Below are 144,179 nucleotides of genomic sequence, written 5' to 3'. Positions count from 1 at the left end.
ATTTATTGTACAGAACTGTGCTATACAGAAGAGTAAATAAGTTTATCTTTGATGTGGTTTCGCAAAGGCGCATTACGTGGAGGGCGCACTGTACCCTTAAAGGTTTCTTTACCAATAGTAACAGTATGTATTCATTGCACAGAATTGTGCCATACAGAAGAATAAATAAAACCGTTTATCTTTGATGTGCTTTCGCAAGGGCGCCTTATGTAAAGAGCCCACTGTACTTATCAGGGTTCTTTACCAATAACAACTGTAAGAATTTATTATAGAAAGAAAAACTTTTACCTTTATTTATAATGTGATGTTTCGGAGGGCGCACCGGGAATTTCTCGGTATCCCGGTGGGCCAGCACGAGCACGAGCACGAACCAGAAACAACGAATAGGACAAACAACTTGATATTTCTCATCATCTCGTCTGGGTCTAGGTAACTCCGACTTGTGTATTTACCTGAATCCAGGTCAGAGTTGTATGGGTGAACATGTGTCTTACAAGAAACAATTCAAACTCGGTTCTCAAGTAATAGAATGGGAATATAAGGAACCTCTTGCGCCTATTTAAATGTCTTTACCATATTTCGATGATTATCCCTTATTTCTTCCTCTCTCTGTTTTATCTTCACAATAGACCATTCAATACACATTTCCCGTAACATTTCCTTCTTCTCTTTACTATATCCGACAAAATGTATTTCCATTAGAAGATCTTCATAACCCTACCATATTTGTTTCTTCTATTCTTCTTCTTCCTCTGCTTTCTTTACCTCCCCCTTGACTTCCCTATATCTCTTTTCAGTCTTTCTCTATTTTAACTAAAACTGAAGGAAAGTCGTGACTGGGAGTTCTCTAATTACTCTAGGATCATGGTTCACACATCCTTCTCTTCAGAATAGAACTGCCTTTCAGACAGTAGCACTCACATGTCTCCGGCAGAGGCGTATGAAGAAAATTTCGCAGGGGGGTCAAAAAGAGTAGCTTGCTATCATTTTTGTCTTGTTGGAATTCAAATTGCTCAAACTCCAAGCCTATAACAATTAATATGTTGCATACATTTCAGGAGATTATTATTATCATCATTACTATTATTATTATTATTATTATTATTATTATTATTATTATTATTATTATTATTATTATTATTATTATTATTATTAGAAAGATAAAAATCGAAGTAATTGTGGTCTGGAAGATTGAGAAAGATATTTAACCATTTAATGCGCTCCCGTATTTTCGAAAAAGAAGTCACGACCTCCTTTCAGTGGCGTCGTTTAGGGAGCAGAGGTCAATTTCCTTTCCCTGACTTTAAGAAACAATATACTTTACTCAACTGTCTACTAATATACTAGTAAAACCCGTGAAAATCTTATAACGGTGGGTTCCTTCCCCTCCCGCAAGCAAATCTGAAATGATCTAAAATGACACCCCTGCTTCCTTTTAGTAGCATTTTCCCTTTTCTGTTACTACAAAAGATGAAAATATTATTTATTTCGATGATTATATTATTATTGTAAAACTACGAATGACAACAAACACGAAATGAAATTAGATGACAAAATGGATTTAATAAAATTAAGTTATATACATTGTACACCAAGATTGTACGGCCTACTTCAAAAGTTTTGTAGCACAATCTTTCCCAGAGTCCTTTTTGAAAATGTTTCTTTCTTTCTCTTGTTATTTAACAAGTCAATATGACATAGGCACTTCGAGTTTTATTCATATATGAGCGACATGAATTTTATCAACGCTGAAGAGAAAATTTAAATAAAAAAGTATATACTACTTACCAATAGCAGAAGAGACCACATTCAGGATTATCACAATAAAGATCACTTTCAGTCTGCCAACGTCCTCATATTTCTGGTAATTAAACCATTTCAGATTTCACTCACACAACTAAATTGTTTACTAAGTTTGATTTGAAGTACGATTTTCTATCCTTTATTATTCATTATACGAATCATAGTTAATGAAGTACTACTAATGCAAAAAAATTTTGCATATCTGGGAAGTTTGTTTGATAATGACTCTTTTCAAAGTCACGTGGTTAAATAAAAACACTACATTTGCGTTTATCTAGATTACTCTAATAAATATTAAAACAAAATTCACATAGCACACGAATATTAACCAAACAATATTTTATACGCTTTACTTTTTGAACAAAAGTTGTACACGTTTTGGCTCTTTTCCGAAGGCATCCAAAACAGCATATATAGATTCTGTTTTGTTCTTTTGTACAGATTCTCGATGGAGAATTATTATGCATAATCCTGTTACTCGTTCTTCAGACAAGGTAGATCTTAACCAAGTTTCAACACGCCTTAAGGCTGTGTCCAACACTTGGAATGCGTTGGGATTTCCCTATATAATAACATGGCATATATCTTTCCAAAATATTATGAAAACTATTTATTTTATTTATACATTTCAAAATTCGTCGAAATGTTTGTTAGTATCAATATTGCATGTTCACTTTTACTTTTTCTTGCTAGGGTAGTATTAGAGGGCGCTAATTAAAAATTATTGTTTTAAATGTATACACGACTCCAAAAGTGCATTACCACCTGCAATTCTCCTTTTCCTGCAATAGCAGGCTACCCAAAAAGCTCCGCGGTTGAATTGGTTGCAAATTCGAAAGGCGTTGGACTAAACCTCAATTTTGTCACAAATATATCAGTGTGGCAAACTGCAAATAACAGAACAACACAAATTGTTAAGAATGAAAATTTTATTATCGTGACGGAGTTGGTTGACATCAAAAGTTACAAAATGACTAACGTAACCAGTTCAAACAAGATGAATGGTAAGAAACAGATATAAGAAGAAAGCATTCCTCTCTTTCCCCCTCCCCACCCAAAAAAGAAACTGATAAATAGAAAAAGTTATATAATATAAAGTTTTCATATAAAAGACTAACAGCACAAAAACAAATAGCTAAACGAAACGAAAAGGAGACAAACACAGAATAGGGGACACCAGTGGCGTAGCAGACTTGCGGCCCTCCCATGCAAGATAAAGAAATGGGACCCTAGTTGTAATTCCCATTGTTATAATAATAATAAAAGTATTATTATTATTATTATTATTATTATTATTATTATTATTATTAAAAAGTCATTTCCTTTTCAAAATCTCTGACTGTCTAAGAGCATGAATGCATATAGAGATCATGTGTGGACGTTTTGTCAATGAGCGGTCCCAAAAACCAAAAGGGGTGGAAATCTCCAAGAGAGAGAAATAAAAAGCTTTCATATGGTAAATTCTAGTTCAAAGTTCGAAGCACTTGCTTTTGCACGTGACTTTTTGTTTCTTTTTTCAAGGAACAGAAAAGTTCTGGCGCCTAAGAAATTATACCATATAATATTGCAAATTTGCAAGAGGATGTATTTACATTGCAATTTGTGGTAATAAAGATATTCCCAGATAGCAAAAATGACTTGCAACAAACTTGCAGCAGATTTGCAATTCAAGTCTGGCAAACTTGTAGCAGATTTGTGATGCAAGTCTGCAAGTTTGATGCAAGTTTAATGCAAACTTCCTAGTTGACGCTCTTCGAACTTGCAGCACGCCTGTAGTGAAAGTGTATGGTAAGTTTGCAAAGCAAGTTTCTGCAAGGGGTTTACTTGCACAGCAAGCCTACTGCAAGATTATACTTGCAGTGCAAATGCACAGCAAGTCGACATGAAGTTAATGCAGGTTTGACGCAAGTCTCTGCAAGGATGACACTTGCACTGCAAGTCTACAGCAAGTTTGTAGTAAGCCTTGTGCAAATATATACTTGCATTGCAAGTCTACAGCAGGTGTTCAGCAAGTGAGTGTAGTAAGTCTTCTGCAGGTATATACTTGCATTGCATTGCATGCCTTTTAGAAGCGGCATTGACTGTATACGACCAATCACACAGTATATTTTTCCTATCAACTTTGTCAAATAATACACGTTTAAAATATAAATTATCTCCACATACTGGATACTTACGTAATTATCTTAATTATCCACTTGTTTTAATGCTTCACACACTTCACACCTACTACAAATGTCGGCCTGGCAAGATTTCTACGATTAGACTTTTGTGCCACCTGTTGGTAGAAACTAGAACTGACACACTTGCTACAAAGTTGCAGCAAGCCTTCGAGGCAAGTAAAATCTAGGAAGTGAAAATCAAATTACGACATTTGCGGGTAACTCTTTCAAAACGCCTGCAGCAGGTGTTCAGTGCACGGAAAGTCTAGCAAGTTAAAATCAAATATAGTGAAAGACTTGCTGCAAACCAACATGCTATTAGGGTTATGATTAGAAAACAATATTGTAAAAAGTAAGTTTAATTTCTTCATTCATCGCAAGTCTTAAGGGTGCCTTATACCTCGCAGCCCCCCGAATATCGATATCGAAAATTTAGAATGATATATTCATGTCCATATATTCGCGATATCGAATGTTAATATATGATAATAAAGATATCGACGATAGCGATGTATCGACATATCACAGGCCCAGGTCCGAGAAGTAATGCTTGAAATATACTGGAATCAACAATCAAATTCTAAATAAGTTCTCCATTTCCGTATTCAATGTTGAGGGGGAAGGGTGTGAACACGAATAGAAATTTTAAGAAAAATAAATGTTAAGATAAAAGTAGATTTCCGCCTCCCCTTGAATACAAAAATTAACAGAAAACTATTACTGTAATTTACCTTTTACTTCTGTTTCTGATTGTTATCACAAATCAGCGACAGTACACATACTTTACGTAGTATACCAATACACTCTATAACTTTTCACATCCAAGCAAGCCGGAAGATGAATTTCCTGTACTATTAAAGTAGAATGTTCTACAAAATAGTCATAATTCATTGGCCATATTTGTATCATTTCTTTTGTACGGACTAAGAGCTACAAGACTAACAGAACTAGAAATTAGAGATTTCATTCCTTTTTTCTCTCAGACTAAAAGACTTCTGCATTTTCCTGAGATTTTCATTTTCTTAATATAAGTCCCCTATCCTGGGCTAATTCTGGCTACCGCGGTTTCGAGGTAATCGGTAAAAGAAAAAGTAAAGATTATCGACTCTCAACTCTCGACAGTTTGTGAGAAGATATTTCACAGTTCATGTTGTTGTTTCTACGTTACAAAAACACTTCTAGTTGACTCTATACATGGTAAATTACTAAACTTATAAACATTTACAATTATTGAAAAATGAATAATAATTTTTAAACATAAAAAGTCGTTACAGTTCAGTCGAATGCAGTAGTAGATGGAAGTGAACGAAAATATTGTTTATTTGTTGAGATGTGCAAACTGAATGTGAATAATAAGTGTTTCCCATTCTCTTGTCGAGAGGCGGATCTACGATGGACTTCTGGGGCTCGGTGGTTCACAATACTCCTAATTAGAGTTACTTTTAAGAGTTCCAAACTCTGGAATGGGTTTTATTTATATATAAAATAAGAAAGATTCCCTTTCTGGGGGCAATCGACATGATCGCCCGTGCAACCGCCCCTGCTCGTGTGGAGCAGTTTTGAAGAAATTTAGTTCCTATATGCCTCTGACGATGCTGATTAGGGATGGCCACATCTGGATAATTTTTTATTCTGATATCGGATAGAAACTTATCCGGATTTGCAATATCCGGTTGACGGATAACAAAACAGATGACGGATGACAGATAATATCCGGATAACGGATGACGGATAAGAACCGGATAACGGATGATATCCGGATAACGGAAACGGATATCTGAATGTCGGATAATATTCGGATAATGGATTTATCCGGATAAATTATAAAATTAATATAGCGGATAATATCTTGTTAATATAACATTCGGATAACTGATTACATCCGGATGACGAATAAAGGATAATATCCGGATAACGTATATGGTTTTAAAAATACATAATAGGAGAGGGACGTATCAGTCTTTACTGCTCATGGAGTTCTTAAAAGACGATCATCGGGCAGTGATCTGCACCATTGAAAGAGATTGCTTCTAAAAATGTTTCCTAGTAACTTCAAATTTTCTTGTTCTTGTTGTGGGGCGCGGTGGCTTAGTGGTAGACCGCTTACTCTGGTGAGTGGTGTCCTTATTGTTTCGACCTGCCAAGTAAGTTTGCGGTGGACAAGATTGTACCCGTAGGTTCTCTCAGGGTACTCCCGCTTCTTGCCACTTTAATTCCTACAATTCTTCTATTATCGTTCACTTGCTTTAATCATTGGCCGCGGTGGCTCAGTGGTAGAGCGCTTCTTCTCGTGCGTGGGGTCCTAAATTTTTCGAACCGAGCCAAGTAAGTTGTGTTGGGACAGTATCGTATACGTGGGTCTTCCCAGGTATTCCCGCTTTTCATTCCAGCAACACCTCCATTATCACTGACTTACTTTATTCATTGGGCCCGGTGGCTCATTGGTAGAGCGCTTCCTCTGGTGCGTAGAGTCCTTATTGTTTCGATCCCCACCCAAGTAAATTTGTAGTGGACAAGATGGTATCCGTGGGTTTTGTCAGGATACTCCCGCTTCCTCCCACATTTCATTCCACCAATTTTTCTATTATCATTGACTTGCTTCAATCATTGTGCGCGGTGGATCACTGGTAGAACGCTTCCTCTGGTGAACCAAGTAAGGATGTGGTGGACAAGATCGTATCCGTGTGTTTTGTCAGGGTGCTCCCGCTTTTCACACTTTTCACTCCACCAATTCCTCCATTAACATTGACCTACCTTAATCACTGAGAGCGGTGGCTCAGTGGTAAAGCGCTTCCTCTGGTGGGCCAAGTACGTCTGTGGTGGACAAGATCGTGTCCGTCGGTTTTGACAGGGTACTCCCGCTTCCTCGCTCATTTCATTCCACCAAATCTTCTATAATTATTGACTTGTTTCAATCAGTGGGCGCAGTGGCTCAATGCTAGAGCGCTTCCTCTGATGGGGTAATTAAGTTTGTGGTGGACAAGATTGTATCCGTTAGTTTACATACGGTACTCCCGTTTCTTCCCACTTTTCACTTCACCTATTCCTCTATTATCATTGAATTGATTTAATCATTCGGCGCGGTGGCTCAGTGGTAGAGCGCTTCCTCTCGTTTGCCAAGTACGTTTGTGGTGGACAAGATCGTATCCGTGGGTTTTGACACTGTAATCCAACTTCCTCGCACATTTCATTCCAATTCTTCTATTATCATTAAATCTCTTCACTCATTGGGCGCAGTGGCTCAGCGCTAGAGTGTTTCCTCTGGTGGGTCAAGTAAGTTTGTGTTCTACAAGATAGTATCTTTTGGTTTTGTTTGGGTATTCTCGCTTCCTCCCACATTTAATTCCACCAATTCTTCTATTATCATTGTCTTGCTTCAATCATTCGGCGCAGTGACTCAATGGTGGAGCGCTTCCTCTGGTGGGCCAAGTAAGTTTGTTGTGGACAAGATCGTATCCGTGCATTTTTTCAGTGTACTCCCGCTTCTTGAATCTTTCCATTCCACCAACTCCTCTATTATCATTGACTTGATTCAATCATTGGGCACGGTTGCTCAATGGTAGAACGCTTTGTCTGTTACGTGGGGTTTTTACTGTTTCGATCCCCAGCCTGATAAATTTGTGGTGGACAAGATCGTCGTAGTGTGTTTTGTCAGGGTACTGCCGCTTTCTCCCACATTTCATTCGACCAGTTCTTCTATTATCATTGACTTATCTTGATCATTGGGCGCGGTTGCTCAGTGGTAAAGCGTTTTCTCTGGTGGAACAAGTAAGTTTCTGGTGGAAATGAACGTATCCGTGGGTTTTGACAGGGTAATCCCGCTTCCTCGCACATTTCATTCCACCAATTCTTCTATTATCTTTGACTTGTTTCAATCATTGGACGCAGTGGCTCAGTGGTAGAGCGCTTCCTCTGTTGGGCCAAGTAAGATTCTTGTAGACAAGATCGTATCCATGGGTTTTCGCAGGGTACTCCCACTTCTTCCCACTTTTCACTCCACCAATTCATGTATTATCATTGATTTACTTTAATCATTGGATGCAGTGGCTCAGTGGTAGAGCGCTTCCTCTGGTGGACTAAGTAAGTTTGAAGTGGACAAAATCGTATCCGTGGGTTTTGTCAGGGTACTCCCGCTTCCTTACACATTTAATTCCACCAATACCTCTATTATCATTGTCTTACTTTAATCATTGGGCGCAATGGGTCATTGGGAGAGTGCTTCCTCTGGTGGGCAAATTATGATTGTTTTGGACAAGATCGTATTTGTGGGTTTTTTTAGGGTACTTTTGCTGCATCCCACATTTCATTCCACCAATTCCTCTATTATCATTGACTTACTTTAATCATTGCCGCGGTGGCTCAGTGGTAGTGCGCTTCCTCTGGTGGGCGAAGTTAGTTTGAGTTGGACAAGATAGTATCCGTGATTTTTTCAGGGTACTCCCGCTTCTTTCTATTTTTCATTCCACCGATTCCTCTCTTATCATTTACTTGCTTTAATCTTTGTGCGCAGTGGCTGAGTGTTAGAGCCCATTCTCTGGATCATGGGGACCTTATTGTTTCGATTCCCTGCCTAGTAAGTTTCTGGTGGACAAGGTCGTATCCTTGAGTTTTTTCAGGGTACTCCCGCTTCCTCCCACATTTCATTCAACCAATTCTTCTATCATCATTTACTTGCTTTAATCATTGGAGAGGTCTTGGTCCCTTGAGCATTGCGGTGATGTCTGAAATCGGATACTGTTCCAAGCATTTGAGTTGTGATGTAAACCTTTGCTGTGGTTCAATCTCAGTATTTTATTACGCGAGATAAAACCATCCATACAGCTATAAATGGTGTTCTATCTTGCGCAGCCAGATATTGAAATTGAGCCAATTGGGAAACTCATTTCTGGCGCTTTGAGGCCATGAACTGATTTCGGGCATTATGATCAAAATCTTTCAAATGCCGCTAACGACGTCCAACAACTTCATGTTTAATAGGTGAACAGAAGGGACCCGAGGCCATAACGTCAGGTCCCCATTCCTTGAGATTCGTGGCCTGGGCCTGATTTCTGACATTACTACTGCACTCAAGGGCACCGGTCCGTTCCAACGCTACCACTCGCGTCCACCAACTCCATGTGTAACATGGTCCCACTGACGTAGGAGAATCGACTCCATGCTTTTTTCATAATTATTCTCCAAATGGATTTGTATACAAGGTAGTTTTGTCAAGTTTAGCAGCAGGTCTAAAATAAGCCTCTTGAGAGCGGCTCTTATTTGTTAAAGAATACATAACGATAGCTTTTGTCTGTTGCAATGGTCTGTCCAAGCGCCTTGGTAAAAAAAAATCAGCGTAGCATAACAACAAAATGGTGTTTCTCTTATATGTTAAAAATAAAAACACATAAAGGAAAAGTCAAAGCTTGGTAAGGTGTGTCGGGGAACCCCGAATTTTACTTCGCCGCAGGCAACGATATTTCTAGCTACAGCTCTGAGCTCCAACACTTATCAGTCTTTCAGAGACCCATCCCTTACCAACAACAACGTAGTTTGATTAACCTGTTATACAAAACGTTTGGAAAGAACCTGGAGTGTGACTTATTGATAGCTATGCAATATATTGACAGAGTGCTAATCTTCAGTTTAACAACGAAGCTGCCCTTAAGCGAAATATCACGTTGCTCTCTACTTTTGTCTGTGCCTTGTATATCGTAACACTGTGTTTAAAGGCAAACAGAAACAAGGTCAGTTGTTTAGTTCTTTGTAGAACAACTTGATAAGACGTTTGTGTCTTTTACACAAATACTTTTTGCCAGATTGCTGTTTGAAGCCTTCTTGCATTATACACTATAAAACAACATATCCAGATTCAGAGAAGCCCAAAAAAATGTTAAAGAGGGGTGAATAAATATCTTTATTATTCAGAAGCTTTATTGTTATTATTATTATTATTATTATTATTATTATTATTATTATTATTATTATTATTATTATTATTATCATCTTAAACATGAAGTTTTTGGACGGCGTTGGCGGCTTTTGAAAGATTTTGATCCGTTGAGCACAATTGTGATGTCAGAAATTGATCCCTAGCCTTGAAACTCAAGAAACTGGGTCCCGAAGTTTTTGACGCGGGTCATATCTATTCCCCTTTTAAACATGGGTTTGTTGGACGCGGATGCTAACATCAGAAAGATCCTAGTCGTTTGAGGACAGCGTAAAGTCTGAAATCAGTTCCTGGCCTCAAAGCGCTAGAAATGAGGTTCCGAATTGGCTCAATCTCAATACCTGGTTGCGCAAGATTGAACATTTATAGCTGTATGGATGGTATATCTCGCGGAATAAAATACTGAGATTGAAGCACAGTAAAAGTTTGCATTACAACCCAAATGCTTGGAAACGTATCTGATTTCTGACATCCCGCAATGCTCAAGGGACCAAGACCTCTCCGATGATTAAAGCAAGTAAATGATGATAGAAGAATTGGTTGAATGAAATTTAAGAAGAAGAAGGACTACCCTGAGAAAACCCACGGACAGCATCTTGTCCACCACAAACTTACTAGGCCGGGAATCGAAACAATACGAACCCCATCCTCCAGAGAAAGGGTTCACCACTGCGCTACCACGCCCAAAGATTAAAGAGTGAATTATAATAGAGAAATTGGTGGAATAAAAAGTGGAAAGAAGCAGGAGTACCCTTAGAAAACAGACGGATACGATCTTGTCCACCACAAACTTAATTGACCCACTAGAGGAAGCGCTCTACCACTGAGCCACCGCGCCCAATGATTAAAGCAAGTTAATGATAATAGAAGAATTGGTTGAATGAAAAGTGGGAAGAAGCGGGAGTACCCGGAAAAACCCACAGATACAATCTTGTCCACCACAAACTTAATTAGCACACCAGAGGAACCGCTCTACCGTTGGGCCACTGAGCCCAATAATTGAAGCAAATCAATGATAGTAGAAGAATTGCTCGTATAAAATGTGGGAGAAAGCGAGAGTACCCTGAAAAACCCCACAGATACGATATTGTCCACCATAAATTTATCAGGCAGGGGATCGAAACAGTAAGGACCCCACGCACCAGAGGACGCGTTCTACCACTGAGCCACGGTTCCCAATGATTGAATCAAGTAAATGATAAAAGATGAATTGGTGGAGTAAAAAGTGGGAAGAAGCGGAAGTACCCCAAGAGAACCCACGGATACGATCTTGTCCACCACAAACTTACTTGGCCCACCAGAGGAAGCCCTCTACCACTGAGCCATTGCGCCCAATCATTGAAGCAAGTTAATGATAATAAGAGAATTGGCGGAACGAAATGTGGGAAGAAGCCGCAGTACTCTGACAAAACCCACGAATACCATCTTGTCCTCCACAATCCTACTTGGCCTACCAGAGGAAGTGCTCTAACACTGAGCCACCGAGCCCAATGATTAAACCAATTCAATGATAATGTAGAAGTTCCTGGAATCAAAAGTGGGAAGAAGCAGGAGTACCCTGAGAAAACCCACGGATACGATTTTGTCCACCACAAACTTACTTGGCCAACCAAAAAGCACCCTACCACTGAGGCACTGCGCCCAATGATTGAAGGTAGTCCATGATAATAGAGGAATTGGTGGAATGAAGCGAGGGAGGAAGAGGGAGTACCCTGACAAAACCAACGGATACGATGTTGTCCACCAAAAACTTATTTTGCCCAGCAGCTGAAGCACTCTACCACTGAACTATTAATCCCAAATGATTAAATTAAGTCAATGATAAAAGAGGTATTGGCGGAATGAAATATGGAGGAACCGGGAGTACACTGACAAAACCCACGGATTCGATCTTGTCCACCACAAACTTACTAGCCCGGTGATCGAAACAGTAAGGACCCCACGCACCTGATGTAGCATTCTACCACTGAGCCACCGTGCCAAATGATTAAACCAATTTAATAATAATAGAAGAATTGGTGGAATAAAAAGTGGGAGGAAGTGGGAGTACCCTGACAAAATACGTGGATATGATTTTATCCACTTCAAACTTACTTGGCCCACCAGAACAAGCGCTCAACCATTGAGCCACTGCGCCCAATGATTGAAGCAAGCCAATAATAATAGAAGAATAGGTGGAGTGAAATGTGCGAGGAAGCGGGAGTACCCTGTCAAAACCCACGGATGCGATCTTGTCCTCCACAAACGTACTTGGCCTACAAGAAGAAGCGCTCTATCACTGAGCCACCGCGCCCAATGATTGAAGCAAGTCAATGATGATAGAAGAATTGATGGAATGAAATGTGTGAGGAAGGAAGAGTACCCTGTCAAAACCTACGGATACAAATTTGTAAACCTCAAACTTACTTGGCCCACCAGGGGAAGCGCTCCACCAGTGAGCCAGCACGCCCAATGATTAATGAAAATCAATGATACTAGAGGAATTGGTGGAATGAAAAGTGGGTAGAAGCGGGAGTACACTCACAAAACCCACGGATACGATCTTGTCCGTTAGAGAGTTACTTGTCACACCAGACGAAGCGCTCTACCACCGAGCCACTGTGACCAATGAGTGAAGCAAGTCAATAATAATAGAAGAATTGGTGGAATAATATGTGCGAGGAAGCGGGAGTACCCTATCAAAACCCACGGATACTATCTTGTCCACCAGAATCTTACTTGGCCCACCAGAGGACACGCTCTACCACTGAGCCACCGCTCCCGATGATTAAACCAAGTCAATGATAATAGATAAATTGGTGGAATGAAAAGTTGGAAGAAGCGGGAGAAACCTGAGAAAACCCACGGATAGATCCTGTAAACCACAAACTTACTTGGCCCACCAGAGAAGCGTTCTACCACTGAGCCACCGTGCCCAATGATTGCAGGAAGTCAATGGTAATAGAGAAATTGGTGGAAGGAAATGTGGGAGGAAGCGGGAGTACCCTGACAAAACCCACGGATACGATCTTGTCCATCCCAATCTTACTTGGCCCACCAGAGGAAGCGCTCTAGCACTGAGCCACATCGCACAATAATTAAACCAATTTAATAATAATAGAAGAATTGGTTGAATGAAATGTGAGAGGAAGCGGGAGTACCCAGACAAAATCCACGGATACGATTTTATCCACCTCAAACTTACTTCGCCCAGCAGAGGAAGCGCTCTACCACTGTGCCAGTGCGCCCAATGATTGAAGCAAGTCAATAATAATAGAAGAATTGGTGGAATGAAATGTGGGAGGAGGTGGGAGTACCATGAATAAACCTTGAATACGATCTAGTACACCAGAAACCTACCTGGCCCACCAGAGGAAGTGCTCTATTACTGAGCCACCACGCCCAATGATTGAAGCAAGTCAATAATAATAGAAGAATTGGTGGAATGAACAGTGCGAAGAAGCGGAAGTACCCTGTCAAAACCCACGGATACGATCTTGTCCACCCCAAACGTACTCGCCCCATAAGAGGAAGCGCTCTACTTGAGCCTCCGCTCCCCATGATTTCAGTAGGTCAATGATAATAGAGGAATTGGTGGAATGAAAAATGGGAATAATCAAGTGTACACTCACAAAACCCACGGATACGATCTTCTCCATTACAGAGTTACTTTTGACATCAGCCGAAGCGCTCTATCACTGAGCAACCGCGTCCAATGATTAAAGTAAGTCAATGACAATAGAATAATTGGTGGAATGAAATGTGGGAGGAAGCGACAGTATACTGATAAAACACACGGATACAATCTTGTAAACTACAAACATACTTGGCCCACTAAAAAAAGCGCTCTACCACTGAGCCACTGCGCCCAATGATTAAAGCAAGTCAATGATATTACAGGAATTCTTGGAATGAAATGTGGAAGGAAACGGGAGTATCCTGAAAAAAACTCACGGATACGATCTTGTCCATCATAAACTTACTTGGCCCACCAGAGGAAGCATATTACTAGTGAGCCACTGCGCCGAATGATTGAAGGAAATCAAGGATAATAAAATAATTGGTGGAATGAAATGTGAGAGGAAGCGAAAGTACCCAGATAAAACCCACGTATACGATATTGTCCACCACAAATTTTTGAGACCCACGCAGCAGAGGAAACGTTCTACCACTGAGCCACCGTTCCCAATGATTGAATCAAGTCAATGATAAAAGAGAAATTGTTGAAGTCAAAAGTGGGGAGAAGCAAGAGTACCCTAAGAAAACCCACAGATACGATCTTTTCCAACCCAGACTTAATTGGCCCATCAGAGAAAATGCTCTACCGCTGAGCCATTGCGCCCAATGATTGAAGCAAGTCCATGGTAAAAGAAGAATTGGTGGAATGAAATATGGGAGGAAGCGGGAGTACCCTGACAAAACCCACGGATACGATCTTGTCCACCACAAACTTACTTGGCCCACCAGAGGACACGCTCTACCACTGAGCCACCGCTCCCGATGATTAAGCCAAGTCAATGATAATAGAGGAATTGGTGGAATGAAAATTTGGAAGAAGCGGGAGAATCCTGAGAAAACCCACGGATGCGATCTTGTCCACCACAAACTTACTTGGCCCACCAGCGGAAGCGCTGTACCACTGAGCCACCGTGCCCAATTCTTAAGGTAGGTCACTGATAATAGAGGAGTTGGTCGAATGAAAAGTGGGGAGAATCGAGAGTACCCTGACAAAAACACAGATACGATCTTGTAAATTACAAACTTACTTGATACACCAGACGAAGCGCTCTACCCCTGGGCCACCGCGTCCAATGATTAAAGTAAGTCGATAAGAATAGAAAAAATGGTGGAATGAAATGTGGGAGGAAGCGAGAGTACCCTTACAGAACCCACGGATACAATCTTGTAAACCAGAAAGTTACATGGCCCACCAGAGGAAGCACTCTACAACTGAGCCACCGCGCCCAATGATTAAAGCAAGTCAATAATAATAGAGTAATTGGTGGAATTAAAATGGGAAGAAACGGGAGTGCCCTGAGAGAACCGACGGATACGATCTTGTCCACCACAAACTTGCATGGCCGGGGATGGAAACAAGTACCCCAGGCACCAGAGGATATGCTCTTCCACTGAGCTACTGCGCCCAATAATTAAAACAAGTCAATGATAATAGATGAATTGGTGGAATGAAAAGGGGGAAGAAGCGGTAGTACCCTGAGAAAACCCACGGGATACGATCTTGTCCACCGCAAACTTACTTGCCCTGGATCGATACAATAAGAACCCCACGCACCAGAGTAAGCGGTCTACCATTGAGCCAGCGCGCTCCACTACAAGAACTAGAAAATTGGAGTTTACTAGGAAACATTTTAAGAAGCAACATCTTTCAATGGTAAAGACACTACCCGGTGATCGTCTTTTAATAAATTCATGAGCAGAAAATACTGATACGTCCCTCTCCTATTATATCTTTTTAAAACCATATAGGTTTTCCGGATATTATATCATCCGTTATCCGGATCTTATCCGTCATCCTTTATCCATATATTATCCGTCAGCCGAAATTATCCGTTATCCGTCATCCTTTTTGTTATCGCTCAAGCGGATATTGCAAATCCGGATAAGTTTCTATCCGATATCAGAATAAAAAATTATCCAGATGTGGCCATCCCTAATCAGCATCGTTAGAAGGATACACGAACTAAATGTCTTCAAAGTCTGCTATACAAGAGGAGGGGCGGATCCAGTTGGCGATCATGGCGATTGACCCCCAGAAAGGGAGTCTTTCTTATTTTATATATAAATAAAACTCATTCCAGAGTTTGGATCTATTAAAAGTTGCTGTAAGTACGAGTACTATCAACCACCGAGCCCCCAGAAGTCCATCGTAGATCAGTGTCTGGACAAGAGAATGGGAAACACTTATTATTCACATTCAGTTTGAACATCTCAACAAATAAACAATATTTTCATTCACTTCTATCTACTATTGCATTCTACTGAACTGTAACGACTTTTTATGTTTAAAAATAATTATTCATTTTTCTATAATTGTAAATGTTTATAAGTTTAGTAATTTACTATGAATAGAGCCAACTAGAAGTGTTTTTGCAACGAAGAAATAACAACATGAACTGTGAAATATCTTCTCACAAACTGTCGAGAGTTGAGAGTCGATAATCTTTACTCTTTCGTTTACCGGTTACCTCGAAACCGCGGTAGCCAGAATTAGCCCAGAATAGGGGATTTATATTAAGAAAATGAAAATCTCAGGAAAATGCAGAAGTCTTTTAGTCTGAGGGAAAAAAGGAATGAAATCTCAAATCTCTTGTTCTGTTACTCTTGTAGCTCTTAGTCCGTACCAAAGTACTGATAGAAATATGGCCAATGAATTATGACTATTTTGTAGAATATTCCACTTTAATATTACAGAAAATTCATCTTCCGGCTTGCTTGGATGTGAAAAGTTATAGAGTGTATTGGTATACTACGTAAAGTATGTGTACTGTCGCTGAATTGTGATAACAATCAGAAACAGATGTAAAAGGTAAATTACAGTAATAGTTTTCTGTTAATTTTTGTTTTCAAGGGGAGGCGGAAAACCTACTTTTATCTTAACATTTGTTTTTCTTAAAATTTCTATTCGTGTTCACACCCTTCCCCCTCAACATTGAATACGGAAATGGAGAACTTATTTAGAATTTCATTGTTGATTCCAGTATATTTCAAGCATCGCTTCTCGGACCTGGGCCTGTGATATGTCGATACATCGCTATCGTCGATAACTTTATTATCATATATCAACATTCGATATCGCGAATATATGGACATGAATATATCATTCTAAATTTTCGATACCGATATTCGGGGGGCTGCGAGGTATAAGGGATACCTAAGACTTGAGATGGATGAAGAAATTAAATTTACTTTTTACAACATTGTTTTCTAATCATAATATCTTTATTACCACAAATTGCAATGTAAATACATCCTCTTGGAAATTTGCAATATTATATGGTATAATTTCTTAGGCGCCAGAACTTTTCTGTTCCCTGAAAAAAGAAACAAAAAGTCACGTTCAAAAGCAAGTGCTTCAAACTTTGAACTAGAATTTACCATAAGAAAGTTTTTTTTATTTCTCTCTCTTGGAGATTTCCACCCCTTTTTGGCCTTTGGGACCGCTCATTGACAAAACGTCCACACATGATCGCTATATGCATTCATGCTCTTAGGCAGTCAGAGATTTTGAGAAGGAAATGACTTTTTAATAATAATAATAATAATAATAATAATAATAATAATAATAATAATAATAATAATAATAATAATAATAATAATAATAATAATAATAATTATTATTATTATTATTATTATAACAATGGGGATTACAACTGGGGTACCATTTCTTTATCTTGCATGGGAGGGCCGCAAGTCTGCTACGCCACTGGTGTCCCCTATTCAGTGTTTGTCTCTTTTTCGTTTTGTTTATCTATTTGTTTTTTGTGCTGTTAGGCTTTTATATGAAACCTTTATATTATATAACTTTTTCTTTTTAAGAGTTTCTTTTTTTGGGAAGGGAGGGGGGAAAGAGAGGAATGCTTTCTTCTTATATCTGTTTCTTACCATTCATCTTGTTTGAACTGCTTAAGTAAGTCATTTTGTAACTTTTGATGTCATCCAACTCCGTCACGATAATAAAATTTTCATTCTTAACAATTTGTGTTGTTCTGTTATTTGCAGTTTGCCACACTGATATATTTGGGACAAAATTGTGGTTTAGTCCAACGCCTTTCGAATTTGCAACCAACCCAACCGCCGAGCTTTTAGGGTAGCCTGCAATTGTAGGAAAAGGAGAATTGCAGGTGGTAATGCACTTTTGGAGTCGTGTATACATGCCCGAACTGAAGATAACGATGATGATATAAAAGAGTTTTTACGAAGAAGTGGAACGGAAATTTGACCAACTCCCGCGATACCATATAAAAATTCTATAAGGGGATTTCAATGCGAAGGTAGGACGAGAGGATATTTTCAAACCGGTTATAGGAAACGAAAGTCTACATATGGAAATTAATGACAACGGTGTTAGACTCGTGAATTTTGCAACATCCAAAAACCTAATCGTGAAGAGTACAAAATTCGCACATCGCGACGTTCATAAATACACTTGGACATCACCAGACGGAAAAACACATAATGAAATTGGTCATGTTTTAGTAGATACAAGAAGGCAATCTAGCATAGTTGATGTCCGGTTGTTTAGAGGGGCTAATTGTGACACTGATCACTACCTGGTAGCAGCGGTAATCAGCGGGGTAGCGTAAGGGAACGCCGGTATGCCCGGCATCCCCTGTTAATAAGAAAAAAATACGCATTTCATTGTATATAAATTGTTTGCTTGTAATTATCACAATTATTTCCACTGCAATCTCCTGGATGCCCTCTATCGCCTTGCTTTGACAATTGCAACCTACGCATGCGCGTCACTCAGATGCACATTTTCTGTCTTTCCTCTTGTCGTATGCTATGTTTCTTGGGCATCCAGGCCTACCGCAAGCAACGTGGTTTTCGTCTGCTTTCTGTCGAATGCTCATGCCCAGCTACTACTCTGTTCATCCCTCGCAACTCTACATTTTGCTTTATATATACGCTGGCGTATTCAAGTATTTCCAACTCTATATATCTTGAACTAAGTTATCGTTTCTGTACAGAACGTACGAGCGCTAACATCAAGGAGATAGAACAAAACAAAAATGGTTAATTCAATGCCTTTTTGAAGCATGCCGGTTATGTAAATAATAGTATAAAAATAGTTATGCTTTAATCGTAACTAAATGCATCGTAATTGCTATCGTAATTAAAGGCAAGCTATTAATCTTCATCATAAATAAATAGTATGTCCAGTGGCGTGACCAGAAACTCTTTGAGGGAGCTCACACACACAAGCATAAATATGAAGCATTCTGTAGAATAACGGTCACCGATCTGGTAGACCAAGAAAGCCAGTACTCCTAGCCCCTCGTAAGGATTGCTTGGGAACTTCAGTCACTGGCAAATATCCCGGGGAAATGAGGAGGAAATGTCCCCTCCAATCTTGGAACAGGGGGACTCCCCCCAACTATCCGATTTGAAAAAAATGAAATGAAATCTTTAAGTTTAACGTCCCACGGTTATGCCGGTTTGGCTAAAGGAGACGGTGATAATGAGAAATGAGTGGAAACGTGGAATGAAGAAAGTGGGAGGAAACGGGAGAACCCCGAGAAAACCCACGAGCACGGTGTTTGTCCACCTATCCGATTTGAAATTGCGATGATTTGTTTCCAACTGCCACAAAGGAAAGCAAGATGAAATTGATGTTCCTTGACTTGTTTTATTTTTAAAAAAGAATCGTATTTTTTAATATTTCATTCTCATTAATTATTGTTAGTCTATTTGCAGCTACTTGTTTAATTCCAGTAACGATTCCTATAATGCTATTGTAATCATCATAAATTTGCTCAAATAAGAGTATTGTTGCGCCATACATAGTTGTTTTTCTTTCATAGTTTTGGGGAAGTCGTTATTTACATTATTACAAAACAAGTGTCCTAAAATTTTAATGTGGATCATTGTGGATGCGTAAGTAGAAACATATCAATTATTAATATGCATGTATTCGGATTTCAGAATGTGTTCACGGGACTGATACGTATCACAATTTCATCTACATCGCCTGGTATATAAAATACAACAGATTCGCCTCAGAAATCAGATTCATCTACCGTAATATGAATCTCATCTCCCCTCCTCCCGGAATAAGCCTCAAATATGCCCTCATTCCTCAAATCTGCCTCTTCCCAATGTTGAAGACAACTCTGCTCCTCTCATCCTCCACAGCATTGTTTTTCAACTTCATAAATATTTTGAACATCGCGTTAAAAAAAAAAAAGGTGGGAACGGTCTTACCCGTTACCCGAATGCTGAAGACAGATTTGCGCCCCTGCCTTCAGTATCTGAATATCTGGCAACGAAATACATACACAGAAACAGGCCCCCAGAGTTGGTTTAAGTGCTTTCTATTTGCATCTACAAATGATATACGTATACACTCAGGTCCATATTTACGAATGGGCGTCTGAGTTCCGGACTCAAGATGACAAATTTCTGGGGGCGATTTTTTAAAGAACGAGATTGAAGTATGGTATGCGGAGAAAGAAGCTGCCCACGAGAAAGAAATAAAGGGAACTATACTGGAAACAATGTTCATACAACAGCTTGGCCTAGCTTTCTTGTCACACGGTAGTGGTAAGAAGGAGCTGAGACAATTGCTTATTGTGTTCTAACGTAATCCACGCATTTGCTTCTGTACAGTAGGCCACCAATTAGGGGGCCTCCCCCCTAAATTTTTTAATAACCCTATATTTCCCATCGGTATAGCTATGTATTGCTGATTTTACTCAAGATTACTAGAGAACAGGTTGCCTCTTATCCATGCTGCACTGTCATAGGCTGTTTCGGAATGACGTCACCCGAGGACCCATGAAGCGCGCAAAAAAATTGTCGTCTGCTCTTTTAACGCTTAAGAATAAGGAAGAGGGTCTTCGCGTGAGAAATCCTATACTGAATTAACGTTATATATTAAAATACTTTTTTGTTGCTTGCATGCAGAATCAAACTTAAGTGTATGTGATTTACTACAGAGAATAATGATCGAAAAATTTATTTATAATAATTGTGTTCTACGATAATATGTTGTTAGAAATCTTACCTCATTGGACAAGTTTCCTGATCTTTTTCTTACGTTTGTCCTGGGAGCTTCCGTCTCTTTTTACAAACACCTTAACATTTTTCTGTCTTGCCAAACTATTCAAAAACTTAATTCTGGCAAATGTTCTCATTCGCACAAATGTAGTCACTATTGCAGAATCCACGTTAGCACTACTCCCTTCAGACATTTCATGCTATCTTTTCCCCTACGCACTGTTCTTCCATGGTACAATGAAAACTGTTTTTCCATATCTTTTACACACGAAAGCCATTCTTCAGTGGGCTGTGTGAGATGGCCATGAGACAAGGTTTGAATCCATGATGGTGAACAGTGATGAACGGGAACATTTTTATTGTATTGTTGACTTAAATGAGGGTGTGTTTTTTTTTTGTATTTTTTTGCAAGCCAACCTGCTATATACTCCAGTCCATCTTCTTCCATTGCTGATTTTGTCTCAATATCGCACATTTTACTTAACTTAAGAACATCTTCGTCTTTGGTCATTGTCTTCAGCATTTCATCAGTATATACAACACCACATTTTTAAAGAAATTTGCTTGAAATATATTCTTCATTTTTGACAGTATTTGTGTTCTTGTTAGTTTCCAGTACGCCAGGATTTTTGCCTAAAATAATCATTCTAATTCTATTTAATGCATTTAAAGCTGTAGGATGATCATAGAGTCCTCCATGGGAACGAGTCTGCGAAAACATGTTTTCCAAAGAGTCCTGATTTAAACGATGTGTTAGAACATACTTCATTCCCATCTCCGAACACATGAGAGAAGATGTTTCAGGGATATAATGGACACAAGAATGGCTGTTTGAAACACTTGCATGCTCTTTTTGCCTCGACACAACATACTACTAATTGTATTATACATTTTATCTAATGCAGCATTTTGTTCTTCTAGCCGGATTCCGTATCCCTTTTTAGTTGGTAGATCTGAAGCTGATGGAACATATGTGTTCATAATATCAAACCAATCATTAACGGTTCCAATAAAATTTGCAGTGTTCTCAGCCAACTGAGGATCATCTCCAGGTTTAAAGTGATGAAGAGCTGCTGCAACAGTGTGCGACATCAATTCTGCGGCTCTTCTTACATTCATCCTTTCCGTACCTTCACAATTTATGCGATTTTCAGTTAATTTATAACAAGTTTTAATTTCATGACTATCACACTGGATAAGCGCATTTACTGGGTCTTTGGTCACATAACTGCCATCAGGAAAGATGAAACCTGTATCCAGAAACCAATTCCGAATTAATTTTAATAGGTGCGGTGCATCTGCGAAAAACTATATTTTTTCCTGTGTTCTTGTATTATAAGCCCAAGTTCGTTCAATGCTTATCCCGTATTCCTTCCATAAACCTTGATTAGCTCCACCCATATCGCACACACATGCTATGACTCTGTAGCCTATATCTGACAGCCGAAGAATTAAATTGTCGAGAATACTTTTAGACATATTTTGATCAAATTTCACATAGACTAATTGTTTCCAATTTTTGAACAAACCTCTGGCCATTACAGTTTGCATTCTTGAATAAGGACCTATAATTTCATCTTTCAACTGGTCGTACTCATAAGCGCTTTTAACTTTCATCTCGTCAAACTGTAGAACTGTAAGTTTTTCAGTATCTTTATAATTTAATCCAGCTACTTTCATCATACATAGAATATGTTCCAATATACCATTCTCGCTTCTCATATCGATTTTTGAAGCCCATTTCTGTAAAGTTGACAGTCCAGGTAGTGGATAGTGTAGTTTTTGTCTGAGGTATACGTACGTTTTTTTGCCTAGGTATCTTAGCGTAAAGGCTACAGAAATGTCTTCATCAGTCCACCTAATACGCTTTTGTTTATTTGTTAGCATCTTAATTTGGTTATCAGTAAAAATCCCTCTCAGTCCCGATACAAGCTTCTCGTGAACCACGCGAAGAGAATTATTTTTACTTCTATATTGAAGGAGTTCTTTTCGCAAATCTGAAAGTGCTGTTCTTTTAAGAGTTAATTTCCTTTTTTTTGTTTCAAGTTTACTTTTTAATATTTTGTTATTCATTTTCTCCTGTAAAAGTTGATGTTTTAATTCATCTATTTGTTTTTGAAGGAAAATAGAGGAATCATCTACTGTAGTTTCTTCTGTATTAACCATAGAAGCATCTAGAGAGTCTATTTCTTCCCTGGACTGCAGTAAAGTTGCTACAACTTTTCTATTGTCTCTTATTGCTTTTCTTTCCGCGCGGTCTTCAAATTGTTTTTCTTTATACACATCTTTAACTAACCCCAAATTAACTGAAGGTACGGCGTCTTTTTTTAGTTTCATGACGAGGGGCAGCCCTAATAATTCGTTTTTTAGATCTCTTTCGAAGTCACTGGGAACAAAATGCTCCGAACACACTCTACACGAATCTGGATTCCACTTGCCATCACGCCTACAACGTTGAACCCACTGTCTTCGTAGTTCTGCATCTACGGGGAATCTAAAATATTTGACATGTTTTTTAAGATCATCTTTTTTCGTTTTCACTAAACTATTGTTACATACTGCGACAGTACACCTTGTGCCCGGCATATTAAAAACTTTTGCAAGTACTATAGAATGCAACTAATTAAAAACTAAATTTTCACATCACCACAGAAGTATATATTTAAAAATCACTTTACATTCGATGCACTAAATTCCAAATATGAATATAACAGATTCATTCCAGGAAAAACTATAATAATAATAAATAAATATAACACAACTAAAAACACTACACTGTAAAAATGAAATAACCAAGAAAATGGCCCAAGTTTTCACTAACACGAACAGCTGAAAAATATCTGTTAGCTTACGATATAGAATCAAATAAAATTTCCTTTCGAACACACACACACACAAAAAGATTTGCAAAGCACTTGTCACACAAGCTTGTCAAACAATTAGCATTCTTTCGCACCCCTCATGTGTCTTCAAAGCGTTGGGTCTCCATGTGACGTATTTACGATCTTCACCGACTCCCTCCGAACGAAAACCGAAGGGTTTCGAGGCAACCTGTTCTCTAGTAATCTTGGATTTTACTAGTATTGTATCGCACAAATGACTAACTTTGGCATCCCCATTTCGGAATACCACACTACGCTACTGGATAATACGAGAGAGATTATTGTTTAATAAAGGTAATATTCAATGTCCGAAAACGGAGGAATTCACTTTAAAGAGATTAGAAGAAAGCCAGGTAAGAGACGAATACCAGATGGAAGTTTCGAATAGATTCTCGGCTTTAGAAGATTCGGAGTGCACTAGTGTTGAGGATACCTGGATTGAAATTAGAGATAGCACTAAAAGTTCAGGAAGAGAAAAGTTGGGACACGCGGAAATACGTAGGAACAAATCATTGTTCTACCAGGAATGCATTAAACTAGCAGAGAAAAGAAAACAGGCAAAATTACACTGGCTAAAAAAATCCGAATGGAATAACTACACAAAATTACGCAGATATCAGGCAGCAAAATTTCAAAACTTTTAGAACAAAGAAACGCGATTTTTTAAAAGCTAAAATTAACAAACTTGAAGGTAATAGTAAAAATAAAAACATCCGGGAGATGTATAAGGGGATCAGCGTGCTTATATATTAAAGAAAGCTGACGGTACAGTTCTCACTGATACGGATAGCATCTTAAATAGATGGAAAGATTTCTTTGGCGATTTGCTTAACTCAGAACCAAAAACTAGCGTGCGTGGAGAAAAGGAGATACACATCACAGAACCGTATATTCCAGAACCCAACCGAATAGGTGTACAAACCGCTATAAAGAAATTAAAGAAACACAAATCTCCGGGTGTAGATGAAATTCCGGCTGAGTTAATTTTAATGGAGGCGAAAAACTGTTGAACAAGATGCACAAACTCATTCTCCTTATCTGGAACAAGGAAGAATTGCCACAAGAGTGATAAAAATGAATCATTGTTTCAATTTACAAGAAAGGCGACAAAACTGACTGTAATAATTATCGAGGCATTTCTCTTCTGTGAACATCACTCAGGAACTCAGGATGGATGGAATTCATCTCTTTTATATTTCATGGAACTCAGGGCACTTAGGAAATGATTTCATTAAGAAAAAAAAAAAGAAAAAAAGAAACTAGGGCATTCGCCTGAGTTGAGGCGCCCGGGTTGAGAGGCATGGATTCACTATTATCAGTGTGTATACATATGGTTATTTTTTTCTGGTTCTTTTTAATGTAATAACACATGTATATAAGAGAGGAGAACCTATATTTATAACAGAGTAAACAAGAAGTGATTTATTATTATTATCATTATTATTATTATTACTATTATTATTATTATTATTATTATTATTATTATTATTATTATTATTATTATTATTATTATTATTATTATTATTATTATTATAGGTTCTATTGTTATCATCTTAACGCACTGATAATTTACCCATACATATTATACTTGGTTTCCAATTTTATATTATGAAATTACTGTATCAAAGCAGTAAATACTCATTCAATTACCAACCCTGACATCCCTTGGGGAGTTCGACAGCGCCTGTAATAGTGACTGCCTCGTAGCTAGTGGTGCTCCAAGAGAAAGGAGTTAAGTGGACCCAGTGATACACCTACACTACACTTACACTTTCTGTTCCATTTACACGTACATATATTCTCTTCTTTTTTATACTCTTTCTCTTTTATATTTTCATTTCACACTTTCTACTTTCCTCTACTTTCTTTTTGCCCTGTTCACCATGGCTTTTCGCCGTCTTTCCCTGTCTGAACTCCTTCCCCGACTTTGACTTTGCCGTTTTCCTGATTTTAACTTTTTTCCCGTAGGATACTGGTGTCAATTCTTTTCGATTGTGTCCTGTATATTATTCTATTTTGTTTTTCAATCATAAATCCTCTGTTTGAGGTACACATTTGACCAATTCGCATTAGTAGCACATTTGACTAGAAAGCTGGTGCACCTACCTATTTGACTGATAATAGTGTTATGAAGAGAAGAAGAAAACACTTGCTATTCCAACATTATGTCACAACCGCGACTGTCAAAAAAGAAGGAAAATAAGCAATACAACTGTCCAATAAAAGTTCTATTAAAATTACACATGTGCTACTTACTCAGTAATGCAGGTAAATGTAATTAAGTCTTTTAAAATATGCAGTGTTATTATGGAAGTTGTAATTTATTATTTAGGCCTAGACATATTTAGTTACACTCTACACCTTGTGTGCGGGGGCTGATGGTGGAAGACAGAACAGCAACATTCACCTGTACTTGAACGTGGTGTGGGAAAAAATTCTTCTTTCTCCTATCAGCTATGTAAAACAGAGAATAACACTGCCTGCACCATTTTGGCCATGCTCAAAACTGTCCGTCTTCTAATAATAGCGTTTTTACATCTTCTAATCGTATTTTAGTGTATTTTTCATATGCGACATGACTATTAAGGCTGCCTCGCAGAGTATTTATCAATTAATATTATTAAAGTTCAGTAATGTAATATTAGTGACAACCATACATAAGAACCATTAAACGTGGACAGTGTAGGGGTTAACTGTACAATACCTGCTCCAGCTGGTATACTCACTCAGAAACAAAAAATGCACTTTATCAATTTCATGAAAACGGGTCAAAATTACCTGACCGAAAGCTAACCTGTTCCTACCCGGGTGGCAGTAATTTCGTCACCAAAATATTACCATTAGGTAACTTCGTCACCGAACATTTTGTCACGATAATTTCATCACCAGTGTCCTTTAGAATTCTATTGCAGAAATATTATGATATAGGAAATTTTGCAACGGTTATTTTTTATTTTTAGCGCATAACGTATAACACTGGAACTAAATGTTTGAAAAAAAATTGTTGTTTCCTATAATGTTATGAATACTAGAAAGTGAAATGTAAAACACTTATTTCATAACATGTTATATTTTGTTTGCTATTTCAGTTCTGAAATTTTGATTTTGCAAAACTTAATATTTGTAAATAGTGATACATAAATCCATTAACGCCCCATTTTCCCTGTGCTTTTCACATTTGCTGAAGCTGACATTATGTTTTTTTTTTTTTTTTTTTTTTTATTGCTGTTTGTTCTTGCGTGGAGTATTGTTTCCCAAGTTTGACTGAGATAAGGTTAGATGTTTTGGTCGTTTACTTTGTTTCTACTTAGTTCCACAAATGTGAAAAAATAACCATGACAAAATTTCCTACATGCTAGTATTTTGAAGACAAAATTATAAGTGACGACATAACTATCTCAAAATTTTCGGTGACGAAATAACCTACATCTTAATATTTTGGTGACAAAATTTCCAGTGACGAAATTACCGTGACGAAAATTTCAGTGGCGAAATAACCGCAGTGACGAAATTACCTAAGTTCTCATACCCCTACCCTACTTGTCCCTAATTTACTCTACTGTACTATACCATTTTAAGGCGGTCCTATTTATCGATGCGCACCTGGAGCATGTATTGTATTGTTTACCCAAAGAAAATAAGCCACCGTTCAGGGTAGGCATTTGTGCCGTATTGCCCGACCACTTTAAAAACTGAAAAAAAAAGCACCAAAGTGTATTGCATTCGGTTATATTTTGTTGGATTACATTAAGTTACCTTAGATTGCGTTACATTAGGTATGCAGTATTACTTTAATACGGATCCATATTATAAGTATTAGTAGTAGTAGAAGTAGGAAATGAAATGAAATCTTTGAGTTATACGTCCCACGTTTATGCCGGTTAGGCTAAAGGAGACGGTCATGATGAGTAATGAATGAAATGGTGGAATGAGGAAAGTGGGAGAACCCCGATTAAACCGACGCACACGGTGTTTGTCCGCCACAAATTTCACTTGACGGGGTCTGGGATCGAAATTACCGGGACCCCAAGCACCAGAGGTGAACGCTCTACCACAGCCACCGTGGCCCCCTTAGTAGAAGTAGGAGTAAGCGTAGTAATAGTAGTAGTAGGAACGGGTCAGAAGCCCGGCATTGGTTGTTTGGGTTCTGTTCTCGACATTATTATTATTATTATAATTATTATTAAGAAATTGGGAAATTAAAGACACCATTTTTTTTCTGTACATTTTACAATTTCTGGATCCGTATAGTAAAACAAGTGTACCTCCCCGCGAAATAGTCCATCCGCCTCCACATACAGTGCCGCTTACGACATCAAAAACAATGAACAAATACAACCAATCTCTTAACTTTTACTATTCCCCTTACCTACTTTGTACTCATTCTTTCTCACAAACTTAAATAAATTCTCCAATTGACCAGGTAAATTTCCTAGGATTGGTCCAAACATACGGCATTTTACCCCAGGGCTGGATTAAAAAATATGTCGCTAGAAAAAATATGTGGCCCCTGCTGACACCGCCTAATACATCTGTGAAAGTATAGTAAGGAAGTTAAGGGAATGTGTTCCATATTGTTGGTCATATTTTATGATGACTATGTATGATTTTTTTTTTTGATAGCCAGTCGAGATTTTGATTAGAGTGGATGCTCGTGTCCACCTGCAGGCCCGGGGCTACAGCCTCTCTAAGCACCCTCTGAATCCGGCCCTGCCACCGTGAGTTTATATAAAATTTCAATATATAATTATAAATCAGGTCAGTGTTTCGCGCAAAGATCTCTTGTTCATAACAGCCCTTCTCATTGTTTTCTAGAATATGTTTCGCTGGCCCACAAGACAGTATCTTACTTGGCATAGATTAAATTCGTGTTATCGACCAGAAAGAATTTTTAAATAAATTATTTCGCTATTTGCGTGATAATGCTTGGTTCACTATTAACAACAGCATTACTGCTGTATGGCCGGACCATGTGAAAATAAAAAAAAAGTTTATATCGTTTAGTGTATCGCCCAAATTACTAGGTTGTGACCCAGGTTCACTAATTAATGATTATTCGTAATACAGTGTTCACATATGACATTAAACACGTACTAACTTAAGGTTGAGTTCCAAAGTTGGACGTCCGTTTCCAGGAAAATTTATTAAATTTAGAGGGAAAATATGGATAATTTTATTGTTTGTGTGCTTGATAATATATAAGGATCTCGTGAAATCTGTTTATTTGTTATATATAAACGGTTATAAACATGGGATATTCAGCGACTGGAAGGAACTACTTTGCGTAAGGTAACGGAATAGTTCCATTGTGGGAAAGAAATGAGCATTTGTTATCAACATGGCAGGAAAGAAGTCGAAGGGTACCTCTGTTCTAGATCCTAACCTAACCTTTCCCCCACCTCGCGATGTAACGAAAGGAAGCCAAAAGTCAGTTAAGAACGTAGAAATTCAAAATTATAAATTTTAATATCTTTATTAAGATTTTGGTAGAAAGCTATCGGCTTAAGTCTTTTACATCTTTTGAGGAGACAATAGAAGAAAACCAAGAGGTTTCAAAATATACTAAATTAGGTTTGGTTGTATGTTCATTTCTGTACTTTGAATTCGTTTCTATACTTACGACAAACTGTTCGCCTGTTTAGTATACCATGTCATTCACACAATTGCAACAACTGTCCCTCCTTATTTTTCTAGAACTCGATATAATTTAAACAGATAAACAGAAAACAGTGACAGTCTTGTTGTTTTCGCAACATTTTTACACTGCCTTTTCCCATAAATCAATTCAAGTGTATCTCTCCGCATAATAGCCCCTTCCGCCTCCATATATACTGCCGCTTACAATATCAAAAACAGCTAACGAAAACTATTTTCTTAACTTTAACTATTACCATCACCTGACTTCCAGTCACTCTCCCTTATAAAGCAAAGTAAACTCACGAATTCATCTGGCTAATTTTGTAAAATTTGTGCGGCGATACAGCAGTTAATCCATAACAATATTACAATACAAAACAGACAATCGAACATGTGCTAAGTTGTCACCAAAAACACAAATGCTCCATAACTGAGCCAGACAGTGCAAAGCTATTGGAACCGCACGGTAGCTTGGTTATACGTCCGTAGGAGGAGGGACATCATCCACTCTGCATTTGATCATTATCGTATTGGAGGAAACACAAGAGAGAGGTATTCCCAGGAAAGACAAGTCTTATTTCCTAGGCTTATGTCTAGTTGAAGCAGGCCAGCCTTTTTGTAGAATCAAAAGAAAATTACAAGTTTGCTAATTATATGATTATTACGTTAGGTTAGATTTTAAACTGTTGGCCCTCCTCGTCTAAAGATATAATTTTCTCTGTATTAAAACAATTAGATCTCAAAATATAAAAAAACGAAAATTATTTAACGTACATCGCTGACAAGTTTGACGTTTCCTCTGTACTTTGCCGTATCATAGTTTACACTGGAAGAATATGAAAAAAATAAAAAGTAAAAACGTATTGCACACAATTCGTAAAAAATAAACAAGATAAGGAGACGTAATCGAAAAGAAAGTACATACATTATATTTTACGTAATTAAAAAAAAAAGAGATATTCTTTTCACTACACTACATTGCATTACCTCTTGATGTGAACTTTTTTTATAAATGTAAAAAAATCGAAGCATCTTTCTTTAGAGAATGCGACTTGTCTGATTTCTTTTTTTCTTTCTTTTCTTTTTTTCTTTTTTTTTTTTTTTTTTTTTTTTGCTTCTTGGAGGTGAGCTTAATAGTTTCATATTTTCGAAAGAATCCTGCATGAATCCCCTTTTTTGTGCAATCAATTGCTGGCAAATAATTTTCTTAAATTTAAAATAAATAGTTTGTTGCTGGTAGTTTTGTTGTACACTCTGGTAAAATTGAACAAAACGATTGAAATATATGGAATACCTCTATAGCAAAAACATTACCGGCATTTTTGCTAAATTTCTATTCCAAATTTAGGGGTAAGGTATCATCAAACACATTCTCTTGCCACTTTTACCGTATGACAAGATTCAGATCCCTAACGCATAAGATCATCAACAGAACAATAATTAGCATTTTCGCATTATGTAAAAACTAAATTACGGTCTACCTAACCTAGGTTATATTACAAAATTACTAGGGTTAAGTTCGAAAGTTGGACGTCCGTTTCCAGCAAAATTTTTAAAATTTACAGTAAAGATATGGATAATTTGATCATTTGTGTGCTTGATAATATATAAAAGTCTCGAAAAAACTATTTATTTGTTATATATAGGCGACTACAAACATGAAACTATACGGCGAGCGGAGGGAACTACTTAACGCTAGGTAACCGAACAGTTGCATTGTGGGAAAGAAACGAGCATTTATGTTATTAACATGGCGAATGTACAAGGGCAATGAAGTAACAGTTTTAATATTTGTGGAGCAATACGTTGATTGCGAGCAAAATCTTTTAAAAGTTGGTGAAGAGCACGGATTAATAAACCTAATAACAAATTGCTGAAAGTGTGCAAAGGAGATAACAGCGAAAAAACGTGGTGAAAGCGGCTTCCCAACTTCGGAATAAATGCCAATTACTAACTACATACAGGTATGAAAGAAAACCTAAAGTATATTTTCGTTTAATGGACGGCTTTATACGTGATCACTGTCTCCCTATTGTCGGTAATCTGTATGTATACGACATTACCTCTGACAAGGTTTTATGCCATCCGAGCAATTAAGTGTAGCAGTGATGAGTTCAGAAAATTTCTCCCTGAAATTGGAAGAAGTTCTCAGATCGTACTGGTAACCCTAGTTCATCCCTATCGAAAAAAATCCTTTGGGAAAATATACTATATACTTACGCTCTAATAAGTTTGTTCTTTCGGTAATTTAAGGTACATGTGCGCTTCATATATATATATATATATATATATATATACAGGGTGGCCCAAATGTAGGGATACACCCCTGCATTGGTCAAGTATAAGATTCTAGTTTATGGATTTATTTGGTTCGACTTCTCCGAGCTTAAGTTATAAGTAAAAAGACGTTAAGAACAAAATATTAAAGGAACTAGGTCTGCTTGTTTGATAACAATAAGAAATGATATAAAATACAGTGAGCTGGTCAGTACGGGACTATATACCTACTTTTGGGCCACCTATATATATATAAAGCAATGAAATCTTTGAGTTTTACGACTCACGTTTACTGCGGCTAGGCTTAAGGATACGGTGATGATGAGAAATGAATGAAATCGTGGAATGAAGAAAGTAGGATTAATCGGGAAAACCCTAAGAAAACACACACAAGATAATTGTCCACAGCAAACTTACTTGGCGCGAGTTGAGATTGAACCATGCATGTCATTCGTCAGGAGGTGAATGCTCTGCCCCTGAGCCACCGCGTTCGCTGGCCTATAAGAAGGCTGAGAGCTTTTATGTTCCCCATTAGATCACCATGTAAGAATGTAAGAGCTCTCTAGATGCTCTTTGTTTATATATATAAAAAAAAGGAAAAACCTGCAAATTAAAACATTCAATATCGACGATGTAATAAATTCCGCTAGGTATTGCTTCCGCTGCATGTATTTCAGTAAAGACAAACTGCTTAAGGAAGCAGTTGAATCTGTCTTTAAAATATTGTAGTGCGTCTGGAAAATGTTACTCATTTTTAAGATAATTTTTTTTAAACGTTGCTCTTCATATTTTAATTTAGAAATATAAGCTAATGTAGAAGAAGAAATTATGCTTTTTGGCGTTTTCTGCCCTCACGCAACACTGGTAGTAGGTTGAGAAATAGTAAATTTATTTGCAAAGAAGGCAGAAAAAAACAGTACTCCTGATTCCATAAAATGTACCTATGTACAGCAAAAAAAAATTAATAATGTACATGAAACATACTATACGCCTAGACTATACTTGTTTGTAGTGTAAAAAATATATGGTAGGTTTTGCTTTAGCAAGTGCTAAAGGAAAAAAAATGGTCATTGATCAATATTTCCATACCCGGGTTGAAATTTTTGCTCCAGCCAGCAAAAAAAAAAAAAAAAAAAAAATCAATTTTGTTTTGACTTACTTTATATTGTGGTAGATACTGGTTTCCAGCATATGAGGCTGGTATGCTATATAGACCTCCCCATTATAATATGCTGGCATCTCCTATCCTTTGCTGGACACTACAAGCTTTACGTTTAAAATTAATATTTACTAAACATATCAATTGATTACCTACATTCTATATGTATACTGGTAGTATAAGAATATCGGTGTTGTATTTTTTTAATGGAAAGAGAATGACATATTTCAAAAATAATCGGTTATATGGTTTCCAAATGGCCATTTTCTTGTCTTTTTTCTAAAGGTATTTTTGGAAAAGTTTCCGTATTCCGAGACATTTTCTGGCTGCTGCAGACATTTCTGTTTTTCGATTTTCCAGAAGACTTTCGGGTTTCCAATTTTTCGGAAATGGCTTGTGTTAAGATTATCCGAAATTTCCGGTAGAGGTAACATGGTTTAATACTCCGGTATAGGTAACTAACTTCCCTTCATGCAGTGGTAAAGGATAAGTACAAGGGTAAAAGAAACTATTAGTCACTCAGAAGGATACAATGATGGATTTGGGCCTCCAAATAGGAGCTACATCTCCTCTTTAGGTAAGTCTAGAACTTGGAAAGCAAGTGGCCCTGGCCTTAGAGAAGGTACCTTTCCTGTATTCACCTCCTTGGACTAGTAAATCCAGGGAAACCGCTGTGACCGTCTGCCCGGCCTCAAAACTACGTTTTTGGAAAAACAGTGTATTTCTTTTTTTTAAATTTTATTCATGCAACGAAATTATTATTTTACTCATAGAAAAAAAAAAGCTATTTCCCTTTTGATGAGAACTTGAACTCTTTCTGTGTATGCAGATGTTCTTCAGTCGTTCTTATCGTTTCTCACGATGGAACAAAGAACTTGTTGTTTTTCAATGCAACGCTTATCGTCTGGGCAGAGTGCTTCGTCGCAGCAAACTTATTTTTTCTTTCCCGAAAAATAGTTTCCAACTTATAGTCTTCTTCACCATGACTGTTCCGCATATACCTTTTTATAACAACATTTATTAAGATTGGGAATATTTTTGGACACGAAGTAAATATTGTGTGTGAATGCTATTGTGTTTGTCGTGTTCTCACGCATTCATATTACGTCATCCTTCCTGCCGTGAGAACGTGTTTATGTCCTGCAGGAGTCGTAGGTGAAATGACTCATACACACAAATACCATCGTTCGCTCCTTTCCACTGAACTGTTTTACGTATGACAGTAGTGCATTAAAATCCTATAAGCATGGAAAGAATTTATTGGTTTAGACTGCTACACTTTGTTTTAACTATTATTTCCAAGCTTCACTCTCACGGGACCAAATCAAATGTTGCCAGTGTTCTCTATTATAGCATCGACCTATTTGTGTATGAATGCAGAAAACTTTAACATTTTCTTTATTATTTTATATAATGCATTGTTAACCCTAAGTGTAGAAAACGGGTTGTTCCCAAGCGTCAGTAGAAGCGGGGAGTTAGCAAAAGGAGTTCGTCGTAAGAGGAGTTAGCAAATGGAGTTCGTCGTAGGAAGAGTTAGCAAGAAGTCATGGTATGAAGAACATTGTGTTGCTTTAAAAAAAACGAACGAATATGTTCTGGACATGTAGCATCATTTTGGAGTGAAGATACTTCATTGATCAGTGTTTTTCCACTATTTCCCCATTTCCCTTGTCATTATTACGCAGTGAAAGTCTCGTCTCAGTGCGAATAGTAAATTTATAGTGCAAGTGATATTTGAACAAGGGCTATGTTTCTAGTGTTCGTATATAGTGTGCGCATATCTACATTTACCATGCAGTGTTAAGAGTTTTATTCTTCATTTCGTTTATTCGATTACTTCAGTGCAATTTCTTCTGTTTGAGCATTTAGCTCTGTAAAGTGAGAATTTTGTGTGTTGTTAATATATACATATATATCTTATTCCGCTCCGTACCCACATATATTCATATTCAATAAATAGGAATTTACTTAAATAAATATTAACGTCTTCGTTCATGTGTGTGTGAATCCCTGCGAGCAGACGGCTTGCCAGTTGCGTATATGTATGCGTGTGCATACGCAAAAGTAAGTATAATACAACCTGAGTCTCAAAAGCACCAACTTGGTTCATGTCAAATCACTTGTTACATTTTAATATTATCAATCAGCGTCTGAACAGAGTATGAGCCTGGACCAGAATTGTTATCAGCTGTTTTCTTTGGGAGTTCTTCGGGAGCCAGCACCCGAGCTGGGTACATAAAGTGAAAAGCAGAAGTCAAAATGACACTTTCCTGATACTGAATTTTTACTATATATATATATATATATATATATATATATATATATATATATATATATATATATATATATATATATATAAATAGAACAGCCCCTGGGAAACGGACGATACAACTGAACCTCCCACCTCGAAAATGCAGCGAGTGCCCCAAATCTGAATAGGTAAATTAAGTTGAAAATTCATACTATATATACCTACTTTAGAGTACAACATAGGTCACTAGGGCGGACATCTAAACTACTGATATACATTTAATGTACGTAACCTATGCGAAATTTATCCAGATAATCACGTGAGAATGTGATTAGATTTTACGTGCATCGTACGAATGATAGGCCTATACGTATATGTGCTCTGTGAGAAGCTTTTAACTATGTAAATATAGCAGAGTCCAAATCTGAACACGATTATATCTAACCCACTTTGTCACACGTTGAAATGTACAATAGAAATTAAATTTGGATGCTTTTAGTAACATGCGAAAATGTTCTGTTTCTTTTTTCGCTATATTCAGAGGTAATCAGTAATTATTAAAATTATTAACCTTTTGTTAGGATTCTTTTCGGATCGAATGACCGATTATAGATAAATAAGTGCAATATAATTATCAATTCTTAAATGAATTCATAAATTTAATATTCATTCTACATTTCGTGGTAAGGTGCAGGCCCGTATCCAAGGGGTGTCTAGGGTCCGGCCCCCCTAAAATTTTACTGCCACCCTAAAATTTTTGACGGTATTCTTGCAAATGAAATAATACGGTTGGATCGGTCCCCCTACAGTTTTGGGTTCGCTACCGGTCTGGAAAGGTGCATTCCCAGCATGTTTTTCTTTCTCATTTCACAGTGACTATTTGTATGTAAATCTGAGTTCTCAATATTGTTTACAGTGTCGATTTTGTTTTTTTCGTTATACAGGATTTTCATAACGAGCCTAGAAGTCCATCAAACCACAATTGAAATCCTTGCTTTAATCTGCATATAAATCCATCAAATGAAGCTAGATTTCCTTGTTGGATCCAACAAAGGAATCTATCAAATGCATCTTGAATTTCTGTTTTGAACCTGCATAGAAGTCTATCAAGTAATGCTAGAATTTTTTCTGGAACCAGCGTATATATCCAAAATATCATGCTAAAATTTCTTGCTAGAAACAATATAATATTCAGCAAAACGTGGTAGAGTTTCTAGCTTGAAACGCGTAGAATTCCATTATTTGATGCAGGAATTCTTTGCGGGGACCAGCTTATAAATTCACCAAAGGATGTTAGAATTTCTTGTATGAACCAGCACAACATACAACAAATCTTGGTGGAATTCCTTGCTGAAACCAGCATGGAAGTCCAACGAAACATGCTGCAATTGTTTGCTAAAGCATTCTAGAAATCCATCAGATAGTCCTGGACAATTGAGAAACACATGATGGAAGTAGTTCCAGTTACTAGGATAACTGCTAGTGCAACAACAAATCATTGTTTCATTTGCTTGGGAAACTGCAGTTAATTCTGGTCATGCAATTATTTTCAGCAAGAAATATTCAGCCTGGGTATTTCGATATGGTTCTACATTTTCGGTATTTCATTATCTCGATAATTGGCATACGTTGTAATAAAATTTCGTTTGCTTAAAGTACTGGTTTCACTACATTTTACATCTCTATCTGATCCCAAACCTTTCCACCCACTAACTCAATTTAACTGAAATGGTACCGTTGCATTCTCCCTGTTCTCTCATAAATTTTTGTTAAAACGAATAATGATTTTCTTATTGCTTTCAGATTTATTTGGTTCCTTTTAGCATTAAATGCTGAAGATTTCAAATCTCCAGGTCGAACATTTTTTGTGTTTGTAAAACGCCTTTTCGTTGTTTCAACTTGGTTTTAATACAATTGAAATGGAAACAGACAACGCTCGTATTAAAGTTGAAATAAAAACAGAAAGCAAGTCATTTGAGGAATGTAATTATAACCTATGTACTAGTGACACTAATGAGGTTTTACCAGCGTCTGAAGTACTTGGATTTTCCAGACCTTTCCCCGGTAGCATCAAGCAAAAATTCTCCGATTTTATAAACAACACGGAAGAGTCAAGCAGTCACATTTCTGCCACTATTATAAACAAGAATGATCACAACGAGGTCGTTGAAGAAGATTATAATCGTCAAGAAGTTGACAATGCTCAGGACCTCAGGTATGCTTGAATTCGTTTATTTCATCAGAGTTTATGTTTATAGATATTCCTTTTCGACACTTACAATACTTATTTACCTATTTATTCTTTTCTTTACCTCAAACTGAGTTAATGGGATCGCAAATATTTGGACACGTATAAAAACGTAACCTAATTCTTAGGTATGTAAGAGGTGACATTTCCCGAGTGAAATAATTTTCCAAACGAAACGGTACATTATTAAAAACTGAGTCCTTACATTAAGCATGTGCACATTAAGAGAATTAAAATTCTATTAGAAGCGATAAGATCCCGTAGCATTAAAACGAAAGTTTTGATTGATTTATTTAAATATTCTGCTGTTGCGATTTCTCCAAACGAATACGTACATTTCTCCTATTCTTCGTTTTACTTGGGTCAAAACAGGAATGCATGGTCTATAAAGAAATATAATCAGATTTTAGCTTTAGAGTGTTTTTTTTTCCATATTTAATAATTATTCTGTATACCATCGTTTAATCAGAAACATTGCAGACTGTTATTTATAATTGTTTCATTCACTAGCAGGCAAAGACTCTATTGGGATAATATATGCTGTTGTCCATTTCTTAAATAATTAAGTATTAAATTCTTTGAGTGACGACAAGTAAGCAATTGAATAACTCATATGTAATATTTTTAGTAAAGTGAGTAATTGAGTGGTATCTTAAAGAACATTTGTTGTAAATCTGTTCCCTAACAGACAATTAGACCTTTACTTACTGGAATTAGATTGCATTACTAAATAACTAATGCTTGTCTGTATTCTATTCTACACGAGAAGATGTGTCAATTGTGTGTAGCCGAAAATCTTAAGACATATACGGAGATTATGTGCAGACATTTTACGTGGTAAAGCTTGCAACTAACAAGAATAACTGAGATCTCTGCCTACAGTGAGAAATAAAACAAACGACTTTTGATAGAAGGTGGGAGATTAAAAAGAGAACCAAGAAGTGTGATGAAAAGAGAACCAATAATGGTGAAATTATCTAAGACTTTCAACTATAGTGTGTAATTTGTGTAGGAAGTGATCTTTTCACTTTAGCTTCAGTGGAACTTACCTTTAGGCAGTTTTGTGTCTCTTACATGTAGGCTAGTTATAATAAATATTCAACTCCGCGTGTATCATAATAATCTGATCTGTTACTGTGGAGGAAGTGGTTGTTGAGGGATTGACAATAGGGATACACACTCTGAATAAAAACTAAATGACAATGTTCTTTGTGTTTTCTTCCTTTAATCACGCAAAATTTAATTATATATTACATTTATCTGAGTACACGTAAAAATGTTAAATAATTTACTTGACTAAACTTCTGTATTCGCACAGAGCTTCGTTTAAATATTCATTAGTTCATTTATATTTCAACGAGAGTTATGGATTTTTTTGTTCGTTAATGTTTAATATGGAATATGTTTTATAGTTTTTTCGTATTTTCATTATTTCTAGTTTGTATTAAATTATTAAATTGTCTATAGTACCACAATACTAACCTTACACGTTCCAGGCTTGATGAGTTATATGTGTTGCTAATTTTCAATTGATACTTCAGGTTCAAATCTCGAACTCTTCATTGGGGTGTTTTAAGTTAACCAGAAGATGTTATATTTAATTTATAGACGTCACTCAGTGGATTTTTGGTTGCTAATTGAAAGCTAAGGTATCTAAATTTAACGCAATACTAACCTTATAGGCTGCAGCCATAAGAGTTATTACTGTTAAGAATACGTGTTATACTTCAACCCAGGAGCGCTCATGATTTGTTACTATTATTGCACAGTACCTTTTGTGGAAATTTACATACAATACACACATACTACGCAGAAATGCAATAAATTGTTGTGTATTCAGGGTCTGTAATGTTTATTTCTGTAAATATCATTTGTAGTAATATATATATTATTGAAGATTTGCGAGTTTCTAAGTTCTTCAATATTACATCTAACAATGAAAAACTTGTTAATAGCTATATATACATTTTCCTCCATTAATGTGGTTCTGTTCTCGTTCATTTCAATCTTTCATGCTCTATGTCACACATTTTTTCTTAGCCAACTCTCTATTATTATTATTATTATCCACATCAATATTTTAATGATAATGATCTTAAAGCATTAGCGTGTACTCACTGTACACGACTGTTACCAATTTCTTCACATGCCATCACGCAAATGTTTGACATTTCGGTGGTAACACTTTTGGACTCGGAGCTAGCACGAAGATTCTTCCATTATAACCATATAATTTCTTACACATTCAGCAATTAAGCGAACATATGAAAGTAAGAAAAAACCTTTTCGTATTGGTTAGTTTGCAAGTTTAAGACAAACAATTGGAGATCTTTGATGTCCAATTGTGCAAAAGGTTATACCATAAGATATGTGGCTGAATTTGTAGGAGTGGATGCGGAAATTGTTCTCCATTTCTACAGTAACAAGTATGACAAAATAATGGGAAGCGTGCTTGAGTAAGGCAAGCATCATCTACTCTCTATTTTGACCGTAATTTACGTCAGAATTATACGAACCAAAGGAGTGCTGAAGTGTATAATATTTCAGCAGTAATTTGCATACTGTCAACAATAAGACTTAATTGTGACTCTGTGTTGGAATACAGGTTAATAGACGTTTTGTAAATTTATTTTCTCTTGCTGTTTCATCGGTAGTAAATTCATCTGGATTTATTGGGAGTAACTACTAGGGATGGGCAAAACCGGTTTTTAATAAAAACTGGAAACCGGTTTTTAGGAAACCGAAATCCGAAATACCGACATTTCGGTTTTCTCCGAAAAAGGTTAAGTTTTTACCGAAACCGGTTTCGGTTTTGTCCAAAACCAGTTCTTTTTTTTCCGCCGAAACCGGTTGGGTTTCCACCGAAACTGATTTTCGTTAAAAATTTTGGAAAACGCCTAAAACTGTTTCTGTGGAAATGGATTCGGTTTCCAAAGAACAACGAAACATTATTATGGTCAGAAATGGAACAGATTTTGGAAAGAAACGGAACCAATTTTGAAGAAAACAGAAACCGGATCCGGTGAAAACCGAAAACGGTTTTTTTGAAAATTTTCAAAAAGCTGTTTCGGTTTTGTAAAAACCGGTTTTTGTGCCCACCGCTAGTAATTACACAGGATACTCGACACGAAAGGAAAGGTACATCATCTTAAACTACTACTAATGGCCAATGACATTTCAAAAGCCTTTCCTTCTTAAGGAAATCTTCATCTATTTTTAATGAGGTTAAAAAGTGCTTTGCAAATATTTGTATATCGGCAAAATAAATGCGATATTGTTAGCAAAGCACGTTTGACCATCTGATGGATATACCATCGTGGAAGTACATGTAAACCATTATAGAAAAAAAACAGCTGAACTAATGTTATTTGTTTTATGTAGATCAGATTCTGGAACAATTATTTTCTGATTTAATTATGTCACACATTAATGGGAGAATGTGATTAGTCTGATCCAGTGCACTCTCTTTGTTTGAGAGCAATAGATTAAAGCTTAGCGAGGTAATATACCTATATGTACGATTAACTGCAAATACCTGTCCCGATAACTTAAACGCAATCTGTGCCCTAACGAGAATTTAATTGAATTAAATTTAATTTTAGCGTCCGGTTGACCAGCAAAGCTATATAGTACGTGGACCAAAAGACTAACCTGTTAACTAAACCGCAGAAACTCCCAACGGGAATCAAACCTTGTTCTTCTCCCGCTAAAGGCGCGTACGCTATCCATATGCGAGCTCCGTAGCCAAGCAAGGTTAATAAAATGATCCTGTTCAGCATTACTCGTCGTTAAATAAATGGGATATACATTAAAGTGGTTTGTTTTGGAGGTCTAAATCCAATGACTTGTGTTTAATCCTCTTTTCTGTTTCACTTTCAGCTTCCAGGTATAATTTTCTTCCATGGAATCAGTATATGTGTGTATTATTATAGTGGTTATTATGTTTAAGTGTTTTTCCGATAAGCCCAGTTACTCAATTCAAACACTTGTTTCACATCACCTGGTTTTCCATATTGTTCTTTGTTCCATTATCACTTTCTTTTCCGACATTAGGCAAAATTCAAGACATATACTATCCACAGGAAAAGAAATGGAGTCAGTTAATTTATATTACTATGCGACCTATTGGTTTCCTTTGGATAACATTCGTACGTGAAAAAAAAATGTGCGAAAGAATGCTACTAGTTGTGAAGTATTTTTTGTTTGTTTGTTTTGTTTTGTTCTTGCATACCAGGAACATATCTTCGTTAAGTACGACAATTTCTATTTACGGATAAAACTGGTAGCAAGTTACGTTTTTCGTAGCTGTATACAATAACTGGTATATTTATTAGCTAAAGAATTATATATATTAATTTTCCTTTCGTTTCGTTGTAACAACTGTATTAATAAATTATTAAAGTTAGTTTATTATCGTAACTCCCTGTGCCAATAATTATCTAATAATGTTATATTATATGATTTCGTCCTAATAATTTTCTTCGCTGTAATTTGTTGTGGATATCATAAGCATATGTGACAAAAGGCTTTAGAAAAATAGTGACTGAAGTTTTTTTTTTTTTTTTTTTTTTTTTTTAGTTTCGAAGCAATAATTCCGCTCTTGTCCTGAAATTTGTTTGCTAATTCACGACAAAGTTCTTATAAAAATGTTATATACCGATTATATACCGTGTAGAAACATCATATACGTTTCATGCCATAGAATATTATACGAGATTTTTGGCAGAACATCTGCTACGAGAAATACTACGATAAATGCTTCCGTCTGAAACAAGCTTTAGACTTAACATAGCCATTTTATATGGGGAGATAATACATGTTGTATACGGTCGGAGATATGCACGGAAGAAAATTTAATAGCTTTTGGTGTATACAGAATTTCCAGCCACCCTTTCATATCATCACTATTTCATACAACTCATAAAATAGCGAATCTAATTTCGCAGTGTGACCTGAGGTATTCCAAACTCCTTTCCAATGCTGTGTCTCCACCAAGAATTGAACCAGAAACTACGAGTGTTGGGAGTACATGTTAATTCTTCCTCTTTAAAAAAAGAATTTTTTAAAAGAAAGTTACATCAAGTTGCAAATTTTATTGTATGAAACGAAAGAATTTATTACTTATTTCAACATACAATACTGTTTCTCTTCATATATATTCCGAGCACACCTGCAGTGTGTGTGTGTGTGTTTTGTTTGATACACTCTGCTTTAAAAAGTCCATAATTGTATAGGCTCTTTCTGTTTTGAGACAATACTATGGTCAATCTGGCACCTTTCTCTTAGTAATACTGATTTGTCTTTTTATTTGCATGACGAACGAACTGAAGAAAAAAACAATGTGACATGAATGGGATACTCATGTGACAATTTAATATAAGATTACAATATATTAAAACTATGCTTATGTTTGCTGCAAACTGTTTTAGAACGAAAGACAATCTGGAGGGAGACTGAAGAAATGATTTTCAGGTTTAAAAGTACACAACTTCGATGTCGTCAAAATAATTCTAAAGTAGAAAAAAATCTTTTTTCAGAAGACATTGAAGTCTGCTTTTTTTTATTTATTTAAGTTTTTCTTTTATTTCAAAATTGTCCAGACATTCTGTAATTTTGATATAGTAACCCGGGGAATTAGAAATTACGCTTACCGATTTTGTTTTTTTATATACATCTTAAAGTTTCTTTCTATACATTTCTTGATGTATTCCTTTATGAAACTTTTGTCATTGCATGGGGCAAATTGGTTCCTCTAATTCTTCGTTAGTTTTCCGTTAAATGTTCAAATTCGTTGGTCATATAGCGCACAAATAGAATACAAATAAATAAAATAATAAACAACCAATATTTCTTCGGAGTTTTTTTTCTAATGTAAAACTTCCTCCCTGATAACTGAGTATCATTTTGAGTATTTTTCCTTTCTCAGAGAAAGTCATCTGGGAACCAGAAAGCAATTCCGCATCGTCTGTGATCCTTGCGTTCGTTCAATAAACTTTTATTCATACGTGTTTCACCAGAAATTTATAGTTTGTAAAATTCTAAATCTTAATACCAATGATGTCGCGTTGTAAGAGAAATTTGCTTTGGATGTATAAGAATTTATGTGAGTGAATGTTGCTATTATCATGGCAATAAATGAAGCATTTCAATAGGCCTAACACGCAACAACATTTATATTTTTTAACTTATGAAATTTGAACACTACTTGCAATTGATCAAAAAGAAGAAACTGTATGTTGAGCAGGTTCACATGATATTTTGTCAAAGTAACAATTTACATGCAAGACCACTTTTAGAAAACGGTGATTCCATCAACTCTTGTGTCGTTTTCAATTAACCTTGCAATACGCGCGCGGGCTACTATTGTAGCCCAGCGTTTTTGTTTTCCTTGCCGCAAGGTAATTTGAGATGCTAACACAAAGGGTGTCTGTGTACCTTTCTATGAACTATCATTCTGCATGTTTAGTGTGTGATTGAACGTAAAATCGAAACGAGCTCATTGTTATTCTGCTTGAAAATTCCATGGGCTACATCTGTAGCCCGCTCAACTATTGCTGTCACGAATGTTCCGAAACGTCAAAGTTTTTTCATTATAATTTGAGTGTTGATCAGATGGTCAATGAGTTTGCAAAATGTCAATTCTGATGACGAATGTTTTCTAGATTGCGATAGTGAAGGTGAAGAATATTTTGGGACGGAAGAACTGCAGTTTTCGGACACAGAAATCGTAAAAATTCAGATGTTACTGAGAATTCCGTGTGGCAGGTATACTGATACCTGTTGATGATAGTGATAATAAATACAGTTCTGAAGTAAATTATTATATAGCAAAAGACAATTTCAGATGAAAAAAAAATCCTACTCACAATATTTGTACTCGTGCTCATAATATTTTGCTTCGTTTTCCTGGACCTAAAGGTGAGGCCAGGTCTGCGTTGTCGTAACTTGAATGTTTAGAATTGTTTTTAGATGCAAACATTTTCATACTTATAGTTGATTGAAGCAATATTTACATTGACAGAGTTAGAAAGAGATTTGTACGTGAGCGTGATGCAAAACTTACAGACGAGACTGAAATACATGCCCTTCTTGGCATTTTGATGCTTTTGATGGGTGGTCAATGCTTGAAGGAAAGTGTGTATTGACCATTCATTAACTTGTGTGCAGGACATGCTTCGAGGATCTTGAAAAGAGAAAAAGAAAAATATATGAGAGTAAATAGCATATGTATCATTATGCAAAATCGTAATCAAACTTTTGATAGCAGGAAATCATAAAATGTATTTCGATGAAAAGGTATATGTTTTGTCGATAATCCGTTTATCTGTAAACTTTGTAAATTTTTTGTAAATAATGCGTATTTTTTAAAGAGTTCCGACATATATGTTTACGATGAAGAAAAGTTCGAAATCCACCAGTTTGGTGCATTTATTGCAACACAAATAACTTTTACAATCATATTTGTGTATTACTTTTGAAAAATGAATGGCGTTGATCTTCTTTGTATATACATAGTTTTCAACGTAAAAATATTTCGCAAATTGGGTATAAGGCCCTTAAAACAGTTTATAAATACATTTCTCTACAAGAAAGATGGAAATATTAACAAACTTGCCAATATAATAAAATAAAAACAAATGGGCTACTGTGGTAGCCCGCGCGACTATCCATGTCACAAAAATCCGCGCGCGTATTGCAGGGTTAATCTTTATTACATACCATTTTCACAAGTCCAGGCTATCGTACTAGATAGTTTGTTATTAACACGCAGGTAAGAAGGCTGGCGAATTTTGAACATAAAATTTTGAGTGAGTTACTTAGCGTGATCTGAAATAATAATAAAAAGTAAGTCGCTATAGGTATAGTTGATCTTTACAATAGGAAGAGATCTAAGACTGTTATACATAGAACATGTTCAAGATGGGTGGTTCACGTCATTTGCGTCAGTAATACTCATGGGGATCGTAAAATTCTTGTTAGAAAAGCTATATAAGAGGTTTCGTGCCTCAAGAAGCAATAAGAGAATATTATATATTAGAATCGTATTAATATGAGTGTTAGGATTCCAGGGTTTCATACAGGATGATGTCCGGTAGAAAATTTTTATTTCTGAAGCTATAAACCTTTTTGTTGGGTTGATCACGGGGTGAAAGAATTTCGTATATTACCGGAGGTGTGCTAAGGTTTAACGTTGAAATGTATATTCATTTTTCTTTAGTGTTTAACATTTGCCCGTAAAATTACACAGTATAAGTTACTAACAAATTTTCAAATGAAACTCAGAGCTGTTGCAAGTATCTAACTCCTTCGGTTTATCTGTTTGTAGCCAGCGAAACACGCAGGATCACGATGGTGCGATCTCTATAATAGAATGACTAGAAAACCAGCGCATAACTTCAACACTTATGTTCGACAGATCGTTCGGTAAATACAAGCCGGGGTAACTTTATGCGTATTGTCCCCCGTTTCAGAATATGTGAGGTTCTCCATCTCGTTTCTTACTTGGAATGAAATGTTGACCAGTTTCATTACATATTTTCATAAAGGAAAGTCATTTTAACGGTGATAAGTATTTACATTTTTGCAAATGTGTTTGTAAATGCGGGAGAAGAAGTTTTTCGTGAAGGTTACTCCCTTTAAAATGTGCTTACATATTTATGTCATATATGGAGCCCTTTAAACTACGCTGATATACTTAGTAAAAATTAGTCATGAAGAAAGTTTTATTCGTTGACTTATTTTTTTTTTTTTTTCAAAATAGAATATTCCAGGTCACGTGAGGAACAAGAAAATGTCTTTATTTGAAAGAAGAATGATCAAATTATTTTATTTACCTCAAAATATTTCTGAAGTTCTATGCCACGATACGTGGACTTTTAGAGGTTTCACATGTTAAGAAATCGAAACAAGTTTATATTTTGTGTTCTAGGTGTATGGGTTGACATATGAATAACATTTCATGACATCCGTATAAAATTTACTTTTCTTAAAAAATTTGGTCCACTAGCAAAACTGTCGTTACTAAATTGCATAAAATAATTCGTGATGGATGCTGTACAATAAATATTTATATTATGTGGTAATTTTATGAATAAGGATATTATTTAAGTTGGCCGCTTTCATCCCGTAACTCTTTGAAACATGGTTTTGCTAACATTGTACCAACTTTTTTTTTTTTTTTTTTGGATGTTGCATGGCAGTTTACATTACTTACAAACGTAACCTCTGGTTAAGTATTTCTTTTCGTAGCAAAAGAGATATCGCGCAATATCATTCTTACAACACTGTTTCGGGTTGGCTCTCTTCTTATAGTATTGCAGTTAGTGAAATTGCCAGCTCCATTGTTGTTTAGTGCAGAAGACGTTCTTTTTTTTTACTTCTCAGTCTTAAGCTTACTTAGAACGCGCTTTCATCATGCAACTTCGTTTCCTATTTATTCTTTCTGCGACGTTCTTCGTGTGTAGTATATGTTTGTTACCAGTACGTTGTTATTTTGAAGATTGTGTTGGTATATTTTCATTACCACCGTGGAAGTTAACTAATTGTTCTGTAAAGGTATCAAGACCAAACAGCGACAAAGAGAGAATTTTGTGTGATATTCCATCTGCTACTACATGAGAAACAGAACTGACACAAATGATGACCCAGATTATCGGACACAACACAATCGTCAGCAGCAGCATGTTAATCATCAGAAGTGTGTGAAGAAACAGAAGGAGAACACTAACCCACATCAGCTACATATAATATTCAAGTACCTTCCTGGAGTAATTAGTACAACCTACCCCCAATGATCCCTTTATTTGCGAAATCAGGGTCAATTTCCTTCATTACAGACATCAACAACCCTATACCAATTGACCTATTCAAAGAGATATTTCCAGACGAACTAGTTGATTTGATGGTTTTCTCAAGGCAATGTGTGTTCTACACAGGCAAGGAATTCACTTCCACTGCTGACGAACAAATTTGATTCCTCCTTGGCAAAATTTGTTGACAGCAATAAAGAGGCAGCCGTTTTACGGAGATTATTGGTCCAGTGCGCTGGAACTTCATGATAATTATATTGCTTCTCGACGTTGTGGTTAGTGTAACCTCAAAAGGAAGCAGGTTCGTACGAAGTGGATGTGCTTAATGTGTGAGCTGCCATTATGAGTAAGTCTAAAACATTTTTCCAACAATTCCATGTATACGAGTAAGAAGGAAACCCGACCGAGTAATTTTCAAATAAATCTGCACTTTCTCAAGTTTTCAAATTGAACAATATCTTATAGTCTTGTCATTAAGTGAAACACTGGAAAATTGTATGTTATACGAGTAAATGTAAAGTGTGAAAATTATTGTATATTTCTTTGAGTCTCCCTATCGTATTTCTCTAGAGACATTTGCTTTTAGAAGGTTAGGTTAGGTTATATTAAGAATTTATTTTGTTGCATGGTGGTATTAAACATATATTGTACACCTTGTCTCAAAAAGGTTGAGCGCATTCTTTATTGCTGTTTCGAGGCAAAAATTTTCTAAGTCCAACGTCGGCTATCTTCGGGAAAAAGTAAACCAGGTTCAAACCTCGAAGCCAACCTTTGCAATCGGGAAAAATCTTGCAGATGTGTTTTTCTTCTTTTAAATATAATAGGACTTGTTACCAATTATATATAAAAAAGCAATATTGATTGAAATACTTAATGATACAATATTTCGAAACTGTATTAATGCCAGCACATGCTTGTTTGTCATTTTGCTCTCCATACTTAATGGAATATTTAGATACGTAAACGAATCTTTCCATATGTAAAAGAATGGTGAAAGTTAAGAAATAGAACATTATTCTCTCCTGAGTACTAAAATAAAAGTTAAAGTAGAACAAAAACAGTGTTTGCAGTGGATATGAATGTAATTATTATCTTAAATACAGTTATATATCGCTAGAAGTATTATTCTCGGAGCGCTTGTGTTAGCTCAGTGGTACGTCGTTGGATTTCAAATCGTAAGGTCGAGGGTTCGATTCCCATCGGAGTCAAATTTTTTTATGAAATTCTATTTTCCGAAATGCATGAAAAATTATATAAAATAATTACATTAAAATACGTCAGTTGTATATATATAACATATAATCATTGCAGAACATAGTGATTATTATGTTTAAAATATAACAGGTGTTCACAGTACGTTGGTATTCTATGATATATGTGAATGTTAAATACAAATTAAGAAAATAATATCATCGCAATGAATAAATTATGTAGTGTATTTGTTTGGAGCTATTTGTCATCGGAAGTTACTTCTGAATTTTCTCATTACAGCAAGTGATTTACCCTTTCTGAAAGGTAAAGAGACTATTCGGGTATAAACAGAAATTATTATACAAACTCCAATCTTCGTTACAGACACAAAATTCCCGATCCCCAAAAGCATGTAAACAGGAAATTTACGAACACGAAGTCATGTCTAAGAGACTTATTTATACTCCAGAAAGATGGCAGAATAGGATTTCTTTCCAAAGGATTTCAGTTCAATAATCTGCAAGGCTTTTGTATATGGATGTGGTCCCTTTCTCTCCGCCAATATATATAAAGTAAAAGCGATCGATATTAGTGTCGAATCCATAGTTCTCGTTGTTGCAGTAATTAATAATTACAACTCCGAAAGATTTAAAGTCCAAATTTAACTCTCATCGTAAAGCTCCTTTGGGGTTAAGCGTATAGCGTACACGCTTTCGGTGTGGGAGACCCAGATTCGGCCCCCAGGGAGAGCTCATGTAGTTCGCGTTAATTAGTAGGTCTACGTCTCATATAGCCTCACTGCTGACGGGACGTTAAACTCAAAATCAATTCAATTGATTCAAAACCCATTATTATGGCGGGCGATAAAGGATGAAAAATAAAATGTCTCAAGTGACTGAGATTAGTGTCAAGTCTATAGTTTGAGTTCGTGACACTGTTACAAACACAATGTCATTTAATGCCACGTTTTGGTATGAGCGACTATGCCTCCTGGATTTTGAATTTACAGGAGCAACATCAAAAGCATTGCTCACACAGCTCTAAATGTTTTGATGTATGTATACGTGTATATTTCAGCGAAACTCCGGAATGTCTGGAGCAACTTTTACCTAACATGGGAGACATATTACTTTCAATCTAAGGAAAAAAATGTTGTGGAATTCAGATACCTCAAGGGATTGAAGTTGAGAAGAGTGGCATGTAAAAATAGTGTAAAATGACTGATTGTAGAGTGTTATCCATTGTTTTCTCGGTCGTTGAGATAAGTCGTGAGGCACTCAATGGCGTTATATCCAAATTCATCCCCATCTTTACAGGATGAGGGGCTTGGAGATATGATTAATAAAATGTAAAAACTTACTTAAATATTTGTCGAAGTAATAGTTTTCTGGGGTCGCGAAAGCGTTTCTAATAACTTTGGAATGTAGTGTGTAACCACTTCAAGATGGGCTCTTTAATCATATCAATTTCTCACCTTAAGAAGAAATTACCATCTCAACTAGTATATGTATCAAGCTCGCCTTCGCAATCGAAAAAAAAAAAATTGTGTAGATGTATGTTTGGTCTTTTAAATGATATACTAAATGTAAAATCAGAGATTGAGTTGGTCGGTGGGTCAAATGGGTCAAGATTTATGAGTGGGTCAGTGGATCGTAGGTCAGCAAGTCGTGACCCACTGCGAAACACCATCACTGTGACTCACACTGAGCATTGACCCACCAACCCATTCTGCTCAGTGCCTTCTAAATAGCATTTTCTGAACACTGGCAACTTTGTCTACGTTTTACTTTCAAGACCTCCATTTTTCTTCTTTTTTTCATTTGGTTGTAATGAAGAAAGAAGTTCAGGCTCTTTTGGATTTTGATATTTCCAGTTGTAACAATGGCAATAGGACTTACTGCTTGGCTTTTGAGATGCAGGCTATGAGTTTTTAGAGGAGCTAACTACTGGAAAAAATTGGTTTATTACAAATATAACCTCTTAAGTCAGTAGAGAGGATGGCGTGGATAATAGATCAAACTTAATGACGATGTATTTTAGTGGGTCGAAGTTGGTCACAATGGTTCAGAGTTGTTTATAGTTGGTGGTGGGTCAGAGTGGGTCATGGTGGGTGAATGGGTCACGTTGAGTGTTGAGTTATTGTGGGTCACGATGTGTAGTGGGTCAGTATTTTGTGGATCAAGGTTTCATTGACCCACACCATCTCTTGTCAACATTGCACTAAAGAGGAGAGTTTCCGAATGTGCGAGTCGGCGATTTTCTCAAATTTTGCACATAGATAGTACCCCACCAGAAAGCAATAAATCTCGAAACGGTTCACAGTACCATCTCACAGAACTCGAGATAGAGGGATATGTTTGATTGGCTAAATTAAGACCTCAATAATTTATCCTTCTACAAGCGAGATTTTCTTCATCGTTTCCCTGGCGAAGTCAGAAGAATATGCGGCAAGTAAACTTAAGGTTGAAGGTTCGCGCCCACCTTGGGATACTTGCTTTTTTCCCCTAGTGTTTTTTACACTCACCTGAATATAAACAAATCAAGCATATGGGCGATTTACATATTTTGGGGGTAATTTTGTGGTTCGTTGGCGTTTCGTTGAGTCTCTGCCGCTGGTGGTATAATTTTCAAAACCGAAGTGGGGCCACCACGGATCGTAGCTGCGGGGTCACCAACTTTTGGCGAAATGTCGCCAGTTGCGCATCGGTGGTCCACTGACGCTTACGACATGGTTGCTTGTATCTGAAAACTAAGAGAATAAAGAAGCATGGTATTAATGAAGCCCGTTGACACTAATAAAAGTCTGAAACGATGAAACAGATGTCAACACCGGAAAACATGTATTTTATAATTTCAAAGGTACCCCGTGTCGAGGAGAAAGATTTGCCCCAAGGTTCCCCGGTGGGTCTCAGGAGGGGTGCAACTCAAAATTTGAAAATGGTAAGGGGAATCAAGTAGTATGTCATTTAAAAGTATTACTAAAATTTAAAAAAAAATGGTAAGAGTCCCGAGTCTTTATGGTAACTTGTGCAAAATAGCGAGCGTTCAAGATGGTAATAAATCCTTCATTGAAAACTCCTTGACCACCTCTACAAATGTGAAACTGTGAAACTACCCAGAAGAGGTAAACACTTGTCTTACCATTGCAAAAGTATAATGCACCAAGGTAAAACAAGAAGCGACCCATTATGGGTTTATTACATCACTAATATTAAATTCTACGTTCCACGATTGTGTCTTTAAGCTAAAGGACAGGGTGATTGCGAATTATGAAATTAATGGTAGAATACAGAATTGACCCACAACCAACTATGAACCACTCTGAACCATTGTGACCAACTCCGACCCACCAACGTAATCAACTCTGACCCATGATCCACGTCCTTCTCTCCATTGACTAAAGAGGTTACACTTGAAATAAAACAAGACTGTGAAATTTTCACTTATCGGAGTTTGAATTCCTACCGTCAATCGCTCAAGCACCGCTCTGTTACAATACCGGTGGATCTGACCTTTACGATATACAATGGTAAAGTGTTTCTCATCTTCCAAATTAAGACGAATTTAAATTTATCATAATTATTTATTTCTTGGCTTACATATACATTTCAGTAGAAAACAGGATGAAATTTGAAAGTATCAAATCAAGATAAAGTAGACCAACGTAAGAAGAAAAGAAAGAAAAACTAGTTTTCCGTATAATTAAGCTTGCCGTACTAATTTAGAATGCTCATGAAATTAAGCTTGGAATGGAAATGTCTATTTTTCTCACAACTTTATGGTTTGATCGCCTTATGCTCTGAACGATCCATATATTAAACACCAGCTTCAGACATTATTATATTAGAAAGCAGTGGGTATAAAATGCAAAGGACTGTAGTTTTCATTCCTCAATTAGTTTCTCAACTAATATCAATCGTTTTCGATAATTTTTACAAATCAACCCACTACCAATTTCCAATATATAGAAAATCCCCCCCACCTCGCTCATAAAACACATTTTTAAAAATGCCAGGACACGTTCGGTTTATTTTTAGTAAAGAGTTATATACTGAATTTAAGCTCTCTAAGTTCAACGGATTGTAAGATACTCAGTTTTTCGCAAATATTCGGACACCTACTCCCCACTAAGGATATGGGTTATAATGAAAGTGATATGCGTATGATAACTTCCCAGTTGGGATTGGGGCCTGATTATATACCAAATGTCATTTCATTTGACTTTGCAATTTGACCGTGATAATCACGCAGACATAGTTACTTTCAGTTTTTTATACTAGGTATCATAATTCATATATTACAGGTGATTCAATTTTTTTTTCCAGCAGTTAGCTCCTCTAAAAGCTCACAAGCTGTATCTCAAAATTGAACTCCTATTGCTATTGCCACTCTTACAATTGCAAATATCAAAATCCAAAAATGCCTGAGCTTTTTTCATTAGAAATGGAGATGCAGAAGAAGAAAAATGGAGATATTGAAAGTAAAACGTAGACAAGCTCACCAGTGTTCAGGAGATGCTGTCTACAATGCGCAGAACAGAATAGGACGGTGGGTAGTTGGGGGTCGTTTCGTCCAAAGATATTTCGTCCAAAGGATTTTTGTCCAGAGACATTTAGCCCAAACACATTTGGTCCAAAGGGCAATTTCTCCAAAGAACATTTTGTCCAAAAGACAATTGGTCCAAAGGACATTTCGTCCAAAAGACATTTGGTCCAAAGGACATTTCGTCCAAAACACAATTGGCTTAAAGAACATTTCGTCCAAAAGCCAATTGGTCCAAAGGACATTTCGTCCAAAAGCCAATTGGTCCAAAGAACATTTCGTCCAAAGGATTTTCGTCCAGAGACATTTAGTCCAAACACATTTAGTCCAAACACATTTGGTCCAGGGACATTTCGTCCAAAACACAATTGGTCCAAAAGATATTTGGTCCAAAGGGCATTTCGTCCAAAAGACAATTGGTCCAAGGGACATTTCGTCCAGGGATGTTTAGTTCAAAGCACATTTCGTCCAAAGAACATTTGGTCCGGTAACGCTTGGGGGTCAAGGGTTTGCTTCTATTAGAAGAGTAAAAGTGATGCATATAACATTATGACTCACAAGTAATACCTCCCAAGTGTAACACTCCGATTTTGAAAAAAATAGGCAGGTAGATACTACACACAAAATAAACGAACACGTGTTTTTCTGCGGAAAAGTGGTTTTAGGGGGGGGGGCAAAAGCCCTTACTCAAAATTTTGAAAGTTGACGCCCGAAAGGCAAGAAGAGGTGGACCGAAGTGAACGAAATTGTGCACAGATATTGCAGACGTAAAATGAGGGAATACCTGTTTCGTATTTTCCTGGAAAAAATGGTTACGTGGGGCACAGACCCCTCCAAACCTTTGATCACGAAATATCAAAAGTACTAATAACAGTATGTCAGATGTGTGTAAAGAACATGAAGAATTGCAACGAAACTTTCAGTAGGGACAATACGCAAAAAATAAATACGTTTTTTTAATTTCTGCGAAAGAACGGTTTTAGGGGGCAAAAGCCCCCATCTAAAAGTTTGAAACTTGAGGCCCGAAAGGTCACAAGAAATGAACCAATGTGAATGAAATTGTGCAGAGATATTGTAGACATGAAATGAGGGAATACTGGTTTTGTATTTTCCTGAAAAAAAGAAAAAGGTTTGGGTGGGAAACAGACCCCTACAAAACTTTGATCGTGAAACATCAAAAGTGTGAATAACAGTATGTCAGAAGTGCTTAAAGGACATGAAGAATTGGAACGACATATTGTGTAGGGACAATACGCAAAAAATAAACGAATGCGAGTTTATTTTCTGAGGAAAAACGGTTTTAAGGGACAAAATCCCCCACCAAAAATTTTGAAATTTGAGGCCTAAAAGGCAAGAAGAAGTGTACAGAATTGAAAGAAACTGTGCACAGATATTGTAGACGTAAATTGAGGTAATTGGGTTTTGTATTTTCCTTTAAAAAAAACGGTTGCGTATATCACGGACCTTTTAAACTGTTGATTACGAAATGTCAAAATGGCAAATAATTATACGTCAGAGGTTCTTAGAGTATGGAGAATTGCAACGAAACCTCGTATAGGGACAATTCGCAAAACAATAAACGAAACGTGTTTTAATTTCTGCGGAAAACAGTATTGGGGCCTAGGCTCTCTCGGAAAAAAAGTAAATATTACCATAATAGCGCAGGAAGTAGTGGACCAAAGCAAATGAAATTGTGGGTAGACATTTTAGAGACCCTACGTAAAATAAGGTCTTTCGTGTTTCTGAAGTATCCCTATCCGTTTTGCTTCAAATTTGGCACATCAACAGCAAACAGGAAATTAATCGACACGTGTTTTGTTTATGCGGAAAAACATTGTAAGGTTTAAAGGTGCCTCCTGAAATGCTATAAAATACACTATACTGTTTGTGCTTGTTGTTGATCTGCCAAATTTGAAGAAATCAGATGGAGACACTTGTGAAACACGAAAGGCCTTATTTTACGTATCCAATATCTACATACAATTTCATTCACATCGGTCCACTTCTTAGCTTTCGGGCTTCAACTTTCAAACCTTTGGGCGGGAGTTTTTACACCCTATAACCCTTTTTTCGCAGAAAATAAAAAAAAACTGTGTTCATTTATTTTTTGCATATTGTCCATACACAAAGTTTCGTTGCAAATCTTCATGTAAATTTAGGCACTTCTGACATACTGTTACTAGCACTTTTGATATTTCATGAGCAAAGGTTTGGAGGGGTCCGCGCCCCACCTAACCATTCTTTCTAGAAAAACACGAAACCCGTATTCCCCCAATTTTCGTCTACAATATTTGTGCACGATTTCATTCATTTCGGTCCACTTCTTCTTGCCTTTCGGGCAACAACTTTCAAAATTTTGGGTGGGGGCTTTTGCCCCCCTAAAACCGTTCTTCCGCAGAAAATAAAAAAAAACACGTATTTACTTAGTTTATGTGTAGTATCTGCCTGCCAAATTTTTATCAAAATTGAAGTGTTACACTTGGGAAGTGTTACTTCTGTAGCTTCTTATTTCTAAAGGAAATTTTGAAATAGAGATTTATTCCGCAATTTTCTTTTCGATAAAACAAATATATGTTAAGATATTCAGAAAAAATGTAAACGCCTGAAAACTAAATGGCCACCTTTCTTTGCTTTCATTAATAATTTTACAAAAATACAGTTTTAGCTTCGCAGAAATACAGTTGTAGCTTCGTTGGTTAAGGAATTCACCTCCCAAAATGATAAACAACCCTTTGAAGAGCATACTCCCTCTTCATTTGCGGACAACATTGGCTCCGCATGGTCACGTGAATCTTGTATTTGGTTTGAGACTTTGCAATGGATATCTTAAATGTACTGTGCTGTACCGAGAAAATTAATATGAAAGCAAAAGTATATAGTATATTTGCGTAAGGAGTAACACTGAAATAAAAATAGAAGACAACAATTCTGGTTTGTCATACAACTCACTAATTATGTAGAAACGTCTGCCGAAGTTACACACTATCAATAGTCTACAAATAGAAACCAGACTTGTGGTTAACCTGAAAAGATACGTATATTCTACACGAAATGTTCCAACTTTCATCTTATATTTGTCAATCACTTTTCACAATGTTGCAGTCAAGAATGTGACTGTTTAAGAGTATTATCTTTGGACACTAAGAATATATTTCACACATGTGTATTTTTCTATTCTCAGTATTTCTTCAAAGATACTTGACACACAATTTTTCACTTTTTTAACACAAGGGTTTGAATACCTAATATTTAACTTACTCAAATTTAAACTCCATTAATTTTAGTTACCGGTACTTATTTTAGAACTATTTCATTCACAACATGAAAATTTTAGATGTCATGTTAGCAGTTATTACAGCAACATACTTCACACTACAACCTTTCCCTCACTCCTGTTGTTCGGCCATGTTGTTTTCAGGCGTTTACGTTTTTCTGAATATCTCAGCATTATTTGTTCTATCAAAATGAAAATTGCGGAATAAATCTCTATTTCAAATTTCCTTTAGAAATAAGAAGCTACTGAGTCATCATGATATATGAATCACTTTTACTCTTCTAATAGAAACAAACCCTTGACCCCCAAGCGTTACCGGACCAAATGTTCTTTGGACGAAATGTGCTTTGAACTAAACATCCCTGGACGAAATGTCCTTTGGACCAATTCTCCTTTGGACGAAATGTCCTTTGGACCAATTGTATTTTGGACGAATTGTCCTTTGGACCAAATGTCTTTGGATTAAATGTCTCTGGACGAAATGTTCTTTGGACGAAATATCTTTGGACTAAAAGTGTGGCCACCGGGTGGGCCAGTGTGAGTCACGGTGAGTGGTGTTTCGCAGTAGGTCACGTCCTTTTGACCCACGATCCACTGATCCACTCACAAATCTTGACCCATTTCATCCACTTACCAACCGACCCACTGACCCACTCCATCTTTGATTTTAACATGTCTTGTTTCATTTAAAAGACGAAACATACATCCACATAATTTTTTCATCGATTGCGAAGGTTGGCTTAATATCATAATTGTAATGGTAATTTCTTCTTAAGGTGAGAAATTGATATGATTAAAATACCATCTTGACGTGGGTACAAATTACCTTCCAAAGTTATTAGAAACGCTTTCTCACCCCGAAAACTATGAATTCGACAAATATTTAAGTAATTTGTGAGATTTAATTTTTAGCTCTCCCAGGCCATCATCCTGTGAAGATGGGGATGAATTTGGATATAACCTCCATTGGAGCATCACTATCCATCTCAACGACCGAGAAAATTATGGATAAAACACTAAGACAAGTCGTTTTACATTATTTTTACATGTCACACCTCCCAACTTCCATAACTTCATACTACTACAATATTTTCTTCTTAGATTGAAAGTAATATGTCTCCCAAGTTTGGTAAAGGTTGTCCCAGACATTCCAGAACTACGCTCTCCTTATTAGATGTGCTGGGGGATCTTACTCTTACTGGAAGTTGAACTTAAACTTAAAGCTCATCAGAACTGCTCCCAATGAACTTGGCGACCACGAAAGATGTGGGTTGTATACTAACATTGGTTATTTTCAATTATTTCTACATGTCGCAAATTCCACAAACTCCTTCATTGTGTTAATGAGGGCTTAACTTACATGGCATCTGAAGTTCCAATCTTTACCTAAGAGACCCCCAAAATTATAGATTCCACACTAATGTAGGTCTTTTTTTATAATTTTGATGTCAGTCCCTTTCATTCCTCCTAGGACAGCAAACGGATACTGCCACTGCTAGGACTAAATTTGGTCTTAAATGGCATTAACATTTCTACCAATTAATTTAGCGAACAGTGCTGCATTTAGAAGCTCGGCGTCCCTACGCACTTTTGTTCTCGGCGCCCCCAATAACTACACATTTCTCCGTCCCTTGATCCCTAACTTACAAATAAAACTTAATTCGAATATGCTTAATTAGTGAATTTATTGCAGTTAAATACCACTCACTAGATGCTACAGCTACAATTAGGTAACAAAAAATAAATGGGAAACATGTTCTGAATTATTTTCAGATTTCTTACGCTATCATTAAATATATTAGAATAGTAAAAGAGGACTGCTCATGAATAGTATATTTGCTCTCGATTTTTTTAATTTTTCATACGAAAAAAATTAAAATTTTAAACTTTGCGCTCTTCAAATATGTTGCCCTCTAGGCACGGGCCTAGTTGAACTAATGGGAAATGCGTCACTGAAAACTTACGCTTCGACTCTAATATTGGTTGATTTCGATATTTTTTTTTTTTTGTCGCTACGTAACCACCCTGGGTGCTAATGGGAGCTTAATTGAACTTGAATTGAAAGTAGAACTGTTTACCTAAGCGACCACGAAACTATGGATTCGATACTAATATCGATCCTTTTCTAGCATTTTTGATATATATTCCGACAGTACTCTTTTCCAGATTGTAAGAAATATGGCTAAAATTGCTCTAGACATAACAGAATTATGTCGAACACACACATACATCCACTTTCATATATATAAATACAGAGTGAGCGAGCGAGAAAGTGAGAGAGAGCGACCAAAGGCATCACCACTTCCACATTGCAAAAGCATATATCAGGTAATGAATTGAAAATCTATGTAAAGACCTTCTGCTGTGGCATGCTTCATAAGGACAATTCCAGTCTGCTCACGTGACCTTTGGGGTTCATGAATTTCTTGCGAGCCTTCCGACTTTGGATTCTCTGTTTATACCCTCTTTTTATGTCTCGGATAATTTTTCAAGAATATCAATGACATGCTGTAATACGAATGTTCAGAAGTAACCCCTATATGACAAATAGCTGCAAATAAATACACTACATAATTTATTTATTGCGATGATATTATTTTCTTAATTTGTATTTAACATTCACATATATCATAGAATACCAACGTACTGTGAACACCTGTCATATTTTAAACATAATAATCACTATGTTCTGCAATGATTGTATGTTATATATATACAAATGACGTATTTTAATGTAATTATTTTATATAATTTTTCATGCATTGCGGAAAATAGAATTTCATAAAAAAACATTGACTCCGATGGGAATCGAACCCTCGACCTTACGATTTGAAATCCAACGGCGTACCACTGAGCTAACACAAGCGCTCCACGAAGCGCTCTGGAGCGATATATAACGGTATTTAAGATAATAATTGCATTCATATCCACTGCAAACGCTGTTTTTGTTCTACTTTGACTTATATTTTAGTACTCAGGAGAGAATACTGTTCTATGTCTTAACTTTCACCATTCTTTTACATATGGAAAGATTCGTTTACGTATCTAAATATTCCATTAAGTATGGACAGGAAAATGACAAACAAGCATGTGCTGGCATTAATACAGTTTCGAAACATTGTATCATTAAGTATTTCAATCAATATTGCTTTTTTATATATAATTGGTAACAAGTCTTATTATATTTAAAAGAAGAAAAACACATCTGCAAGATTTTTCCCGATTGCAAAGGTTGGCTTCGAGGTTCGAACCTGGTTTACTTTTTCCCGAAGATACCCGAAGTTGGACTTAGAAACTTTTTGCCTCGAAACAGCAATAAAGAATGCGCTCAACCTTTTTGAGACTAGGTGTACCAGCACATAGTGTAAAAATATACGCAGCATATATTTTTTTTTATTTTATTTATTATTATTATTATTGTTATTTGTTGCATTTTTTAATTTTTTTTGGCGTCAGTACAAGAGGCGAGATTGCCTATTATGTGGAAATTGGATCTAGGTAAAACTTGTGTTTCAAAGAGTTAAATCGGAGATCGCTTTCCCACTACTTCAGCTTTGTAACAGTCCATTCTTGGGGTATCTTATTTTGGTATACAATTTAAACCCCTATTGTTACTCACAGTATCCTCATTCTACTCAATCTACCGTTAAGAAATTTAAAAGAGCCGGTTAAGAAACAGTGCTATCTGCTATATAAAATTTAATTTTAAGTGATTCATCTTCGCCGTGAGCTAATGCAGACATTTTACATGTCAAAGATATGTACTGACAAGTAATATGCAATGGAATACCAGTGTTGAAATCCTAGTATAGAATTGTAACTTCTCGAATGGGATAACGTCAGATGAAGGGGATTTAAGATTTAGAAATCTGGGCTTTTACCTTCTATAGCTATGTTAGCCCGTTACGTATAAGTATTGCATCTGTATATACATATACATTCATACAATCATTTCAGAGCTTAAGTAGTTATTATTTTTAAAATGTTATGTCTAAAATAAAATATGCGTAAGTGAACCATACATTAGTGATTTTCGATAAGGAAGATATGATTGGTTTAATTTGGCAATAATAAATTAAACTTAGCGATTACGTAAGGAATGAATTGATTTGCTTCTCTTGTTTTCCTAAGAGAACTAGCCCATGATGCTTCTAAGTTTTAATCCAGAATATTAATTTCTATATGTGTAAAGGCAGTATAACGATTCAATTTTTAAAACATCTTTTTTTTATGTATTAATATCCATTTGTGAAAACTATTTTCGTTGCTATATTGTTATTAGTTTTATGTACCTTGCGCCATTTTAAGATTTCTTTCCCGAATTGTTGACTAACTGGTTAGTCAAAATTGGAGAGTTCTTCAAGTAACTAATCATATACCGGTTACTAACTGTTACTTGTATGCTGCTCACAGGTGAGAAAGTTGTTCACCGTGGAAAGTTGTCGAGCAGGTATTAAAGTGCTATACTGCTACTGCAGCTGATAGCCGTATTGGTATGCCGACATCTTTAGTTAAGCGTTCAATTTGGGAATATGCTACTGTATGTGATACTTGTAATCTACGACCTCTAGGTCGTCCTCGTGTGTCTATGGAAGCGAGAAATGCCCGATTTAATACACGAATCTCATTTAGATCAACTAAGAACTTCTAGACAGCTAAGGGAAACTTCCAACTTTCCTAGTACGCAGGAAATACTCCTAAGGTTTGATCATGCTGTGTTATGTGGCCATGTTGCTGCCTTCAAGGAAAACCTCTGAGACGAAAACTAGCTTTAGCGTTCCGTGTTGGCACATGCATTTGTGAATCTTAACTGGAAAAATTTTCTCACATGAATCTGTATTAATAACATTGAATAAGGTACGCTGTTTTGAATATCGTCTGTGAGGCACCATATTTGACTCTGGTAATGTAGCATCCTCCCAATCGTAACAGCCATACGTTTAATTAATGTTGGCGTTGGATTTCGAGTCAGGGTAGCAAAATTGAAGGACATCTATACAGTGCAGTAGTTAGATATAAGTAACATAATGGTGCCATTCGTACGAGTAGTTCACCCTCATTGTGTAACCCAGCTCCAGGGAGATTAGTTTCTTACAGATAATTTGACTGATCCCTTCCTACAGAATATCTTAATTACATGGAAAATATTTTGAGAATTTAGGATTTTGATTTCTGGACTGTCGGTATCGATGGCCACGTTCGTCTGTTATGATGGACAACTTCTCTCAGCGAGCACACTATCCGGGGAAAGGTAAGGAAGAAAGAATTGGAGAAGGAAAGGAGCGGCCTTGGATGTATGTGATAGCTATCACCCCTTTATGTACTTGGTGTGATGAAAAATAGCAAGGAAAATCTCATTCAGGAAGACGGGTCTGAGAAAGTTCTTTATACTTTTTCGACTGAGTGCCCGCACCGTGAACTGAACCAGGGACCGCTTGCACCAAAGCCGAGAGGGTTAGCTACTACGCTACGGGGGTGCCCATTATCAGGTGAAGAGAAAGCGTACAATAGCACTGGCTTGCAATCTAAAGACGTTACAGCGTGAGAGCCTTAGATACACTAGAAACGAAGGACGTTACAGCATGAGAGCCTTAGATATACTAGAAACAAAGACTAATAATCCAAGGTAGACGAATACGTTATCAGTGTTTTAAAAGGCTTTATTTCAAAAAAGTGTTTAGATGCGTATCATATGTAACCACGTAGATATATTAAAAGAGACGTATAGTTCTTTAGATGGTTTCAGTTTAATATCCCAAAGCATGGCGAGGATATTAAAACACTAGTGGAGATTGATATATTGTTTGAAGTGATATATTTTCAGGGAAATATTAAAATGTTTTAGTCTTTATTTGTCATGGTATGAACAGTTTCTCTTAGTTTGAATTTCAGCAATGTCTTGCGGTTACTAAATTTTCTTTCACCAAATTTTACGATATTTCACATGAACATTTTCAGTGACTTTGTATCTTCATTTTAAATATGATATGTTCTTGTTAGGTATGAACCTTGTATGTACTTGATTCTATTATCGTATATATAAACGTACATAGGATTGAGATTTATAAGTAACACATTCTCTTCTTTGGTGAATGGAAATGATAGGGATACTCCTTGACAGATCTCGTTTTCGTTTATAAGGTAATATAGGGCACGCTAGCCTGGGATCTCATATCACAAAATATGCATTAAAAATCAACAAGTACCGTAAAGTTTATTGCGTTATTTTACATACAAATGTTTGATTCATTTGGTGTTTTATATGATTTATTTCCAGTTCCGTTTCCTTGTTTATTAATTTTTTACAGCTTCCATGTATATACAGTTTCGAGGAAAGCAGACACATTTATCGGTCGAAATGAGATGATTTCTCACTCAGGAAAGAGAACTCGTACTTGCGAGGTGTCTAACAAACAATTTACTCGATCTTGCTTGGGAAGAAAGACGGACATACACAGAAGCGAGAATTCTCACACATGTCAAGTGTGTGGAAAAGAGTTTACTCGTAGGTCATATTTGAGAAAACACGTGTTAATACATACGAGCAAAAAATCTCACAAGTGTCAGGAGTGTGAAAAGGAATTTAAACTTAAGTCATATTTGGCAAGTCACATGTTGATACACACAGGTAAAATGTCTCACTCATGCCGTGAGTGTGGGAAGGTATTTTTGGCTAAATCAAATTTGGCGAAACATACTTTAATACATACAGCAGAGAAACCTCATAGATGTGAAATGTGTGGGAAGGGATTTCGTCAGAGGGCACATTTAGCATCTCACATGTTTATTCATACTGGCAAACCTTACACCTGTGAAGAGTGTGGAAAAGGGTTTATTGGGAAGACTTATTTAAGTAGGCACATGTTTATTCATAGTGATGAAAAAGTTCATACTTACAAAGAGTGTGGGGACGGGTTTACTACAAACTCATATATCGGAAGGCACATGTTACTTCATGCAGGTGAAAATTCTTCCACCAGCAATAAGTATAGGAGGGGATTTATTGTAACAACAAATAATGCAGAACATGTGATAACGCCCCCAAAGGAAAAGACTCAAATTTGCGAAAAGTGTGGGAAAGGGTTTACTAGGAAGTCTGGATTGTCGTATCACTTGTTGACACACGCGAGGGAAAAGCCACACGTGTGCCAAGTGTGTAACAAGTCTTTTAGTGTAAAGTCTAGTTTAGTAACACACATGTTAATACATAATAGTATTAAGCCTTACACGTGCCAAGAGTGTAAGAAGGAATTTCGGCAAAAGATAAATTTGGCAAATCACATGGTGACACACACAGGAGAGAAAGCTCACATTTGCCTAATATGTGGAAAGAGGTTTACTTTAAAATCTTTATTGGCAAATCACATGTCAAAACACTCAATGGAAAGGCCTCACACGTGCCAGGAATGTGGAAAGGGATTTAGTTTTAAGTCTGGTTTGGTAACGCACATGATTTTACATAGTGGTATAAAACCTCACGCGTGCCAGGAGTGTAACGAGGTGTTTAGTCAAAAGATTAACTTGACAACTCACATGTTGACACACACCAAAGAGAAGCCTTATACGTGCCAGGAGTGTGGAAAGGGATTTAATAGGAAGCCTAGTTTGGTAACGCACGTGTTACTACATAGTGGTATAAAACCTCACAAGTGCCCGGAGTGTAAGAAAGGGTTTAGTGAAAAGTTTAGTTTGAAAACTCACATGTTGATACACACGAAGGAGAAGCCTCATATGTGCCAGGAGTGTAACAAAAGATTTGCTCAAAAGTCTAATTTGGCAACACATATGTTAATACATAGCAATACAAAACCTTACCCTTGCGGAGAATGTAAGAAGAGGTTCAGTCAAAAGAATTGTTTGGTAAAACATATGTTGAAACATAGCGGTCGGCAATAATGTGCTCTTAAGAAAAGTTCCTTATTTATACACGTGTCGAGGGTGCGCGAGGGATTTTTAAAAAATCGTTTCGCAAGACACATTTTATTCTACACAGGCTTAAAACATGCTAAAATTGTATATAAAATTCAGAATTATACATGCCAAAAAGGCAGAAAAGCATTTATTACAAAAATACATTTGGGAGCGGATATCACATATGTAGTGTTATAGACATTAGTGCCGAAAATATGGAAAATATTTCAGTCGAAGTTCAAATATTGCAAAACAGTATTTTACATATGAATATGACAAACGGCATAAGAATAGGAGTGCAATAAAAGAATAAGTCCAATACAAACGTGGTAATGCACATGTTAATTTCAAGTGCTTTACCACTGACCTTTTCAAGTCCTAAGTTTAAGATTGTTTTAACAACTATTTTTCGTATATTAATGGGAGAATTCGAAATTTCGGAATCTTTTTGATATTAGGAAGTTTAAGCGTCGTTTATCTCATAGAATTTCAATTGATTCAATAGCTTTTTCTCATACCTAATGGGTATACAAGCAATTTTCCACATACTAAAACACGTTTTGGGTATAGATTAACTAGGCTTAACGCTCATATTTCCTGTGGGCATTTTTAAAGCTCTTTAACATATGTTTGCTCGTGTGTTTTGCCTTTTATAATGAGGTTCAGGCTACGTCTCTTGGGTCTGATACTGTACCTATGGCTTGTCACCAATGTGCTGTGCTAGTGTTTCTTTAGAATAAGAATTCATTTAAATGTAAGATGTATATCTGCAGTGGATCTGCACCGATATCTTCTATGTGCAAATCGAGAGTAAACTACTGCTTGAACTACCCTATTTTTTAACAATTACCTAAACTAGCCTTAATTCAGACTTACATATTTACATTGAGTTACAATATAAATATGAAATTGTATCGTCCTTATTGATCTAGGAGTGTAAGCCCATCGTACACAAAAATGATTTACTGGAATATAATAATGTACTAGCAGCATATAAATTATTGCAAAATGATCTATCTAAAATGATATTGTGTGGATTCAGTCTTTTTCCTTTTTGTAAAGGCACGTAACACTTAGAAGCCAATGGTAAATTATTACATGTTCAAATTTCTATGTTGAAAAGTTGTGAAAAAGTGTTATATCTCAGAAAGGTAAATAAAATGTATGATAGAAAGTTCAGGACAAAAGATGAAAAATTTTTGCGTGTTTTGCAAAAGGGTGACTAGAGGGGAAAGGAAACTTTAGAAATGAAACTGGACAATCTTTAAGCATTAAACATTGAATCGCTACTACTATAAAAGACTATATTCTGCTCAAGATAATTCTTACCGGGAAAATTTTAGAGTTCGATTCTTGACAACATATATAAAATTATTGTAAATTGTTGAGCACATTAAACAGTATATTCTCGTGATCCATATCGAAAAATAACTCATGTGTATATTGGAATATCAATGTTTTTTTTACTAATATGTTAAATAATTGTAAAAGTTATTTCGTTTGCTAGAGCATGATTCCAAAATACTGATCCGTCGTATCATGTGCTCAATTATTGCTGTCCTTTCATTGTTTCAAATTTAACTTTTACCCAATCAATATTTTGAAAAGAACTGTTGATTCCACTTATAGGTTTTTTGAGTATATTTCAAGTTTTTGTTTCGTGACTGTATTATGATTCAGGAAGAAATAATTAACAGCTACGCTAAAGAATATATTTAATTTTAGGACGTATTTTTTTCAAATATTACATAAAATTCAATGATACGTATTGTTTCTCTGGTAGGTGATACTTATGCTAGGTATCACTCCGCCATTTGGCTGGTGTGAATGAGGAAAGCTTGGAAAACCTGCATTGCCAGCCTAAAGAAAAAGACTATGTTTTAAATATTTGTAGTGCTATTCTAACACTGAAGTTATATGCCTTTACTGAGAATTATATTAACAAACATGAAATGAAAGTAGTAATAGTTAACTACAATTTTAAATGAAAAAGACTAGCTGTTTTTTTTTTCTTTCACTCTTTACGATTATGATATGTAAGATAAAAGACGGAGATAAATGGATAGTTAAAATTATATGTGCTTGACGAGATTTGAATATTTTGAGCCAGTTTTACTCCATCGATACAAGACGAAAATATCCCTGAGTTGTATCGACGTACGGAACAGGAAACTCGAATTACAGCAGTTACTTCTGACATTCCTCAAATGTCAAAATGATAACTCAATGGACTTTGTGTTTACCAACACTTCAAGCGGTGCCTGTCTTATCGTCCAGTTCGCACTGTCACTGGCCTGTGAAAATTGAACAAAGAAAAGTGGTATGCCATACACTTGGTACAACACATTTTCATAGAATGGAAGCTTAGATGCGGGGAAATAGTAACTAGGGGTGGGCTGCAGATACGAACGTTTATGAAAACAAGCCACTTCCTATGTAAGTAGCATGAAATTCGACTCAATTTGCTGTATACGTAGATAGTAATATCGTTGTCAATTTAAATTAGATCCTTTGACTGTAGTAACTGTCTCTATCAAGAATGTTATTCCAATTCAGTAGTCTATATACTAGTAGATATATATGTATATAAAGAGAGGATAGTGTATACATTTATAAGCATATGTGCTTGTATTTTTTGAGTTGTTCAGTAACTTTAATCTGTCAGTATTGAAATCAGTAGATCTATATACTGCAGAAGATATATTTTGTCAACAACTTTATGATGTTATTGTATGTACGCCTACTTATTTAATGTACATTCCTAACTTACACGGGAGATTGAAAGTTTGTTTTCAAGGCGTCTGCGACAAGCAAGTGACTGGAGAGATATTCCCTCTCTTTGCTGTCCAAGATGGATTTTAATTATTACTATAAAGATATATGCGTTGCTAATAGCTTCATTAATCGAAGATTATCCGTCGCAGTGTGTTATGCTTATCAATTTTGTTTTCTTTCTTCGTCTTAACCTGTTATGTAGATGGCTCGAGTTGAAGTTATTAAGAAGCATGAGCAATTAATGAATTCTGTGTAGTTCAAAGCATGCTTTGTTAAAGATCACTGCTAGGTCCATGTTCGAGTTGGGTTGTATTTTTTGATAGGAGGGATCAGGGAAATCGTAATAAAAGCGTTGTCACTGGCAATATTTGAATTTTTTGGGTGTTACTGATAACCAATTAGTACAAACTGATATTTTAAAAATCCATTTGGCAACGAAATCCTGTTTCTCCGAGTCTTTATTAAATACGTATTTCAAGCCAATCTGGGTACGGAACGACATCACTCTAAACAGTCTTAAAATTCGACCTAGAAAGAAGAATGGTACCGTCTTAAACGATATAATCTATCTGAACTGATAGTTTCATAGATCAAACATACAGTTTGCAAGTGGAGTAAAATTTGTTATGTATGTGTTGACATATTTTGTCTGATAAGAATTCAGACCTGTAATAAAATAGTTGTACTTCTACCTATTTACTCGGGAACGAGTAATTTGTGAAATTTATATAATAATATTTGTCTGTAACTTGCAACTGATCGTAAAATTTCCAAGAAATAAAGAAAGACATAGAAGAGATTTTTCAGAATGAACATAAACATGTTATGTGCGTTCTTTTTGATTAATAAAGTAATATAATGAGTTAGTATGTGCTAAGATTAAAAGTTAGTATTGCTGCTCCCAGTAAGACTATATACTGTATATTTCATTCCTAACAGTGTAATGAAGAATCGTTGTTTACTTTGAAAAAGTCAAAATCCATATTTTTTCTTTTGCGCTTGTGTTACAACAGGCCCTCTTCTTAGGCGATGTTTCACTTGAAGCTGGCATAATACATACTGGCCCAACCTACGATACTTATGTAGCTTAGCTAGCCTGTTCAGCAACCTAAACTGACGTACTCTACTAATACAATCTATCCTACTAATTAGATCTTACTTTACACTAATAACCTAACCTAACATGACCTGCACAAAACATATCCTATTAACACAAGACTTTTCTAAAGTACAGAACTCTACTAACACAACTTAATGCTTCGTAGCCAAACCTAAGCTTTAACATCTGTGCTTTACTATGTTTTACTGTACTATAGAAGATATTGGTGTCCGTGTTCTTGCATAAATAATGGTTCCCACATCATATCAATGTACAAACACATTGTCAATTTCAACGCAAATATTCGAGCATATACTAAGCGTAGAACGACGCACAATGTTTTAGAGAATCATTTTAAACCTTAAACAGTGCAAGTCAAATTTATATATAACTTAACGAACTAATTTCAAACAGCATACTTTGATTTTCATGATTTCTCTTGAAATCTATCTAAATGTTTATCCCTTCAGAAGAATGAGCTCCTCCGTGGCTAAGCGGTTAGCGTGTGCGCCTTTGGCGTGGGAGACCCGAATTCGATTCCCGGCGGGAGCTCATGTGGTTCGGATTCCACGTTAATCAGTAGGTCCCTGTAGCCTCGCTGCTGAAAGGGACGCTAAACTACAATCAACTCAACTCAACTTCAGAAGAGTGATATTACGTAAAATAAACTGTTTTTAATATTTATTGACCAAAGTTGATTTAAAGAATATTATTGTTTTACACGCTATTCCAAAATGGATGACCGCATTGATTATCTTCTTTTGACGTGAGAACTTTGTAAGTCGAACTTCGGCTATATTTGGAAACAGTAAACCAAAGATATCCGGTTCGAGTCTCCGAGTGATCCTTCACATTCGGAAAGAACTGCACATGTACTTTTCTTTTTTTATATGTAATAAACTATGTTTAAATTTATTAAGTGTGGAAAGTATCTTTCAATAAAATGCGAAGGATACAGTATTTCAAACTGAGTATGTATGTAAACACATGCTGGTTTTGCCACCTAGAGCATTTCCAATGAAAGAAAACAGTGGACGTAGTTCTCCCATCCAAAGTAGAATGGAAAGGACAAACCAGGAAAAAGGAAAAGCATTGCTAAGGATTTAAATTTCATTGTGTTGGAAAAACCGTTATTTTTCTAGAGAAGGAGGTTGGTAGGGTTGTTGTTAGCTCAGTGGTAAAACTGAGCTGTACTTCTGCTCAGGCCCGTAGCCAGCATAAAAATGTAGTTAGGAGGACCCGGCTGAAGTTAGGGGGGCCGATCCAACCATATAGTTCATCACCAAATTATAGTTCATTTGCAGGCCTACTGTGAAAATTTTAATTGGCCAGCAAAAATTTAGGGGAGGGTGGCTTACCCTAGAACCTCCTGGATACGGGCCTGCTTCTGCTCGTATAGTCGTGTGATCGAGCCGTGTTGTAGATTTTTTCCACATTTAATGAGTTTATTCCTCAATGAATAATCATAGAAAATAATTACATTAATATATATATATATATATATATATATATATATATATATATATATATATATATATATATACGAAGTTTATCCGGAAAATACGTAGAAAAGTTGAATAAGAACTTTATTTTACAATTATTCAGGTATTACAATATGGTCTCCTTCAAAGTACTCTCGGGGCCGCGGTGGCTCAGTGGTAGAGCGTTCACCTCTGGTGCTTGGGGTCCCGGGTTCGATTCCAGCCCCCGCCAAGTGAAGTTTGTGGTGGACAAACACCGTGTTCGTGGGTTTTCTCGGGGTTCCTTCCACTCCTCGTTGGTTTCCTCCCACTTTCTTCATTTCATTCATTTCTCATAATCACCGTCTCCTTTAGCCTAACCGGCATAACCGTGGGACGTAAAACTCAAAGATTTCATTTCGTTTCAAAGTACTCTCCCTTAGACAAGATACACTTCTGCCAACGCCGTTTCCACTGTTGATAACATTGCTGAAAGTCGTCAGTTGGGGTGCTGTTCAGTTGCTGCCTTTCTGCCTGCCTCGTTTCTGCCTTGATGACTTCCACATCTGCCAATTGCCGCCCCCCAAAGCACCATTTTGCATTTCGGGAACAGGAAGAAGTCACAAGGGGCTAAATCCGGTGAATAAGGCGGGTAGCTGAGCTTCGGGTCAAAAACTCACGCACAACGAGCGACGTGTGTGCGGGCACATTGTCGTGATGAAGGATCCACCTGCCCCCTTGTGCCAAATCCAGTTGAACTCGGGCCACACGAGCTCTGAGACGTCTCGAAACTTCCACGTAAAACTGGCCGGGAGGGACAAATTCCTTGTGAACAATGTCCCTAGAATCAAAAAAAAAAAAAATCAACATTGTCTTCACATTGGATCTTGTTTTTCGCGATTTTTTTTGTTCTCGGTTCTCCTGGTAGCTTCTATTCCTTGCTTTGAGATTTGAGCTCCACATCGAATTCGTAAAACCAGGACTCGTCTCCAGTGTTGACTTGGTTGAGAAAGTCCCCTCTTTCCTCTGCTTCCAACCAATCCTCACAGCACTCAACCCTCTTTGCTTTCTGTTCTGTAGTCAAGAGCTTCGGTACGATTTTCGCACACAATTTCTTCATTTCAAGTTTTTCTCCCAGAATTTCGTGAACGATTGTTTTGGGAATTGACAGCTCGTCAGCAATCATTCTGACTGTCAGTCTACGGTCTTTAAGAACACAAGTCCGAATTCGCTTAACATCTTCATCAGAATTCGATGTCGACGAGCGTCCTGGGCGAGGGTCTCCTTTCACGTCTTCTCGGCCTTCCCGAAACCTTTTTAACCACTTGTTCACAGTTGATTTCTTCAGAGAATTGTCTCCGTACACTTGTTTCAAACACTCAAAAATCTCACGGCCATTCTTACCTAGCTTTGTAAGAAATTTGATGCGCTGTTCCTCAATCAGAGAGAGTTCAATACTGACGGCAGCTGAAACAGAGTAACTTTCAACATGCAGCCACACACACCTACTGACACGCAGAGCGCTCTGACTCGAACTAAGGGGTCTAGGTCAAAACCCCCACACTGAAGAAATGTCAAAACACCCACACAAACGGTCATAACCCCCACACAAATGGACAAATCTCCCAAACGCACGAATGGTCAAAACCCCTACACTCAAGAAATGTCAAAACGCCCACACGATCGGTCATAACCCCCACACAAATGGACAAATCTCCCAAACGCACGAATGGTCAAAACCCCCACACTCAAGAAATGTCAAAACGCCCACACAATCGGTCATAATCCCCACACAAATGGACAAAACAGCCACACATAGCAACGGTCATAATCCCCACATAACTGGATAAAACTCCCACAAAATCGGACAAATCCCCCACACTCTGAAATGATCGTTATTTCACGTCTTTGTTGCGGCTCTTTATGACGCCCAAGAAGAATAGTTGCAACATCAGTTTAAGTGGAATAAAAAATGTTATTAAAAAGTACAAGGGCAATACATGAGCGTGGAGGTTTTGTCAATTTGTGTGGCAGTTGTGACTAGTGATGGGTAAATTCCCGGGAAGATATTTTTCGGGAATATTCCCGGGAAGATTCCCAAAATGGGAATTTATCCGGGAATTTATGTTCAATCTGAAAGAAAATTGCATTCTATTACTATATTATGATTTCAAAGTTGAATTAATTTTTATTTCACAGCATATTATTACTGTTGTCAGCAGAGGATTCTTTAAAATGTATATTCTAAACGGTACCATGTTACTTTGTTAACACTTTATTATATTTAGAAAGTGCGCATACATGTATATTTATTTACAATATGTTCTATCATTTAAATATGTGTGAAAAAATCATATAGTAACAGTTTAAATTTATATGTAAGTGGGTTTGCTCAACTTGATTCGATTGCTGATATTATATACACATTAAATTTATAAATGTTATAAACTATTTAGATTGGGTAAATGCTAGAAGATACATGTTTCACCAATTTATCAACATTTGCGCATACATATTTATGTTCACAAAATTCGCAAGATGCTTACTTATCTTTATATTTTAGCACGTAACATTGCCATATACGAGCTTTCATTCTTCCTATTTCTCGAAATTCCATACGTTCATTCACATGGAAAGAAGTTCCAGTACCTCTTCAGAAATTCGAGTCAGAGAGAGGAGACAGACTGACGTCTATTACTAATGGTGGTTCACGGTTTATTAATAGTACTTCATCTGTATTTCTACATAATTCTAAATTACTTTACAAAATGGTACCTTTTCATCATTTGTAAATTATTACTTTGCTAATTTTGGCTGTTCTTTAGCATTGGGGGCCAGCTTTTCCACCTACTTTTTTTTGCGATATTCTATTCCGATGCGGTTGTTTTATGGTTTCATACGTTAAATTACGTTAGTAACATTAAATTTAGGCAGCATTGCTGAGCGAGCGTCAGTGAGGGAAGGCGGGTTAGAGCCCCGCAGGACACGTTGTTCTCTATCTTCGTTACCAACAATTCACATTCTTTTCTCAAATAAATGATTTCGACTTACCTTTACGGTTTGTACAAATCCCTTACCACCCTAAAAAAAAATGTGTTCGATACTTTCTTGACTACTTGAACACCACTATCGACTCATTTAATCCGTAAATCATCGTACTTTTTGCTAGTTTTGGTCCCCAACACTAAACAATTACTCTACTTTTTGTGCAAATGGAAATGGAACTTAAAAAATCATATTATTAGTTATATAATGTACTGTGAAAAAATCTTAAATATTTTAACCTCCAAATTCTTTAAATCCTAGAAGTAAGTCATAATATATTAAAATAAAGTAATTAGTCATATAGTTCTTATAATTTGGAAGATAAAGTAAAGAAATGGAAATAAATTCCTTCCCGGGAATTTATAGGCCAGGGAAAAACCCGGGAATATTCCCATTTTTAAATTCCTTCCCATCGGGAATATTCCCACTGCCCATCACTAGTTGTGACTATTTCTGCATGTGGGAGTTTTGTCCATTTATGTGGGGATTATGACCGTTGCTATGTGTGGCTGTTTTGTCAATTTGTGTGGGAGTTATGATCGACTACCAGTGTGGGGGTTTTGGCTGTGGGGGTTATGACCGTTCGTGTATTTGGGAGACTTGTCCATTTGTGTGGGGGTTATGACCGATTGTGTGGGGGTTTTGACCGTTCGTGCGTTTGGGAGATTTGTCCATTTGTGTGGGGTTATGACCGTTTGTGTGGGCCTTTTGACATTTCTTGAGTGTGGGGGTTTTGGCTGTGGGGGTTTTGACTGGTTCCCGAACTAAGCGTTGATGGGATTGGCTAAAGCAGTAGTGCCACCTCACGGTGACTGCAACCTGTAAAATAAAGTTATTATTCAACATTTATATGTATTTTCCGTACAAACCTCGTATGTATATATAATTAGAAATTATCAAGAGTTACTAATTGTGTGTTCATTAATGTATATCAATAAGGTGAAAATGTCTCATGGACCACTAATATATTTATCCTCACTTAAGAGTAAGGAATTAGCAGTTTCTTTTCTGAATGTTGCAATGCTAAAGCATTATAGGTATGTGAAGGAAAATTTTCTAGGCTTGCGTAGTGCTTACTAAGCAAAATTTTGAATAGGAACTCTAACTATGCCTAGGTATGAAGAGAAAGAAATCATCATTTGATCTGTTGCTTTTGTCATGAAATCCTAATAAATATATGAATTTATGAGCTAGATATGATGGTTCTGACGTAGTAAATATTTTGTACAAGAGAATGAGGTCATGTAAATTTCATCTTTCTATTAAAGTCATCCATGGCTTTTCTTCTTTTCATTTGGTTTTTAATCAAAATCATTGCTAAGGTGAGTTTATAATATAGTTTGGTCAACATAACTCCTGTGCAAACAAATTACTGAAAGCACCATTGTGCAAGCTGTTTAGAAGTAGTACAATGGCACTGTTATTTTTAAGCGTTTCACTGTTAGGAACATGTATGACACTGTAGGGGAGGCTTTTCTTTTCTCTCTCTCTCTCTCTCTCTCTCTCTCTCTCTCTCTCTCTCTCTTTTTACTTTCAATAGTATGGTGTCAGCGTTAAAACAATACAGTCGAAACCGATTATAACAACTCTGAACCCAGACAGCATGCTTGCTTGCCGCAAGCTTGCCTGTCGCTTTTAGTTTATTTTATTTCGCTTTCGCTTATAAACAAAAGCTTGTTTTTGCTTAGCGGAAGCTGCAGTGCGGGCAACCCAAGCTTCACTTGCGAGACGCTTTTCTTTAAGTTGAAGTAAAAAGCCAGCGTGCGTTCGATTTTCAGTTGTTCTCAGAAACCCCGTGACGCTGACTTCTTAGCTTTCGACGCCAAAGTAGTGTTCGCGCTGTTAGCGTTGTTTTAGCATTCACCTTTATATTTTTTTAAAAAAATATTGTGCCGTCTACTACTCTAGTCCAACGGACCTATACTGTCGCTCCTTACTTCCTCATATTTCAGTAACAATGAGGCATGACGAATTGTGGTATTTATGTATAAAACATAAATCTGGACATAGGTGGCAGCATATTTGAGCGTACTTTTTTCGCGAAAGAATACAGAACTATTGTAAATATTTTAATATGAACTGAAAGTTTACCTTACAGTATAAACTTTCTCTGAATGCTGTGTCTAAAGTATAAACATTTTTCTCCGTTCTTATATAAAAAGGTAGAAATTTCAATTACTCGCAGCTAATAAAACTAGATGTTGGTATGAAACAACGTCGCCCGTTGTTTATCACAACATAACCGTTATGTTGATTAATATTTTTGATTTTCGTACAAGTTGATCGGAGCCTTGGATGTTTCCGTGCCTGTGAATTTGCTTCAGTTATTAGAAAAGTGAGGGAACATTTTATATCATGCAGGTTTTTGATGTACTCAAGGATTGTCGGGTTTAGTCAGACAATCGATATATATGTTGTCGGAGGATTGTCGGTGTTTTATGTTTTATCTAAATTCGCTTACCGGAAGCTCCATATGGCTTGTATGGCGTGTCTTCCGCTTGTATTTAGTTTAATAAGGGTTGCCATTGATTAGTTTCGCTTATACTTGGTTTGCGTTTGAGATAATTTGACTTGCGTTTCACTTGTAAAGACAAGATTGCCACAAGCCTTGCCCTGATGTAACTAGCTAGCTTGCCGCAAGCTTGCAGCAAGTTTAAATTGCTGTCTGGGAAGGGGCCGGATATTTACAGTCATTATAGCTAATAGCCCTACAAACCGGGTTTTGCTTCTCGTGCTGAAAATTTATCTAAATTTTAGTCTGTACACTTACCTGGTGAATGAACAGAATAAGGCTAAAACTTTTAAAAAAAAAGTATCTAAAAAACAATATATACCATACAATACTTGTGGAGTGGGTCTGGAAAGGGTTTTTTTCTTCTAATACTTGCAAAGTGCGTACAGCAATAATACTCTATATCAATAAAATGTATTAACTTATATAAATGAGGAAAGAGTAACAATAGTGTAAATTGTTCAATAATGTCGTACACAGTCTTCGCTAAGAATGAGTTAAAATGTTGAGCATGTTTTAATCTTACTCTATGTATTGTATAGTATAAGCAAAAGAAGAGTTGAAAAATTGAACTTACCTTGTTACTAGCAATCTCCAAGCACGTCACAAACAAAAATCAATATTTGAATATTATAGCTGATACATTTCACCGATAATATGAAAAAAATAAGTCGTTTTATACGATATGTCGTAATAAGCAATGTCGTACTAAGCGATTTTTAAAAACAGTTTTTATATATCGGTTAGATTGGCCCGTTAGATTTCGCTATTATATTCAATACGTTGTTAAAAGCGATGTTGTTATAACCGATTTCGACTGTATACAGTATGTTTATTAAGATTATATTTTCAAGTGAACTAAATAATTTGTTGAAACACAACAAGAAAACTGTAAACTATAGCTGGCCAAAAGAAAGCGTCCTACCTTGTAGCTCAATAACAATTTACTTTTGTCAATTTTCTCGGAAACTATGCATCAATATATAATCCCTTGCATCTAGTTTTATTCATCTTAATCTGAAATATCGATTGATGTACGACCTCAACTTCAGACAATATTATAATTTAAAGGAAGAAGAAAAACAATTTAAGAGTTAATTACAATGCTGAGTTTCATCCCATTAACCATACAAATTATGATGATTTCATAATGTAATAATGAAAACTATAATGAGTGAATATTTTGCTATACACTTCATATTAATATGTGACGTTTTTAGTATGTACCATCAATTTTTAGGACCTAAATACATTTATTCAAAAAATACTCAAGAGTGTTTAGTACCACGTATCTAATTTTGTTCAGCTGAATATTGTTAAGAACTATTAGTATAATTCTTGCTTTTTAACTTTCTTCTGCCGTTAACACATAATGGTATTGTAGCTGTTATCTAGGCATGATTTTTCCACGATAACTAATAGTGTCATCGGCAACACTTAACAAAATGACGCAACGTCAGTCAGTAATGAAACGGGTCACACACACTTTCTGACCCTTGATATAGCAGCAGCCAGACAAAGTATGCCTCAAAACTGTGGATCAACGTATTGAGCTCACCTGATTTTCAAGTCTCTTTATTAAATTTTCACAAGCATAGATCTTTATTTTTTCTCTTCTTATCAAACTTTACGTTTCCCCTCTTCCTGTCTTCTAGAAATAAGAAAACATTGCATAAAGTCAATCAGGATGTAAGCGCCATAAAATTCTTTCCTCCCCCAAAATGAAAGAAAGAAAGAAAGTGAACATGTATGATGTTTTCTTATGAGATGTGCCAAATTTATGATTAGAAAGCACTAAAACGACAGAACAAAATATCACACAGAGATTAAATTGAAATGAAATATTTTAGTTTCTTTCCTGAGCTATCACGGTTACACCTTGCTTGCTAATGATCTAGTAAAATATAAAATTTTGACCAGAACTATAAGTAATCTAAATCGAGTTTAAACTTTGTGTGATTATTTACTGGTCAATTCTCATCTCTTTTGGAAAACTTACCGCGAAACCAATGAATGTTTTCGGGGATATGACATGAATACGGCCATCGCCGAAAGTTGCAGGCGTTATTTTCCAACTTATATCAACTTCTACGTATTAAAGGTAGGCATTTTGTTTCTGTGCTAAAAGATGTAGAACTATTTGGAAAATATACAAAATAAAATATGTTGTATAGATCTCACTGATGTCAGGAATTATAGTAACTAATACTGAAATGTTTGTTATGTTTATGGGACATCCTGACGGTAAAGTCATCATAATGTGTGAAATATGCGATATTCCTAATAATATGGCCAGACGAAAAAGTACAGACCGTTCAATTAGCTACAAAATAACACGCGTATACTTCGTTATTTTTACTTATAAGATAGTTATGTGAAGTAATTAGATGAATAATGTTTGTTTTGTTATTAGATGTATATTTTTAGCTCGGATTCTGTTTTATTCTGTTAAATCAACAAATCAAATCGAAAATCTCATTAACTTAAACTTACGTGGTTCACTCTACATCTCTAGTTGAAAGATCCCCAATATTCCGGGCGCTGATTTGGCCTCATATTGAAAAATGCCACCAGGCCCTATTGCTACGTTAGTTACCCTTTAACGGTGTAACTCATAGTGTAATTCATTAGATGTAAATAAGATAATCACATCATAAGATGATCACTAGTTAGTTGTGACACGTATTGAAGTCTTCATTATCATCAGGAACGGATAGAACATCTACATCGTCCACTAAAATCACATTCAAAACTATAATTGATAAAATTAAGCGAAGATCACGAGCGATAGGTGTAGTGATAATATTTGACGATAAAACATTCCCAACATTTTCTCAGCCTCAGACAATAGTATTTATTCCCTTACCAAGCGATTGGTTTACCAGTAGTACGTTCTCAATACGTCTACGTATCTGGTTGGCGGAAGAGGTGACTATTCAAACAGTATCAAATATTTCTGGCGTGCCACATCTCGAGCAACAGATGAATAACTTAGTTTCGTTAAGTTTTTGATACCCCTCCACCATAGTGACAAGTGTCAAAAAAGTTGATTCGGTTTCAGCGGTAATCTATTCCGCCACTGCATCAGTGTGTTTGAAACGTTTCAGAGCCTTTGGAACTTTTGTCTTCAAGCAAAATGTGATTTGTTTCCTTCTCTTCCCTACAACTAGCTGAAGTGGTAACAGAAAAGTAAGACGTTAGCATTCTTTCCCAATGACAGTGGTAGTTTTGTTGTAAAAATAATACCTTCGCGGTTAAATGCATGCCCAGTTATTACCACAGTTATAGGTACGGTCTGACAAGATGCATCAAACAATAATGATTTATGTTACTACGTACAACTGTCACTTTAGACACAGTCACTTCACATGATCATCGTAAGTTTTACACCTGAGTTTCTAAAAGTGCCAAAACCTAAACCTATTACGCAAAATTTGTTTGCCTTGTTGATGAAAGACGCCATATGAAAGACAGTAGCTTCCATCATGGGTGCGAACTGAATGTCTGGAGAATGCTTGAGATTGTTTCTCCATTTTCCCTTAATGACTTCGTGGAAAACGCTGGTAATCATCAAAGTCATAGTGGTCTCGGATTTGAAAGGAGTTAGAACATATGTTAGATATTATTTGAATATATACTCGTATGAAGCTGACTATGGCCAAAAAATATGCAACAAGAAAAATCACTATTTCAGAAGAATAGTAACGAAGAGATACCAAATTATGTTTTGGTGTTACTGATTTCTGAATTATTATTCATCATGCACAATATCATGCCCAACATTATCTTCTTTAACTGTCATTGCAGTATTTATACACAATAAATTTCTCATTTTGTTTTGTAAAGTCGCAGAAATTTTAACATGCATTCTCGTGATGCTTCAAAACCAACTTCTGTACTCGCACTTCGTCGTAATAGAATTCCTTGGAGAAAATCCAGCACACATCGGTACATATTGTCCGCAGTAAGTTCTGGAAAAACAATAATGTGCAGAAAACGAGCAGTTTTCCTACAAAGTACTAGTCCCTTAGTTGACGAGAGTCACGCATATCTACATGTTGTTCAGATGAAATCGTAACACCATAGAACTCTTTGAAAAGAGAGCAGAATTTTTTGCAGACCAGGATTCCAAGTACCCATCTAGGGCTTACCAATGTTAGATTTATTTAATCCCTTTCATGTTAGACCTCCAGTTATTTTAATAGATCACATGAGGTATCTTTCACACGCATATCTGTGCATACTTATTGTACAGTAAGGGACACTTCAGGATGGTACAGCCATATGGAGATTTACAGCTAAAGTGCTCCACCAGTTGGGTCCGAGGCATTTGCCGGGAAATATCCAACCAAATTAGCTGTAAAGGAAGGAGGGTGGCATAATCGCCAGGCACTGAAAATTCCCGTACACTTGGGTGAAATTCCCACTACCGTCTCCAGCATCATTTCTCCAAATGAAATGAATCTTAGACGTGTAGTTCTTATGGCAAACATATTACTTGATATTTATCCATGGCTGTTCTCCACAATTATACTTACACAAAACAATTACTTCCAATTCTATTAATTTCAGTACCAAGTAAATAGAAATGCTGGATATGGAATTCTATATCTCGCCAATAGTCTTGCAGAAAATATCCAAATTCAGTTTTTCTATTTGGAGCAGAGGGGACCATACACGCAAGTTGCGCCCATGAGATTTGTTTTGCGGAGGACGGGACAGAAATTTACATTGAAAATGGCAAAATCGAAGTTTCATTATAAAATAATTTTATTTTTAAGAATGCCAAATGCGAAAGAGAACGAATGTACTCTCTTTGGCTTGAAAGAATAAAATTTTGGCTGAATGTGGAGGTGAACAGAGAATGATGATGTTTAGGAAGAATGCATGCTACCAAGCAGTGGCGTAGCCAGGAGGTCTGGAACTTCCGGACATTTGCATAAGTTGTTAAAATAAGGCCCAAGGGTAGAAACATACCGAAGAAACCTCGCGATCGAGGTGGAGGTGTCACTCTCGATACTGGCACAAACACATGGATTCAAATGGGTATGCTCTTGCGGAATATGTACGCTACATCGCTACCTAGAGGTCTACTGCGAGGGTGAATCAGTGGTCACGATGGTAAACAACCGAGTTTGTATTTACATCGATGTTCAGCGGAAGCATCGCTATGGCTCATGTTCTCTTTGGTTCTCCTTGAAGTGCTGCAAGGAATAACGTCTTCATTTGTTTAAAATTTCGTATGTAGAGGATTCTGTATGTCTATACTCGAGAGGTTTTGCTGCACTGTTAAATTTGATTATAAAAGACATATTAATAGAACTAGTGAAGAATGTTCCAGCAATATGGGATAAGAAACACAAAAACATCATAATAGATACGTTTTAAATAGAGAATGGAGGAAAATAGCAACAGAAATGTGAATGTCGGGTAAGTTATTCATATTTATTTGAGAATTATACTGTAACTTATTAGAAAAAAAGAAGCTACTGTTAATTATATATATGCCTTAAAACTCCACTCCTCTCCTTCAATTCTGAGATTAATAAAAAAAAAAGGTTTCTTGTAAATTTGTTACTGATATAAGGCATAGAAATAAAGGTAAAGACAGGCACATATCCATAAGGAGAAAATGTCTGATAATGGAATTGCAGTGACGAAACTTCATTTGCTACAGTTAATACCGCCTCCAAACCGAAACCCCATGACATAACTGTTTTGTTTCAAGCACCTGGAAGGATGGCCACCCCTGGCCCAGGAGGGGAACCGCAATTTTTAAGTTGCCAAGAGCCTAAGTTCTTTCTCCTCCAGAAAATCAGTAAACAAAACATTGGTTACTACTGTGTTAGTTAAGATTTATTTGGAAGAACCGTCTGCTAAAAACTACTACCAAATAATCAGACATAAAGCATAGCTAATATTCAAAAATGTCTGAAACACGTGATATTTGTGAAACATAAGAGACAGAGTTAGACCTGCACATAATAGTGCCCTTCCGTTATAATTTTAAACAAAGGAACATTTTCCGTTAGGTTTCTTAGATGAGTGGTTAGCGTACTGGACTTCTTCATATAGGGTCACGGGTTCGGGTCCACGTAAAGGACATTGTTTTTTAGCAACATTTATTCTGAGCATTCCACAAGTTCTGTTAAGACTTATATGTAATCTCAGGCAGTTTGAACCGAATTTATTTTCAAATATGAGACTTCTTATTATATGTTTATTTTTACTTGCAATATTGCAAATTTGATTTCAAATCTTACAACGTTAAATCCACTCATTGTCCTACGTCAGATTATGATGAAATTTTGGACAACGACGACAGTCGGGTGGTGCTATAATATTTGATTCCTACTGTCATACGTTTAAATGTAGTGCGGAAACGTAACTAAGAAAAACAAGTTTGATAGCTCGTACGATACACCACAGAGCCCTGGAGGAATTTCATACGAATTTATCATACGTATATATTACCAAGGAGAAATTTACTGAAGTGGTAAGACACTAAAAGAATCTTTGGGAGCAGGGGATAACCAGAGAAAGGGTTCGGGGTGTGTGGACCTCAAACTTTGTAAAAATATTCATAAGAGTTGAGGTAAGATTTGTACGTTTATAACAAATACCACAAAGTGCCTCAAATTGGTGTTGAGTTAATATGATAATCAGTAATAAGAATCTGTGAAGCAACAACACTTGAATAGCTTAGGCATGCGTACGGATTTAGCATAAATAAAGGGGGAAAAATGAGACCATGGGTTCCCACTGCGTGGGTCGAAGTTGCTCCCATTCTGGATTTGCAAAATAATTTTGGTTCTTTCTAGATACGGGTCAAAACACATTACATTTACGTAAATACTATAGTATTGAACATATTCACTGTAGTTATGCAATGTGCTTAAATAATAGCTGTTTTACATTAAGTATTGCGGGCCGCTATGGCACAATGATAGAGCAATCACCTCTTGTAAGTGGGGTTTTTAGTTCGATCCCATCTCGCGCCAAGTGGTCTCTGTAGTAGACAAACACGGTGTTGTGGGTTTTCTTGGGGTTCTCCCGTTTCCTCTCACCCCTTTGATTCCATCATTTCGTTATTTTCATCATCACTGTCTCTCTTAGCCTACTCGGCATAATCGTGGGACGTAAACCTGCAAGATTTCATTTTACATTAAGTATTATGTGATTCAAGGACTGTGTATTCGCAACTTAGGTTACGTCACGTTTCTAAAAAAAAAAAAAAAAGCACTTTCAGAGAGCGTACTTCCTAATTCATGTCTCCATTGAATTTCATGAGAGAGAAATGTGCATCACAGTAAAACCAAGTAAAATATCCCCACTCAATTGCAAAAAGGATAAAATAATAGAAACTTGAACGTGGGACTGCTGCGTGGAAAGCAAGGAGTTTTCCAATATGCCATTACGACAGTCCGCGACACATTTAATTTATAATCATTATAATTTGTTAAAAATATCGTACTACTTTCGCACAAACATAAGCACATTACTTGTTGCCTACAAATTGCAATTCACGTGGAAACGTATACTATTTTTTCTCACGAACATGAACAATGTCAGAAACGATTAGAAAAAACAGAAAGGCCCACATCCAGTATCGAACCTAGCACCTTCGGAACTTTAGACAGCAACTCTAACCACACGACTACGAAACAACTACTACGTAGCGTCCTTATTCAATTATTTCCAGACACAAAATTATCTATTACACATAAACAGCGAGGGACCATTTTACAATCACCTTGTTAGCTATTTTTTCATACTATACACTCGTTCTGTTAGAATACTCTGAATTCTGTTGCGAGAGAAAAATACGAAACAGTCAGTGGCGAAGGGTGATATTTTCAAGATGGTAGGCCCAATGTTCTACTACTACTACTACTACTACTAATAATAATAATAATAATAATAATAATAATGTATGAAACATTAGATATAAATATTTTACTACAGAAACACAAGAGGACAAATTTACATAAATTTAACGTAATTGTGGTCCATCGACAGCACTTATTGGATTCGGATCTCAATTTTCATAATGAAATTCACGTATGTGACTCATAGCTGATCTTAATTCGCCGTAATGCAGTTTAATTGTTTTAATCGGGCGTGATCGGGTAGGGAAGATGGACTATCACATTATTTGCGCTTTACAAGTAACATGTGTTATTTAGTCTACTTGTACTGAAACAAACTCTACTTATAAAATTTCGTATTTAATTATATTGTTCAAAACACATGACAAGCATTCAACCATGTCAGCAATCAAGGCATTTGTCATTTGATTCCTCTTTAAAAACAGAATCAGACAAATATTTTCTCATGCGCTGCTCTTTATTTCAACAACTACAAATAATTTTATTGTACCAATGCATGCAAAACTCCTTTGCCCTCTGTTTGTTCTATTTTCAACACAGGCGTTGATCTGCGTTCCTTAATAACACATTAATTTTCAAAAGACCACTGTCGTAGAAGATACTATGTTCATATTCTCCACTTACTGAAATTTTCTCTCATTCGCTTTTGCAAAGTAAGAAAAATGTCACTCACAATATCTCTAAAACGCACACACTCTACTCAATTCTAATGAACTCAACGAGTCTGATTTCGTACAGGATTTTGCCAACGTAACGGAACAACGGGGCATTAGTTTGCGATAATTGGCGTAACACCTTTAGAATTGCTTGTTCCAGCTTTTGCGTTGCGTTAGAGTCCGCAGAATTAAGCAAAGTTAGAACAGAATATGGCCCATGTTCTCTACCTCTATTTGTTTGATATATCGAATCGAAATCGAAGGTCTCAAGAGAAACGCTTTATGTAGAAAAGAAAGTCGATAAGCGCTGAGGCCGGTCTCTTCCGCTTCACAACACGTTCTCTCGCAGGATTTTCTGAGTAGCTTGACCGTAGTTCTACTGCCGCCTGCATTTTTGCCGATCCCAAACGTTTCAGCATTCTTGCCAATTTGATGTCGAGAACAGAAACCAAACAACCCCTGCAGGGCTTCTAACCCGTTCCTACTACTACTACTACTACTACTACATTAGCTGTGGATCTATATAGTACAAGGGCAACGTACTACTGCTACATTTGCTGTGAATCTATATAGTACAAGGGCAAACTTATTTTAATGAAAGAAATTTAATGAAAATTTTTAAAAAATGATCGTTAAATCAGTTTTTGAATATTATTTTTAATCTTATTAACGAAAGAAGTGTTATAAAATTTTTTAAATGTAGTAAAAAAAAACTGTCCGTAGGCAGGATTTGAACCCACGCCAAAAACATTTCCTTCACTAACATGTTGCGCTAGTCCACTCGCCTACCAGAGTCGACGCCATTTGTCGTTTACTTTGTGCTATATGTAGATGTCTTGTGATATCGTATCTTATCGACCAATCAGATCAGAGGATATCTGAAACGTTTGGGATCCGCAAATATGCCTGCCGCCTGAGACACTGCTCGGTAAGCTTCCCAGCAGTGGTGCTAACCACGATTTCTTTATCGAATAATATTTTTTTTTTCAACTTAGAAAATGATCATACATTCTGTGCAAGGATAATGAATTAATTATAAGTTATAATTCCTGAAAGTAATTGGGTAGGCCTTTTACGAGCCCTCGCCACTGGAAACTGTAGTAAAGAAATAGAATTATGATTAATCACAATATACAAATCACGATGAAGGAGCTTCGTAAGTTCACAATATAGCAACGAAGCTTCTCGCAACACAACATGTATGTAGTGTAGTGGTTAAACCACGTGACTCCTATTCGGCGCACTCAGCTTCGAACAGACAGTAGTGAAGCTTGAATTTTTTCCTCAACAAAAAGACATCATTCTTGAAATTAGCTGCAACGCAATGTAGAAATCCGTTAGTTCCATGCAGAAAAATAACAATGCAGGATTCAGAAGTGTTCTATTTAACAACGATAGTGAAAAGACAAAATGACCAGAGGCAAACAGTACTTTCACGTCATTTATTTGTCCATGTTTTCTTTGTAGAAAAGTTGTTGGACAGTTGGCTGTAAACAATATTACCAACATAGTTTCAAATAATTTGATCAGTCCGTCAATGTAGTAAAGGGCCTAGCGGAATAAGCATGCGAAAACTGCCTCGCAGCATATCTGCACCTAATTTACAGTATCGATTAACATTTATGAGAAACTCAGTTTTCAAAATTTTGACCCCCCCAAGAGCTTTTGGTGGGGTGTTAGGAGAGGAAAGAAACATTGAAATTACTCGTATCTTTTCCCCTGAACTGCTCGACCGATTTTCATGAAAAAAAAAATAGGTTAGGTGTTCTCAACAAGAGAAAATTCGGAAAAGGTTTTTATGATTTTTTTGGGGGTTGAAAATTGAAGTCAATTTTTTTTTTTTGAAATTTTCAAAAAAAAAATAGTGGAAGACTAACTGAGGCACCAACATTTTTTTTTGTCAGTTATGTCTTCAGAGAGTCCTTAACAACATATATTGTTTTCATTTTGTTTTCAAGTGTACCTCATAGTGAAAAAAATATAAAAGTATCGTGGCGGACAAGTCTTTGACCAGGTAATGGCAACTGCTTTGAAACAAATGCAGAGTATGAGAATTAAATCTGTCATATCTGTAGTTTCGCGTGGTGAAGAAACAAACTTGTGAACCAAAGGTTTAAGAACATCTCATGTTATTAATATAAACTTTGCCGAAGATTATTAACTTATCATAAACGAAGTACGAAAAACTTTTTGAAACGAAGGAAAATAACATACAACTTTACAAGCGGAGGCAAAGAAACCTAACGTAACCAGACTAAAGACAAATCATTACACTGTAATGATTGTGGTTCAGTGATCAAGGCGCTTGACCAGTAATCTGGATGTTTTTGCATCGAATCCACGTCGGGCATTTTTTTATTTACTTAAGGAATTTTGATGGTGATTGATCAGCGACGACACGTTTTATTATATTCAGATATTTAAATACTCTTATGTTTCAATATTTGAAAAATCAAATCTTCAGGAATAATAATAATAATTATCTCGTAAAACATTAATATAATTAACGACATATTAATTAACGATATATGATTGTTTCGTTTTAGGTTAAGGTATACTGAGTCTGCTGTTTTACTTTTGAATGGAATTACGTTTCCTCATGTTTTCTCTTTATATATCTTTTGTGAAAACACGTTAATGAACAATAGAAAATACAACTGTTTTTCGATTCGTATTGGTTTGGGTTAACAGCTTGAAAAAGAAATCTTTACGTTTAATGTCCAATGATAATGCCTGTTTGGTTGAGGAAGACTATGATTGAAACAATTGGATTATAATAAACGATTTGTTGGAATGAGAAAGTGGGAGTGTCCCGAGAAAACCCACGAGCAAGATGTTGTCAGTCACAAGCTTGCTTACCTTGGGAACGAACCAGGTAATCCACCCATCAGATTGTTCAGTAGGGGGGTCTCAGTTTCGATTCCCGGTGGGAGAGCCTTTGAAATATTAAATATATCTGTGTTCGTCTCCCTGTCGTTCAAGGTTACTGGAAATAACTGTACACACATGTTCACAAAAGGCTGGAAACTCGTTCAGAAACAAAGTCTGAAAAAGTGAGCCTACATCCGTCACAATTCCCGGAGATCTATACACAGGGAATTGCATGTTCCCACCGTTCTTTATATAGACTCTAGTTTCAAACCGTACTGTCATTCGAGTGATGTGAAAATATGAAAACAAAATCAAACTACTTATTTCTGAGATTAATATCGATTGCACACCTCATTCACAGTTCCAATATGCAAAATCAACCATTTTCTTAAGTAGAAATTGCTGAAAAGGACAGAAAATGGATATTTAAACCTTTAAGTAGAAATCTGTGCTGGAATGATTCTATTATCAATATTATAACACAATCTCTTGTAAGTTGCGTCTGTTGTCAAGCGGGTTTAGTACTGCTACTGATATTTTTGAAACGAAGGGCGGTGGTTCGAGCCTCCGTGCGGAAAGATAAATTTTTTGTTCCTTTTTTTTAAAAATATATGAGAACATTTTATAACTATAAATTTCTACTGTGAAGTGATTGGAAACACATTATCCGACAAAATGTCACTTTTCAAACCCCTGTCACATTTACTAGCCCGCCATGTCAAAAATTCATATACGAAAAACGCTAAAAATGAGAAATGTGCACACAGTTGAATACCTAAAACTGCACGTCCAAATTGAAAATTATTCATATATATATTTTGGGGGCTTTGCTAACTTTATTCTTGGAAATGTGAACATTCTATAAGATATTTCATTCAGTTTACAATATTTTATTTGAATAAACATAAAATTTCGGGAGAAATCAAACCCGGAAGTCCCCTAAAGTACACCTAAGTATATATATATATATATATATATATATATATATATATATATATATATATATATATATATATATATATATATATATATATATGTGTGTGCTTGTAATTTCTTTTTCTTTTTTTTTTGCATTACAAAAACTTAGGGTACCTCATAATCTGGATTCTTATAAAGTAATTTGAACAATTATTTAGAAAATATGAACTGCTTAAAATCGGATTAAATCGCAATGCCAGTAATCTGTAATATCTTGCATTTTTATTTATTTACATTGAATGTGTACTTGTTTTATACTGTATAGTATGAATATTAGCTGCTACATCAGAAACAATTATCTATAATTGAATTTGAGTAGAAATCGATATAGTTATTATGAGAACAACCATGTGAAAATGAAGTGTATAATAATGGTTGTATGTTAAATAGATATTGCGTAATGGAGTAATTGGTTAGCCCGCTAGCTTTGGAATACTGTGCTCTTGAAACTGTCCATCCTTAGAGATGCGCAGAGTCGAGTCGAGACAGAATTTTCCTGACAAAATTCGAGTCGAGACACTGCTCTTCCAATAGAAAAGTATACATTTTTCGAATCGAGACATCACTTTTACAGCATATTGTCGAGACGAGATGGCCTCAAATCTTGTCTCGTGCGCATTCCAATCCATGCTACCTAGATAAAATCAATTTTCGATGCAAATATTCAATTTCTTTTAACGATAATTGTAATCTATGATACAGATTGAAGTAAGATATTGGATTGAACTGCTTTATTACCCACTTAATCTTCGTATACTGCGATTATATGTAAATTTGGCATAAACATTTATTATTATTAGAATGTAAACACTGAAGAATATATATTAACACACAATGAGGAAGAACTCAATGCTCGTAGTAGTTAACAAATTGGTTGCAAGTTTATTTAAAATTAACTCTCTTGAAATCTAAATCATCATTATTAGAAAGAAAGCAAGAGAACCGTTTTGTTAGTTTGGGCATATTATAAGAGATTGAGGAATGTGTATTTAATCGAATAGAATATATGAAACTAAATGGAATGGCATGTGGAACCGAACTTGAAAGAGGATTGGGTGTGTAAATGCATAATGAAAGACAGCAATGGTTAACAGCAGTAGTCACTACTTACAGCAGATGAGTGAAAGCTACCCCCCCCCCCCAAAAAAGTTAAACAATTCTGAAACATAAGGGCGTCACATTTTCTTCGTATCCTGACAAAATTGAAAAATGGATTTTGCATATTTTTCGTCTATAACCCTTCAATATAGTTAGCTAACAAACCAAGTACGATCGACTGACTAGACATCACGTGTGTGAAATTTATATAGGAAGTTTCGATACAGCGTTCACCGAAGTGACGCAGACGTGGTGTTGAAGCTTCTGGAAGGTCCTATTTCGTAATGGATTTTAGGTCAGTGAGATTTCTTTATACGTATCAGAAAGCTCTTTAACTCCATACTAAAGGCGTGTCGTATGAATTATTCAAATCATCAGGTATTCGGACAACCGTGAGCCCAATTCGTTTTGCTTCACTGCTCACAAGTTTAACTTGAAATAAATTATTACTTTTCCACAGAAACACAAACAGTTTGAATGCTCATTTTATTATGGGTGAAATGTATAATTCTGCAAGTAATAAAAACTTTCATGTCCATCTACGAGATTCGATCCCTCGTCCTTTGGCTCAGCAGTTCGACACGTAGACAACTAGACTAATTGTCGTTGTGTAACAACTTGCAAGAAAATCGGTTTGAACTGCACGAACGAAATCGAGGGCATTGATTATAGCTGGATTGAGGCAACAGCCATGTGCTCACATGTATACATAATTTCGAAATACTTTATCCTTAAGTATTACAATGATGAATTGTTTCTACAGTAAAGTTAATAACGGATCAACATATCTTTTTACACTTAAAAGAGGAACATACAGATTTACCGAAGTTTTCGATTGTGAACGTTGGATCGTGGCTTCGAACCTATCATCTTTGGTTTACTGTTTCCCGAAGATACTCGAAGTTGAACTTAGGAAATGTTTGCCTCAAAAGGCCAATATTACACAGTCCAAGTTCAAAAACTAGTTCTTATAGCAACTATAGTGATTTCCTAATTAAATTTTATTTAGTTACCCCGTGCTGTAAGCGTTGGTGGACCATCGATGGGTAACTGGCGACCTCTCGCCAAAAATTGATGGCCCCACTGCAACCATCTGCGGTGGCCCCACTAACGTTTTGAAAATTATACCGCCTGTGGGTCACCGGTGGCAGAGATGCGACGAAATGCCATTGAATTACAAATTGCTGCACCAAAATATGTTAAATAGCCTAGATGCATGATTCATTTACATTGAGAGCACTTACAAACTATATATAAACTTCTCCCGGAATGGCGTGAAACAGCAACCTTGTGATGTAGAAGAATGGGTCACTCTTAACCCCGGAGCTCACTTTGGGAACATTCGTCAGGAAAAACAAATATATAATAATAAACGCATGTATATGACTGGCGATAAGTCGTTTCGGTCCCTTCGCCGATTCTCCGCGACGAATCGAAAGACGGACCGAAAAGAAGTCATCGCCGCTACGTGGTGGTAACTGCAACGCCCCTACTCTAGATGTCTGTTTCGACTCGACGAAACCCTGCCGCCAGGGACACACTAGCGGCAATCTTTCGATGCGTCGCTATATCGACGATCGACATTTACCGGCAAGTGCGCTACTAGATATTGGAGACGTTCACGGCATGGGGTCAAGTTTCATCTCACAAATATGAGATATTCTATTTTTGGCATAAATTTTAACTCCTTTCCTCTGTTAGGATACGCATTTTAATAAAAATAGCGTGACAACAAGCCAGTCCGTGCATAGCACTCTAAAATGTTTTAGAGGGGTTATCTTCATGATTGTTATATATTATGTTTGGTATTTTTGTTTGTATACACTTCGTGAGTCAGAGGGCGGCCCACCCTGCCTCCTTCGGGTGCTCATGAGTCAGAGGTAGGTGAAAGTGTTAACTAATAAAAATCATTTCAAACGGTTACGCCATCTTTTGTTCTGATAGATGACGTCTTATTCATTTATATCCTTTGTAGGTAGATACAGAATAATTGCATTATTACTGTCTTATTATTTATTTCATTTTTACCATATACTTTTCTAAACCTTTAAGTTCTTTAGGCTAAAGAAGACGGATGATTTATGCAAATAAACTCTAGTTCAAGTAAAATTTTAATAGACCCTTAACGGGAATTGAACCTGCGACTATAAGACCCAACAACGAACGCCTTGCAAAGTTGTATGTTAGTTGTATGTTATTTTCTTTCTATCAAAAAGTCTCTCGTATTTCTTTTATGATGATATAAGTTAATAACTTTTGGCAAAATTTATATTAACAACATGAGTTGTTCTTAAATCTTTGGTTCACAAGTTTGTTTCTTCTCCACACGAAACTACAGATGTGACAGATTTAATTCTCATACTCTGCATTTGTCTCCACAAGTGTCCCTCACTGTACACTGTACACTGAACCTTACAGTATAATCTTGGGACATTAAACCTAAATAAAAAATAAAATATATAATTAGATAATATTTTTCTCATTTTATAAACATAAACTGTTAAAGTTGTCTCTCATCATCACATAAATAAAACATTTAATCGAATATTTCTAACATTTTTTATATTTTTTATAAATAATGCAAACAGTGAAAATTATCTATCAAAAGGGACGAACGGGAATACGATAATAATGAAAATCATGTCTTCAAGTAGAAAAAACATGTAGTGTGTAAGAAATCGGTAACACGAGGCGGCAAAAATTAACCTATAATATTAAGGGTAAAGATGCCTAGGGTGTATAGATGTTCATTTTACTTCGACCTCACTCACCCTCGCCCTCGCAGTAGCAGTTGGCCCTCGCCCTCGTTCACCCCCACCCTCGCGAATGGAATTGTCCATCGCCCTCGCGCGCCCTCACCCTCGTTGTCGAAACTTGTCCTCGCCCTCGCGCACCCTCGCCCTCGCCGTCGAAGCTTGTCTTCGCCCTCGCGCACCCTCGCCCTCGCGGCCAAAACTTGTCCTCGCCCTCGCGCACCCTCACCCTCACCATCGAAGCTTGTCCTCTCCCTCGCGCACCCTCACCCTCGCCATCGAAGCTTGTCCTCGCCCTCGCGCACCCTCGCCCTCGCGGCCAAAACTTGTCCTCGCCCTCGCGTACCCTCACCCTCGCCATCGAAGCTTGTTCTCGCCCTCGCGCACCATCACCCTCGCCATCGAAGCTTCTCCTCGCCCTCGCACACCCTCGCCCTTTTCGTCGAAGCTTTTCCTCGCCCTCGCGCACTCCACCCTCGCCATCGAAGCTTGTCCTCGCCCTCGCGCACCCTCGCCCTCGCGATAAGAGTTGTCCATTATCTTCTCTTGCCCTCGCCTTCGTGCTCAAAACTTTTCCTCGCCCTCGCGCACCCTCGCCCTCATATCATTGAGGGTGAGGAGGCCTCGACAGGGCCTCCTTCGTGAGGATCAGAGCATCAATTATTCAACCTATTTGTTGAATTATTTCCTTATCGTCAGTGGCGGATCCAGGGGGGCGATCGGGGCGATCGCTCCCCCCCAGAAGAGGAAACTTCTTTATTTTATATATACAAATAAAACGCATCCCAGAATTTGGAGCTCTTAAAAGTAGCTCTAAGTAGCAATATTACAACCCCCCCCCACCAGAAGTCCGTCCTGGATCCGCCCTTGCTTAACATACGTCCTAAAGAAAGGAAACTAAACATATCATCGTATAACTTACTGTGGAACTTCTAAAATGGAACAACTGTTACAATGGAGATCTCGGTCGATAGTGACGTTTACATCATTTATCAACAGTATCCAATGCCTTTACTTCAAAATGTTCCTTGAACTACGATGCAAGCATAAGTATTCAGCCACACAAGGGCGGCTCTCATGACGGTGAAGGTGAAATCAAGGTTTGATGAGTGGCGGTAGAGTGTCTGCCGCGGACTGTCAGAATTTGACAGTCAACACGTTGGCCATCCCTGATGTATGTAGCGTAACTGAGGAATTTGAACAAATTCAAAGGGAAAGATCTAAAGAGCTTAATTTTGAAACTATGTCAGCAAACAAATAAAATACTTCAGAACACTATTGTTGAATTATCACTCGGAAATATATACCCACTCTAACCTATAACATGAATGACTTCATTGATTTGAATGTGAATCTAAGCTAATTGGTATTTTAAAATATAAACTGAAAAATGTCAATGTGCTTGTAAGATTAATTTCGATGCTCAAATATTGTTAATATTCACACTAATAGAGATACATTTGTCCTACCTTAACAATGTTAATTTTTTTTTTCAATAATTGCCATAAATATGAAACTTTGTCTTAAGAAACTACCCTAGGGGCCACTTTGTGCACTTTATCACTTTGGTCTTGGTTCATTTTTGGCAGCTATCATTGTTGAAAAGTTTATTTTAAGTAATTCCCACAATTATGAAATGATATATTTCAAACGTTGTCTCAAGGATTCCTTACACTACAAACACGTAAAGGCAAATGAAAAATGAAATCTTTAGTTTAAGATCCCACGATTATGCAAGCTAAATGCTAAAGGAGAAAGAAGTGAATGATGAAAGAAATAGTTGAATGAGAATGTGTCAGGAAACTGGAGAATCCCCAGAAAACCCACGAACACGATGTCCTCCACCACGAACTTACTTGGACGGGAATCGAACATGCGACCCTTTGAACAAAGGTAATTTCTCTATCGCTGAGCCACCGTTCCCCCCTAAATGGCACGCTCAGAGCTTAGCGCCTCCAAGGGCCTTGGAAAGATTATCGAGCCTAAAATGATTTAGCACTGACTTTTATAAATCCACCAATTCAACAATTAATAATGTCGTGGTAATGAAAGAAAAGATGAAATCTTTACTTTAGCGCCCAAACTGCTAAAGGAGATGGATGAAATTGCAAGTGAATGATGATGAAAGAAATGGTGGAACGGGAAAGTAAGAGAACAAACCTTTATTTTCTTTAGCACAAATAATTAAATGTGTAGATTAATTGATTTCCAGAAATTTTATTATAATTAGCAATTAAAAACTGAAAGGGCGATCACAAACTTTTCTTGCCCAGGACCTCGCAACAATTTGTTACACGCTGCCATACATCATTAAAACAGGAGTAGAGTGACTGAATTTTTTGCTGTGTGGTTGAAAAGTAATAATGCAAAACACAATTATTGACTTGAAGAGATAGGATAGTTTAAAAATTCTGACTGGGGAAAAAAATCTTCATTTTTACGTCCTACGATTATCGCAGTCTTGTAGCCAACCTGGAACGAAAGAGATTCAGCCCACTGAAGATTCTTTGCGAATATTCTTTCAATGTGAATTTCGAACAAAGATCTAAGCTTACTTTCATGCTTACGTTACGTCAAACAACTAACATATAAGGTGGAAATTATTCAACTGTTTTCATGAGATGCAATCCAGCTGACTAATTAAAATTTTATAAGCTTTATATGTTATATGTTGATTGATTAAATGTTGCACCTGACAATATGTAGTCGTTACTGCTTGTTACATAGTATTAGCGTGTGTAATGGTTGTATGGAGGAGAGGAGTATTTAAACGCTAATATTCTAAAGTGAAATATTTACATAAAAGTTAGGATAATTAAACATTTTCAATAACTCCCTCTTAGACTTCGACTCTGGTTATAGGTCGATTACCGGTGATTACTGAAAGTTAATGATATTGAAATATACAAAGGAAGTTAGTATAGTGTCTAGCAAGCATGTCTGCTTTGCAGCAAGTTTCAGGTTCGATTCCCTTGAGTGAAGTTTGAACGCATTATGGTGGTTCGGATCCTACCATAAACTATAGATTCACGTACCATTTAGCATCGGCATCGGTGATGAATTATAAAGGGACATTAACTCTAATACGTCAGAATACAGACAGATCGACTGATTCCCAGATATTCATAAGTAAAACTTATATTTTCCAAAACAGCAAATTACGTTAGTAGAGTGCTATTTTTTTTCTAAATATAGATCATGAACGGTTTGAAATTATGTTTATTCTGTTGTGTGAGAACGTTTCTCTATAGTTAGAATTGAGGACATCTTCGAAAGTTCCCCTTCGGGAGGATGAACACTAAGAATCATGAAATTATAGGTGTAACCTGAATGCAGTTTTACCCACTTATCTCAATAGTAATCTATGTAAATGTAAGGTCACTTGACAGGTCCAAATGTAAGGTCACTTGACCAAAGGCTTAGATAATGTCCCCACAACCTCCACGATGCGGGGCCACCAACTCCAGGGATGTAAAATGTATAGAAAATGTTTAGAAAGTAGAGGCGAGTAACTAGGGGTTGCAGCGGGCAGGGGCTGTGTTGCAATAATAGACTATCAAAAACTTCCTGCTCAAGTCCTAAAATTTCACACGGCGTACAACATAGTCTTAAACTTTTCACAGAGTATACGCTAGTCTTAAAAATTTCACAGGTTATATATGCTAGTTTTGAATATAGTACTACACGCCTTGAAACAGAAAGTATGCGCAAATGACTAAGATTGAGCAATACTCCTTCGTATACTCTCGACTACACCCCTGAATATATGCTTTTATTTTCTTAGTTTGCTTACATACGTGTGACGAAAATCTGTGAGGAACGCGACCACCCAAGCCCTTCGTTACGACGCCCATGATTAGATGAACCATAGCCGAATACTTCAGATAGTTTTGCTTCTTTATTTCTAAGTTTTCCTACGCTTTGCTGACTAAATATCAGTTGTCAGGGAGCTTTAAAACTTGCGACATAGAACCAAATCATTCTATTTTAATATCCTATTTAGAGAAAAAAATAAATAATAATAAAAACGTCGATAATGAAGGGTAACAGATCACAGAAAGAAGCCTACTGGACGCCCAAAATAGTCTCCCTTTTCAAGACTGTGCGCTGCATATTCTTACACTATTTTAAAAACGCTTTTAAAGATACCAATCTTAAAAAAAATAAATAAATAAAATAAAATAAAATAAAATAAATCTTTAGTTTAACATCCAACGGTTATGCCATCGATGGCTAAAGGAGACTGATGGAATTGCAAGTGAATGATGATGAAAGAATGGGTGGAATGAGGAAACGGGAAAATTCCGAGTCCCTCGCTCCCGCAGTAACACTTGGCCCTCACCTTCATTCACCCTCGCCCTCTTCGTCGAAGCTTTTCCTCGCCCTCGCGCACCCTCACCCCCGCCATCGAAGCTTGTCCTCGCCCTCGCGCACCCTCACCCTCGCCATCAAAGCTTGTTCTCGCCCTCGCGCACCATCGCCTTCGCTGCCGAAACTTGTCCTCGCCCTCGCGCACCCTCGCCCTCTTCGTCGAAGCTTTTCCTCGCCCTCGCGCACCTTCACCCTCTCCATCAAAGCTTGTCCTCGCCCTCGCTGCCGAAACTTGTCCTCGCCCTCGCGCACCCTCACCCTCTTCGTCGAAGCTTTTCCTCGCCCTCGCGCACCCTCACCCTCGCCATCGAAGCTTGTCCTCGCCCTCGCGGCCAAAACTTATCCTCGCCATCGAAGCTTGTCCTCGCCCTCGCGCACCCTCGCGGCCAAAAGTTGTCCTCGCCCTCGCGTCACTGTGGGCGAGGGAACTTGAGGGTGAGGATGCCCTCGAGAGGGCCACACTCGCGAGGGTGAACATCTCTGGTCCATATAACATGCCGTATTCACTCTCCCCCCCCAAAAAAATGGCTCCATTGGCGTGACGCGTTGCTCACACTACCACAACGAATGGTGCATAAAATGTTCATCTTTTCTGCGTCATTTGCGACAAACCGCATTAAAATTGAACATCTTTTACAGATGTTATGACCGAATAAAATCCACCCATTAAACATATTCATTTTCTTAGAGCCTATTCCTGTTCAATTGACAATGCGTTTTTGAAAAGTGGAAATGGGGTGGATTCCTTAAAGTTTCTGTTGTTAACTTTCTACCTAAGATGCATTTTTATTAAAATATAAAATATGTTTTCTCTTAACTTTGTGTAGATTTTGGTATTCAATATTTAAGTTTCCTGATTATGTTTATCAATTAAAATAAAAAGGAAGCAATTCAGCATCTAAGTTATTTGAGTAAGTCCATTCAAAAATAAAGCTTCTTTTCAATTTTTTATTCTCATGTTAGTGAGATAAAATACTTTTTTTTTTCACAACAGCATTATCGTGCTCTATTCCATGTTATCTTATTGTCAGCTAGAGTCGTCTGATTCTATAATTATGTGGATTGGACTGTCGGCTTTAAAATTAATTTTTTGTCTTCCCTATATTTCTTTAGTCTCACTATCACAGTTTTCGTCGTTGAATTCTTTTTATTATTACTTCAGCCTTTCTATGCAATGTTGTAAAATTTTCTGTGCGTCACTATATTTTTACAATCCCGATTCTGAGCTATTTAAATGCTATATTGCTATTTCATAGGTTTGAGGTTTGCGTCAATTATAAAGGCAACTGTTATTTGACTATTTTTTTTTTCGTGGAATCTGCTAAGACAAAAAATGTAATTATATTTCTTGGAGAGCAAGCTCTTTAACGGCGAGCTTCAGTAGCTTCGTCTCGTTTCTTTTTTATCTCATTGATTTGTAGAGGAAGTATTATTCTCTTTTCTTTGAAATGGATCAAATTTTTGATGCTTTGATTTTACTGATTTCGTCCGAATATCTAATGTCTCTTGCTTTGTCAAAATGATGTTTTAGTATATATAAATATATTAGTATTTAAATTGGATTTTATTTATAAATATTAAAAACATACAACTCAGAAATTAGTTTCCACAAAATAAGAGACATTTAAATAGACCTGAAGAAAAAATCAATAAATTAAAACTCTTAAAATCTCAAAGAAACAGAAGAAGACTTCCTCAAATATATCAATGGGCTGGAAAAGAAAAATGGCGGAAGTATTCAAGACCTTTAAATATGGATAGCAGAGTGTTTTTTTTTTAATATTGTAATCATTTTAGATATTTTTCTCTTTTTACATAATGTATGAAGGCTATCTGTGTTGAAACTCAATTTTGTGAAATGATAATAATAAAATAAAATCAAAATGTAGTGGTACATCAGAACGTATATTACATATAACTTCTATTGAATGAGAAGGTTCATTACATAGGCTAATATATAAATATATAAGTTAAAAGATGTGCATTGTATTGTGTTAATACAATTTGTGTTTTTAGTGCTTATATAGACCAGATAAAATTGTAATCTATATTGTATGAGACACTTCGCTAATTCTTTTAAAGAATCCCTTTAAAACAGAGGATCTTTGCAAAGTATTATGTTAAATTTTATTTTTATTTTATTTTTGCTGTACATGACTTTATTAGCTTTTTTTCTCTATATAATGGGTATGCACTATGAGTATTACATGCTGTATATGTGGTTGTATTACTTATGATGTAAATTACTTTCTTGTCACATGTTGCCGTCTCATTGTATAAAATTAATGTATAAATCATATAGAAACAAATTAAATGAACAATTATTTACCTACGTAATTGTTATTTCATCTTAGATTTCCACGTTTAAAGTGTATTTTAATAAATATTTAAGGTATAGAGTTAGAAGTGATAGCTCAGTCGTTAGTATTTGTATTTGGTGCATTTTAGTGTTTGACTTCTACGAACATATTCATGGGTGTAAGTAAAGCTACACCCTCGCTTCAAGAATACACACATGACGCATTAGGATCGAAAATTTTAAAATTTGCCCCACACTTTTGACCATAGCCGGACATAAGTAGACAAGCGATTGCTCCTTCCACCTTTATTTTTCCAAAGTTACAAGAAATGCAAAGACACTTTGGTTTCCAGCGTAGTGTAAGAAAATGAATGCATTCAGAGACGCAGGTGTGGAATTGCTCATGCAAAATGTTTAATATTGTGGCCAGTATTTGAACCCTGATTCATATACACATAACCACTAACTACTGAGCTAACTTATATGTTGCAGTATTATTGTATTTTAACCTTCATCCGCTCGCGTACTGCCAATTCACGTTTCCGCTCGCGCCGACGACAATTTGGTCGTCATCGATTATTCACATTTTTCAGCATTGTGCATGATACAAAGTGCATGTTTTGGAGTAATTAGGTTTAGTAAATTAAAACAAATCATTGTTGACCAAAAATATGAATTTAAATTAAATTACAACACGGCTAAATATAAATGAATACACAGTGAACAAAACACGAAACAGAATCTAAGCTAATCAACATCCAAGTCACTGTCCTAGTTGTGACATTGCTGGTATTTATTGTAAGTAGTAGTAATGATTGGGTGTTTTTTGCACATGCTTTTTCACAATCTGTACATTCAAGGCGGGTCCTAAGCTACTCAACGTCCATGTCACTGTCCTCGTTGTGAGATTGTTGACATGTATTATAAGTAATAGTAATGGCTCAGTGCTTTTTGCAGACGTTTCTACCACAATGTTTACATTCAAGGCGAGTTCTGTTGCTTTTTCTCGATCCTCAGAGGTAGCAAATACCTCTTTAAAAAATTAGTTGGACTGGTTCATAGTCAGTAGTTTGCTTTCTGTATTGTGCCAAGAACAGCAGCATTTTTTTTTCAAAGTTGAAATTTTAGAACGTGCTTTCAGGTTTTCATTTATTAGTTCTAATGCTAACTCGTACAGATATGGTCTTCTTGTATTATTTTTGATGTTAGGGCAGTTAAAAATGAAACAGCGAATGAAAAATAATGAAACCTTTACTTACATTTTTATATAAATGCGAAAAAAATCACGTTTTCGCTCGCGCTGACGGCAAATTGGCCGTCCACCCTCCACTACCAACTTTGGGATTGTACTGAACCGGAAGTAATCGCTTGTTAGACTGTAACTGCACATAATCTAGAGGGCGGAAGTATAAATAGAGAATACACACCCCTCCAACCATAATTTTAGAACTCTGTGAAGAAGGGCACACAAAAACTAAAAATGACAGCCAATTTGCCGCGGGTGGGAGCGGATGAAGGTTAATTTATTTATTTTACTCTGTAAATAATTTTTTGAGTTAATTTTATATTCACTATCTATTTGCAACAAATCAAACAGAATACTAAAAGCTCTGCAGTATGGAAATGGCAAGTAGAATTCACGTTAAGGGCGGAGAGATACTATCATGACTCTTTATAACATTGTTCTGCTTTTATTTCAATTGTTTCATATAGTGTGTACAATGTGTAAAGACTCACAGAGCTCCTATTCTACCGTGTTTTACAGGACTATAAAGCGTTTTATATTTTTCAGGCTTAAAATTGTGTATTGATTTTAAGGTTAAGATTCTATGGCGAACCTAGATTTGTGTCTCAGTACAAAACTTTGAACCGCTTAAGTTTGACGTAAAGCTAATACCTTCCACAAAGCTAAATTCTTTCTCTTTTATAAAACTATATATTTTTTTGCCTCTTTTCACTTTATGTGTTTTTATAAACTAGAGAAAATTTAGTTTTGTACATAAACGTTTGTTTCACATCACTTCCTTAAGTGGTTCAAAACTTTATAAAGCGAGAACAATTCCGAATTCGGCATAAAATTTTAACCTTCAGAAAGGTTAAACACAATTTTAACCCTAAAAAAAATGTCAATATATGGACAACAAAGCAAAAGATGTTATAATAAATTGAGTCATGGTTATTTCAACTAATAAAGCAGGCTATTTACACGAGATACTCGGTTACTAGAATTGACTTACCCTATCACATCAACCGAGTAAATGGGTTATTTCAATTAACTGAACAGATTAAATTAACCGATCTACTCGGTTAAACATTTGCCCTATCTTATCACATTAACCGAATATATAGGTTATCTTAACTAATTGAATATGTTATATTAACCCATCTACTTGGTTACACATTTGTCCTACCGTATTGCTTCAACCGAGTAAATGGGTTACTTATACTAATTGAATATGTTATATTAACCAAAATACTCGGTTACTGCAGTTGATGCACCCTGTTTCATTAACCGAGCAGTCGGTTATTCCAACATACTAACAAGGTTACCGGTTACAGGCTATGATTGATAGTGGTAACTACGTGATCGGTTAGCGTACCCCTGTGAGTTATTACACTGTAAACTAGCAATGTTAACCTGTAACGCAAGGTTACGATCACCTTCTCTCGTTAACCTTTTTGGCTTGGCTGCTGGGACACACGACTCTGTTGTCTATATATTGACAAACTAACTTGGTTACTGTCCACCTTTTTCTTGTTTACTAGTAACCTTTCTTTTTTTTTTGCGTATATATGAGGTGGGATCCGTGTTCTGACCATATATCATACAACTAAAAATGATCTGGTAAGTATAGAAACAGCATTAACAAACGCATTAAGATCGATGTGTTAACCAGACATTACTCAACTAAAATCCATCTGTTATACCGAAAACCCCAGCGGAGTTGAGATCTATGTGCTCACTATATATCACTTAACTATTAGGATTTGTTACAAGGACCAGATATCCAGTAACAATGTGCTGACAAACAAATCACTCGACTAAAAGCTGCGTAATAGCCTTAAAATCCTCAGTAATAATTCCATTGGATTCGATGATTTTACCACACATCACTCAACTGAAAGTTATCAGAAAGTATTAGAAAATTAGTAACAACCGCATTAGTGTTAATTTGCTGATCATATATCATTCAATTGAATCCATTGTGGTAGGCAAGGAAACTCAGTAATATTCACTCAGTACCAGTGGAGTATTTACGATTTTGTTTCCGGAGGGGCTTTGCTAACTTTCGGGGGAGGGGCTTTGCCTGGAAATGTGATAATTCTGCAAGATATTTCATTACTTTACTATACTAACTAAGATTTCGGGGGGGGACTTAAGCCCGGAAGCCACCCCCTATATACGCCACTGCTCAGTACAGAGGGTTAATGTCGTATGTTTTAGCAACATTCATTTTAAACAGTGAAGCATTAGTGAGCTTGTTATAGTAGCCCATGAATGATGTACCTTTTGGGAATATAATATTAGTTTTTTTTTCTTATTTTCTCGAAAATTACCGATGAGGATTTTTCTCAGACTGGTTTCAGTTTCTTATTTCAATGAGACTTTATCGAAAATATATGTATAATGTTTAGACACTTTTTTCTAAATACAGTACGCTAATAAAAGAAATTGTAGAATTGATTTATTTCTACTTATTTTACAGGTCAAGTTTATCTACATTTTCAACAGACAGGCAATTATATTATTTTTCCGCAGATAGATTTTTGATCCGTATATAGATTTTTGATCCGTATATTTTTATACTTCGGTTATTATTTGAGACTGTTTTTTGACACAGAAATGCCAGCGTCTTTGAGAGTGTTCCGCCATCTGTCAGAGATGAGTTTTTGTAACAAGTGTAATCTTAGGTATTGTATCGAATTAGTTAACTATAAAGTCGATATACGGTTGAAAATATATGAATTACTCCAATTAATGAAACAAAATAAAATTTTGCAACCAGTTTTCGTGAACCTGATCGGTATCTGATTTAAGTAGAAAACTGTTTAATTAGATTCATAAATCCAGAGGTTTTAAAAACTATAACATTGGTTTGAGTCCCTAATTAGACTTAATTTGCTATGATTCCGGGCATATCTGTATATCACCAGACACCTGTTGAAAACATCTGCTCATGACCTGTTTTCCTTTACAGAAAGAAAAAAAGTTAATTCAACACAATTCGAACATAGATCAGTCATTCCAGTGTAAATGACACTTTAGCGTACTAATTCGACACTAAGAGTTCGGCGTTGAAGTTGTGTTACAGAATTATACAATGGATTTTCGTATTCTTATGAAATACAGTTGTTAATGTTACTATATTTATGTATTCTGTTCACCATGTTAGATGTTATATTATTAACTACACACAGTATATATATATATATATATATATATATATATATATATATATATATATATATATATATATATATCTGTATTTAATAGGAATCTGACAATCCATTGTATTACATACGTACAGTCAACAGTAAACGTATCCCACCCGAATGCTATAACAAAAACAGGTTGAGTCTAGTACTTTCCCTGGTATTACAAACGTCCGGACAGATGCAACCTAATTTAGACCTAACATTTCAACCATAATGTCTACAATTTAATATTGACGTGTTGTGCGATGAACGCCATATATCAATGGCATTATAATTCGTTGTGTGTATAATGTATATTTGTTTCACTGCACATTGGATGCCATGTGCTATATATGGAGAATTGGACTGTATAGTTCAGAGATTTGAACATTACGGAAGTTAGAGAAGAATTATTTAAAGAGGTTCGAAATGTGGTGTTGGAGAAAAATGGAGAAGATTAAATGGTCAGAGAGAGCAACAAATGAAGATGTCTTAAAACGGGCAGGAGAGAAGAGGGCGATTCTAGCCAGCCTCCTTTGTAGAAAGACCAATCGGATTGGATACATCTGGCAAAAAATTGTCTTCTTCGTACCGCCATAGAAGTAAAGATGGAAGAAAAGCGAGAAATAGGAAGAAGAAAAACACAACTGATCGAAGAATTGGAAAATAGAAGAAAACATTGGGAGTTAAAAGAGGAAGCTGAAGATTGAGAAATGTGGAAGAAACATTTCAAGGCCCAAATGTAAAATTGAAAAAATAAAATTGTCATTGGTCAAAGTACCTGTCGAAAGGCAAAACATTTAATAATAATAATACTGGATGTGTGGAAAAAAAGAAAAACACACTGATCATAAATGAGTTTCAAAACGAGAATAAATATCTGAAGATACGTAGGTCGTTCAATATATATTTTTGTAAGCTGTAAATTATTTACTTTTTAACATATATTTGTAAATTATACATACATGTGTAGATGGGTCCTTCCTCACTTCTCCAAATGATTCCAATTGGGATTCAGGGATTTGTCTGTCTCACTGTTGCAACGATTAGAAGCAGAAGCCGCTATAAAGAAATAAAGGAAACACAAGTCTCGTGGTGTAGACGAAATTCCAGCTGGGTTAATTTTAGCTGGAGGCGAAAAAATGTGGAACAAGTTATACAAACTCATTCTCCTTATACGGAACAAGAAAGAATTGTCACAAGAGTCGAAAGAATCAATCATTGTTCCAATTCACAAGAAAGGCGACAAAACTAACTGTAATAATTATTGAGGCATGTCCGTTTTGTCAACGTCCTATAAAATCCTCTCAAACATTCTATTAGCTAGATTGACCCAATACACACATGAAACTATTCGACATTATCAGTGCGGATTTAGACGAAGTCGATCAACTATCGACCAAGTATTTACCATTCGACAAATACTCGAGAAGAAGTGGGAATACTATACCCTGGTACATCAACTATTTATTGATTTTAGAAAGGCTTACGACTCTGTTAGGAGAGAAACATTGTACAGCATTCTTACAGAATTTAGAATACCGTAAAAGCTAGTTAGATTAATTAAAATGTGTTTAAATGAATCCCAAAGTAATGTCCGGGAAGGAAAAGTTTTGTCCACGAGCTTTCATATCGAAAATGGCCTAAAATAAGGAGATGCAGTGTCACCATTATCATTCAACTTTGTCTTGGAATACCTTATAAGGAAAATCAAATATGGCAGGCAGAACCTAGAGTGGAATAGGGTTCATCAGGTTATGGATTATGCTGATGATGTAAATTTAAAGGGGATGATAGGAGAATAATAGAAAAAATGCAGAGGTCTTATTAAACACTTGTAGGGACATGGGTTTAGAAGTAAATGCAGAGAAAACTGAATACATGCAAGTTCGTCGGAATCACAATACGGCAAATTATGGATGCGTTAAAATATCGAATGTTACTTTTGATAAAGTGGACACTTTTAAATATCGAGGATCAGTATTAACAGACGAAAACCATATTTACGAAGAAATTAAATGTCATCTAAAAGCAGTTAATTCGAGTTATTATTCAGTTCAAAATATCTTATCGAGAATTCTGTCGAGGAATTTGAAGCTTAAAATATATAAAACTATAATCATGCCTGTTGTTCTGTATGGTTGCGAAACATAGCTTCTAAATCGGAATGAAGAACATAAATTGAAAATATTTTAGAACAAGATCCTGAGGCGAATATTAGACCCAAGAGATAGGTTAATGACGATTGGCGGAAACTTCATAACGGGGAACTACATAATTTATACGGTTTACCCAACATTATTAGGGTCATCAAGTCTAAAAGGCTCAAGTGGGCAGGTCATGTAGCTAGGATGGAAGAAAGTACGAACGCTTTCAAAATCTTAACTGAGAGACCAACTGGAAAACGACCATTAATAACACCTAGGCGCAGATGGAAGAACAATATTAAGATGGGTTTCGCAGAAATAGGAATACAAAGTAAAAACTGGATTAAATTGCCTAAGGATAGATGTCAGTGGAGAGGTTTGGTGATCGCAACGCAACATTGAACCTCCGCAATCCGTAGGCCATAACGTTAGTTAGTTGTATGTAAAAAGTTATAACGTATTAATGAAACTATGTATTTGTGTGTTTATTCTCAATTATCAACTTGTGATTTATAGCATGTAAAATAAGCTTGTGGTAGTGTGCTGATGCAGTTATCGCAAGTAGTTATATCAATAAGGTAAATGAAAGTAATTTTGAATTGATTAATTGCAAAATCTGGAGAAATTTTCATTATAAAAGATCTAGATGTAATTGCCTAGATTTTGTCGCCGAAAGTGCAGTAAAAATATATACCTGGAAAGAGTTCGAAAAAAAAAAAAACATCTCGCCAGGACCCAAGTGTCATGCAAAAATAAGAGGAAACATAGGTGAGCTATTTTCCAATTGAGGAGAACCTCTCGGACTCTAGCGCCACTACGTCCCTAAACGAGGAAGTCGGATCGGTCAGAAGTTCCATCTGATCGCAATGACCTCCGTGTGCGGACTCGACCAAAAGGCCTCGACGCTAAAGTAGTACTTTTTGCTCGAAAGTAAGACGCACACCAAAAGAGCATTCACAATAGGGTGAAACCCTCCTCGTACAGTGCTACGCCCTTAGCAAGGTTCTGCTCGGGGTACGTCCATACCTCCGCAATAAACCTCGCACAGACTCGGCAAAAATGCCTCACTGCAAAAGTAGTGAAATGCGAAAGACCCAATAGACAAGAGAGCTTATTGGCCTCCACTCTGGTGAAACCATCCGTCTGTTGCGGAGATACGCCCAATAACTGGCCTCGATCGGGGTGCGTGTGCTACACTCCCGCAAGAAAACCAGTCTAGACTCGGCACTGAAATGCCTGCTCCAACAACAGCTATTGGCCAGAAAAGAAAACAAGAAAAACATGCACTACTAGAAGATTGACCTAAAAACATGCAGAGATAGAACTGACAGGGTAAAAACAATTCTCCACCAAGTAGGACACTAGCAGGGATAAAAAGAAAGAGTAAAAAGCCACATCTCCACCATATAAAGGGTGTGTGGGGGAGGAAAAATGAAAGGAAACTCCACCTACACACAAGCCGTCAGAAGAACGAAAGTGGGGAATTTAGCTCAGTTCACAGGCACTGGATTCGGACGGCTGTCCTTTGAAGTAAAAGATCATTGGGATATTAGAGTTAATAACGAAGAAATTCTATGAAAGAAGAGAGACAGGGTTAGGGTTAGGTTTATCGGTTAGGGAAGGTGTACCTTCATGACGTCCGGGCGTCCGTTGGTCCCTCTCTGGTCTCCTGGTATCTTGCTATGGATCTGGTCCTGGACTATTGGCGGGATATCGCGGGCATCCGCCAGTTCGTAGGAGAAGTCCGAGATTAGCTTCCACTCCGCACCGTTACTCCCGGCTTCAAATCTATATCGCTACTCCCCCAGACGGAAGTAACCGGGGCTATTTAAGGAGGGCCCCCAGGCTCGGTGACTATTCTGGTTGATATCGAAAGCGAGTCCCAGACGTCATAGGAGGTGTGGTTTTAGGTGTTGGGAGGAGACAGGAAGGTGTCTCTCGTAACTTTATTACAATAAATACATAACATTCATAAATTGCTGATGTAGCAAAACAACAACCAGTTGACTGTTGACAATTCAGGACGCAAGCACTCTACACACAAACTCCACAAAACACAAATAAAATTAATAGAAACCTGTCACCAACATTATTGTCTGCATAACTCAATGCATTATTAATAACAGTCTTTGTGAATTCAAGCAAAGACACATTGATTCCTTTACACTCCCCCGTCTGGAACTGAAGATATATAAAAAAAAAAACAAGTTTATTTTATATCATCGTTCATTGAATAATATGCACCATTAAATTGATAATCATGTGTATATATACTTATCACCGAAGGAAAAAAACACCAAAATAAAATGAAAACAACACAGAAAACAAAAAAAAATGTTAATAATTCGATATTTAGGTTAGAAGTTCCAGTCTTCTTCATATTACTGCACTTTTCTCTCTTTGTCTTTTGCGTTAAAAGAAAAGGACAAAAGCACACATATCCATATGTATATTTGTAAACACAATAAACGTTCACTTGACGTATAAAGAAGCGTTCATTGAAGCACATGTCCATGTAAACAGAAAAGCACGTGGAATTGTTTATAACTACGTAAGACCTTAAGAAAAATTTGCTGACTCGGAGCCCTTGAAAATATATCGGTCAGTAGTCTTTGACGATAGCACTTCTAAGAATGCAGATGGCCTTGTAGGCGGAGGTTCCAAAAGCTTCCACTAGACGGTGCTGTAGTCTGAACAAGTGCCATCACCAGCCGGCATGCAGAGCAAAGCAGAAATGTGTCCAGAGAAAAAATAGTTTATTAGTGTTGATGGACGAAGGTGGCAGCGAACCGGCATGAAGAGGACAATAAAGGTATATAAAAAAATAGGGGGAGGGGGAAGTATGAAGTGTTAATTGCAGCTTAAAAGTGGTATATATCAGGCACGAAAATCAGTCTCTGATGAAAAGTTCAAAATGGCGTCGGGGGACGCTATCCTCGTAACGGTCCATCCGAAGTTATTATTAATGCAAAAAATACTGTATCTTGGTGGAAAAGTAAAACAGTGATCCACAATCAATCCATATGTACTCGATGTAGCATTCCTGGAGGGGGGTGGTGGCCCCTTGAAGGTCTACGATGGATGGTAACCTCTTCTTCATTCGCTGCTTAATGAAGGCATGGGAGGGAGAAAGGAACAGGTTTTAGGTATGAAATTAAAATAGCATAGAATTGACTAGAGAGAACTGAGACTGAGTAGAATGAGAATGTGGGAGGAAAAGTAAGAAAGGGTTACAAATTGTAGTTGCGGTAAGAAAATAGAAAATTTAAGTAGCTGGAACGTAAGTGCAAGGCTAATCTTAGTACAGTAGAAAAACGAAAAGTAAACGTACGGGGGAAGAGAAGTAGAGGAAGAACAAGACAAAATTTAAAAAAAAACAAAAATTAAGCATTAATATGATTTGTAATTGGTGCCCAGTGACCAAATAATACCATACAACACAAAATCAACACAAGGCAATCTTGGAGGGAGGGAGGGTGTATGAGGGTGGGACCAGAATAATCATAAGGCTGAAACCATTTCCTGTTTCAGCTAATCTTCTCAAAAACAGGAACGGGGCCAGGTTATGCCGCCTAGCACTCGGCTAAAAAAAAAATTATGATTATTCCAGTAACATGGGGGGGGGTCGGGGGCACAAAAGGGGGATCGAAGAAAGAAAAATTAATGTAATAAACCAATTGCATGTTTGAAATGTACGTACACTAGGTTTCATTGTTGAGGGGGTAGGTATACTCAGAATCAAAATAATTGTGATCCCAGTAGAAGTTTACTTAAATTGATGAAACGTATCCGAATCCAAAAAAAAAAAAATTGGATTCTATCCAGATTCTATCCAAAAAAATTGGTAGGCAACTAGCGGCAAAACTACAAATAAGTGAGATAATTACGTAAGAAATGAGTTTTTGTAGAATCTCGTGTGTCGTTGATCATAGGGCGAGATTCCGAAACAGATGTCACTGTAGATAAGGGTAGACATTGCTTATCACTAGTATTTTGACGGAATCGGTCATTAGAATGCCGCTTGTATAATTTATAGAGTAAAAGAATTCCAATAGATAATAAAGATATCTCGAGCACATGGACAACAACCCAGGCGGTGTCACGGAATGAGAAGGTTTCTTCCGCTCTCACTGTTAAAAAACAGGAGCAAAAAGCCAGAAGTATCTAAAAAAAACAAATGTCTAAATAAGCATGAAAACTTATATTTTGTATCGCTTAGTGGGTAACTCTAGTACCTCCTAAATCTTCAGGGCTAAATCAAAAGCAGAAATTCTAGGGTAAAATATGCATCTTTCAAGACTGCTATTATCCAAAAATAGCTGGGCAAAACGTGCCCACTCAAATAAGGTATCGTATAAAAAAAAAAGGTATTGCAACACTTCAACACAAAGGAGAATTACTCAACAAAACTCAAATATTTCTCTTGTCCGAAGAATGGACATATCACGGAAAATAAACTTCACAAAACTCCCTTCTTCCCTTTTTGTGTTGAAAAAAAAAAAACAATAGCTTGACTCATTTAACATAAGGTGGAATTTGACTTAAGACACTAAGGACAGATAAACTAAAACGTCAATAACCTGACAAATCAATTTGTCACGACACAAACAACACTGTATGGTCCTGTAAAACAAAATCATCCCGGGAACACTATGATAAAACAGGAACCAAACAACAGAAGCAAATTCCGATTCCAACAACTGTGAGTCATAGGTCCAAACAAACATAGACACAAAATAATGCATATAACGATTCTGCTTATACAAAAAAGGGGGAAAAAGCTTAAGGTTCCCTGGGTTGTGTAGAACGGATTTGACGTCTCAAATTACATATCAAGAAACACTGAATGAGCATTGCCAAACTCAAAATTACGACTAATATTGGGATCACAATAAAATAAGTAGTATGTAAGTTATTAAATCGCTTAACAACAAACTCAGTATGGTTAATTTTCAATTTCTGTAATTCCATATCTAACTCAGTAAGGGTTTTGATAGACGCAGAAAAATTTAGATGAGGGAGAGAAAAATTTAAATCAATGTTCATATATTCATGTTCCATATTTATCGTTTTCCGAGTGGGTAAAACCATATTTTGAATAAGCACTGTTTCAAAATTGTCATGTACTATAAATTGAGTCAGGTTAATTCCATATTTAATAGGGGTAGTATGTAAAATATTATGGGAAGTTCTAGAAGTTATATGACCTGGTACTAACGAAGAAAATAGTAAGCCAGCTGGCGTATATAAATGAACAAATTTTGCATCAGAAGGAACAATTTCTAGGTTGCAAAAGGTTAAATTCTGATTAAAATATATGTCCGTAAGACATTTTGATCGATTATTGGCGCTTAAACCTGAGGTTTCGCAAAAGTATAGAAATTTCTTCCAAACACACTGTTGATTGTCAATTTCTACAAAATGATTATCTGACAAGTAGGCCTCTTTAGGCAACGAATACCTGACAATCTTGTTTGTCATTAAAATACCTAGGTTGTGAATCATAAAACGCTGGGAAATTTTATCAGGAGTAACTACAGGTGTTTTTAACATTAGATCAATGTTCCATGAATCAAAATTGAAGTTTATAAGAAAAACTGAGGAAACCGTATAAAATAGACCAATATCGTGTGGGAAAAGAGTATCCTTTAGAATAGCATGGCTCTTAACTAGAGAAAGTATCTGAACAGAATTTAAAATACGATAGGTTAGTTGATTTTGTAGAATATCAGTTAGCATCTCGGCAACCTTACGTCGGGATTCATAATAATTTTGCATAATCCACAATCGTCTTTCATGGGTAATCACATCACAAAAAAGGTTCGAAGTCTCGTTTTGAATTTGGAGTACGGCATGCTTGACAGCCAGAACCACGCCACGTACTATTTTCACTTCATTATTAAATGCTTTCTTAATGTTCTGAAGTTCGGATTTCAAATAATCATCGTGGTCTTGTAAAATACTAAGGGATTGCTTTATTCGTTGGGTCTCAACAAAATTGTAGGAAGAAAATCCAAAAGAGGATATTCCTAAGAGCCATGAAACTATGGAACGAGTAGGACGGTGTTGATGCATACAGTGTAAAGAACTATTCGAATACTGAAATGTACATGATATAACAGCTTGTAACTTAGCATAAAAATCTCGTTCCATGGTAACTACATCATTAAAAGGATTTACTTTGTTCTCACATGAAGTAATGTTTAAATTTGAAAGATGAAGGTCCAAATGTATACGTAAGGTAGTATAGACAGTGTCCGTTGTGTGCACAGCGTATCCTGCATGAGAAATGGCGATACCTAATTTATCCAAGGTAGCTTGCTTGCGATGGTCTATATCCCACTCAGAAGAAATACAGATAACTTGTAGAGGAAAGAAAACTAATACCCAATACATCTGAAATGAGAGGGAAAAAAACTCATTTCAGAACCATTGTATTGAATAGATTATAATTGTTACTATTATTGTTAACCCATTTATCAACCTTTACTATAAGTCAAAACTTCTCTATTTCCAGGTACGTCATCTCAAATTATTGTCAGTGAGTAAATAACAAAAGACAAGGGAGAAAAAAGAGAATTCTAGAGGGATTTCTTCGGTTGCACGAATGGTGCTGGTAACTTGCATGTTATTTTTTTTTCTTTGCTTCTGACACATACAGCAGGACGACTATACATAGTCCGTCCATAACATACACGTACTAATCTAGATTATAGTTCCCTGGCAGGCCAGTAACAAACTAATCCAATATAATGAAAATATGTGTTCTCTTTCAGGTCTATTGTGGAAAGTATACATGCATCAATCGCTCGTACGTTCGTTGATTTTCTTTGTCAAATTGACAGAACACAACCATGTCCACCAAATCCAAATTCTCTTCTAAAAACTTCCGTATGCAATCCAAAGCAATACGGCATGCTTCTTCCTTGGGAAAAAAGAAAATCCCGGTGGCAATGTTCGGAAAGGCTATGGATCTAAAGCCACTCTTCAATGCGAGACTTAAGGCTTTTTCATAGCACGCTTGTAGTTTCCTTGGGTTCTTGTCTGGTGGAGCGCTAACGTGTATGACGTAGGAGGCAGGGAGGTTATAGGCATTGGTGACACAAACATCTCCAACTTTTAGGTGACTAATCTTCTCGCAGTCCTGAAGTAAGTCTGGTCCAGCAGCCTGGTGGATCGCTCGGTCAACACCTCCACGTGGCTCCAATGACGTGTTCGTACTGTTCACTATACAGTCTCCGGAGAGCGAGGTAATACTTCCAAAATATAGGGCTATTTTCTTGTTGATCTCGTGGTTGGCTGAAAACTTTGGGCACATTCTATCTTTTAAGGTTGAGGTGGGGGAAGCCATGTCGTACCAAGTCGGTAGGTCCACCATAGAAACTATATTCCTGATAAACATACAATCAGGAACAGCATCATCTCTGTCCAAATTTGGTTCTTCAACTAAGAACTGGGCGAAATCACCATTAACAGCTGGTAACTCGGGATCCTTGGCACCTTCACCTAAGACAGTAGGGGAAGAGGCATCTAGTTTCTGAACATCCTTTTCAGCATCTTTTCCTGGTGGGTAATACATTTTTAAACGGTCAACAGCGAAAGAATCAATCTTAATTTGCCCATGTACTGTCCGAAACTTTACATAGTAACTGTTGTCATGTTTGCTTCCTTGAATTATACCTGGACCAAAGTATTTCCCTGAGAAAGCTTTACAGTTACCTTTCTTAACAGTTGAATCAAAAATCCAAACCAGATCGCCTTTCTTAAAAGTTTGCTGTTTCTTCTTTTTGTTGTACGATTTAGCGGAAATCAGAAATCTTTTATACAAGTTATCATGGGCTCTTTCCCGTATATATCTTAAACGTTCTAATCGATCTTGGTTATCTGAAAATTGACACTGTGTGTCCAACATGGCAGAATGTAACAGTTTAGGAGAAAAGCCATGGAGGCACTCAAATGGAGAAATCTGCATACTCAAATTACATGTGACGTTATAGGAAAAAGCAATCTGGGGTAGAAGTTCAATCCAATTGGACTGGTTATCTTTGTCCAATGCAAGTTTCAGTTGCTGTTCAATATGTCTTATGGCGACTTCCACCTGACCTAAAGAATAGTGTCCTGCCACATCTGCAAAGTGTAATTGGATATCAAAGATATTACACAGTTCCTTGAAGACTTGACTCGTAAAAGCTGAGCCACGGTCGCATGCCAATTCAGAAAAAAGACCATATTTCAAAATAACTTGCTCGTACAAAAATTGAGATACAGAAGCAGCTGATGTATCGGGCAAAGAAGCAGCTATACAGAATCGAGTTCCCTCGTCGACACAAACAACCAAATAACTGTGTTTAAGGATGTTGTTGCTAGGGTATTTCCTGGAAAAATCTATATATATCCTATAGAAGGGTGGAACGCTGGGATGGGTCTGTAGATTTCCTAGGGGTTGCCACTCCTCTTCTTCAGCACTTGACAAACAATACATTCCTTGCACTTCCGATAGACAAATTTCTTCATGTCCAAAAAGTATACAGACTTTAATAGCAAATTATACGTTTTGGAGAATCCAGCGTGGTTTGCTGCGAGTTTTTCAGTATGGCACTTCTCAAAAACTCGGTCTCTCAAGGACAGTGGCACAGCGACTAAATGAACTTTCCCAAGAGGCGTGGAATTGACTTTGTATAGGGCAGAGTTCCTCATGGTAAAGTGTGACGCTCTTCGCTCGAAAGCAGGATCCTTGTCAGGAGCATCCTCCAAGTAGGCGATAATCTTGCTAAAGTATTGATCTTCTCGTTGAGCTTTTCTAAGATCAATAGCGTCATTATCTTCAATGAAAAATATACGGGGATCTGCCGCACTTGCGTCCTCATCGGTAATATCACGCTTGTGGTTAACAAAACGGCTGAAAGCATCAGCTTCTACATTGCTTTCTGCGGCGACGTGAGATATAGTAAAATGGTAAGCTTCAATTTCCGTCAGCCAACGAGCTAGTTTTCCAGTTAAGTTCTTGCTATTCTTTAAATATGTTATGGCTTTGGAGTCCGTGTGAAGGAAAAAATGTCTTCCCAAAACAAAATAGCGGAAAGAACGCAAGGCATATAGCAGAGCTAGGAGTTCTAGATGGTAAACAGACAGATTCTTCTCAGCAGGCCCCACTGCACGGGATGCGAATGCAATAGGCACCAGTTCAGATTCGGGATCGTCGGATACGGGTTGTTTTGCGACGGCAGCCAAACCTCGGATCGAAGCATCCGTGTATATATGCAAGTCACGTTCGGGTTTATAGGCCAATAAGGTGGGAGCTTCCAAGATGGCGGTCTTCAGCGCTTCAAAGGAATCCTGCTGGGATTTACCCCAGGTAAAATCAACATCCTTCTTCATCAACTTCTGAAGAGGATCCGCGATAATCGCAAAATCCTTGACATAACGCCGCAAAAAGGAGCAAACTCCAAGAAAACTCTTGACTTGTTTCTTCGTCCGTGGCCTCTTGTAATCTCTAATGGTGTCCAACATCTTATCGGAAACGGACATCCCAAAACTCCCAAGCTTGTGGCCAAGTACGACCAAAGAGTGGTGAGCGATTTTGGTCTTCTCGGGGGACAACTTTAAACCTCTGGAACGAAGTCGTTCAAACAGTATCTTGCATAAGTCGAGCATTTCGGCCACACTACTGGAAACTACATAAAAGTCGTCCACGTAATACATGATGTTTGATGAAGGAACTCCAGCAAGCGTTAATTTCACCAACCTATTCAACGCTGCGGCACTGGAAATGTGTCCCATCGGTAAGCAGTTGTATACATAGGATCCGAAGCCTGGAATTGAGAATCCTGTGCACTCCCTACTCTTCTTAGTAAGCTTAATTTGGAAGAACCCGGCTTTCATGTCCGAACTCGTGTAAAAAAGCTTTCCCGCCATGCGTCCTAAGATGTCCTCCATCGGTGGCGTCGGATAATTACAGGGCATCGATTGCAGGTTTAAAAATCTGAGGTCCGAAACGAATCTGAAGTCTCCAGAGCGTTTTCTGACCAAAATAATAGGGTGATTCCATGGGGAAGTCTCTGCCGAGATTACATTCTGACGTAGGAGAAGATCCAACTGTTTTTTGACGACATCTCGAAGGTGGTAAGGTACTGAATACGGAGCCTTGTTCACTGGGGTCTCATCAGATAGTCTAATTTCATGTTCAAAGCCTCTAGCGACGCCCACGTCTGTGTCCGACCAAGAGAAGACATCCGCGAAGGAGCGGATAAGATCGTAAAATTTTTCCTTGTCCTCCGGGGCGAGATCTTGATTGACGTCCACTCGGGTGGGATCACACATCTTCTGTGATGCGGCTAACTGCTCTGGTGGTGGGGTGTATTCCTCCGTGGTGTTTGCCACAACTTCATCCGAATCAACAGGCACCTCCTCAAAGTCCTCTGCCAGACCAAGAACAGTTCCCATGCGTAACTTCACTGGGGTGGTGGTGGGGTTGGTCACATATACGACTGGTGTCTCACCATTTACCAAAACTCGTGGGATAAAAATTCCCAATAACTCTTCAATTCGCTGAGACGGGGACAACAACAACTTTCTTCCGGTAATATCAAGCGAATTTCGGAGACGGACCAAAGTATGTGACCGCGGTGGCAACACAGTATTTTCAAAAACTCGAAAAACAGGAGTAGAACAGCTAGCAACTTTACTTGTAAGGACTTTGGATAAATGCACCTCTAAATTTCGCCTCGGCAATGAACGAGACGGTAAACGACCAAAGTAAGAAAGAGTAAAGGTATTACTATCATAATCAATTAAGGCTCTATGAATATTCAAAAAGTCAGCTCCAAGCAAGGGACCATAGTCAAAGTGTGGAATAACTCGAAACACATGAGAGAAACGTCTCCCATTAATATCAAACTGGAGAATCGCCAACTCAGAAACCTGTATAAACTTGCCAGTAACACCTCGTAAACGAGTATTGATGCGATATCTCCTAGCACTTTCTGGTACTAAATTCGAACCGACGCAACTGACCTGGCTCCCACTGTCGAGCATAAATTCAGTCTGGACTCCTCCCATAATAACACTGATATGAGGCAACTCATTCTGGGTGAAAAGAGGGACCGTAATTCGGAGAGAACGAGTAGCAATGGTCCAATTTGCTACCCTAGCAGTTAGTTTAAAGTCGCCCTGCAATATCTAGCGATATGATTAGGGCCTTTGCATCGAAAACAGATAATAGGTCCCTTTTTTGAGGAGTCGTTGTTTTGGGACGACCCTGTATTTGATTCGGAGCGGTTAGGATCGGTTTGGGGCACATGAAAACTATTGGCACCATTATCATTGGTTTGTTGCCTATTATTATGTGAAAAATTTCGTCTACCATTATTCCGTCTATTGCGTGAGCCATTCCCATTGTTTTTGTTTTTATTGCCATCAGAAAAAGCGGATATTTGCAACGTTAACTTAGATAATTGTTGCTGTAATTCAAGCAAACGGCCATTGACGTCATTACTCTGCTGCGTTTGCTCTCGTGGCGAGTCAGCAGCTCTAACAGCTGTTTCCTGTCTATATGCTGCGTCAGCAGCTGTTACATAAGGAAGGCTGTCTACCGGCTTATTGCTGACCAAGGCAGACTGCAAAAGCACTGAGTTCTTTTTAATGAACTGATCTAATTCCTTCCTCTTTGTCAGCAATCGTGCTTTTTCCTCTAATATTAACTCATCGACGAGTGCAGCGAGATTTTCATATTCTTTTTTAATAACAGCACGAAAATATTCAGGTTGAAGACCTTCGATAATGTACTGTATTTGTGCTTTTTCTGAGGCTGTAGGATCTGATCTAAGAATGAGATCCTGTTTTGAGTAAACGTAATCCATCACGCTCTCATCCGTACCTTGCTCTCGAGCCCTCATCTGCGCAACAGTAAAATGGGGAAGCGCATGATCTTTAAAGGTTTGACGGATTCGTTCTTTAAACTGGTCATAATTCCACTGCGCAACTTCGGGTTTCGATTCAATTGCTGAATACCAATTTTCAGCACCTCCTTTCAGTAATGATCCTAAAATTAACTTCTTACGGGCTCCTGTCCAGCCGTTGACTTCGGCCACAGTTTCGTATTTCCTCAAAAATCTGTCCACATCCTCCCCGAAACGAGCATAAAACGGCTCAGGTCTAATAATCGAATTCATATATTGAACGGGACCTTCGCCTCCTGCATTATTCGCTGCAGATGCCATATCTGATACTTTAGGACTTAAAGAAATGGAAGAGGACCCAGAAATCTCGGAGAAGGTATCGGATAAACGTAACTGCCGACGTAAGTTATACAAATATTGGCGCGTAACCTTAGCGGACTTAGGGGAAGAACACGCGGCAGGCTCAAAATATACAGTATCGCTGTGGTCTAAGATTTCTTCTGTAGGCACACCTAACTCCTCATGTAAGTAACGCAACATAGACAAAAATCTCTAAAAATTTGGGCACACAACTACACATCACATTAATACTATAACTCAATAATTAACTTAAAAATAATAAAATAATACCGAGAATACGCTAATAGACACAAAAAAATAAGAAACGCACTATACTTCGGAAAGAGTTAGGAAAAAAAAACATCTCGCCAGGACCCAAGTGTCATGCAAAAATAAGAGGAAACATAGGTGAGCTATTTTCCAATTGAGGAGAACCTCTCGGACTCTAGCGCCACTACGCCCCTAAACGAGGAAGTCGGATCGGTCAGAAGTTCCATCTGATCGCAATGACCTCCGTGTGCGGACTCGACCAAAAGGCCTCGACGCTAAAGTAGTACTTTTTGCTCGAAAGTAAGACGCACACCAAAAGAGCATTCACAATAGGTTGAAACCCTCCTCGTACAGTGCTACGCCCTTAGCAAGGTTCTGCTCGGGGTACGTCCATACCTCCGCAATAAACCTCGCACAGACTCGGCAAAAATGCCTCACTGCAAAAGTAGTGAAATGCGAAAGACCCAATAGACAAGAGAGCTTATTGGCCTCCACTCTGGTGAAACCATCCGTCTGTTGCGGAGATACGCCCAATAACTGGCCTCGATCGGGGTGCGTGTGCTACACTCCCGCAAGAAAACCAGTCTAGACTCGGCACTGAAATGCCTGCTCCAACAACAGCTATTGGCCAGAAAAGAAAACAAGAAAAACATGCACTACTAGAAGATTGACCTAAAAACATGCAGAGATAGAACTGACAGGGTAAAAACAATTCTCCACCAAGTAGGACACTAGCAGGGATAAAAAGAAAGAGTAAAAAGCCACATCTCCACCATATAAAGGGTGTGTGGGGGAGGAAAAATGAAAGGAAACTCCACCTACACACAAGCCGTCAGAAGAACGAAAGTGGGGAATTTAGCTCAGTTCACAGGCACTGGATTCGGACGGCTGTCCTTTGAAGTAAAAGATCATTGGGATATTAGAGTTAATAACGAAGAAATTCTATGAAAGAAGAGAGACAGGGTTAGGGTTAGGTTTATCGGTTAGGGAAGGTGTACCTTCATGACGTCCGGGCGTCCGTTGGTCCCTCTCTGGTCTCCTGGTATCTTGCTATGGATCTGGTCCTGGACTATTGGCGGGATATCGCGGGCATCCGCCAGTTCGTAGGAGAAGTCCGAGATTAGCTTCCACTCCGCACCGTTACTCCCGGCTTCAAATCTATATCGCTACTCCCCCAGACGGAAGTAACCGGGGCTATTTAAGGAGGGCCCCCAGGCTCGGTGACTATTCTGGTTGATATCGAAAGCGAGTCCCAGACGTCATAGGAGGTGTGGTTTTAGGTGTTGGGAGGAGACAGGAAGGTGTCTCTCGTAACTTTATTACAATAAATACATAACATTCATAAATTGCTGATGTAGCAAAACAACAACCAGTTGACTGTTGACAATTCAGGACGCAAGCACTCTACACACAAACTCCACAAAACACAAATAAAATTAATAGAAACCTGTCACCAACATTATTGTCTGCATAACTCAATGCATTATTAATAACAGTCTTTGTGAATTCAAGCAAAGACACATTGATTCCTTTACATAAGTAATAGTAATGGCTCAGTGCTTTTTGCAGACGTTTCTACCACAATGTTTACATTCAAGGCGAGTTCTGTTGCTTTTTCTCGATCCTCAGAGGTAGCAAATACCTCTTTAAAAAATTAGTTGGACTGGTTCATAGTCAGTAGTTTGCTTTCTGTATTGTGCCAAGAACAGCAGCACTTTTTTTTTCAAAGTTGAAATTTTAGAACGTGCTTTCAGGTTTTCATTTATTAGTTCTAATGCTAACTCGTACAGATATGGTCTTCTTGTATTATTTTTGATGTTAGGGCAGTTAAAAATGAAACAGCGAATGAAAAATAATGAAACCTTTACTTACATTTTTATATAAATGCGAAAAAAATCACGTTTTCGCTCGCGCTGACGGCAAATTGGCCGTCCACCCTCCACTACCAACTTTGGGATTGTACTGAACCGGAAGTAATCGCTTGTTAGACTGTAACTGCACATAATCTAGAGGGCGGAAGTATAAATAGAGAATACACACCCCTCCAACCATAATTTTAGAACTCTGTGAAGAAGGGCACACAAAAACTAAAAATGACAGCCAATTTGCCGCGGGTGGGAGCGGATGAAGGTTAATTTATTTATTTTACTCTGTAAATAATTTTTTGAGTTAATTTTATATTCACTATCTATTTGCAACAAATCAAACAGAATACTAAAAGCTCTGCAGTATGGAAATGGCAAGTAGAATTCACGTTAAGGGCGGAGAGATACTATCATGACTCTTTATAACATTGTTCTGCTTTTATTTCAATTGTTTCATATAGTGTGTACAATGTGTAAAGACTCACAGAGCTCCTATTCTACCGTGTTTTACAGGACTATAAAGCGTTTTATATTTTTCAGGCTTAAAATTGTGTATTGATTTTAAGGTTAAGATTCTATGGCGAACCTAGATTTGTGTCTCAGTACAAAACTTTGAACCGCTTAAGTTTGACGTAAAGCTAATACCTTCCACAAAGCTAAATTCTTTCTCTTTTATAAAACTATATATTTTTTTGCCTCTTTTCACTTTATGTGTTTTTATAAACTAGAGAAAATTTAGTTTTGTACATAAACGTTTGTTTCACATCACTTCCTTAAGTGGTTCAAAACTTTATAAAGCGAGAACAATTCCGAATTCGGCATAAAATTTTAACCTTCAGAAAGGTTAAACACAATTTTAACCCTGAAAAAAATGTCAATATATGGACAACAAAGCAAAAGATGTTATAATAAATTGAGTCATGGTTATTTCAACTAATAAAGCAGGCTATTTACACGAGATACTCGGTTACTAGAATTGACTTACCCTATCACATCAACCGAGTAAATGGGTTATTTCAATTAACTGAACAGATTAAATTAACCGATCTACTCGGTTAAACATTTGCCCTATCTTATCACATTAACCGAATATATAGGTTATCTTAACTAATTGAATATGTTATATTAACCCATCTACTTGGTTATACATTTGTCCTACCGTATTGCTTCAACCGAGTAAATGGGTTACTTATACTAATTGAATATGTTATATTAACCAAAATACTCGGTTACTGCAGTTGATGCACCCTGTTTCATTAACCGAGCAGTCGGTTATTCCAACATACTAACAAGGTTACCGGTTACAGGCTATGATTGATAGTGGTAACTACGTGATCGGTTAGCGTACCCCTGTGAGTTATTACACTGTAAACTAGCAATGTTAACCTGTAACGCAAGGTTACGATCACCTTCCCTCGTTAACCTTTTTGGCTTGGCTGCTGGGACACACGACTCTGTTGTCTATATATTGACAAACTAACTTGGTTACTGTCCACCTTTTTCTTGTTTACTAGTAACCTTTCTTTTTTTGCGTATATATGAGGTGGGATCCGTGTTCTGACCATATATCATACAACTAAAAATGATCTGGTAAGTATAGAAACAGCGTTAACAAACGCATTAAGATCGATGTGTTAACCAGACATTAATCAACTAAAATCCATCTGTTATACCGAAAACCCCAGCGGAGTTGAGATCTGTGTGCTCACTATATATCACTTAACTATTAGGATTTGTTACAAGGACCAGATATCCAGTAACAATGTGCTGACAAACAAATCACTCGACTAAAAGTTGCGTAATAGCCTTAAAATCCTCAGTAATAATTCCATTGGATTCGATGATTTTACCACACATCACTCAACTGAAAGTTATCAGAAAGTATTAGAAAATTAGTAACAACCGCATTAGTGTTAATTTGCTGATCATATATCATTCAATTGAATCCATTGTGGTAGGCAAGGAAACTCAGTAATATTCACTCAGTACCAGTGGAGTATTTACGATTTTGTTTCCGGAGGGGCTTTGCTAACTTTCGGGGGAGGGGCTTTGCCTGGAAATGTGATAATTCTGCAAGATATTTCATTACTTTACTATACTAACTAAGATTTCGGGGGGGGACTTAAGCCCGGAAGCCACCCCCTATATACGCCACTGCTCAGTACAGAGGGTTAATGTCGTATGTTTTAGCAACATTCATTTTAAACAGTGAAGCATTAGTGAGCTTGTTATAGTAGCCCATGAATGATGTACCTTTTGGGAATATAATATTAGTTTTTTTTCTTATTTTCTCGAAAATTACCGATAAGGATTTTTCTCAGACTGGTTTCAGTTTCTTATTTCAATGAGATTTTATCGAAAATATATGTATAATGTTTAGGCACTTTTTTCTAAATACAGTACGCTAATAAAAGAAATTGTAGAATTGATTTATTTCTACTTATTTTACAGGTCAAGTTTATCTACATTTTCAACAGACAGGCAATTATATTATTTTTCCGCAGATAGATTTTGATCCGTATATAGATTTTTGATCCGTATATTTTTATACTTCGGTTATTATTTGAGACTGTTTTTTGACACAGAAATGCCAGCGTCTTTGAGAGTGTTCCGCCATCTGTCAGAGGTGAGTTTTTGTAACAAGTGTAATCTTAGGTATTGTATCGAATTAGTTAACTATAAAGTCGATATACGGTTGAAAATATATGAATTACTCCAATTAATGAAACAAAATAAAATTTTGCAACCAGTTTTCGTGAACCTGATCGGTATCTGATTTAAGTAGAAAACTGTTTAATTAAATTCATAAATCCAGAGGTTTTAAAAACTATAACATTGGTTTGAGTCCCTAATTAGACTTAATTTGCTATGATTCCGGGCATATCTGTATATCACCAGACACCTGTTGAAAACATCTGCTCATCACCTGTTTTCCTTTACAGAAAGAAAAAAAGTTAATTCAACACAATTCGAACATAGATCAGTCATTCCAGTGTAAATGACACTTTAGCGTACTAATTCGACACTAAGAGTTCGGCGTTGAAGTTGTGTTACAGAATTATACAATGGATTTTCGTATTCTTATGAAATACAGTTGTTAATGTTACTATATTTATGTATTCTGTTCACCATGTTAGATGTTATATTATTAACTACACACAGTATATATATATATATATATATATATATATATATATATATATATATATATATATATATATATATATATATATATATATATATATATATATTATCTGTATTTAATAGGAATCTGACAATCCATTGTATTACATACGTACAGTCAACAGTAAACGTATCCCACCCGAATGCTATAACAAAAACAGGTTGAGTCTAGTACTTTCCCTGGTATTACAAACGTCCGGACAGATGCAACCTAATTTAGACCTAACATTTCAACCATAATGTCTACAATTTAATATTGACGTGTTGTGCGATGAACGCCATATATCAATGGCATTATAATTCGTTGTGTGTATAATGTATATTTGTTTCACTGCACATTGGATGCCATGTGCTATATATGGAGAATTGGACTGTATAGTTCAGAGATTTGAACATTACGGAAGTTAGAGAAGAATTATTTAAAGAGGTTCGAAATGTGGTGTTGGAGAAAAATGGAGAAGATTAAATGGTCAGAGAGAGCAACAAATGAAGATGTCTTAAAACGGGCAGGAGAGAAGAGGGCGATTCTAGCCAGCCTCCTTTGTAGAAAGACCAATCGGATTGGATACATCTGGCAAAAAATTGTCTTCTTCGTACCGCCATAGAAGTAAAGATGGAAGAAAAGCGAGAAATAGGAAGAAGAAAAACACAACTGATCGAAGAATTGGAAAATAGAAGAAAACATTGGGAGTTAAAAGAGGAAGCTGAAGATTGAGAAATGTGGAAGAAACATTTCAAGGCCCAAATGTAAAATTGAAAAAATAAAATTGTCATTGGTCAAAGTACCTGTCGAAAGGCAAAACATTTAATAATAATAATACTGGATGTGTGGAAAAAAAGAAAAACACACTGATCATAAATGAGTTTCAAAACGAGAATAAATATCTGAAGATACGTAGGTTGTTCAATATATATTTTTGTAAGCTGTAAATTATTTACTTTTTAACATATATTTGTAAATTATACATACATGTGTAGATGGGTCCTTCCTCACTTCTCCAAATGATTCCAATTGGGATTCAGGGATTTGTCTGTCTCACTGTTCCAACGATTAGAAGCAGAAGCCGCTATAAAGAAATAAAGGAAACACAAGTCTCGTGGTGTAGACGAAATTCCAGCTGGGTTAATTTTAGCTGGAGGCGAAAAAATGTGGAACAAGTTATACAAACTCATTCTCCTTATACGGAACAAGAAAGAATTGTCACAAGAGTCGAAAGAATCAATCATTGTTCCAATTCACAAGAAAGGCGACAAAACTAACTGTAATAATTATTGAGGCATGTCCGTTTTGTCAACGTCCTATAAAATCCTCTCAAACATTCTATTAGCTAGATTGACCCAATACACACATGAAACTATTCGACATTATCAGTGCGGATTTAGACGAAGTCGATCAACTATCGACCAAATATTTACCATTCGACAAATACTCGAGAAGAAGTGGGAATACTATACCCTGGTACATCAACTATTTATTGATTTTAGAAAGGCTTACGACTCTGTTAGGAGAGAAACATTGTACAGCATTCTTACAGAATTTAGAATACCGTAAAAGCTAGTTAGATTAATTAAAATGTGTTTAAATGAATCCCAAAGTAATGTCCGGGGAGGAAAAGTTTTGTCCACGAGCTTTCATATCGAAAATGGCCTAAAATAAGGAGATGCAGTGTCACCATTATCATTCAACTTTGTCTTGGAATACCTTATAAGGAAAATCAAGTATGGCAGGCAGAACCTAGAGTGGAATAGGGTTCATCAGGTTATGGATTATGCTGATGATGTAAATTTAAAGGGGATGATAGGAGAATAATAGAAAAAATGCAGAGGTCTTATTAAACACTTGTAGGGACATGGGTTTAGAAGTAAATGCAGAGAAAACTGAATACATGCAAGTTCGTCGGAATCACAATAAGGCAAATTATGGATGCGTTAAAATATCGAATGTTACTTTTGATAAAGTGGACACTTTTAAATATCGAGGATCAGTATTAACAGACGAAAACCATATTTACGAAGAAATTAAATGTCATCTAAAAGCAGTTAATTCGAGTTATTATTCAGTTCAAAATATCTTATCGAGAATTCTGTCGAGGAATTTGAAGCTTAAAATATATAAAACTATAATCATGCCTGTTGTTCTGTATGGTTGCGAAACATAGCTTCTAAATCGGAATGAAGAACATAAATTGAAAATATTTTAGAACAAGATCCTGAGGCGAATATTAGACCCAAGAGATAGGTTAATGACGATTGGCGGAAACTTCATAACGGGGAACTACATAATTTATACGGTTTACCCAACATTGTTAGGGTCATCAAGTCTAAAAGGCTCAAGTGGGCAGGTCATGTAGCTAGGATGGAAGAAAGTACGAACGCTTTCAAAATCTTAACTGAAAGACCAACTGGAAAACGACCATTAATAACACCTAGGCGCAGATGGAAGAACAATATTAAGATGGGTTTCGCAGAAATAGGAATACAAAGTAAAAACTGGATTAAATTGCCTAAGGATAGATGTCAGTGGAGAGGTTTGGTGATCGCAACGCAACATTGAACCTCCGCAATCCGTAGGCCATAACGTTAGTTAGTTGTATGTAAAAAGTTATAACGTATTAATGAAACTATGTATTTGTGTGTTTATTCTCAATTATCAACTTGTGATTTATAGCATGTAAAATAAGCTTGTGGTAGTGTGCTGATGCAGTTATCGCAAGTAGTTATATCAATAAGGTAAATGAAAGTAATTTTGAATTGATTAATTGCAAAATCTGGAGAAATTTTCATTATAAAAGATCTAGATGTAATTGCCTAGATTTTGTCACCGAAAGTGCAGTAAAAATATATACCTGTCAGCTCAAGGGAAATGGTAGATATAGAAGAAGACGTGAGTCATGTAGCTCCTCAGTTCAAAATATGATTTCTTTATGTTATTTCAATGAAACAAGCCGGCAAGAATATATACTACATCAATGATTTACTTTCAGTTTATTGTTTCTACAATCTAACTAAAATCCCTAAGTGTTACAGTAGATAATACCTGTGTAGGCACACCTAACTCCTCATGTAAGTAACGCAACATAGACAAAAATCTCTAAAAATTTGGGCACACAACTACACATCACATTAATACTATAACTCAATAATTAACTTAAAAATAATAAAATAATACCGAGAATACGCTAATAGACACAAAAAAATAAGAAACGCACTATACTTCGGAAAGAGTTAGGAAAAAAAACATCTCGCCAGGACCCAAGTGTCATGCAAAAATAAGAGGAAACATAGGTGAGCTATTTTCCAATTGAGGAGAACCTCTCGGACTCTAGCGCCACTACGCCCCTAAACGAGGAAGTCGGATCGGTCAGAAGTTCCATCTGATCGCAATGACCTCCGTGTGCGGACTCGACCAAAAGGCCTCGACGCTAAAGTAGTACTTTTTGCTCGAAAGTAAGACGCACACCAAAAGAGCATTCACAATAGGGTGAAACCCTCCTCGTACAGTGCTACGCCCTTAGCAAGGTTCTGCTCGGGGTACGTCCATACCTCCGCAATAAACCTCGCACAGACTCGGCAAAAATGCCTCACTGCAAAAGTAGTGAAATGCGAAAGACCCAATAGACAAGAGAGCTTATTGGTCTCCACTCTGGTGAAACCATCCGTCTGTTGCGGAGATACGCCCAATAACTGGCCTCGATCGGGGTGCGTGTGCTACACTCCCGCAAGAAAACCAGTCTAGACTCGGCACTGAAATGCCTGCTCCAACAACAGCTATTGGCCAGAAAAGAAAACAAGAAAAACATGCACTACTAGAAGATTGACCTAAAAACATGCAGAGATAGAACTGACAGGGTAAAAACAATTCTCCACCAAGTAGGACACTAGCAGGGATAAAAAGAAAGAGTAAAAAGCCACATCTCCACCATATAAAGGGTGTGTGGGGGAGGAAAAATGAAAGGAAACTCCACCTACACACAAGCCGTCAGAAGAACGAAAGTGGGGAATTTAGCTCAGTTCACAGGCACTGGATTCGGACGGCTGTCCTTTGAAGTAAAAGATCATTGGGATATTAGAGTTAATAACGAAGAAATTCTATGAAAGAAGAGAGACAGGGTTAGGGTTAGGTTTATCGGTTAGGGAAGGTGTACCTTCATGACGTCCGGGCGTCCGTTGGTCCCTCTCTGGTCTCCTGGTATCTTGCTATGGATCTGGTCCTGGACTATTGGCGGGATATCGCGGGCATCCGCCAGTTCGTAGGAGAAGTCCGAGATTAGCTTCCACTCCGCACCGTTACTCCCGGCTTCAAATCTATATCGCTACTCCCCCAGACGGAAGTAACCGGGGCTATTTAAGGAGGGCCCCCAGGCTCGGTGACTATTCTGGTTGATATCGAAAGCGAGTCCCAGACGTCATAGGAGGTGTGGTTTTAGGTGTTGGGAGGAGACAGGAAGGTGTCTCTCGTAACTTTATTACAATAAATACATAACATTCATAAATTGCTGATGTAGCAAAACAACAACCAGTTGACTGTTGACAGTTCAGGACGCAAGCACTCTACACACAAACTCCACAAAACACAAATAAAATTAATAGAAACCTGTCACCAACATTATTGTCTGCATAACTCAATGCATTATTAATAACAGTCTTTGTGAATTCAAGCAAAGACACATTGATTCCTTTACATAAGTAATAGTAATGGCTCAGTGCTTTTTGCAGACGTTTCTACCACAATGTTTACATTCAAGGCGAGTTCTGTTGCTTTTTCTCGATCCTCAGAGGTAGCAAATACCTCTTTAAAAAATTAGTTGGACTGGTTCATAGTCAGTAGTTTGCTTTCTGTATTGTGCCAAGAACAGCAGCATTTTTTTTTTCAAAGTTGAAATTTTAGAACGTGCTTTCAGGTTTTCATTTATTAGTTCTAATGCTAACTCGTACAGATATGGTCTTCTTGTATTATTTTTGATGTTAGGGCAGTTAAAAATGAAACAGCGAATGAAAAATAATGAAACCTTTACTTACATTTTTATATAAATGCGAAAAAAATCACGTTTTCGCTCGCGCTGACGGCAAATTGGCCGTCCACCCTCCACTACCAACTTTGGGATTGTACTGAACCGGAAGTAATCGCTTGTTAGACTGTAACTGCACATAATCTAGAGGGCGGAAGTATAAATAGAGAATACACACCCCTCCAACCATAATTTTAGAACTCTGTGAAGAAGGGCACACAAAAACTAAAAATGACAGCCAATTTGCCGCGGGTGGGAGCGGATGAAGGTTAATTTATTTATTTTACTCTGTAAATAATTTTTTGAGTTAATTTTATATTCACTATCTATTTGCAACAAATCAAACAGAATACTAAAAGCTCTGCAGTATGGAAATGGCAAGTAGAATTCACGTTAAGGGCGGAGAGATACTATCATGACTCTTTATAACATTGTTCTGCTTTTATTTCAATTGTTTCATATAGTGTGTACAATGTGTAAAGACTCACAGAGCTCCTATTCTACCGTGTTTTACAGGACTATAAAGCGTTTTATATTTTTCAGGCTTAAAATTGTGTATTGATTTTAAGGTTAAGATTCTATGGCGAACCTAGATTTGTGTCTCAGTACAAAACTTTGAACCGCTTAAGTTTGACGTAAAGCTAATACCTTCCACAAAGCTAAATTCTTTCTCTTTTATAAAACTATATATTTTTTTGCCTCTTTTCACTTTATGTGTTTTTATAAACTAGAGAAAATTTAGTTTTGTACATAAACGTTTGTTTCACATCACTTCCTTAAGTGGTTCAAAACTTTATAAAGCGAGAACAATTCCGAATTCGGCATAAAATTTTAACCTTCAGAAAGGTTAAACACAATTTTAACCCTGAAAAAATGTCAATATATGGACAACAAAGCAAAAGATGTTATAAAAAATTGAGTCATGGTTATTTCAACTAATAAAGCAGGCTATTTACACGAGATACTCCCAGGCTCCCCCCCGGAGTCCCCTCAGGCTCGGTGACTATTCTGGTTGATATCGAAAGCGAGTCCCAGACGTCATAGGAGGTGTGGTTTTAGGTGTTGGGAGGAGACAGGAAGGTGTCTCTCGTAACTTTATTACAATAAATACATAACATTCATAAATTGCTGATGTAGCAAAACAACAACCAGTTGACTGTTGACAATTCAGGACGCAAGCACTCTACACACAAACTCCACAAAACACAAATAAAATTAATAGAAACCTGTCACCAACATTATTGTCTGCATAACTCAATGCATTATTAATAACAGTCTTTGTGAATTCAAGCAAAGACACATTGATTCCTTTACACTCCCCCGTCTGGAACTGAAGATATATAAAAAAAAACAAGTTTATTTTATATCATCGTTCATTGAATAATATGCACCATTAAATTGATAATCATGTGTATATATACTTATCACCGAAGGAAAAAAACACCAAAATAAAATGAAAACAACACAGAAAACAAAAAAAAATGTTAATAATTCGATATTTAGGTTAGAAGTTCCAGTCTTCTTCATATTACTGCACTTTTCTCTCTTTGTCTTTTGCGTTAAAAGAAAAGGACAAAAGCACACATATCCATATATATATTTGTAAACACAATAAACGTTCACTTGACGTATAAAGAAGCGTTCATTGAAGCACATGTCCATGTAAACACAAAAGCACGTGGAATTGTTTATAACTACGTAAGACCTTAAGAAAAATTTGCTGACTCGGAGCCCTTGAAAATATATCGGTCAGTAGTCTTTGACGATAGCACTTCTAAGAATGCAGATGGCCTTGTAGGCGGAGGTTCCAAAAGCTTCCACTAGACGGTGCTGTAGTCTGAACAAGTGCCATCACCAGCCGGCATGCAGAGCAAAGCAGAAATGTGTCCAGAGAAAAAATAGTTTATTAGTGTTGATGGACGAAGGTGGCAGCGAACCGGCATGAAGAGGACAATAAAGGTATATAAAAAAATAGGGGGAGGGGGAAGTATGAAGTGTTAATTGCAGCTTAAAAGTGGTATATATCAGGCACGAAAATCAGTCTCTGATGAAAAGTTCAAAATGGCGTCGGGGGACGCTATCCTCGTAACGGTCCATCCGAAGTTATTATTAATGCAAAAAATACTGTATCTTGGTGGAAAAGTAAAACAGTGATCCACAATCAATCCATATGTACTCGATGTAGCATTCCTGGAGGGGGTGGTGGCCCCTTGAAGGTCTACGATGGATGGTAACCTCTTCTTCATTCGCTGCTTAATGAAGGCATGGGAGGGAGAAAGGAACAGGTTTTAGGTATGAAATTAAAATAGCATAGAATTGACTAGAGAGAACTGAGACTGAGTAGAATGAGAATGTGGGAGGAAAAGTAAGAAAGGGTTACAAATTGTAGTTGCGGTAAGAAAATAGAAAATTTAAGTAGCTGGAACGTAAGTGCAAGGCTAATCTTAGTACAGTAGAAAAACGAAAAGTAAACGTACGGGGGAAGAGAAGTAGAGGAAGAACAAGACAAAATTTTAAAAAAACAAAAATTAAGCATTAATATGATTTGTAATTGGTGCCCAGTGACCAAATAATACCATACAACACAAAATCAACACAAGGCAATCTTGGAGGGAGGGAGGGTGTATGATGGTGGGACCAGAATAATCATAAGGCTGAAACCATTTCCTGTTTCAGCTAATCTTCTCAAAAACAGGAACGGGGCCAGGTTATGCCGCCTAGCACTCGGCTAAAAAAAAAATATGATTATTCCAGTAACATGGGGGGGGGTCGGGGGCACAAAAGGGGGATCGAAGAAAGAAAAATTAATGTAATAGACCAATTGCATGTTTGAAATGTACGTACACTAGGTTTCATTGTTGAGGGTGTAGGTATACTCAGAATCAAAATAATTGTGATCCCAGTAGAAGTTTACTTAAATTGATGAAACGTATCCGAATCCAAAAAAAAAAATTGGATTCTATCCAGATTCTATCCAAAAAAATTGGTAGGCAACTAGCGGCAAAACTACAAATAAGTGAGATAATTACGTAAGAAATGAGTTTTTGTAGAATCTCGTGTGTCGTTGATCATAGGGCGAGATTCCGAAACAGATGTCACTGTAGATAAGGGTAGACATTGCTTATCACTAGTATTTTGACGGAATCGGTCATTAGAATGCCGCTTGTATAATTTATAGAGTAAAAGAATTTCAATAGATAATAAAGATATCTCGAGCACATGGACAAGAACCCAGGCGGTGTCACGGAATGAGAAGGTTTCTTCCGCTCTCACTGTTAAAAAACAGGAGCAAAAAGCCAGAAGTATCTAAAAAAAAAACAAATGTCTAAATAAGCATGAAAACTTATATTTTGTATCGCTTAGTGGGTAAATCTAGTACCTCCTAAATCTTCAGGGCTAAATCAAAAGCAGAAATTCTAGGGTAAAATATGCATCTTTCAAGACTGCTATTATCCAAAAATAGCTGGGCAAAACGTGCCCACTCAAATAAGGTATCGTATAAAAAAAAAAAAGGTATTGCAACACTTCAACACAAAGGAGAATTACTCAACAAAACTCAAATATTTCTCTTGTCCGAAGAATGGACACATCACGGAAAATAAACTTCACAAAACTCTCTTCTTCCCTTTTTGTGTTGAAAAAAAAAAACAATAGCTTGACTCATTTAACATAAGGTGGAATTTGACTTAAGACACTAAGGACAGATAAACTAAAACGTCAATAACCTGACAAATCAATTTGTCACGACACAAACAACACTGTATGGTCCTGTAAAACAAAATCATCCCGGGAACACTATGATAAAACAGGAACCAAACAACAGAAGCAAATTCCGATTCCAACAACTGTGAGTCATAGGTCCAAACAAACATAGACACAAAATAATGCATATAACGATTCTGCTTATACAAAAAAGGGGGAAAAAGCTTAAGGTTCCCTGGGTTGTGTAGAACGGATTTGACGTCTCAAATTACATATCAAGAAACACTGAATGAGCATTGCCAAACTCAAAATTACGACTAATATTGGGATCACAATAAAATAAGTAGTATGTAAGTTATTAAATCGCTTAACAACAAACTCAGTATGGTTAATTTTCAATTTCTGTAATTCCATATCTAACTCAGTAAGGGTTTTGATAGACGCAGAAAAATTTAGATGAGGGAGAGAAAAATTTAAATCAATGTTCATATATTCATGTTCCATATTTATCGTTTTCCGAGTGGGTAAAACCATATTTTGAATAAGCACTGTTTCAAAATTGTCATATACTATAAATTGAGTCAGGTTAATTCCATATTTAATAGGGGTAGTATGTAAAATATTATGGGAAGTTCTAGAAGTTATATGACCTGGTACTAACGAAGAAAATAGTAAGCCAGCTGGCGTATATAAATGAACAAATTTTGCATCAGAAGGAACAATTTCTAGGTTGCAAAAGGTTAAATTCTGATTAAAATATATGTCCGTAAGACATTTTGATCGATTATTGGCGCTTAAACCTGAGGTTTCGCAAAAGTATAGAAATTTCTTCCAAACACACTGTTGATTGTCAATTTCTACAAAATGATTATCTGACAAGTAGGCCTCTTTAGGCAACGAATACCTGACAATCTTGTTTGTCATTAAAATACCTAGGTTGTGAATCATAAAACGCTGGGAAATTTTATCAGGAGTAACTACAGGTGTTTTTAACATTAGATCAATGTTCCATGAATCAAAATTGAAGTTTATAAGAAAAACTGAGGAAACCGTATAAAATAGACCAATATCGTGTGGGAAAAGAGTATCCTTTAGAATAGCATGGCTCTTAACTAGAGAAAGTATCTGAACAGAATTTAAAATACGATAGGTTAGTTGATTTTGTAGAATATCAGTTAGCATCTCGGCAACCTTACGTCGGGATTCATAATAATTTTGCATAATCCACAATCGTCTTTCATGGGTAATCACATCACAAAAAAGGTTCGAAGTCTCGTTTTGAATTTGGAGTACGGCATGCTTGACAGCCAGAACCACGCCACGTACTATTTTCACTTCATTATTAAATGCTTTCTTAATGTTCTGAAGTTCGGATTTCAAATAATCATCGTGGTCTTGTAAAATACTAAGGGATTGCTTTATTCGTTGGGTCTCAACAAAATTGTAGGAAGAAAATCCAAAAGAGGATATTCCTAAGAGCCATGAAACTATGGAACGAGTAGGACGGTGTTGATGCATACAGTGTAAAGAACTATTCGAATACTGAAATGCACATGATATAACAGCTTGTAACTTAGCATAAAAATCTCGTTCCATGGTAACTACATCATTAAAAGGATTTACTTTGTTCTCACATGAAGTAATGTTTAAATTTGAAAGATGAAGGTCCAAATGTATACGTAAGGTAGTATAGACAGTGTCCGTTGTGTGCACAGCGTATCCTGCATGAGAAATGGCGATACCTAATTTATCCAAGGTAGCTTGCTTGCGATGGTCTATATCCCACTCAGAAGAAATACAGATAACTTGTAGAGGAAAGAAAACTAATACCCAATACATCTGAAATGAGAGGAAAAAAAACTCATTTCAGAACCATTGTATTGAATAGATTATAATTGTTACTATTATTGTTAACCCATTTATCAACCTTTACTATAAGTCAAAACTTCTCTATTTCCAGGTACGTCATCTCAAATTATTGTCAGTGAGTAAATAACAAAAGACAAGGGAGAAAAAAAGAATTCTAGAGGGATTTCTTCGGTTGCACGAATGGTGGTGGTAACTTGCATGTTATTTTTTTTTTCTTTGCTTCTGACACATACAGCAGGACGACTATACATAGTCCGTCCATAACATACACGTACTAATCTAGATTATAGTTCCCTGGCAGGCCAGTAACAAACTAATCCAATATAATGAAAATATGTGTTCTCTTTCAGGTCTATTGTGGAAAGTATACATGCATCAATCGCTCGTACGTTCGTTGATTTTCTTTGTCAAATTGACAGAACACAACCATGTCCACCAAATCCAAATTCTCTTCTAAAAACTTCCGTATGCAATCCAAAGCAATACGGCATGCTTCTTCCTTGGGAAAAAAGAAAATCCCGGTGGCAATGTTCGGAAAGGCTATCGATCTAAAGCCACTCTTCAATGCGAGACTTAAGGCTTTTTCATAGCACGCTTGTAGTTTCCTTGGGTTCTTGTCTGGTGGAGCGCTAACGTGTATGACGTAGGAGGCAGGGAGGTTATAGGCATTGGTGACACAAACATCTCCAACTTTTAGGTGACTAATCTTCTCGCAGTCCTGAAGTAAGTCTGGTCCAGCAGCCTGGTGGATCGCTCGGTCAACACCTCCACGTGGCTCCAATGACGTGTTCGTACTGTTCACTATACAGTCTCCGGAGAGCGAGGTAATACTTCCAAAATATAGGGCTATTTTCTTGTTGATCTCGTGGTTGGCTGAAAACTTTGGGCACATTCTATCTTTTAAGGTTGAGGTGGGGGAAGCCATGTCGTACCAAGTCGGTAGGTCCACCATAGAAACTATATTCCTGATAAACATACAATCAGGAACAGCATCATCTCTGTCCAAATTTGGTTCTTCAACTAAGAACTGGGCGAAATCACCATTAACAGCTGGTAACTCGGGATCCTTGGCACCTTCACCTAAGACAGTAGGGGAAGAGGCATCTAGTTTCTGAACATCCTTTTCAGCATCTTTTCCTGGTGGGTAATACATTTTTAAACGGTCAACAGCGAAAGAATCAATCTTAATTTGCCCATGTACTGTCCGAAACTTTACATAGTAACTGTTGTCATGTTTGCTTCCTTGAATTATACCTGGACCAAAGTATTTCCCTGAGAAAGCTTTACAGTTACCTTTCTTAACAGTTGAATCAAAAATCCAAACCAGATCGCCTTTCTTAAAAGTTTGCTGTTTCTTCTTTTTGTTGTACGATTTAGCGGAAATCAGAAATCTTTTATACAAGTTATCATGGGCTCTTTCCCGTATATATCTTAAACGTTCTAATCGATCTTGGTTATCTGAAAATTGACACTGTGTGTCCAACATGGCAGAATGTAACAGTTTAGGAGAAAAGCCATGGAGGCACTCAAATGGAGAAATCTGCATACTCAAATTACATGTGACGTTATAGGAAAAAGCAATCTGGGGTAGAAGTTCAATCCAATTGGACTGGTTATCTTTGTCCAATGCAAGTTTCAGTTGCTGTTCAATATGTCTTATGGCGACTTCCACCTGACCTAAAGAATAGTGTCCTGCCACATCTGCAAAGTGTAATTGGATATCAAAGATATTACACAGTTCCTTGAAGACTTGACTCGTAAAAGCTGAGCCACGGTCGCATGCCAATTCAGAAAAAAGACCATATTTCAAAATAACTTGCTCGTACAAAAATTGAGATACAGAAGCAGCTGATGTATCGGGCAAAGAAGCAGCTATACAGAATCGAGTTCCCTCGTCGACACAAACAACCAAATAACTGTGTTTAAGGATGTTGTTGCTAGGGTATTTCCTGGAAAAATCTATATATATCCTATAGAAGGGTGGAACGCTGGGATGGGTCTGTAGATTTCCTAGGGGCTTGCCACTCCTCTTCTTCAGCACTTGACAAACAATACATTCCTTGCACTTCCGATAGACAAATTTCTTCATGTCCAAAAAGTATACAGACTTTAATAGCAAATTATACGTTTTGGAGAATCCAGCGTGGTTTGCTGCGAGTTTTTCAGCATGGCACTTCTCAAAAACTCGGTCTCTCAAGGACAGTGGCACAGCGACTAAATGAACTTTCCCAAGAGGCGTGGAATTGACTTTGTATAGGGCAGAGTTCCTCATGGTAAAGTGTGACGCTCTTCGCTCGAAAGCAGGATCCTTGTCAGGAGCATCCTCCAAGTAGGCGATAATCTTGCTAAAGTATTGATCTTCTCGTTGAGCTTTTCTAAGATCAATAGCGTCATTATCTTCAATGAAAAATATACGGGGATCTGCCGCACTTGCGTCCTCATCGGTAATATCACGCTTGTGGTTAACAAAACGGCTGAAAGCATCAGCTTCTACATTGCTGGCTGCGGCGACGTGAGATATAGTAAAATGGTAAGCTTCAATTTCCGTCAGCCAACGAGCTAGTTTTCCAGTTAAGTTCTTGCTATTCTTTAAATATGTTATGGCTTTGGAGTCCGTGTGAAGGAAAAAATGTCTTCCCAAAACAAAATAGCGGAAAGAACGCAAGGCATATAGCAGAGCTAGGAGTTCTAGATGGTAAACAGACAGATTCTTCTCAGCAGGCCCCACTGCACGGGATGCGAATGCAATAGGCACCAGTTCAGATTCGGGATCGTCGGATACGGGTTGTTTTGCGACGGCAGCCAAACCTCGGATCGAAGCATCCGTGTATATATGCAAGTCACGTTCGGGTTTATAGGCCAATAAGGTGGGAGCTTCCAAGATGGCGGTCTTCAGCGCTTCAAAGGAATCCTGCTGGGATTTACCCCAGGTAAAATCAACATCCTTCTTCATCAACTTCTGAAGAGGATCCGCGATAATCGCAAAATCCTTGACATAACGCCGCAAAAAGGAGCAAACTCCAAGAAAACTCTTGACTTGTTTCTTCGTCCGTGGCCTCTTGTAATCTCTAATGGTGTCCAACATCTTATCGGAAACGGACATCCCAAAACTCCCAAGCTTGTGGCCAAGTACGACCAAAGAGTGGTGAGCGATTTTGGTCTTCTCGGGGGACAACTTTAAACCTCTGGAACGAAGTCGTTCAAACAGTATCTTGCATAAGTCGAGCATTTCGGCCACACTACTGGAAACTACATAAAAGTCGTCCACGTAATACATGATGTTTGATGAAGGAACTCCAGCAAGCGTTAATTTCACCAACCTATTCAACGCTGCGGCACTGGAAATGTGTCCCATCGGTAAGCAGTTGTATACATAGGATCCGAAGCCTGGAATTGAGAATCCTGTGCACTCCCTACTCTTCTTAGTAAGCTTAATTTGGAAGAACCCGGCTTTCATGTCCGAACTCGTGTAAAAAAGCTTTCCCGCCATGCGTCCTAAGATGTCCTCCATCGGTGGCGTCGGATAATTACAGGGCATCGATTGCAGGTTTAAAAATCTGAGGTCCGAAACGAATCTGAAGTCTCCAGAGCGTTTTCTGACCAAAATAATAGGGTGATTCCATGGGGAAGTCTCTGCCGAGATTACATTCTGACGTAGGAGAAGATCCAACTGTTTTTTGACGACATCTCGAAGGTGGTAAGGTACTGAATACGGAGCCTTGTTCACTGGGGTCTCATCAGATAGTCTAATTTCATGTTCAAAGCCTCTAGCGACGCCCACGTCTGTGTCCGACCAAGAGAAGACATCCGCGAAGGAGCGGATAAGATCGTAAAATTTTTCCTTGTCCTCCGGGGCGAGATCTTGATTGACGTCCACTCGGGTGGGATCACACATCTTCTGTGATGCGGCTAACTGCTCTGGTGGTGGGGTGTATTCCTCCGTGGTGTTTGCCACAACTTCATCCGAATCAACAGGCACCTCCTCAAAGTCCTCTGCCAGACCAAGAACTGTTCCCATGCGTAACTTCACTGGGGTGGTGGTGGGGTTGGTCACATATACGACTGGTGTCTCACCATTTACCAAAACTCGTGGGATAAAAATTCCCAATAACTCTTCAATTCGCTGAGACGGGGACAACAACAACTTTCTTCCGGTAATATCAAGCGAATTTCGGAGACGGACCAAAGTATGTGACCGCGGTGGCAACACAGTATTTTCAAAAACTCGAAAAACAGGAGTAGAACAGCTAGCAACTTTACTTGTAAGGACTTTGGATAAATGCACCTCTAAATTTCGCCTCGGCAATGAACGAGACGGTAAACGACCAAAGTAAGAAAGAGTAAAGGTATTACTATCATAATCAATTAAGGCTCTATGAATATTCAAAAAGTCAGCTCCAAGCAAGGGACCATAGTCAAAGTGTGGAATAACTCGAAACACATGAGAGAAACGTCTCCCATTAATATCAAACTGGAGAATCGCCAACTCAGAAACCTGTATAAACTTGCCAGTAACACCTCGTAAACGAGTATTGATGCGATATCTCCTAGCACTTTCTGGTACTAAATTCGAACCGACGCAACTGACCTGGCTCCCACTGTCGAGCATAAATTCAGTCTGGACTCCTCCCATAATAACACTGATATGAGGCAACTCATTCTGGGTGAAAAGAGGGACCGTAATTTGGAGAGAACGAGTAGCAATGGTCCAATTTGCTACCCTAGCAGTTAGTTTAAAGTCGCCCTGCAATATCTAGCGATATGATTAGGGCCTTTGCATCGAAAACAGATAATAGGTCCCTTTTTTGAGGAGTCGTTGTTTTGGGACGACCCTGTATTTGATTCGGAGCGGTTAGGATCGGTTTGGGGCACATGAAAACTATTGGCACCATTATCATTGGTTTGTTGCCTATTATTATGTGAAAAATTTCGTCTACCATTATTCCGTCTATTGCGTGAGCCATTCCCATTGTTTTTGTTTTTATTGCCATCAGAAAAAGCGGATATTTGCAACGTTAACTTAGATAATTGTTGCTGTAATTCAAGCAAACGGCCATTGACGTCATTACTCTGCTGCGTTTGCTCTCGTGGCGAGTCAGCAGCTCTAACAGCTGTTTCCTGTCTATATGCTGCGTCAGCAGCTGTTACATAAGGAAGGCTGTCTGCCGGCTTATTGCTGACCAAGGCAGACTGCAAAAGCACTGAGTTCTTTTTAATGAACTGATCTAATTCCTTCCTCTTTGTCAGCAATCGTGCTTTTTCCTCTAATATTAACTCATCGACGAGTGCAGCGAGATTTTCATATTCTTTTTTAATAACAGCACGAAAATATTCAGGTTGAAGACCTTCGATAATGTACTGTATTTGTGCTTTTTCTGAGGCTGTAGGATCTGATCTAAGAATGAGATCCTGTTTTGAGTAAACGTAATCCATCACGCTCTCATCCGTACCTTGCTCTCGAGCCCTCATCTGCGCAACAGTAAAATGGGGAAGCGCATGATCTTTAAAGGTTTGACGGATTCGTTCTTTAAACTGGTCATAATTCCACTGCGCAACTTCGGGTTTCGATTCAATTGCTGAATACCAATTTTCAGCACCTCCTTTCAGTAATGATCCTAAAATTAACTTCTTACGGGCTCCTGTCCAGCCGTTGACTTCGGCCACAGTTTCGTATTTCCTCAAAAATCTGTCCACATCCTCCCCGAAACGAGCATAAAACGGCTCAGGTCTAATAATCGAATTCATATATTGAACGGGACCTTCGCCTCCTGCATTATTCGCTGCAGATGCCATATCTGATACTTTAGGACTTAAAGAAATGGAAGAGGACCCAGAAATCTCGGAGAAGGTATCGGATAAACGTAACTGCCGACGTAAGTTATACAAATATTGGCGCGTAACCTTAGCGGACTTAGGGGAAGAACACGCGGCAGGCTCAAAATATACAGTATCGCTGTGGTCTAAGATTTCTTCTGTAGGCACACCTAACTCCTCATGTAAGTAACGCAACATAGACAAAAATCTCTAAAAATTTGGGCACACAACTACACATCACATTAATACTATAACTCAATAATTAACTTAAAAATAATAAAATAATACCGAGAATACGCTAATAGACACAAAAAAATAAGAAACGCACTATACTTCGGAAAGAGTTAGGAAAAAAACATCTCGCCAGGACCCAAGTGTCATGCAAAAATAAGAGGAAACATAGGTGAGCTATTTTCCAATTGAGGAGAACCTCTCGGACTCTAGCGCCACTACGCCCCTAAACGAGGAAGTCGGATCGGTCAGAAGTTCCATCTGATCGCAATGACCTCCGTGTGCGGACTCGACCAAAAGGCCTCGACGCTAAAGTAGTACTTTTTGCTCGAAAGTAAGACGCACACCAAAAGAGCATTCACAATAGGTTGAAACCCTCCTCGTACAGTGCTACGCCCTTAGCAAGGTTCTGCTCGGGGTACGTCCATACCTCCGCAATAAACCTCGCACAGACTCGGCAAAAATGCCTCACTGCAAAAGTAGTGAAATGCGAAAGACCCAATAGACAAGAGAGCTTATTGGCCTCCACTCTGGTGAAACCATCCGTCTGTTGCGGAGATACGCCCAATAACTGGCCTCGATCGGGGTGCGTGTGCTACACTCCCGCAAGAAAACCAGTCTAGACTCGGCACTGAAATGCCTGCTCCAACAACAGCTATTGGCCAGAAAAGAAAACAAGAAAAACATGCACTACTAGAAGATTGACCTAAAAACATGCAGAGATAGAACTGACAGGGTAAAAACAATTCTCCACCAAGTAGGACACTAGCAGGGATAAAAAGAAAGAGTAAAAAGCCACATCTCCACCATATAAAGGGTGTGTGGGGGAGGAAAAATGAAAGGAAACTCCACCTACACACAAGCCGTCAGAAGAACGAAAGTGGGGAATTTAGCTCAGTTCACAGGCACTGGATTCGGACGGCTGTCCTTTGAAGTAAAAGATCATTGGGATATTAGAGTTAATAACGAAGAAATTCTATGAAAGAAGAGAGACAGGGTTAGGGTTAGGTTTATCGGTTAGGGAAGGTGTACCTTCATGACGTCCGGGCGTCCGTTGGTCCCTCTCTGGTCTCCTGGTATCTTGCTATGGATCTGGTCCTGGACTATTGGCGGGATATCGCGGGCATCCGCCAGTTCGTAGGAGAAGTCCGAGATTAGCTTCCACTCCGCACCGTTACTCCCGGCTTCAAATCTATATCGCTACTCCCCCAGACGGAAGTAACCGGGGCTATTTAAGGAGGGCCCCCAGGCTCGGTGACTATTCTGGTTGATATCGAAAGCGAGTCCCAGACGTCATAGGAGGTGTGGTTTTAGGTGTTGGGAGGAGACAGGAAGGTGTCTCTCGTAACTTTATTACAATAAATACATAACATTCATAAATTGCTGATGTAGCAAAACAACAACCAGTTGACTGTTGACAGTTCAGGACGCAAGCACTCTACACACAAACTCCACAAAACACAAATAAAATTAATAGAAACCTGTCACCAACATTATTGTCTGCATAACTCAATGCATTATTAATAACAGTCTTTGTGAATTCAAGCAAAGACACATTGATTCCTTTACATAAGTAATAGTAATGGCTCAGTGCTTTTTGCAGACGTTTCTACCACAATGTTTACATTCAAGGCGAGTTCTGTTGCTTTTTCTCGATCCTCAGAGGTAGCAAATACCTCTTTAAAAAATTAGTTGGACTGGTTCATAGTCAGTAGTTTGCTTTCTGTATTGTGCCAAGAACAGCAGCATTTTTTTTTTCAAAGTTGAAATTTTAGAACGTGCTTTCAGGTTTTCATTTATTAGTTCTAATGCTAACTCGTACAGATATGGTCTTCTTGTATTATTTTTGATGTTAGGGCAGTTAAAAATGAAACAGCGAATGAAAAATAATGAAACCTTTACTTACATTTTTATATAAATGCGAAAAAAATCACTTTTTCGCTCGCGCTGACGGCAAATTGGCCGTCCACCCTCCACTACCAACTTTGGGATTGTACTGAACCGGAAGTAATCGCTTGTTAGACTGTAACTGCACATAATCTAGAGGGCGGAAGTATAAATAGAGAATACACACCCCTCCAACCATAATTTTAGAACTCTGTGAAGAAGGGCACACAAAAACTAAAAATGACAGCCAATTTGCCGCGGGTGGGAGCGGATGAAGGTTAATTTATTTATTTTACTCTGTAAATAATTTTTTGAGTTAATTTTGTATTCACTATCTATTTGCAACAAATCAAACAGAATACTAAAAGCTCTGCAGTATGGAAATGGCAAGTAGAATTCACGTTAAGGGCGGAGAGATACTATCATGACTCTTTATAACATTGTTCTGCTTTTATTTCAATTGTTTCATATAGTGTGTACAATGTGTAAAGACTCACAGAGCTCCTATTCTACCGTGTTTTACAGGACTATAAAGCGTTTTATATTTTTCAGGCTTAAAATTGTGTATTGATTTTAAGGTTAAGATTCTATGGCGAACCTAGATTTGTGTCTCAGTACAAAACTTTGAACCGCTTAAGTTTGACGTAAAGCTAATACCTTCCACAAAGCTAAATTCTTTCTCTTTTATAAAACTATATATTTTTTTGCCTCTTTTCACTTTATGTGTTTTTATAAACTAGAGAAAATTTAGTTTTGTACATAAACGTTTGTTTCACATCACTTCCTTAAGTGGTTCAAAACTTTATAAAGCGAGAACAATTCCGAATTCGGCATAAAATTTTAACCTTCAGAAAGGTTAAACACAATTTTAACCCTGAAAAAAATGTCAATATATGGACAACAAAGCAAAAGATGTTATAAAAAATTGAGTCATGGTTATTTCAACTAATAAAGCAGGCTATTTACACGAGATACTCCCAGGCTCCCCCCCGGAGTCCCCCCAGGCTCGGTGACTATTCTGGTTGATATCGAAAGCGAGTCCCAGACGTCATAGGAGGTGTGGTTTTAGGTGTTGGGAGGAGACAGGAAGGTGTCTCTCGTAACTTTATTACAATAAATACATAACATTCATAAATTGCTGATGTAGCAAAACAACAACCAGTTGACTGTTGACAATTCAGGACGCAAGCACTCTACACACAAACTCCACAAAACACAAATATAATTAATAGAAACCTGTCACCAACATTATTGTCTGCATAACTCAATGCATTATTAATAACAGTCTTTGTGAATTCAAGCAAAGACACATTGATTCCTTTACACTCCCCCGTCTGGAACTGAAGATATATAAAAAAAAAACAAGTTTATTTTATATCATCGTTCATTGAATAATATGCACCATTAAATTGATAATCATGTGTATATATACTTATCACCGAAGGAAAAAAACACCAAAATAAAATGAAAACAACACAGAAAACAAAAAAAATGTTAATAATTCGATATTTAGGTTAGAAGTTCCAGTCTTCTTCATATTACTGCACTTTTCTCTCTTTGTCTTTTGCGTTAAAAGAAAAGGACAAAAGCACACATATCCATATATATATTTGTAAACACAATAAACGTTCACTTGACGTATAAAGAAGCGTTCATTGAAGCACATGTCCATGTAAACAGAAAAGCACGTGGAATTGTTTATAACTACGTAAGACCTTAAGAAAAATTTGCTGACTCGGAGCCCTTGAAAATATATCGGTCAGTAGTCTTTGACGATAGCACTTCTAAGAATGCAGATGGCCTTGTAGGCGGAGGTTCCAAAAGCTTCCACTAGACGGTGCTGTAGTCTGAACAAGTGCCATCACCAGCCGGCATGCAGAGCAAAGCAGAAATGTGTCCAGAGAAAAAATAGTTTATTAGTGTTGATGGACGAAGGTGGCAGCGAACCGGCATGAAGAGGACAATAAAGGTATATAAAAAAATAGGGGGAGGGGGAAGTATGAAGTGTTAATTGCAGCTTAAAAGTGGTATATATCAGGCACGAAAATCAGTCTCTGATGAAAAGTTCAAAATGGCGTCGGGGGACGCTATCCTCGTAACGGTCCATCCGAAGTTATTATTAATGCAAAAAATACTGTATCTTGGTGGAAAAGTAAAACAGTGATCCACAATCAATCCATATGTACTCGATGTAGCATTCCTGGAGGGGGGTGGTGTCCCCTTGAAGGTCTACGATGGATGGTAACCTCTTCTTCATTCGCTGCTTAATGAAGGCATGGGAGGGAGAAAGGAACAGGTTTTAGGTATGAAATTAAAATAGCATAGAATTGACTAGAGAGAACTGAGACTGAGTAGAATGAGAATGTGGGAGGAAAAGTAAGAAAGGGTTACAAATTGTAGTTGCGGTAAGAAAATAGAAAATTTAAGTAGCTGGAACGTAAGTGCAAGGCTAATCTTAGTACAGTAGAAAAACGAAAAGTAAACGTACGGGGGAAGAGAAGTAGAGGAAGAACAAGACAAAATTTTAAAAAAACAAAAATTAAGCATTAATATGATTTGTAATTGGTGCCCAGTGACCAAATAATACCATACAACACAAAATCAACACAAGGCAATCTTGGAGGGAGGGAGGGTGTATGATGGTGGGACCAGAATAATCATAAGGCTGAAACCATTTCCTGTTTCAGCTAATCTTCTCAAAAACAGGAACGGGGCCAGGTTATGCCGCCTAGCACTCGGCTAAAAAAAAAAAATATGATTATTCCAGTAACATGGGGGGGGTCGGGGGCACAAAAGGGGGATCGAAGAAAGAAAAATTAATGTAATAGACCAATTGCATGTTTGAAATGTACGTACACTAGGTTTCATTGTTGAGGGTGTAGGTATACTCAGAATCAAAATAATTGTGATCCCAGTAGAAGTTTACTTAAATTGATGAAACGTATCCGAATCCAAAAAAAAAAAATTGGATTCTATCCAGATTCTATCCAAAAAAATTGGTAGGCAACTAGCGGCAAAACTACAAATAAGTGAGATAATTACGTAAGAAATGAGTTTTTGTAGAATCTCGTGTTTCGTTGATCATAGGGCGAGATTCCGAAACAGATGTCACTGTAGATAAGGGTAGACATTGCTTATCACTAGTATTTTGACGGAATCGGTCATTAGAATGCCGCTTGTATAATTTATAGAGTAAAAGAATTTCAATAGATAATAAAGATATCTCGAGCACATGGACAACAACCCAGGCGGTGTCACGGAATGAGAAGGTTTCTTCCGCTCTCACTGTTAAAAAACAGGAGCAAAAAGCCAGAAGTATCTAAAAAAAACAAATGTCTAAATAAGCATGAAAACTTATATTTTGTATCGCTTAGTGGGTAAATCTAGTACCTCCTAAATCTTCAGGGCTAAATCAAAAGCAGAAATTCTAGGGTAAAATATGCATCTTTCAAGACTGCTATTATCCAAAAATAGCTGGGCGAAACGTGCCCACTCAAATAAGGTATCGTATAAAAAAAAAGGTATTGCAACACTTCAACACAAAGGAGAATTACTCAACAAAACTCAAATATTTCTCTTGTCCGAAGAATGGACACATCACGGAAAATAAACTTCACAAAACTCTCTTCTTCCCTTTTTGTGTTGAAAAAAAAAAAACAATAGCTTGACTCATTTAACATAAGGTGGAATTTGACTTAAGACACTAAGGACAGATAAACTAAAACGTCAATAACCTGACAAATCAATTTGTCACGACACAAACAACACTGTATGGTCCTGTAAAACAAAATCATCCCGGGAACACTATGATAAAACAGGAACCAAACAACAGAAGCAAATTCCGATTCCAACAACTGTGAGTCATAGGTCCAAACAAACATAGACACAAAATAATGCATATAACGATTCTGCTTATACAAAAAAGGGGGAAAAAGCTTAAGGTTCCCTGGGTT

At 37.1% G+C, this 144,179-nt stretch overlaps 2 protein-coding genes across 4 annotated transcripts; one reads left to right on the top strand and one right to left on the bottom strand.

Annotated features, from left to right (window-relative positions):
• Positions 1 to 25,487: 25,487 nt before the first annotated feature.
• On the top strand, positions 25,488 to 67,423 carry LOC145690416 (uncharacterized). 3 transcript variants are annotated; one of them, XM_081765268.1, is made up of 3 exons: positions 25,488 to 25,760; positions 36,620 to 37,031; positions 62,189 to 67,423. In XM_081765268.1, the coding sequence occupies exons 2-3, from the start codon at positions 36,736 to 36,738 to the stop codon at positions 63,774 to 63,776; spliced, it is 1,884 nt and encodes a 627-aa protein (XP_081621394.1). In that variant the 5' UTR covers positions 25,488 to 25,760; positions 36,620 to 36,735; the 3' UTR covers positions 63,777 to 67,423. The 3 variants fall into 3 exon arrangements, with proteins under 3 accessions (XP_081621394.1, XP_081621396.1, XP_081621395.1); XM_081765269.1 differs by lacking the exon at positions 25,488 to 25,760 and adding an exon at positions 25,870 to 26,092; XM_081765270.1 differs by lacking the exon at positions 36,620 to 37,031.
• A 2,633-nt stretch (positions 67,424 to 70,056) lies between these two features.
• Positions 70,057 to 110,313, bottom strand: LOC145689358 (protein GVQW3-like). The gene is made up of 2 exons (XM_081763510.1): positions 110,271 to 110,313; positions 70,057 to 70,592 (listed from the first exon to the last, which is right to left on the bottom strand). Exons 1-2 carry the CDS (start codon positions 110,311 to 110,313, stop codon positions 70,057 to 70,059), a joined length of 579 nt encoding a protein of 192 aa, XP_081619636.1.
• Between the last annotated feature and the right edge of the window lie 33,866 nt (positions 110,314 to 144,179).

Source organism: Thermobia domestica, chromosome 7 (genome assembly GCF_964235325.1).
Source record: "Thermobia domestica chromosome 7, izTheDome1.hap1.1, whole genome shotgun sequence".
Lineage (NCBI taxonomy): Eukaryota > Metazoa > Arthropoda > Insecta > Zygentoma > Lepismatidae > Thermobia > Thermobia domestica.
Note: the sequence above shows the minus strand (reverse complement) of the source record. Positions and strands in the feature narration are given on the sequence as shown.

Coding starts and splice junctions, on each gene's coding strand:
- LOC145690416 (XM_081765268.1), top strand. CDS start 36,736: ATGGAAACAGACAACGCTCGTATTAAAGTTGAAATAAAAACAGAAAGC. Junction 37,032..62,188: donor GACAATGCTCAGGACCTCAG/GTATGCTTGAAT, acceptor AATTTTTTACAG/CTTCCATGTATATACAGTTT.
- LOC145689358 (XM_081763510.1), bottom strand. CDS start 110,313: ATGGAACGAGATTTTTATGCTAAGTTACAAGCTGTTATATCAT. Junction 70,593..110,270: donor GTTACAAGCTGTTATATCAT/GTACATTTCAGT, acceptor ACTCTGTTTCAG/CTGCCGTCAGTATTGAACTC.